Consider the following 144,179-nt stretch of genomic DNA (forward strand, 5'->3'; position numbering starts at 1 on the left):
TGGGTGGAAATTCAGATTGTGTGAATGTTCCCTGTCTTTAGTGTTGTTGGAAGAAATATCCTTCTGGGTTAAGTTCCCAGTGGGGGGAAAAAACACTGGAAATATGGAGGCTGCTTGGAAAGATGGTTTAAGGGTGGACAGGATCACATGGCTTGATTTCTTGAAAGGGGATCACATGCTTCCAGATGTTGGCTGAAGAAGAAAAGAGAGCAAGATGCTGAAAGTTCCTGGTTTTATGCCCTCTCTCGCCTTTGATCTTGATCTTGTATTCTGATTGGTTGTCAGATTCCCATGGGGCCATGCAGGGGCAACTCTGTAGGCTGTGAGTTCACGTTTGGTTGGGCATTGCTTCTTCCCATGTGCCCTGCAGTGAAATGGGTAAAGGGCTAATACTATCATGCCTTAATCCCATCACCCTGGATCTGAAGGAGGAACTCTTTGTTATGTAGAATAGACTGGGCCATTTTTAATGACCCATTGACAAAGGTGGGGGCTATTAAGAATGAGTCTGCTTCCTGCCTAAAAACATGTTTCTCCATTTCTGATCCAGGGAAATATAATAGTCTTTTCAGTATTTCCCAGGTTATTTCATTTTTCTAGGAGAAGGGTGGGTTTTAATGTCCTACAGTGTTTTGTAAAAGTGTTTCCTGGGGAAGAAGTATGCAACACTCCCTATGTACTGTGAAAGCAGCTTTACAAAATGAAATAATACTTGTGTTACACTGCTTTGGAGATTTTTTCTCAACTGCACTAGAATAGTCATTTCTGTGTCTATACCAAGATTGACCATAGATTTTAGAGTGGATTGGTGCTTTATGTATAAAATCAAGTTTGTGCTGGATATTTACTAACTAGTAGCAACTGAAGGTATACTCATATCACTGAAATCACACACAGCTTTTTTGGTTAATTATTACATGGAATAACAAGAGAGTCAGCTTCCCATGAAAAACATACCTGAAAACACCTGGTACTTAGCATAGGTCATATGAAAAGAACCTAGGAATTATATTTCAAGGTGTGGCTGTTCCTATTACAAATAATTGCACTACATTCTCCCTTTAAATCCAGTAGCTTCAGAAACTGGAGAAATAAATATGCTGAGCAGTTCTAGAGTTTGTTAGACCAGTTATGTTATTATGAAGGTTTTGAATTATATGGCACTCTTTTTCTGGCTGCAGCGCCCTGTGTAATTAGAAACTTTGCAGCCACAGATAGATCATCCAAGAGGTTTATGTGCTTTGTTGGGATCTGGTTGATTAACCACTTCAGGAAACAGGATATTGGGTTCAGTAGCCTTACCAGAAAGTGATATAACTCAGATGTGGCTTGGAAGTTCTGTTTGATTTGAGAAATAAGTGATGAATCAGTGACAGTGACAAGATTTCTCTCCTTCCTCTTCGGTTTGTTTTGAGTTTTTTTTTTTTTTTAAACTTTGGCTATTCCATTAGCAAACCCTGGAGAACTGCTTTACCTCTTGGCCAATCAGCAACATTTTCTTCTACGATGTTGCTGTATCATTCCCACCTCCAAGTTCTTTTCCATAGTTTGATTTTTGGCTTACCTTACGATAATTGAATTTCAGGCATGGCCCGAATTTCCATATTGTTAAGCCAAAGAGCACTTCAGCACAAGTGGAAAGATCAGCGTTAAAATTTTTGCCTGAGAGTCCTCTTTATTCATTGCATGGCATTGGCATATTGTCCTGAATTGACTTTTTGCATCTTTACCAAGTCAGTAAGCATCTTTTTAGAACAGCAAACTAAGGATGTTCTCTGGTTTAAAAAAAAATGGAATTAAGACTCTTAAAATGGGCACTGATGTGAAAGATAATGAAGACATTGAAAGAATGAATACAGGTAGTGCTTGACTTATAACAGTTCATTTAGTGACTGTTCAAAGTTACAACGGCACTGAAAAAAGTGACTTATGACTGTTTTTCACAATTAGGTACAACTAGGGGTGAAATGCTCTGTAGCTTCACTACCGCTTCGCTTCGCTACCGGTTCGGTTCGCTACCAGTTTGCTTTGCTGATTGTCCCATAGCTGTTCGTCAGAATGTAAAAAAATGCTACCAGTTCGGGTGAACTGGATCAATCGTAAGAAAGTACAGAATTCTTTGATGTTAATATAATATACTTCTGCTAAAAATAAAGGAAATTAATCAAGGGCAAAACTGTGGTGAAAATTACATGGGTCAAATACTGGTCTTTTTTTGGAAACCAGCACTAGATTAAGACTTTTGGGAGATTCACACTTCAAGGGAATCAACCTGTTTATTTATAAGGAAAGGAGAAATAGACAAAGCATTCTTAACAGGCAAAATGCAGTTTTGTAATGGATGGTAGTAGAATACAAACAAAGAAACTATTCATTCCAACTTGATTTAGGTCTGCAGCCAATTTCAGTAATAAATATGCCATATCCTTACTAAATATGCCCTATCCTCAAGCTGTAAATGTAGATTAAAGAGAAGAAAGCTATTACTGGCAAGAACAAACACACTGATTCTTTATCAGAACAGTGGTTTATCAGCATGACGGATGTTTGGCGGATGATGGGAGCATTAGGATTGTGTCAAGTTCAGTGAACTATAAACAGGGCAGTAAAACAAGCATACAACATTTTTACCTTGTGTGCATAACCGTGTAAAGCTCTTCAGTATCATTCAGTATACACAGAGTGAGGCATAAATGCAGTTGAGTCTCAGGTTCTAATTTACACTAAGTCCAATGTTAACATATAGTATAGATGTGTGTATATGCGTGCACATACTTGCACATGTAGAGAAATGTATGTTTTAAATGTGAATTGCATGTATGGACACTGACTGGATGTGGGAGTCGATAGCTGCCATCTTAACAGAATAACAGAGTTGGAAGGGACCTTGGAGGTCTTCTAGTCCAACCCCCTGCTCAGACAGGAAACCCGACCTGTTTACTCCTGGAAACACCAAACCTGAAGTAGTCAGCAGCAGCCTGAAGATGACGAATGTGACTTCGTCGAAACGTCGCAAAGACATATCCAATTCTACGCGGGAGAAAACCCGAACAACTAGAGACCTACATACTAACACCCGCGAAAACCTCAGAAAACATATATATATATATGTATATAATTTGAACAACTTTAATAAACTCTACAATGGCTTTAGCATGCTGAAAGTCACACACAAAAAAGGAGAAGTTACATAAAACATGTTAAAAAGTGAGTAGAAACACAGTAAAAATTACATTAGGGAAAGATTAAATGGATGGAAGTAATATTGTGCAATGATTTAATGATTGCATGTTAATGTATGAGTGCACACAGATGCACAATTTATATTGATCTCTACCTGTTTACCTTAAATTAAAAAGCATGTAAGAAAAAAAAAGATATCCATGTTTATTCTCTTTTTTCTTGTTCTATGCCTTTTTCTCTCACACATTCACTAATCATTTTTATACTGGTGACTCCTAGTATCTTCGTAACATCATCTAAGCATTTCTGAAGTGACATGACAACTGCTTCCATCCCTGTTATTTTGGCACCATAATGTTTAGGATGCTCTTGAGAATGCTATAAATTGCTAGTGCATAAATGATTAAAGACCCAGAGGATGTGATAGGATAAGATAGAAATAACCCTTGAAGATCACATCTGACAGCTAGTGTGGTATAGTGATGAAGGTGTTGGGTTAAGAGTGTAGAGATTCAGATTGTGGTCCACCCTCAGCCACAGAAGCTGGCTGGGTGACTATGGGCCAATCACTCACTTTCAACCAAACTTACAACATGCAGTTGTTGCTTGGAAAAATAGAAGGGAGTGTACAAGGCCTTCATCTCCTGTGTAGGATTTAAATGCAACCAATCCATAATTCTAATTCCAGGGGTAAATGCACATCTGCTGTGCAACTGAACTGGATTTAAACTCCAGATTCTCAACCAGCTTGATTGTGAATTATGAGAGTTGAAGTCTAAACCAATTTGTGGGGGCATTGGGTTGAGGCTGACATATAGGACTGCAATGAATGTCTGAAACAGCTCCAAGTCTAAAAATAATTATGGCTGTCTGTTAAAACACCATCCATATCCATGTACTTTCCAAATAAGGTTATTTGTAATACAGGTAGTCCTCGATTTACAACAGTTCATTTAGTGAACATTTGAAGTTGCAATTGCACTGAAAAAATTGACTTATGACTGTCGTTCAGACTTACAATCATTGAAGCATCCCCATGGTCACGTGATCAAAATTCAAATGCTCGGCAACTGATTCATATTTATGACGGTTGCAAAGTCCCAGGGCTATGTGATCCCCTTCTGCGACCTTCTAACAAGCAAAGTCAACGGGGAAACTAGATCCACTTAACAACCATGTTACTAACTTAACAACGGCAGTGATTCACTGAACAACTGTGGCAAGGAAGGTCGGGAAATGGGGCACAATTCACTTAGCAACAAAACTTGGGGTCTCCGTTATATTTGCAGGTCGAGAATTGCCTGTAGTTGCTTTTCTTGGGGCAAGCAACTAGGCTGGTCATTGAGAAGCAACAGAGCAGGCCAAGAATGGGACAGGAAGAAATTCGTCACTCAGTAGGCAGTTGCTCTTATAAAGGCAACGAAGAGCAAAAACTAGGCAACTGTGTCTCTGTGGGGAATTGCTGCCTTCAAGAGACGTAATAAAGGTTACTGCCTTCCAGCACATGTAAGCATTACAATTAGAGCATGGTAAGATACTAATTTGTCCTAAAATAGATTCTGCTTTATGCCCTGCCTTTTATAGAAAGGTAATAATGGTAATATCTTTATTGCGATCGCTCACCAGAATTTACGAGTCAACAAATAACAGCTTCTATTTCAAAATAAAACAACATGAAATGATAGATAAATAGTTAAAGCAATCAGAGCAATTCAGTCACATTCAGAAATAGCAAATCATACTAATTCCACAAAAGTATGTGCGTGCGTATGTGCACCAGTCAGAATTGTCTGAGTGCTTTATTAGACAGGGAGTTACAAAGTGGGTCCTTGTATAAGATGCTCTATAGCAGCCATGGATTCAACAAATCCTTCTGCATAGCCTTAGCTTATCAGGCATATTGTTTTGGTACTTGCCCTCAAGAACAGTTGCCGGGAAGACCTGTGTTAGTGGTCTTTGGAGCTTAAGGACATTTACTTAAGTATCTTGCTGGTCTAAAAAAAGGGGGATTGGGAACCTGTTGTCTAGAAAGGTAACTGAAAGAACGAATACATATAGCGTACATGTCAAGGTAACCTGTGGATTTGAAGAATTTTGGGACTACAATTCTTGTAAAGGGATGACTGGATGCCTGCGTTAATGAATTAACCTGAGTCATTGAGAACATAAAGCAGAAAAATATGATGGCATCACACTGCCCTGATTATGGAGTCCTATTCAGATTCAGGAAAAAAGTGGGGGGAATGGTAAGGTAAAGGTAAAGGTTCCTCTTGCACATATGTGCTAGTTGTTCCTGATTCTAGGGGGCAGTGCAGATCTCCGTTTCAAACCTGAAGAGCCAGCGCTGTCCGAAGACATCTTCATGGTCATGTGGCCGGCATGACTAAATGCTGAAGGTGGACGGAATGCTGTTACCTTCCCACCAAAGGTGGTCCCTATTTTTCTACTTGCATTTTTATGTGCTTTCGAACTGCTAAGTTGGCAGAAGCTGGGACAAGTAATGCGAGCTCACCCTGTTACACGGCACTACGGATTCGAACTGCCGAACTGTTGACCTTTTGATCGACTAGTTCAACATCTTAGCTACTGAGCCACCCCGTCCCTTTGGGGGAATGGTACTGTCCCTATAATTCTAATATAGGTTGCATAAAGGAGAGAGATTGGTGGATCTAGCTGAGTTCTTCAGTTTAATTCCTTTCCCCTCAATCATCATCTGGTAGCAGGAAGAACCATCAATTGCTCAACTTAATGCCAGTAAGGCAGGATTGAGCAACTGTAGGAAAGTGCCAGGTCACAGACGCTTTGCTTTGTGCCCTGTCACTTGGGCTATTTCTGAACATGAGTCTAGCAATCTTTGGAAAGTGTGCTAAGCCTGTGTCTAAAAATATCCTTGCTGAAAAGAGGGGTGGAAAGTTGAAGTGAGACGGAGGGAGACACGTATTCAGAAATAGCTTAGCTGACAACCAAAAGCACAAATGGAGATTTTCAAGGAGCATCGGAGGGTAGGCCCTGCTATTTCATTTCCTGCCTGAAGTGTCTACCAGATGGTGTCAAAAAAGTGCTTGTTTGTTGCACATAAACAATATAGACAGAACGTCAATTGTGCTGTTATGGCAGCCATTTTGTCTTTTTCGCCTATATCCTCTGGATACTCCTGCCCTCCCTCACACTGGGAGCTGCCAGTTGAGTCAGCAGATCCAGCAGAGAGGCACAGATGAAGGCGAAGCGAGCAGTTGATGCCGAGTAAGTTTCATCCTCAAATGATTCAAGAGAACACCAGTGCCAATCGTAAGCGGACTGGCTGACTGCAAGCAAATATTTTTTATTTTATTTGAATTTAATTTTGAAACCACCCATCTCCCTCACAAAAAATTAGTCCATAAAATGACATTGCAGTGGGCACAATGATGCACCCCTTCTAAAGCCCCTTGTCAGCAGAAGCAAGGGGGAAAAAAAATCTGCAATGTACTTTAGGTGTCAGAACCAGCAGCACACATTCATCCTGGTGTAGTTGACTTTCTGGGTAGCTCCTGTTTTTCTCCAGTTAGATCTTTATTGCTCTTTCAGAAGAGAGAGCTATGAATGTGAGGAGCCCTGATCAATCCTAGAAGCATTAGTCAGTATTAGATGGGCAGCTATGGAAATGTCTGGTTTCTCTTGCAACCCCTGGCAAAATGGCACTAGTATCAAACTCGCGTCAGCACGGTGGTGTCATGTGACGTATTGGGACTTTCCCCCCCTTCACTAAATCTGGCGTGGCCAGCGCATCATGCATCCAGATGACCATGGCACAGTGACTAGAGCAGGGCTGTAAAGCTCCTGGCCCATGGTCGTCTGGTTGCATCATGCGCTGGCCACGCCAGATTTAGCGAAAGGGGGGGGGAAGTCCCAATACATCACATGACACCACCGTGCTGACGTGAGTTTGATACCCCTGGACTAGAGGAATGGGATGTGCCCACAGCAGCTTTAAGTAGCTAAGAGGAGCTGGCTGATCCCCCAAAGACCTCATTGGACATTAAAAATTCTAAAATAGCTCCAGAGCAGAATTATGTCAGGAAAAGAGAATACAATTGCTTCCCTTTGCTTTAACATTCAATCTGTTAAATAGCTATTTTAATGTATGTATTCCTTCAGCATAAGGAATTTTTAGCAAAATAAGTTGTTAAAACTCATTTGAAAACAGCCCTTGTCAAAAACGGCTCCAATTAAAACCTAATTGTTTCTTCTATATTATTTATATAGTCTTAATGCAATGCAGATAAGGAAATAGGAAATATGAAGGTGAAGAGAGAAGGAATGTGTGATGCTCCCTGGGCTAAACGAACAAAAAGGTTTCATGATATTCTTTGCCCTTGTACTGACTTCAATGAAGCCCAAGGCCCTCTTTTTTTTTTTAAAAAAAAAATCACAACAGATTAATTTAGGCTAACTCCTGAAAGTGTCTCCTCCCACTCAGTGGGGAAATCGACCCCAAAGACCTTCAGGCTGGCAAAAGGAAACAGAGCATTCATTCTCTATTAAATTGGAGCTGTGTGTCTCCTCTTCTGCCCTACCACCGCCTTCGGAGCACTGAGACGCTGCTCTTCAGTCAGGAGTTTTCAACGCCTTTTTATTCTTACTCTCAGATTAAAGTTGCCTAGAAAAACAAAAAGCCTTTCATTTTCATTCCTTTGGAAGGTGTGAGGTGGGTACTTGGGTGTGGTGCCTTCCTGGAGAGCAAATATATCAAGCGATACAATATCATATTGAATAAGCAGAGGTGAGCTAATGTTTCTAACCAGTTGGGCAAGGACACCTTTTCTGGAGCTTATAAAGAAAGGCACAAATAATTACATTATATATATAATTACATTATATGTATGTATGTATGTATGTATGTATGTACGTACGTACGTACGTACGTACGTACGTATGTACATACATAAGTACGTACGTACCTACCTACCTACCAACCTACCGACCTACCTACCTACCTACCTACACACACACATACACACACACACCACACACACACAGTTTCTATGAAGTGGAGTAAGTTTTGTACATGTGAGGTGATGGATTCTGCGTAGGGTTGGAGTTGTTTGGCGAGGAATTTGGCAAGATTCTGTAGAGGTGAGCCTATGGAGCTGATTATGGGTCTGAATGGTGTTCCTTCTTTGTGTATCTTGGGGAGGCCATAGAGTTTGGGGCATCTGGAAGATTTTTCTCTGGGGATGATTCTTTGCTGGATCTCTTCACTAATGGGAGAGGGTTTTTATTTTGGTTTTGGTGGTTTTTTCATAGAAACAATAAAGAAACAAAACCTACAACCCAGTGACCTACTCATGAACTTTGATGTCATATCCCTCTTCACCCAAGTGCTTATAAAAGAAGCCTTGACAGCTATCCAGAACAAACACAACCCCACTAAACACATCCAGGACCTGACCAACCACTGCCTAACCAACACATATTTCATCCATGGACAAAGATACAAACAGATAGAAGGAACACCCATGGGATCACCCCCTCACCCATCATCACAAACTTATACATGGAACATTTTGAAACTAATGTCTTAGATAAATCTGAACACAAACCCAAACTCTGGCTTAGATATGTTGATGACACTTTCATGATTTGGCCACATGGGAAAGAAAAACTGGACAACTTCCTCACACATCTCAACAGCTTACACCCCAAAATACAATTCACTATGGAAATAGAAGCAAACAACCAACTTCCCTTTCTGGACGTCCTAATCTACAAGAAACCCAATGGCTCCCTAGGACATACCATCTACCGGAAAAAAACACACATCAACTGGTACTTAAATGCACAATCCCATCACCACTCTGCACAGATCAACTCTGTAGCCAAGACCCTCATCTCCAGAACCAAATGCCTAGCTGACAAAGACCACCTGAAAACTGAATTACACACTCTCACAAACGTATTAATCTCCAACAGATTCCAAAGAAAAACAATTACCAACCTAATCCAAAGGGAGACTCCCCCCAAAAACCGAGACATAGAACAGGACAACGGCATCGCCCTCCTCCCTTACATCAAAGGCACCACAGATAAAATCAGCTAAATTCTCCACAAATACAATATCAAGACAGCTTTCAACACTGACCAAAAAATAGCCAACATCTTAAGAAACCCCAAAGACAACTGCCCTGCAACATGAATAGGACAAACGAACAGGAGAATAAATGCATGCATCGCAGAACACAAGAACGCAGTAAGAAAAAAAGAAAAAAAAACTTCCTCCCTTTTCCAGCACCTTAAAGCTACAGGACATGAAATTAATTTTGAAGGAACCAAATTAATCTCCAAAACTGAACACTTCAACAAGAGAATAATTATGGAAGCTATTGAAATAGAGAAACACCCCCACAACATGAATAAACGTGACGATGCCTCCCGCCTGCCAGACTTCTGGGAACCAGCCCTGGTAGCGGAAATTTTGAGTAGTTTGGAGAACCGGTAAATACTACCTCTGACTGGCCCTGCCCCCATCTATTCTCTGCCTCCCGAGTCCTAGCTGATCGGGAGGCAATGGGGATTTTGCAGTAACTTTCCCCTAGAGTGGGGAGGGAATGGAGATTTTACAGTATCCTTCCCCTGCCATGCCCACCAAGCCATACCACACCCACCAAGCCTCACTCACAGAACTGGTAGTAAAAATTTTTGAATCCCACCACTGCCTTGTAACCCATGTTAGAGACTCTCAAAGTTGCATGTTGGAATTTAGAGCTATTTTCCTATTGCAGTATTTTGTCTTTTAAGCCAAATGATTTCATAACTCTTTAGCAGATTAGATTAAAAAAAAAAACCAAGCAACTTCCATGTTCTCTGGGAAAGCTGTTGCATTAATGAATAGCTATTTAGTTAACGCTAAACACCTTTTTTTTTCTTTTTGTCCAAGCAAAGATGGAAGAGGAGGAGGATGGGGAAAGACTTGAAAAGTCAGAAACAAATCATGCTTAGGCAAAAACTGGTTCTGGATTGCTGCTAAACTGTACCTAATTCCACAAAATGGTTACCATATGGAAGCTTGCTCATTCAAAACCTATTTGCCATGCCCATCTAACAACAAAACTCCTATTTTTCTAAAGGCAAACTAATGCTTTCTGTTCCCTACCTAGCTCCCTCCATAAGCAAAGATTGTTATTTTCTTTGAGCAGATAAGAATATTTTAAAACAAAGTTCTGAGCTGCACATAGCCTCCATTACATTTATTAAGAATACTAAAAATGAGAAGCTCAGAGAATAGCAGAATAGCAAAAGAAAGACATTCAAGGAAATTAAAATCCAATGTTGGAAAACGGGCATGTTGTACCATGATTGTTCCCCATTTTGTTAAAAAAGATAGCTATAACAACAGCAACAACGATAAAAAACCTGACATATGTTAGAAAGCTTTCCTCACATTGAGAAATGTATTATCACAAGATTGCAATGAAAACACACAGGGCAACCTGCTAGGATTAATCTCTCTTGTGCTCTTTTTGTTTTATTAATGTTTTGGTCAGCAGGAACTTCTTGTTGGAATCTCCCATAGCTTTGTCACCGACCCCAAATTCATATTCTTACTGGGCTACCAGTAGTTTCTCTTCCTCTCTGTTCCGACGTATGCTTTTTATACTTGCAAGCAAACAAATAAAACAACTCTTGCTTTAATAAAGTTTTCTTTCTTTTACCTGAGCCTGTCAGTGTTCAATGCTTCACAGTCTTTTTGAAACTCCTTTGAATCAGGATATTTCTTCCCCCCACAAGTTGAACATATTCCTATAAGAAGATATTCTGTTCTTCTACCATGCAGGCAAGTAGCTCCAGACAGCCCTTGTGCAAAGAACTCTCTGTGTGGGAGGAAAGGGGACGGAAATTACATCTCAAGCTCCATTAATTCTTTGGGCTCGATTTAAGAATATCAGAGATTATGAATCAGTTCTGGCCAACTTCTTCTCTCTCAAAGTTTAGATTTTGGATACAAGTAAGGTCCATGTCAGGTGTGTCAAACTCAAGGCCTGTGGGGATCCGACCCGCAATGTGGTTGGATCCGGTCCATGCAGCCGTCCCAGAAATGGTAAGGGGCTGGCCCGTGTCCTTCAGCCCATCCCATCCCAGCGGGCGTGCCTCCTCAACCCTGCCCGGTCCCCACAGACACCACCCACACGATTGATGTCAAACTGGCCACACCCCTGGGCCATGCCCAGTTGACCATACCACTCCCCCCAGCCCCCAAAGGATGATCTGGCCCTCAATGAAATTGAGGGATTTTTTTTGCATAGAAAATTTTTATTTTCCATTTTCATAGCATATAATCACATGTATACTATTACATAGTCAATATCATGTTGTATTATTAAGTAATTACATCAATTCATCTTACCATCAACTACTAAAAAAAAGGAAAAAAAACAGTTATTGGCTCTTCTGCTCTCCATACACCATATTTATACCTTATTCGACACTTTCTTCCCTCTCTCTCCTCCCCTTCTCTACATCCTTTCTTCCCTCCATCATTTTCTACTCTACTTCCCCTTCCTTTCTCCTTCTCCTCTCTCATCTTACCACTCCTCTTTATAGAACTCATCTTCCCCCGTCACCCTCTCTCCTGTCCCTTTCTTCCTATCTTTCTTCTCTCCTCTGCTTCCCACTCTTCCTCTAATTCACTTGGTGTATTTCAGCTTCTGAGCAAACTCCCTTTTGTGTTGATGGTATTTATAATTCCATTTCAATATACATAAAAAAGAAAAAATAGCAGTATACATGTACAATCATAATACCTTAAAATCCAACACCCCTCCTCCAACCTAGTAAACTCCGCTCCCTCCCCCCTCCCCCCCAACCCCCCCAACCTCCCCCCTGACTTCCCAGAACCAATGCAAGGTATAAATCTTTAACAAAAACAGTTTAAAATATACTTAAAGAGAAAGTAGAAAATTAATAACATCTTTAAATTGAGCTTAGCTCCTCTTGCTAGGCTAGGCTGAAATTGAGTTTGACAACCCTGGTCTATGTTATTTGCTACATCACCATGTTCTCCAAAAGGAATCCAGTTTTACATATAGTATTATACTATGTATGCAACAAAAGTTTGCTTACTGATTTTGCTCAGGAAAAGGAAATGCAACTTTGATTTTAAAACTTCCAAAATGAAGTGGAAAGAATAGTGATGGGCAGGTGGGGATTATTCAAAGCAGCTTATTCAAACCCTGTCATTATTCTTGCCCCAACTCCTGCCAACCTAGCAGTTCGAAAGCATGCAAATGCGAGTAGATTAGTAGGTACCACCTTGGTGGGAAGGTTCCCACCAGAAGGCGTCCTATGCAGCTCAGTGTATAGTCATGACGGCCACATGATCACAACTTTGGATAACATTGGCTCCCCCAGTTAGGAAACCCTAGTTCCCTAGAGTTGGATACAACCTGGCAGGGGAAACCTTTACCTTTTAAAATAAAATGTATGGAATGTAGTCTGCTGAAGGGGAAAAAAAACATATTTGTGTATATATGAAATGAAAGTACCCAAGTATGAAAATATTTCTCTCATAATAGAAAGAAAGCCTAAAAGCAGATAAATGTATTGACACATATTTTTTCCAGGTCTATACTGAACCTCTCCCTTATCTCCGTGGACCGCCTGCTGCCAATTACCTCCACTAGACCGATTAGATCCCACAGATTAGGCCTCCTTTGAATTCCATCCTCCGGCCAGTGTCGACTGGCGACTACCCGGAGGAGAGCCTTCTCTGTGGCTGCTCCGACCCTCTGGAACGAACTCCCCGTGGAGATTCGAACCCTCACCACCCTCCAGGCCTTCTGCAAAGCCCTTAAAACCTGGCTGTTCCAACAGGCCTGGGGCTAAAGAACCGTTGCCCCTGTCTCGAATGGTATGACTGTCGTGTGTTTTAAATTATGCATTGTTTTGTGTCGTTTTTAATTTTGTCTGTATCATGCCTTCCCTGGTTTGAGTTGTGAGCCGCCCTGAGTCCCCTTCGGGGGGAAAGGGCGGCATATAAATAAAATAAACATTCAACATTCAACATTCGACTTCCATGTAGCTAAAAATCACAATTTACACTTTGTAGAATCACCTACACCTACATTGAGGGCGCCTTTCTTATGTGGCTTATTTACAAAATACATGGCTCTTTGTAAAGCAGCATAAAGAGCCATGCATATTGATGGCGCTATGTAAGCAAACTGGCAAACATGAAATGACATTCTGTTCTGATTCTGACATGGAGACATGGTGTTTGATCCCTGCAGGCTTGGCTTTCCTTTCTGCAAAAATGATTGCTGACTCATTTAAAATTGCTCCTGCTCATACCTGTAGCATGCTGTAAACCCATCTGCAGAAACCTAACTGGCTCTTGAAAGCATGGAGTAAAATAAGCAGTACATTCACTGAAAATGTAACCATTCTTCTGTTAAGGTTGATTATATTAAGACAGTGATGCTGAACCTTTTTGGCACCAAGTGCCCAAACTGGAACACATGTGCACGTGTGTGCACCTGTGCCAGAGCCCTGGAAACTCAAAGACCAGCTGACTGGTGAGCATGCATGCACTAGCCATCTGGTGTTCAGGTTTCCAGTGCATGAATGCACATTGGCCAGCACATGCCGGAGCCCTGGAAACTCAAAGACCAAGTGGCCGCCATGCGCATGCGCACTGGCCAGCTGGTCTTCGGGTTTCTGGTGCTCCGGCATGTGCAAAGATCAGCTGGCCGATGTACATATGTGCACCGGAAAGCAGAAGAGCAGCTGATGACAGTGCACATGCCCACAGAGAGGGCTCTGTGTGCCACCTCTCACATGTATGCCATGGGTTTGCCATCATGGTATTAAGGCAATTGCTTGCAAAAATAAAATCCCCTTGTTTGTTTTTGTTTGAAAGTAAATATAAATCAACATTCCTGTTAAATTTCTTAAGATTCTTCTTGCTGTTTCCAAAGCGGTTATGATTTTTGCAGGGAGAGGTTGACAATGAGATGGACCCTCTTGATGCCAAAAGACCAAGAGGATGCCCTTGAAATACATGGTGAAACAATGTCGACTTAAAGATTTTAAACATCATATGGGAAGATGCTGAAGCCCAAAATGAAAAAATACTGGAGATCCTTGGCTGTCTGATACACCTAGTATGTGAAGATCTAATACTTAAAAAAAATCCTGTTAAGCTTCTTTTTCCCTAGTTAAAGGAAAGAACATAAGTTACAGAGAGTTAATATAACAACTTTCAGGATCATAACATATCTCAATTAATTGAATAAAAGTTCATTTTGCAATCATACAGAACCACTGAGTGCAACAAAATAATCAGTTGTAAACAATAAATTCTTAAGTTTCTCCTATTCTTCTCCAAGGTCTTTATTTTGTTCACCATTCTTTTACTTTAGTTTCTTCTCAAGCTTCAGCTTCTCTCACAACCAACCCTTTCCCTAAGGCTGTGTATGATCACGCCCCAAGCCAAAGAATCAGTTTTCCTTTCTTATCTAGAAAATAAACTGCAGAAGGTCAACAGTTCCCCAAACAGTTGGAAAGTTAACAAACATGATGTAATGTCACACTAGCTCAGCCAATGACTGTTGTAAGCATTGCCACCGATATACACGCACACATAGAGCGAGTGATTTATGGGTAAATATATTACTGCACTGGCAAGGAGGCACGTGCGTGTGTAATTATGGACATATGCAATCATTACATAAATGAATTTTGATTTTGCATTCTGGAGCAATGGTGGTTAAAGGTTACTAGAATAAAGTTGTTAGTAGCATTGCTGCATCACAGCAGAACACAAAAAAGACAAAAAGCAAGCAAGCAAACAAACAAACAAAACCAACCATAGATCTGAAACAGAGACTGGCCTTCAAAAAGGATGAAATACAAGGATTGGCTTGGAAATGATTTACTCTCTTTTTCCAGAGAGGTTTCTAGTTGAAACTCAGCAATTTACGTTCTTCTGGATGGAAAAAAATCCAGCAAAGTTTACCACATTTTTCGGAGTATAAGATGCAGTCTCCCCCACCCTAAAAAAAATTGGGTGGAAATGTTTGTGCATCTTATACAGTGAAAATTGCAGTGGGGGGAGGGGGTCGTTGTGGCACCGACCAGCTGTCAGGCCATAGTGGCAAATGGTTGGTGGCAAACAGGTGGCTGTGGCGCAAATGAGCCGTGGCGAACGGGCCGCGGTGGTGGTGAACAGGCCACGGTGAATGGGCCACGGCAAAAAGGTCACCATGAATAGGCCGCAGTGGTGTAAACAGACTACAGCAAATGGGCCATGATGGATGCTGGGAGGCAGATTTTTTTTTCTTGTTTTCCTCCCCAAAAGCTTGGCGTGTCTTATAATCTGAAAAATATGGTAGTTGGGGAGAGGGGAATTGATTCTTGATCTCTTGGATAAGTAAGTAGATTCTCAGTTTTGGTTCATCTTAGGTCAATCAAATGAAGCCAGTTTGATGAAATGATTAATGCATTAGGCTAGAAACCAGTGAGTTCTAGTCCTGCTAGAACTAAGAGGAAGGAAATAGCAATATACTTCTGAAAAACTTTGCCAAGAATAAAGCAGGGATGGCAACAAGTACTGACACAATCTCAACATGCATTATTTAAACTGGTAATTAATGTTTTAATTAAGTAATATGCAGAATCTCAGAAGCTTTCAAGGCTCTTGCATGAAAACCTACCAGATCTTGTGTTTGGATTCTGGTATTTTGTGCGTAGAGTAAAGAACAACAAAATCTTATGAGATTTCAGTTGACTATCCATGCTATTTTGGGTGATTATGCCATTTTAAGATTCAAATTATGAAATTGGAGGATCTTGTAAACTTTTTAAAAAGTTATTCTTTGGAGGCTTCCTGAGCTTTGTTTGAGATTTCTGTGTAGCTCTGACATGTGCAATAGTAAATTACAGGAAAACCAATATGGGTTTTTGTGTATCTAAGAAAAAAGGGACAATGCTGGACTGAAAGCTTCTATTATCTCTCGGAGCCAAGAGATATACTTGCCTATATTCACCTGAAAGGCAACGGGTGAAATGATACCTCTAATACAATTGTATTCATTCTCTCAACTATGCCAATATACAATTATGCACACTCCCAACATAGGGTACCCCAGGTGTACTGAATTATAACTTCTATACAGGTAATCCTCAATAGGTGACCACAATGGACCCTACGCATCATGGTCATAAGCCACAATAGTTGTAAAATGGGTTGGATGTGACCTACCCAATTTTATTATCTTTTTTTTTTTGCAATGGTTGTTAAGCAAATACAATGGTTGTTAGGATTCCAAGTAACACCCCCAATGAAAGAAGACTCCAAGGTTTCAAGTTCCTTAAAGTTCCATTTTATTAAAGATGTCATATTGGGCACATCTGGGAAAACCTGAATCTGAAAGCTTCCAGGTTTTCCCCACCCAAAAGAAAGTCCAAGCCCCTGCCAAGCACCTACATATCCATCACATGGCCCAATCAAAGCACTGTCTCAACTGGAGATGCCTCCCAGTCACACCCCCTCCGGGTGCAGGGCAGAATGTCATTGACTCTTGGAGAAAGGAATGTTATTATGACTATATATCTCCCATACTCCATATAATACCCCCACCACCGCCATTTTCACACAGCATTGAATGTGACAGGCCTCAAGGCCCAATGCAAAAGATGGTTTCCAGGCCTGACAACAGTTGTTAAGTGGACCAATGGTTCACCAAGGGTATGAGTTTGCTAAAAACCAGAAGTAAGTGCCAGGTTGTAGCAAAGCTGTTGTACAATGCAGTCACTTGAATGCAGGATGTTGCCCAAAGTTCACAAGTATGGCTGTGTTGCCGAATGCCCAGTTAAGTCACATGACTATGAGGTTGTCCTGACTCTTGGAAATTGGGTCATAATTAGCTTTAAGGAAGATTCATCATAACTTCAATCAGTTGCTAAGTGGCCAGTCATAACTTCAGGACTACTTGTACAACCCTATGTAACTAGGCCAATGCAACGGGAAAAGCTTCTGGTTGCTTCTAAGCTCAACTTGTAAGTTTATCTTTGATGAAGAAAGAGTTCTTCATTCCAGCTATATCACATATCAAGGCAGGAGACAGGTTTGTGGTTAACCGGTCAAGTTAAATATAGTCAAATTAGGGCTAATTTATATCTGAAGCACTGTGAGTCATGATCTTCTTCCAGCTAGTAAATGAGATTGCAAATAGATGCTCAGGTAGATATAACTGTATTAGCTTGGCGAATTGCCTATTGCAACTTTGCTTATTTCACAGATTTCATCTCTGAATTTATTCAGCTAAAAGATGTATCCACTGAACGATCTCTTAACATCCAAATCGCTGGCTCTAATACTGTTTATAGAGAGATCCAGTGGTGGGATTCAGCCAGTTCGCACCACTTCAGGAGAACCGGTTGTTAACTTTCTGAGCAGCTTGATGTTGGAAGAAATCATTAGGGCAGAGAACCGGTTGCTAAATTATTTGAATCCTACCACTGGCATTATATTTCCTGTATGTTTCACATTTTTTTATTCTTCTTTATTATTATAATCAGTTTTAACTCCTTTATAAGCTTTCTGGAATTGTATTGTGATTGGGCAGTCTTAAAAATTGAATAGGTAAATAAATGTTTGTATGTATACAGAGATGATGTAAATGATTCACTGAACAATCTAACAATTCCTCTATAGTGGCAATACTTTAAGCTTGGTGCAGTTAGGCTCTGTTTCAAAATCCATTTTTTATTCCAAGGATATATAATATATTCCAATGACTAAAATAGTTCCAAGATACATAAAGATTTTGCAACATTTGTTAAGCAAGCCTTATTTCATTTTTATTTCATTTCCCTTTATTTGTATGCCACCCTTTTCCCTGGGGGGACTCAGGGCGGCTCACAGTTCAAAAAGGGGGGGGGGGAAGGACAAACAATTTTCCGACATGAAGACAGTACAACATATTAAAAGAAAATACAACAGTCACACAATTCGGGTGGGGTTAGAATCTTAACCCCAGGCCAGCCGGGATAGCCAGATCTTTAAAGCAGCGCGGAAGGACTGGAGGGTGGTGAGGGTCCGAATCTCCACGGGGAGTTCATTCCAGAGGGTCGTAGCAGCCACCGAGAAGGCTCTCCTCCGGGTAGTTGCCAGTCTGCACTGGCTGGAAGATGGTATTCGGAGGAGGCCTAATCGATGCGATTGTATCGGTCTATTGGAGGTATGAGCCGAGGTGGCGCACTGGGTAGAGTGCAGTACTGCAGGCCACTTCAGCTGACTGCTATCTGCAGTTCAGTGGTTCAAATCTCACCGGCTCAGAGTTGACTCAGCCTTCCATCCTTCCAAGGTGGGTAAAATGAGGACCCAGACTGTGGGGGCGATATGCTGACTCTGTAAACTACTTAGAGAGGGCTGAAAGTCCTATGAAGCGGTATATAAGTCTAACTGCTATTGCTATTGCTATTGGTTGGGATAGGGCCAGTGGTGGGATAGGGCCAGTGGTGGGATACGACCGGTATGCCCCAGTATGGGTGTACTGGTGCCTGCTGGGAGCACCAGGTACCGTTCCAGTATGGTGCTCCGGAGGGCCCATAATGTTATGGTACTACTTTAAATAAGTGGTGTTATTAGCCATCAAACCTCAAAAATACACTTTTCCCAAAAGGTTCCCACAATTTTGGCCACTATTGTATGTAGACTATGTATTTCTTAAGATGATGAAGAAGTGAATAATTCTCCAAATGCATTCAGCTTCATTTGCAGGATTTCCATGTGTATTAAGATTGTTTTTCCAGCTCATATCTCACTCAGAGCTAATTACACTAAAGCAGCTTGTGGGTAAAATTAAGTTATTCAGAAATGCCAAATTGAAAGAGTGAAACATTCATTGTCAAGGGACACTGCCAGGCTAATTACAATAGCAATCCAGAACAGACAACAAGAACATAATCAAGAAAATTAAACTATGCCAATTTTCCACTGCAAGGCACCTTCAGATTGTGCTTACACTATGCTAACTAGAATTCTTAGTCAGTATGGTTAAGTGTTGGGGATTCTGAGAACTGAAATTCTAATTTATTTTAAGAACACCAGATAGACAAGTCTGGGTGATAGGCAAATGATTGCGAATAGTTTCATTTCAGTTTGGGAGAGTTGTGTTTTCATAACAGATATTATCAGCCACATTCCAGGCTTGTTCTGAAACTATGGGCCATAGCTAAGCGATATGACAGTCATTTTTATGTGTTCCAAATGCTTTTTGTTAAAATACTGTAAAAGCAAAAGTACTGTCTCACTAAATACTTTTTAGAGCCAGACAATACTGAATAAGGAAACAAGATACAAATATACAGAAAAAGCAGTTAACATTTCCTCTTATCTGCTCTTCATCCAGCTCAGTACTTGAGAGACCGCCTGCTGCCAATTACCTCCCAAAGACCCATTAGATCACACAGGGTTGGCCTCCTCCGGGTTCCGTCTACCAGCCAATGTCATCTGGCTACTACCCGGGGGAGGGCCTTCTCTGTGGCAGCTCCGGCCCTCTGGAACGAACTCCCCGCAGGGATTCGGACCCTCACCTCTCTCCAGGCCTTCCGAAAAGCCATCAAAACCTGGCTTTGCCGGCAGGCCTGGGGTTGATGAGTTCCCCTCCCCTCTTGACTTGTATGGTTGTGTGATTCTTGGTTATTTTAATTACTTGTATTTTGTTCTATATTCCCCCTTTTCCCCCTTTTGAGTTGTTCGCCGCCCTGAGTCCCTCCCGGAGAAGGGCGGCATACAAATAATAAAATTCAATTCAATTCAATTCAATTCTGTTCCATTCTTTCAGATTCTCATGGCAGTTATCCCTTTTCCCCTGGCTTCCTCCTTTCCACTTCGTGTTTCTTCTTCTTTTGCTTTTTGATGTCATAAGACGGGGTATCAAACTGGATTTCATTGAGGGCTGCATCAGGGTTGTGTTTCACCTCAGAGGGGGCTGAGGTGGGAGTGGACAGGGTGAGTATGGCCAGCTCAACGTCACTCGTGTCTGGGGCGCCTGTGGTGGCCCAATTACTTTACTAGCGAAAATGGGCCCCCGAGCTCCATTTTCAGCTGTGAAGGCCTCCTGCATCCCTCTGCCAGTAAAAATGGAGCTCAGGAAGGCTGCAAGCTCCATTTTTGCTGGCAGAGGCACTGTGGGCTGCTCCTTCACTGTTTCTATCCCTGGGCTGGTCTTGAATTCGACACCCCGTGTGTGTTTGTGTGTGTGTGTGTGTGTGTGTGTGTGAGAGAGAGAGAGAGAGAGAGAAAGAGAGAGAGAGAAAGAGAAAAAATTTATAGAGGAATTTGTCTATTTCTGCACATGTGGAAATTACTGATATATGCCGCCCTGAGTCCCCTTAGGGAAAAGGGCGGCATACAAATGAAATAAAACTCTAAACTCTAAACTCTATGCAGACAGAGGTCAAATTATTATTATTTAATTTGTGTGCTTCCCATATCACCACATACATAATATAACCTAGGTACCTGATTTTAAGGGAAACCAATTTTAAACAGTACTTATTCATTCAATTAATATTCCTGCCTTTAAAATAAATAAATAAGTAGTCCCTGCCAGAACCCACCCCTGGAATGAAGGACTCTACGTTTCCAGAAAGTGACATTAGGTGCACATAATTTCACACCCAATGGGGTTTGAAATAAAATCACCAGCTAAGGAACATTACCTAACATTAAAATTGAGCAAAGTTTCTTCAATTAGAAAGATGTAGACAATTACACCTAGGTAGCCAGAATTGTAGATCACCCCAGATAACAGCAGAGATTTAGAGAACTCCAACTTTTTGTGCCATCTTCTGGTGAACTTGATGTTTGCAACCATACATGGTGGCCTAGTACAATTTAAAACCCTGGGGCCATATGCAACTCCCAGAATCCTCCCAAAGTTGAATATGACTAAGTACATTAATCTTAACTCTATTTAATTAATTTAATTTTAATTAAATGTAAGTGAAGTGAAATCCAATGTACTTTTGCCCTAGTTTGCCTGCTTTTTGCAATATGCCCCAGGCATCCTTCTTAAAAGCCAAGTGCAATCCTCAGCTGGAAAATGTTGCGCACCTAATTAAAAGCAGAAATACTCAAAACAAAGAGACCAAATACGCAAGCAGTCATTTCAACATAGAAACAATGGAAAGCCACAATAGTTTTTAATCCAAAGAGAGCAATTCTGGCTTGCTTGCAAATGTTAAAAGTCAGCCAATAGGAAGAACCTTCTGGTGAGAGGTTGCACTTCAGTTTCTCTTCTCCAGACAACGCTCAGTCTGAATTTGACGAGGGAGCCAATTGCATAGGGAGGCGGTGGGTTCCGTTCCATTGAATGTGTCTGTGCAGAGACAAGACAGTTGTCTGTCAGGTTTAATTCGGATTTCTGCACTTGAGCAGAGAGCTTGACATAAGAGTAAATAAACCTTCCCGTTCTATGATTCCCTTGTTTATGTGTCCAGAAGTTCACTTGAACTTTAGGCATTTTTCCAAAGCCGGAAGCATCTCCTGACCACATTCTTTCCAACTGCTCAGAAGGGCGACTGTTTCATGGCACAGATTTCTCTTGAAGACATCTCCCAGTGTTATGAAATGCAAGTGGGGCCATTCAAGGTAGGGAGGGTTTTTTTCCATAAGAGCTTTTGATGGAGTGATGGAGAAACACAGTCCATTTCACATTTTTGGTTTCTGTGGCCTCCTAGATTCCATTGTAGACAGTTAAAAGCAGATGGTTGGAATAAATTGAACCATAGTGCTCAACTTGGGATTGGTTAAACCCTCGGCTCACCATGGGGATAGCATGTTCACATCACAGGAGCCATTAGAGGGCTGCAATGGCAAATCATCTTTTGATTGGCCCACCCGTTTTTAACCAGCCAACGAACTTTCCTGGCAGACGCTGTTCCCACAGCTTTGAAGTTTGTATAATGTTGAATCTGATGGCTGCAATATGTTGGCAGATATTTGGCTGGCAATTGCTCAGAACTGCCCTTTGCCGCCTTAGCAGACAGCACACATTATAGCAAAGGTGGCACCTTTGTGGCTTAGGTCAGCGGTGCTGTTAAAAGAGCTAAAGATGGCCTCTGGGTAGCAAAAGTGGCACCAGTCTCTCTCTCTCTCTCTCTTTCTCTGCCTCTTCACCTGTGTTGACTCTGCAGGCATATTTATTGTCACCACTCGGCCAGGTAGCTGAATGAAAGTATTAACAGCAAGTACACCCTAAAACCCCAAGAGAGCATAAAACACACTCCTGACTGACACCGAAGGAATTAAGGCTTTCTAAAAGGAGAGCTGTTAATGGTTCCCTTTAAAACACCCACGCCACTTATTCCAGCTGGGAGAACAGGAGAAAGAGAAGTCCTCTGTATATAATCCGTGACTAGGTTAGTCTAATTTTAAATATGCTAAAAGTGAGTTTTGGAAGTTGAAATAAATTCTGAGCTTTGCCTTCAAAAAAAGAAGTCTTAAAAGTGTATTTTAGAAAAAGAGAGAATAGCTTATGAGTTAGGTTGGAGCTTTCTTTCTTTCTCTTTCTTTCTTTCTTTTTTCCTCCCTCCCTCCCTCCCTCCCTCCCTCCCTCCCTTTCTTCTTATTTATGAATATAATAAAAATATAAAAATTAAATTAAAAATAAAGAAGATAGAATAAAAAGAAGTGAAAAAAGGAAAGAATTTAGATTTTGATTTCTGTTCTTCTTTCTATTGAATAGTTGCCATCGTACTTTCCCCCCTCTATATTTAACCCTTTTTATCTCCGGTTCTGTATATCTTCCATTCATTCTTTTCTTCTTTCAACAAAAAGTTCCTATAAAGTTTCTAGCCTTTCAAAAAAAAAGAAGTCTTTAACATTTTTTTTCCTGACCAAACTACTGGTAGTCCTCAACCTATGACCACAATTAAGCCCAGAATTTCTGTTGTTAAGTGAGACAGTTGTTAAATGAGTTTTGAACTATTTTATGGCCTTTCTTGCCATACTTGTTAAATGAATTACTGCCGTTATTAAATTAGTAACATGGTTGTGAAGTGAATCTGGCTTCCCCATTGACTTCTCTTGTCGAGGGTCGCAAAGATGATCACATCACCGCGGGACATTGGAACTGTCATAAATATGAGTCAGTTGCCAACTGTCTGAATTTTGATCATGTAACCGTGGGGAGGCTGCAACTGTCATAAGTGTGAAAAGTAAGTCAGTTTTTTCAATGTCATTGTAACTTTGAACAGTCAGTAAATGAACTGTTGCAAATCAAGGACTATCTGTAGTCAGCTTTGCCAATTCCACAAATTCACATTTCTTAACCTTTAGCTCAGAGGCTCACTTAGGACAGGAAAGATCAAGGGTGGGGAAACCATGGCTCCCCATGAAGAACGGTTGCAGGAACTGGGTATGTCTAGTTGAATGAAAAGAAGGACTAGGGGAGACATGATAGCAGTGTTCCAATATCTCAGGGGTTGCCACAAAGAAGAGAGAGTCAAACTATTCTCCAAAGCACCTGAGGGCAGAACAAGAAGCAATGGGTGGAAACTAATCAAGGAGAGAAGCAACTTAGAACTAAGGAGAAATTTCCTGACAGTTAGAACAACTAATCAATGGAACAGCTTGCCTCCAGAAGTTGTGAATGCCCCAACACTGGAAGTCTTTAAGAAGATGTTGGTTAGCCATTTGTCTGAAATGGTATAGGGTTTCCTGCCTAGGCAGGGGGTTGGACTAGAAGACCTCCAAGGTCCCTTCCAACTCTGCTATTGTATTGTATTGTATATGCTGCTGAGCCACAGCCATATTGTAGCAGAGCAGTGTTTCAAGAGCCACAGGTTATTCATGGCACCATCTATGCACAAGAAGGAGCTGTCAACAAAACTAGCAACATTTCAACTTACTGAAGTATAAGTATAGAACAATTAATCAGTGGAACAACTTGCCTCCAGAAGTTGTAAATGCTCCAACACTGGAAATTTTAAAAAAGAGATTGGAAAAAGAGGTTGGAAAAAAAAGAGATTTGTCTGAAGTGGTGTAGGGTTTTCTGCTTAAGCAGGGGGTTGGACTAGAAGACCTCTAAAGCCTCTTCCAACTGTGTTATTCTATGTTCTAAATATGAAAAAAAAATGGAAAAAGAAATGAATTTAAAGATGTGTGAATGTATTGGTTAAGTCCATGGTTTGGCTCAGCTGAAATCAGAGATTCTTCGTGGCTGTGAAAGAGAATAAAGTGAAATAATAGGCAAATTGGTAAGGGAGAGAAAAAGAACTGATTTCCAATCTCTAAGTGTTGGATTGGGTTAAAAACAACACTACCTTTCCTAAGAGTGGATGTTTTAGGAAAAAGAATTATTTATGGATAATTGTTCTAGCAATTCCTTGCAAACTCTAGCAAACTCTTGCAGAAATATCTTAAGGATTCCTGAACTACCTTCCCCATACATGCATGCTCTATTTTATTATTTTATGAAGTGCTCTGTTTTAAAATAATGCTTCATCTTGATTTTCTCTTGTCTGGAGCTTGGTTGATGAAGAAGAGATGACTGAACGCTAGAGGTCAGCAACTGTTTATGTAACAAATGCTGAACAGCCTTTGGAACTGAAATTGGAATCTGTTTCTATGCACGTTGTGTCTAATAACGTTAATTTTTATAGAAGTAGCATGCAATAATTGAAGCAGTTCTGTAAAAATGTAACTTTGCTGCTTGTTGAAATCTTGATTTAAAATCTGAACAGGTTCCCCCCCCCCCCCCCGGGAGGGCTGTTTGGATTCCTTCCTTCTTTTTAAGAATCTCTTGCAACAACAAAAAAATCAAATCTATAAATTGTTAAAAATGGGTCATTTCACAGTATAGTTTCTTTTGGAATTATGTTTAAGTAATTGATATCTGGTCAAATCACTGTTTCTATCATGAAATATTCCAGACCAACCACAAAGAATGCAGTGACTACTTGAAAATCACTTTGAGGACGAAATAGTTCATAATTGCTTGAAGCTGGACCCAGGACTGACAGAATTCATTAAGGTGACCGAGGCGGCTTCTGATATCATCTGGGATTCTGATGATCATCAGTAATATGAGCTCAACCACTTGTGGATTGGATTTTTAATGTTCCTAGATTGTTCAAGTTGATAGAGAGAGTGAAGTACATAGAAGCTTCTTTCAGGGAGTGGGTTGTAATTGAAGGAGGGGGTGATGCAGCCCCTCTGAAGGAACCATTCCTTGGCATTGGACAATTTCTTTCTCAGAGGATTTTGGGGAAATGCTTGTAATTAATCTACACCAGATCTTGGAAGAGTAGATTTCCTTCAGTGTAGGTTCAAACTAAGACAAAAATGACAGTTGTTGCTCTCATGAATCTTCTGTGGTGGGACTTGAATGCAGGGAGTGAGGCCTTTCTCATTCTGCTAGCACCTGTCATGAATGAAATTCTTAGTCACGTGGCTCTCTCCTCTATCTTATTTTACACATAGTTAAACCTTCTAAGAGAGATAATCTATCAGTTTGGGTGAGGATCTTCCATGTGTCAGCGACACTCAATTGTATACTTTAACCTTGGACTGAACAGGAGATGCTGTGGTGGTCCTGGCCAGGCATCTGGTGGACAGAACAGACTCAGATCCAATCCCAGCAAAACAGTGGTTGATTATCAAGGAAGCACCCAGTGTTTACTGTAATTCCTTATTTACAGTAGTTCTTTATTGGGTTGCACTGTTGTAGAGAAAAGTGGTCTGGGATGGGGTGTGTGTGTGAGGTCTTCTAGTGTCATAGCTCCTGTTGGGACAGCAGTGGCCAAAAGCGCCATTACCATTTCTGAGCGTTTGCCATTTCTGTTCGGAGACGTCGTCATACACTCATCATCTCAGAATTCAATTGCTAGAATTCATTTTTAAAGACTACCGGCAACTGGTCCTCTTGTGGCTGTTTGACTGCTTTAACATAATTATACCTAACTTATAGGATGTCAGGGTTCCAAGTAACACCCCCAGCCATGGCCCCACCGCTGGAACAGGCAGGCCTGAAGATCCAATGCCCAAAATGGCTTCCAGGCCTGACATAGGAGCTGTTTTGGTTGGTAGTAGGCTTCCAAGTGCAATTTAAAGAGCTGGCTTAAAGGCCTCTGTTTTTACAGAATTATGCCCTCTCAGTAGAAACGACCTATCCTGTGAGTCGGAAGGTTTTCTGGAAGGCAGAACACAGGGAAACTTTTTCCATGGTCACCCTACCCTTCTAGAATTACTGTATTTTTTGGAATATAAGAAGCACCTTTTTCCCTCAAAAAAGTGGGTGAAAATATGTACCTTAAACACTGAATACAGCATTTTTGGCCTCCCGAAACCCCGCCCCTTTGCAAAAATGTCCGTGCATAGCCTTTAGGAAGCTTCCAGAGTGCTCCTGGGGGCTGGGAACTTTGGCTCATTTTTGCGCCCCACCCAGCCCCCAGGAGCACTCTAAAAACCTCCTAAAGGCTATGCATGTCCCCCGCTTTTTTGACAAAAAACGGGCCCGTTTTTTGAGAGGCCTGCAAAGTACAAAAACTTTTTTTTTTAATTTGCCACTTCAAAATCTTGGTGCGTCTTCTACTTATACTCTGGTGCGTCTTATACTCCAAAAAATACAGTATCTTCCATCCTAGCTTAGAATGGCTCCCCTCCTCCTGGTATTCTAAAAGAAAGCAAAGTCATCATTTTTTGAGGTGATAGAGGGGAGGTGATAGGAATGTTGACTGTTTATTAATTCCTACTGATCATAGTTTGAGTGTTTGCTTTTACTGGTAGGATTTACATGACTATACTTATCATTTTAATTGGATTTTATAATTAAGAATTGTTATGATACATAAGACACGCATATATGAGCATATCAGAACTTGATAAAATGAGTGAGCAAAATTTGAGCAATGCAAGATAGATATTCCTACACATAAGCCAGTGCAAAATCTGAGAATATATCAATTTTCTTTGGGGCTTATCATAATTTTACAGTTGTGAATCTAAATATGGTCCAGTAACATTTCTCCATATTAATTTCTCCAAGCGTCTTAAAATTAGTTGGGGTGGCAGGCTCCTTGATTTTGCTGGAAGATTCCTGCACCAGTATTATTAATTGGACAGTTAATAAGAACTAATTCTTCTACATTAGTTTTTTGTGGACACAGATGGATAAAAATCATATGATAATGGCAACATATTGGGTAGGAAGTGAGATTCCTGAAGCTCCTTACTGGTTTGCTTGCAGTTTGTATGGTTGGCTATATCACACACTATTTGGCATGTAGGCATTTAGTCACATTTTTATCAGAGAAATTAAGCAAACAGTAGACATTCCTTTCATTTCTCTCCTTGATACGATGAAAAATGATGGCAACATGTTTGATAGAAAAAACCTTTGCAGTTGCCAAATGGTGTGGTTGTTTCTGCTAGGTTCCCCTGGGATCTGAAGCACCTGAAGATTGTCAACGATGTGACTTTAGACCTTGGCCCTAACCCCAACCCTAGGATTTCCAGGCGTAATATCAATCCAATAGAGCATTTGGAAATGTATTTATTTCAATTGTAACGTTGTCATGTAGATGCTGGCTTCATTTAATGGAAGGGGACACATCTGCATAATAAATGGACATAAGGAGCTTGAGTAACACACAGGCTATAAAACTAGTTTGTTGAAATAAAGGAGGACAAAAGTACTTAATTTTAAGTGGGCTGCATCCAAAATATTTAACATGAATTGTTTTATTGATTTGCATCTTTAAAAAGCTATTTGTACAACCAGAAAGTAAATCAAATTCTGCTGTAAGCTATACCAGGATATGAAAAAAGGTCGAGATAGGTCAGCAACAATAAATATTAAATTAGAGTCATTGGAGCCCTGGTAATAAAACTGATATGCAAGATAGTCTTCCCCAAGAAATCCACTTGACAGCAATTACAAACAACACAAGCATTTAAAATAAAGTGTTCATCAGAGGCACTAAATATATACATTCTAAAACCGTAAAAATACATTGAATAGGAATACATGTCAACCAACACATGTATAGTAACTATAAGGATCTGAAAAAAGGTTCCAAAATAAGACAGGGCAGAATATGTTCTTGCTATAAGGATAATAATTATTTATTTGATAAGATATCCTCATGTACATTTTCATTTATCAATATACTTACAAAGAAGAAATAAAGTTTGGACCTGGCAATTGGAAAAGAATGGAAGGGGAGCAATGTTTTATTTAATAAGAGTACAGAGTACTGATAAGATCGTCTTAAGCTAATCGCGAAAGGATATCTGGCCCTGCCTTAACCCGTATTTCTTAAAACAGTTTTTTATTGGTACAGCACAGTTATAATATAATAATAATCTATCTATATATATATAAATGGCTGTGTGTGTGTATGTTCCAGCATAACTCTGAAATGCACAACCAAACTTGGTACACAGATGACTTACTCTCTGGAGAAAAATACTGTGGGGTAAGACACTCCTAGCACCCCTTGGGGATGTGTGTTCTGTTAAGATGCAGCCTGTTGTGCCTTTAGATGACTTCTACTGTACAGCACAGTAGAGTTGCCATGGTAATGGCTTCAAAGTACTCCACAAGGGGGCTTCCTCTAGTAAGGGGGAAATTCCAACATTAGTAATTACGTTTGGTCCAGACATTTTTCCTCTATAAATAAATACCCAAGCAACGCCAGGTTATTTGCTGGTTAGATTATAAAACTCAGCCAGATGGACAATAGAGTGGAAAGTGTGGGTACTGCAACTTTAGTTCCAAGAGCAGAAAAGTTACTGGAGGAAACATTTTATGGTTGCTGTGAGCCATAAAAGGTAGCCCAGGCAAGACGTTTATCCATGAGTATTAACTTTCTCTTTATTGTAAGATTACATTAACAGAATCTTGCAAGACTAAAAGTATCTGACAGTATTTCTCCCCTCCTTTCCTTTCACTCTCTGGAAAATTAGGGAGGGTCATTTCTGAAACCTTTCCCATGCCCCCTCCTGTGGATTGGGATATCTTTTACATGCTGGTTGTCTGCTTTGTACTCTTCTTTCTGTCTCCCAAGGTCATTCCCACATACCATTACAGCTGCATTAATGTGTGTCCCTCCAATCTTGAGTTATCATAAAACTATTTTCACTGCCTTGATGGCTAAACTCAAATCAGCTTCAGTAACAACTGGTCTTGCCCACTTCTTGTCCACAGCTTCACTGTGAGAATTTATGGCCAGCAATTGGTAGATTCTTCTAGCTTTGTTTCCCTTCCCATTCAACATTAAGAACTGGCTGGAAAAGTCATGCTTGATTGTTTTCAAGTACAGGGTGGGCTTGGATGGAGGGAGTGGGTACCTGGGATGGAGGTTTTAGCCTATTTTAAATTACTTGACAATACCCTCTCCTTTTAAAACATACAGATCTACGAACATTAGTTTTAATAATAAATGTCATTGTCTTCTAGAAGACTACCATAGTTGTGAATTGAAGGAATTGACACAGTGCTTTCATGGCAGTTTGCAAACTTTGGATCAGGTATTATGTGGGCAGTTGCCTCCCTTAAGCCATAGCTTTACTGGTGACCTAAGCCCAAATGACCACTTGTAGTGCCTAGTGAATGGAGGAGGGGGTCAGTGGTGGGATTCAATTTTTTTACTACCAGTTCTGTGGACGTGGCTTGGTGGGTGTAGTGTGGTGTGGCTTGGTGGCTGTGGCTTGGTAGGTGTGGTTTGGTGTGTGTGGCTTGGTGGTCTCCATTACCACTCCACTCTAGAGGAAGGATACTGTAAAACCTTCATTCCCGCCCCACTCCAGGGGAAGATTACTGCAAAATCCCCATTTCCTCCCGATCAGCTGGGACTTGGGAGGCAGAGAATGGATGGGAGTGGGGCCAGTCAGAGGTGGTATTTACCAGTTCTCTGAACTGCTCAAAATTTCCACTACTGGTTCTCAGAACTTGTCAGAACCTGCTCAATACCACCTCTGCAGGGGGTTAATAAGCATTAGTCTTAGACAGTTAATAAGACTTTGGTGGATGCCATCCCTTGACAGTATGATTTTGAATGAGCTAATAGATACTTCATACGCCAAAGTTAATTTGGTGAAAGATGGAAAACACTATTTTAAAACCAGAACAGCTAAGGATGAAACAATCAGATATTGTTCTCCATGCTAAGATGTAGAAATACCGTGGAATGTTAATCTAAATAAATAATGTCACAATGAAAAGTTGGCTTCTTGAGAAATCCATGGTTAGTCCGTGGTTGTTGCACCCACTGTTAGTCAAACCCCAACATTTTCTTTGCATTAATCAGCCTTAGCATTTGTTTCTTAATGATACGCCAGAGAAGTACATTATTGTTTCTCTCCAAGCAAATGCTAAAAGCAAAATAAAATGCATATTGCAAATGAGAGGGAGAGATTCTGCTTTGTTGGCATCTTTTTTATTACTTTCCATTCCAGCCCAAGTTGAGATCTGTTAATCCAGAATATTGGTTGTGACCAAGAAGATTTTTGATTTAACCAAAGATATCAAATGAGAAATCTCTGTACTGGAAACTGAATTTGCAAATAAACCTTCACATTTTTCTGCTGGTGGTGCTTATCCTCTTTTTTGGAGAAGCAACTAGAGAAAGGCAAGGAAGGATAAAATCAATTCATTTTTGTTGATGAAAAATAATATCCGATGAAAGATCAGGACTTATAATGCTTACTAGCATTCCTCACCGATTGACAGAAGAATTAAATTCATTTTGCCATGAGACAGGTAGGATTGGGTGATCCACTTGAGATACTTTCCAATGCAAAAAAGATGCCGATTTACACATATGATTTAAATTGCAGCACATTTGCTTAATCCATTAAGCTTTGCCTCCCTAAAAATCCTTTCCAACAGTTTTGAAATCAATGAAAAAATATTGGTTATGTCAGTCCCTTAAGCTATGAGGCAAAATGCCACCTCCTTCTGCACAAACTACAAAATGTACCGTACTTAAATGTGGCCTTCATCCATCCAATTAGAAGCATCACAATTTGGCTGCACATTCCTTTTCACTGATAATTCACTGATAAAAATTGAAAAGGCATATTCTGAAACATTTTACTGGCTTAATGCTTTCCAAGGAGAATAAAAAGCTTTTCAGAATTCAAACTGATGCAATCTCTAGCTTAAAAAAATTAAATGTTATCTTCAAAATATTTTGGATTGCAACTGATTTATTTATTTATTTATTTATTTATTTATTTATTTATTTATTTATTTATTTATTTATTTATTTATTTATTACATTTATATGCCGCCCTTTTCCCCGAAGGGGACTCAGGGCGGCTCACAATTCAATCAGGGAAGGAGGTACAGACAGGGGGATAAAAAAGACGAGACATAACAATACAAAATTTAAAAACACACAACAACCATACCATTCGAGAAGGGGGGCAAAAACTCTTTAGCCCCAGGCCTGTCGGAACAGCCAGGTTTTAAGGGCTTTGCGGAAGGCCTGGAGGGTGGTGAGGGTTCGAATCTCCACGGGGAGCTCGTTCCAGAGGGTCGGAGCAGCCACAGAGAAGGCTCTCCTCTGGGTAGTCGCCAGTCGGCATTGGCCGGCGGATGGAATTCGGAGGAGGCCTAATCTGTGGGATCTGATCCGTCTATTGGAGGTAATTGGCAGCAGGCGGTCTCTCAAGTACCCAGGTCCAATACCATGAAGGGAACTGCTGTGATCAGTCAGCATATAATGGAATCTAGCAATACTTGGATGGTATTTTAATAACAGCCATGCCAGAAGCTATAATATTGGATTCTTGCGCGTAACCTATAAAGCAGGTGTCCATTCTATATTTTGTTAACTGGCAACATGGACTTTCAGAAACTTTGGATGAAGCAAATCTATATGCATTGGAATCTCATCTTTTTTAATGGAAAGGAATTCTACACTTTCATTTTCTGAGGCGCAATCATCAGTCACTGGAATTGTTCTCAATCCTTCCGGATGGACCAGGTTGTGAAACCAAGGCAAAACTCAACGTGGTATATCAACCAGAGCAGGAAAAGTCAAACTCTAACATAGGTGTGTGGAAAAAAGACAATCGTTTTCATTCCTATGCATAATCAAATGAACAGGATTCTTCTTGGGACAATATTGTATTCCCTTTGAACAATGCATTTAAGGCTTGATTTAACAATAGGGCTGGTCCAGTGGTGAGATTCAATTTTTTTTTACTACCGGTTCTATGGGTGTGGCTTGGTGGGTGTGGCAGGGGAAGGTTACTGCAAAATCCCCATTCCCTCCTGATCAGCTGGGACTCAGGAGGCAGAGAATAGATGGGGGCGGGGCCAATCAGAGGTGGTATTTACTGATTCTTTGAACTACTCAAAATTTCCGCTACCAGTTCTCCAGAACTGGTCAGAACCTGCTGAATACCACCTCTGGGCTGGTCATAGATTTAACTAGATTACATATTTAACTTTGGCAATCTCTCACCTAAAATAGCCTTTCTCACCCATTTATATTAAGGGCAAGAATTGTACTCCTAATTTCTTTTCTTGACATGTAGACCCATGTATGGGTGTGGTTACAGTTTCTTACAATTACATCTGTGCCCGTGGTTGATGTTTTTCCCTGGATTAAAACTCCCCAACATTGCTGACTAAGTATGTACATTTCAGTTACCCCCAACTGTTTGCTCTCCAGATGTATTATCTTTTACCTAATGGAATTAGGAATTCCATGGGTTAGAACAGTATATAGGGGGAGAATGGTGTAACATTTTTTTTGTGGCCACCATGGAGCCTCACTGACTCCAATATTTTCAAATCAATTACTCCAAAAACATCTCTTCCCAGCAAATTTAACCCTGGCTGAAAGTGCCACCCAAATGATTTGGAAAGAACTGGAAAGAAATGCTAAGTTGTAAGCCGCATTATCAGTGCAATTTGAACATAGTTAGGGGTTAGGTTATTATATGTAGATGCTCACACAAGTGGACACAAAACACCATTCAGTAAAGCAACTTGTCCTCAGTTGACAGGGGGAAATTTTCTTCTGAATTTCTAATACATCTGGATCCATAAATGAGAATTTAACTATTTTATAAACATGCCTTGCTGTTGGTGAACCTCATGCAGCAAACAGTACAGGTAAGCAGGCTATAATTAATCTATTTTATGGAGCATGGTATGCCAATAAAGCTCTCTATCAAAAGCTGCTTCAGAAACATTTCACCACGCTAATATTAAATCTGATATATCAGCAATTATATTTTATCAGCAATTATATTTTATCTAAGGTGATGACTGGAAAAGAAAGAGAAAAAGAAGGATATATTTATTGAATATTTTGCTATTCTTGCTTATCACATTGATCTCAACCAGTTATTCTTAAACCTGAAGCATTCTTTGAATCTAATTTTCCCATAGCATCTACGTTCCCCATCAGTAAATATTGATTTTAGCTGACCACAGCATTAGAGTCAATTGCTTGAAGAAACTTTTATAGTTTTGAACTATAAATACAAATATATCAATATTTGACGGCTTCTGGAAATATTATGGGAATGTTGAACCATCACCATCAAAACACATTGAAAAATATATAACCACTGGCCATAGAAGAGTTGCCTATCATTTATAAAGAAAAGATCCACACAGAGGGCCAACTCCTTCCTTTCTGTGCTACCACTTTCCCAGGGCAGTCCTTAAATGAGGTTAAAATAATATTTGTTATTTTTAAAAATGTAATATGAATCGTTGGCCATGTATGATCAATAGTTTGTCTTTGGTATTTTTGCTTCTTTTCTTCAACTCAGGAACATAAATACAGGTGCATAAGACATAATTCAAGATCATAAAGTTAGATAAATAGCATCAAAATCCTGCATGGGTACAGAGATAATGATAATAAAAAAAGAAAGACGATAAGGGGTACAAAAGGAATAAAATTTTCAATTACTGCAGCCTTTGCTAAACGCCTCTTTAAAGAGGAAAATGTTCATCTTGTGCTATGTAACTATTCTAGAAAGTGCATTCAGGAAAATCTGTGCCAACGTGAACAAAGCACTACACCTTTTGCCCATGAGCCAAACCTCAGTTAATAGGAATGCAGAGCAAGATAATCAAAGAAAGGGCATCTTATGGGAAGCCACCAGGGATGGGCTGCTGGGAGTTCGCATGGATTTTGCGTGATCCTCTAGCTAGGATTCTGCCCAGTTCAGCGAACCCTCAAATGCCACCCCTAGTTGGCCATGCCTGCTCCTCCCTCCCCTCACACTTCACCCCTCCTCTCTCAGGAGTCTCCACACAGCCCATTCATCATGCCAGGTAAATGCAGGACCCTCACAGAGGCGTGTGGAGTGGGGGAAATGGGCCTACCAAAGGTTCCGGAAATCTGGCAATGGGCCTGTTTTTAGCCTCTGGAGGGCCTTGGGAGCTCGGGGGAAGTAGTTTTCACCCTCCCAGAGGCTCTAAAAAAGCCTCCAGAGCCTGGGGAGGGCAAAAAAATGGGCCTACTGGAAGTTCTGGAAGTCCAGATATGGGCCTGTTTCTGGCCTCTGGAGCTGTTTTTGCCCAGAAGCTTGAGGAAAGCCTCCAGAGCTTGGGGAGGGCAAAAAGCGCCCCCCTCCATGGTATAGGAGGATGACTAGGCCACGCCCACCATGGCCACATCCACCCAGCAACCTGGCAGTGAATCCACTGCTGCAATTTTTGACCTCGGAAGCCATTCATATCTGCAGTCCAATGGCTGCAGATTCCCCATTGATATGTCATTTTATCCTGTTATAGTTCACTGCTATTCCTCAGAGACTGTACTGTAGAAAGACGAATGGTAGACCCTGTGGGTTTTCTTGCATGATGTGCCTACAAAATTTTCTTGCACAGAAAGCCAACTATACTGCAGGTCTCTGCCAATATATTCACCATAAAGAGGAAATAGACTTGATCTAAATCTGTTTCGTCCCCATTCGAGGAGAGTGCACTGAAGATATCTCCTCAAATGGGGATGAAATGTGTGCAGCCAAATCACCAAGCCCGGAGCTCAAACCAACAACATAACTACCAACCGAGCTACTAATATTCAAAGACATTTCAATTAATCTAAATCCATTTATCCATTGCCCTTCTACTCCATCCATCTCTGTCCTTTTCCTTAAAATAGGGCAATAAATTACTTTTTTATGTGTCTCAATATCAGGCCAAGTCTATATATTGCACTATTCATGGACAATGCCCAAGGGGCTCTCCTCCCATCAACATCCTCTGGAGTATTTTACTCTGCAATGTATTTGTCCCTGAACAAACCAGAAGATCACTTTGGCATTGAGAGCCAAGCAACAGAATGGACTTTTTGTTTGCAGTTTTGCATTTGCTAAAAATGGAATTTATCATGTAGAAGAGGGAAAAGTTTCCAGGAAATATCCTGCCAAACTGCGGGAGATGCTTTCTTTCAAGAATTATGTTTAGTGTGTCAAAATTCCTTAGACTAATTATAATTTTATCCATCATTTCCTAAACATTGTGGGTGGATTATAGCACTAATCAATGAAAGTATTCAGGAAGGAATAATTGGAAGGAAGGAGGGAAAGGAAGACTAGTTAAGATCTTAAGTAATCCCAGGGTGTCTTAGTTTAATGCTCTCCAGATCTGTGAGAGTACAGGTCCCATTTTCCATAGCCAGCATGTTATAGCCCAGTATTTCTGAAGGGCAGAAGATTAGAAGAAACTATGCTTACAGGTTAACTTCCATTGACTTGCAATTATGCAGGAGTCTTCAGGGGCTTAGACATAGCTTCAGATCCTTTGTTGAATTTTGTCAGAGGGTTTGCTTTTGAACATGCAACGAGTGTTAAAATTGAGTGAATAATTAAATAGTAGACAATATCATTAAAAAGAAAAATGCATTCATAAAATAATGGGATGTTTCACCCAGCCCGGTTAGAAATCAAAAGAGTGCCCCCTGGGAGATAAATGACTTGAATGAAGATCTTGAGTTGTGAATAGTTCATTGACTTTGGGTCATCATTGGATTAATATCATTTTTTTTAAAAAAACCAGTAACTGCTAATCAGTAGAGAACTTAACCATGCAGAACAAAATGATAGCACAAGGGAAAACCCAGTCTTTGGAGGGGAGGGTTGTATCAATTATCGTAGCTAATTTGATCTTGAGTTGCTACTAGAACAGAGTGTTATATGTGCCAGAGGCCATAAGCTCTGAAGGAGCTAAGATGGTTCAGGTCTTTGTAGTTTTGTATTGGAATTGACTAACACAAGTATGGTGTGCATTTTCAATGTCTGGGGAGGGGAGAGGAGGAGGTCTCCCCACTCAGGCAGTAATGAGTATCCCTTAATTGTAATAGGCAAGCCAGAAAGTTGGATCTGCCCCCAGTTGTTCCTACCCCCCCCCCCAACAATATCATGTGAAGATAGGAGAAAAGATAACTTACTTAAATAACCATCCCACAAATATTTTGTAAGGTGGAATCAAATATGGCCTTGCAAGGACTAAGACTGCCTCTTGTAAAAGGCACTATCAGAAGTACAAAAATGTATGCAGCGTACATTATAATTGATTTTAAATGCTTGGGACCAATAATATACAAAATACATTTTGAATGTAAATAACGTCAAATTCAGAAAGCCCTTCTTCAAGTTTGAAACATTTGTTTTTGGAGTAAGAAATAGCTATTCTGAGCTTGAAACAGTCTGTCATTTTAGAATCAAGTCATGCTAGAAATAACTCTGTTTCAAAGTCAAAATGTTTCAAAAATTATCAGAGTAATCTGCTTCAAATGTGTAATAGCTGTTTTGCACTCAAACCACTTTGAGTTTGATATGGATGAGGATGTATATGAAGATAGTTCAGACTTTTGCAAACCTCTGTTCACAATGTAATGTAATGAAGAACAGCTATTTATTTATTTATTTATTTATTTTCTATCTTTATTATTTTACATGTAACTCAAGATAGCAAACATATCTAACACCCTTCTCCCCCCCTATTTTCCCACAACAACAATACTTTGAAAGAGAAAGTGACTGAAAGAGAATAACCAGCCCAAAGTTATCCAGTTGGCTTTCATGGCTAAGTGGCACTAGAACTCACACTCTCCTGTTTTCTAGCCTGGTGCCTTAACAACTAGACCAGATTGGCTCTGATATTCAAATGAAAGCATTATGAGGGCCAGATTGTGTGATAGATTTGAAGGTCAACACAACTCCATCAATGTCTAGTTTGCACATCATATAGAGCCATGATTTACCAAGACAACGTTTGTTTGATAACAGGCAATTGGTTGAATCCATAAAACAATGTAAAAGAAAATAAAACATTTTCAAAGTAGCCAAGGGGCTCTCTGTATAATACCTCTAAATATCCATTTCCAATATCTTATCTTTTATATTACACATCATTTATCCAAGAGAAATTCTAGATGCCTTTCTGAATGTACATTACATTTTTTGAGGGATGCATCAAGGAAAACAAAACACAAACATATAAGCCAGAGAAATTATGATCAAACTATAGCTGATTCACATAGTACAGTAAGCCACAATGCAGTTTAATTTTAGTCAACTTAATGCCCTCCACATAATGACAATTCATGGCACAGGTTTCTCCTTTCTGACAGTGATCGACATGATAGTGCACCAGCTCTGGCAAAGGCTCATAATTTGGTGGAAATTACAATTGGCACTTATTTATGTAAACAAGTATACAATAAATTCATTTTGCTTTCAAACATTTGAAAGGCATAACCAATGAAACTCACATGGCAGAAGACCAAATTATTTGCACTCAGAGATAATTTTTCTAATCAGGTGTCATCCAGATATGGTAGAATCACTGGATTTCTTCATACATGGGAATTCTGGATGTGGCAGTCTCATTGTATTTGGATAATGTTAGCTTAACATATTAAAATGGCAATACTGTAGTGTGACACTCCTGACTCTCAATGGTATTTATAAGATTGTTGTGAGGATAACATAGAGAGATGTAGGTTTAGTGCTCTAGACTTGGGAATGAATAATAACACAATACTGCATATGAAAATAAAGTACAGCTTGGCTTGCAAAGGTGTAGTTAGAATTGGTAGGGCGCTGAACTGGGCTGCAACAGTAATCTGTGAATGGCTAGAAGTACTTTGGTGTGTCAAAGGTGGGTCACCTGTTAATGAGATTAGCATTCTTAATGAATAAATGAACTGAATCTTTGATACTGTAGAAGTACCCGAGTTAACATAAAGCGATATGGATGAGAGCCCAGACTTAGAAACTACTGGCATTAAATGATTGCTGTGCTAATCTGAAGCACATCAACCACAGGATTTCAAATGGCCATAAAAATAAAATAGGCTTCTTGTTGGCATGGCTCACTTGGCTCTCTTAGGAAACTGACAGTCATTAGCCTGCGGTCTGTTCCACCCATCTCTTTTATAAGCTTTCAAGAGTTCATCACAGTTAGAAAAGTCAGTACAGTTTTGGCAACAGGTTCTCTTCTAAGTTGGCACTGGATGCTAAAACAACACTTCTTAGAATGTTGGATTGCCCCTTTGGTGCTGTATTCATCATTCAGAATAAACCTTCAAGCCAACGTTGTGTATGGGACATTGCATAGGCTTCCCCAAATCCTTTGAAACTTGCTAGAAAATTATTAATAAAGAACTGTGCACACATTTATATATGAAGGGGACTGCATAGTGGTGGTTCAATGAAGGGCGTTCTTTAGGTGGACCAATGAATGGAATATTGTTTAATCTGCCCTCCTCCTTTTCTACTGCCTCTTGCAAGAAAATGTCAAACTTTACTGCCTTCTCTCTCTCTCTCCTCCGATAGCTTTCAGGATTGCATTGCTTGCTTAAAATTAATTGGCAATTGGACTCACAGCTCAATCTAAAAGGGGGTATAAATCTTTTTTAAAATTCCTGAACACTTAAAAAAGGCCCACTAGCATGCTATTTTCCTGCACTTTCAGACGTTATTACTTCCTTAAAACTAGGATTAGTTAAATATTGATGTTAGTTAAGAACTGGAGACATTTTGACAACTGAAATTGGAGAACTTAAGCATGTGATGGCAGCTCTTTGAAGCAACAATCCCAAAGAGCGATCTATTTCTCTGGGAAAATGCCACCTTGTATAAAATGTTGTGTTTCAGATATTTGACGACTATGGGAAAGTGGTTCTACAGTAGAGATTCCTGGAGGTTCATTCTCAGCTATTAAAGTGAGGAGCTGGTGTCTCAGTGACTCAGGGGTGGGTTCCGGTTTCTGCTACTGCCGGTTCACTCATGGACACACTTCGGGTGCGCTTTGGGAGCGTACACTCGATGCGCGCTATGCGTGCATGCACAGAAGCAAAAACAGAGATGTCGGCACCTACAGAGCCGCCAATAGAACTGATTTGGGAGTGTGGCAGGCCGAATTACTACTTACTTGGCCAAACCAGTCCAAACCAGTAGGAACCCACCTCTGCAATGGCTGTTAAATATCAACCGGATGGTTTGGGTGGGGGCAGTGGTGTTCAAATGGTGTAACAACCGGTTCATTGAGCGTGTGCTCTGTGCACTTGCAGAGCATTTGAAAACAGCTCAAAAACTTACCTTCTGCTTCAGCCCTGGTGAGTAAAACAGCTGAGGTGCGGCAATCTGCTCTGCCGCGCCTATCAGCTGGGCTTCAAACAAAGGAAATATAGGTCAGTATAGTGCAGGGGTGGGTGGGTGGGCCCACCTGATCATCGGAGAGAACCAGTTCGCTTTCAGCTGCTCGTCGGAGCTACCGATTTGCCCGAACCAGCTGAATCCCACCTCTGGGTGGGGGAGGCTTTTGTTTGAAGCAAAAAGCATCTAAAGATATTCCTCCCACGGACAATTGTGTATCTTCTTGAAAGTACATAAATGGGGGATGTTCTCTTTTAAAAATGAGATTTGTTTGATATGATTTATTTCATCTTATTTATGTAACCATGTAACCACTTCACATATTCATTTGACTTTCATTGGTTTAGAAGTGCTCTGAAAACCAAAGAGAGGTGAAGAGGAATATTCATTTCTGTACAGCAGAAACTGGTCTAACTACAATTCCCTTCAACTGCCCAACAGACTATCAGAATAGCAATAACACTTAGACTTATATGCCACTTTATAGTGCTTTACAGCATTCTCTAAGCAGATCACAGCATTCTCTAAGCGGTTCACACAGTCAGTATATGGTCCCCAACAATCTGGGTCCTCATTTTACTGACCTCAGAAGAATGGAAAGCTTGAGTCTGTCAGAACCGAACACCTGGAAGTTGGCGAATTAGCCTGCGATACTACATTCAGACCATTGCGCCACCATGTCTCTTGTTGGAATAAGAGAGTTGGAAGGGACCTTGGAGGTTTTCTCATACAACTCCCCAACAAATATTCTTTTTTGGATCTCCAATAAATAAAACCACACAAGCAAATAAAATAAAGAAGTTTTTAAAAAAGCAATTATGACAGCAGTTCTGATATTTTTTATCTCCAGCCTTGCAAATGCTTGAATACGTCCTTTTACCAACTGTCACATTTACATTAAAACTATCACTGCAACATGAGCACTAGAATTTCTCGCTGTTGCTGCGTTTTAGTAGATACTTGATAAATATGCAACATGAGTTTCTCTGTCTTCGTTGATGGAGTTACAATTATATTAAATAATCACAGAATTATATAATATATATTAATAGTATATTCTACTGAGAATCATATTCTACAAGATGGCAAATAGGGAATATAGGCTAAAACAGCAATCTTGTTCCCTACTAAAGCAATGCATTGCTGTTAAGTAATTCCCGGCCTTCTTGTGTTGAAGCACAGAGCTTTATGCTTTAATATGTGTACAGAGCACCATTTAAAAATAAAATGTTCATATGATCCTATTTTAGAAAAACCACATTCCATAATTTTAGAAAAGCCATGTATTTGCCACAATTTCTGCTCTAGCCAAACAATGGTGACCATACAGTTCCAGTTCTAACTTTGCATGAAAAGGTGATAATTTGTCTTAGTGAATTCTTGATGGATGGTATTGAGCAAGGTGTCAGAATCCTGCACCATTTCTGGCAGGAGGGGTTGGCCACACATAAAACCCTGTTCTGGTGTATATGTGAAGCTGAATATACTGGAATAAATCGGACCATCGTTCCTTAGTAGCAGAAGGGGGACAGTGATTGGGTATCGCAACCATCTCCAATCAGGCCTGAATGCAGAGATATCAGGAACAACACACACTAATGACTTGGAATTCCTAAACAAAAACAAAAGAAAACAAAAAGAAATTCATTTATGGGTTTGGGTGTGAGCATGCACACATATTTATATACACATATTTATATATAAATACATATATTTATATATATGTATTTTTCGGAGTATAAGATGCACCTTTTCCCCTCAAAAAAGAGGCTGAAAATCTGAGTGCGTCTTATACACTTTTTTGCCTCCCCAAACCCCTCCTCATTCACCAAAATGGCCGTGCAGAGTCTTTAGGAGGCTTTCAAAGTGCTCCTGGGGGCTAGGGAGGGCAGAAATAAGCGAAAAACAGGCCATTTTTTGCTCAATTTTGCCCCAGGAGCACTCTATAAGCCTCTTAAAAGCTATTCCTGCCCCCCCTTTTTTTTTAAAAAAAAGGGCCAATTTTTTGAAAAATGGGCCATTTTGGGGAGGTCTGCAGAGTGCAAAAACTTTTTTTTTAAATTTGCCTCTTCAAAACCTTGGTGTGTCTTATACTCTGGTGTGTCTTATACGGTACATATCTACAATATGTGCTTTTTCTCCTCCCCACTCTCCTCACAGGATAGGCTCACTAGATTTTTCAAGCAGCTAAATGAGAACAGTAGAACAGCCAGGGGTGGGATTTGGAGGTTCTTTGAACTGGCCATAATGTTAGCTACGGGTTCTCCTGAACCTGGGTGAATTCGTAGCAGCCCACTCATGCATTCACGGATGCTAAGTCTATTAGACTCAACAGCCACATTCTGATTGTCCACATTCAGCCATGGACTCTCCAATCTTTATCTTTCAGGCTAACCCTGGTTTAACAAAGGAGAAATCCTGCACGCCAGATATGTCACACTGGCCATGCCAACCCTGGTTTAGCAAAGGGGAAAAAAGTCACAATACATCATCACGTCAATACGTGATGATAACATGACGACGTGAGTTTGACACCCCGGGGCTAACCCATCATGCAGTGTTGTCTTGTGGATAAAAATGAGATGCCTTTATACACTTCATCTTGATTTTCTAGCAAAATACACTATCTACAAGAACTAGTGTGGGCAAAGTCAGAAGCAAACAATATGAACCTAAACTTATTCATTATAGTAGTTTTCCATTAACCTCTCTTCCATCAGAAGTAAGAGACCTTGAGCTGGTTGTATTGTATAGCCAAGAGAAAGAGGCATATTGTTGAAATGTTGTTTTTACTAGAAAGAAGGCTTGGGTTTTTTAGTTTGCAGTGAATTGAGTTTTCCTTTGTAGCTTTTGCAATAAACTTACTTAAATCCCTACCCATGTGATAGATCTGGTATCAGCCACAAGATGCCTGACATTATAAACATGAAATAAAAATTGGAGATTTGGGGACTCAGTTTCCAAACTTATCAGAAAGGGAGTGTTTGTCTTCTTTTCACAGAAGAAACCATACAATTACATTGCTGCTGCTGCTGTGTGATTTAGTTATCTCACTTTTCTTTGTCAGGAACTCGATATTTTAGAAGGTGCTGCCTTCTACTACCGGTATAAGTAAAAAAAAAAATTTGAATTACTAAACACAGCAACCAATATTGCACCAATCCATTTCACTCAATCCTGATTTCTCTGGAAGAGATGCTTTTGGAGGTTGTGCAACGAATAGTGGCTGTGAGCCTTGCCCAACTGATCATGCTGCGGGTTCAGGACAGTCTGTGTCTGCTTTACCTGTACATAGTCTCTGCTTCCACATCTCCAAACCAAATTTTCATGTTTGCATGGAAATAGTTGCCTTGGACTTCCAGCATTGCCACATCCCCTCCACCGGTCAGCTGTGAAAAACAAACCCAAGCATAGGATTGTTCATCTGATCATGAAGGTACAATATAGCCTTTCCTCCCAGCACTTTGTCCTACTTTTGACAATTAATTTTATTTTAACTAATTAATTTTGACAATCTGGAACTGCGTCATCTGCGATTGAACCTAAGCATGGTACACAAAATTGTCTGCTACAATGTCCTACCTGTCAACGACTACTTCATTTTTAACCTCAATAATACTTGGGCAAACAATAGATACAAACTCAAGGTAAACCGTTCCAAGCCCGATTGCAGAAAATACGACTTCAGCAACAGAATGGTCAACACCCGGAATGCTCTACCTGACTCCATTGTTACATCCTCAAACCCCGCACAGCTTCAACCTTAAACTGTCTACTGTGGACCTCATCCGATTCCTAAGAGGTCCATAAAGGGGAGATGCATAAGTGCACCAGTGTGATTTCCATTCCTGTCCTATTGTCCCCATTTATTTGTACTCATTTCCCTTGTTCATGTCCATGTTCATACTTATACCTGTTATCTTGTACATGTTTGACAAACTAAATAAAATAAAAAAATGTATAAAATACATTTTGTACCTCTATGGACTTTAAAACAAGGATACTCATATTTTGACCTGAATGTTTTTGGCTTTGCATGAAAGTCTATAAACTGTAACACCTGTTGCCATAAACACTATCAAATTAAATCTAGGGCTGAATGTTGAATACCTGGAGAAATGTGGTTTCCCAGTTTTCTGATATATCTGAGCCATGCTTGGAGGGGTAAAATGTACCGATGCTTATAGAACTCACAGTAGTAAATAAATAATTTAAATGGGAAAACAAAAGATTTTGGTATGGTTCATATAATTTAATTTCCAAACTGCATTAAGAGAACCTAAAAAACCCCTCAGGTTATGCTTACTCTTATGCCTCCCATCGGAATGCTTCCAAGATATGGAGGAACACAAGGCACCAATGTAATTCTTCATTTTAGTCTCATCAATAAACATATCTTTCTGCAGCCACACTTCAGTTGCTGCTTTCTGTTCCCCAACGAGCTCCACATTAGTCTTGTACATTCTATATTAATTAATTCATACAAATTGCCAGTCTCTGATTCAGTAAAAATGGAATGTTTTATCTAAACAACTGTTTGTAGAGATGATTGTAGAAGTAAAGAATAATTTAATACACTCTGCACAATCTTTTATTGCCATTTCAAGGAGAGGAAGACTAAATGAATCTTCAGTTTTTGTTGTTACGACTGGGGATAAAGTTATTAAGATGAAATAGCCAATGTTTTGTCCCCTGATTTTTTGCACAAAGCAACAAGGCAAAAGAGCATGAAAAAAACACCTCTATGTACCTCCAAAGTTGTTATAAGAGGGACAGGACCCACTGGATTCTGGATGCTGGTTGGGTTGAGGCTGAATGAGTATTCCACAGCTTCTGTCCCAATGATGGTCCAACAGGAACTGTCATTGAGCAATTCTCGGTTTATTTCTTTGGGACAGGGAGATGCCTGCATAGCAATAAATATCAACTTTGAATATATTCATCAATGGGACTATAAATCACTTTTCTGCCTACTGAAATGCAATTATTCTACAAAATCATCACAAATACAAAGCAGAGAGCTAGATACTGGTAGATAGATTTATTTTAAACAATCCAAAGTAATAATACAATTATTTAAAAGCCAGCAAATTCTTGATTAAAATGCAATGGAAATGGAGCCCGCCTGTCTTACTTTATAAGAAAATTCTTTCTACTTAGAGCTAAGGAATGGAATTAAGGCAATCCTTTTCAAATTTGGTAACTTTAAGATGTATAGACTTCAGCATGCCCACTGGGAATTCTGGGAGTTAAAATTTCAAAGTTTGAAAATCACTGAACTAAGCCAACCAAGACAGCGCTCACTGCACTGACCATACAAATTTCCATGCTAGCTAGAGATCCTCTAGTCCAATTATTGTGAATGGCAGGTTGGGCAAGCCTAAAACCTGATTGGTATGGTAGTTGCCATTTTCTACTAATGTTTGATAGAATGATGTTAGTGAAATAATGAAATGCTTGAATGGTTAAAACAATGGAATTATAGAGGTCACATAAACTTTCAACTTTCCATTTCAGTATTTTTACCTTGCAACAAAAAAGAGCAAAGTATTTTTTTTAGTATCTCCCCAATTAATTTTCCCATTTCTATGTTGCTGAAGTGGCCTTGATTATGGCCATGGGAAACTGTAATCATATCCAATTGAGATAAATCTTGGTCAAGCTTTGGCAATTACTTCAGTGTGCTCAGGGGGTAATGAAAATAGCCACCTGTAATTCTCCAGTTGTGTCCAATTAATATAGTGATATACAATCATGCACTTTTCCTTCTCACAAGTCCCAATTTTTATGGGGAAAAGGGCAGTAGCGTCAGGGTGGTCTATTCAGATAGTCTTCTTCATATACTGAACACATGAAGGGAAGAGTGACAGTGTTCATCATGGCCATTCTCTTGACCCTTTATGGATAGCAGGTAAATTTCACAGGTATCGAACAATAGTTTTCTAAAGGTCTAAACATTTTTGGAGCCTGTGCACTCCCAGAAGTTTTACCAGCTCCAAATATTTGTTTGTTCTCGAAGATTAAGGAGAATGGGGAGGAGAGACTTATTTGCTCACATTTGCTTTTACTTCTCATTAGTTGATTTGATTTCTTCATCTGACTACAAGCAGGAACATCCTTGTTTATACTCAAACAACTTGAACAACTTCAAACTTTGTGGCTACCTGCAATACACTTAGGTTGGTTACTGGAAGACAACCGCATTCACATTACCTGATACTGGATAACTTTCTCTGTTGAGAGGCAGAGGTACATCCTATCATTCCCATGAAACTGGAATGCACATTTATGCAACTGGGAAACTGGTTCATCCACATCCAACATTACCAATTGCTTAGCAACTTTGCGAATGATCTCAAGGATAAATAGACATAAAAAACCTCAAAATTTGAATTTGAATTTGAATTTACTTTATTTGTATGCCGCCCTTTTCCCTGAAAGGGACTCAGGGCGGCTCACAATTCAAGGGAGCGGGAAACAAACAAAGTTACAAAATATAAAGACCATACACAGTTAAAAAACACAACAATCATACCATTCGAAGTGGGGCTGCAAGTCTTTAGCCCCAGGCCTGTCAGAACAGCCAGGTTTTAAGGGCTATGCGGAAGGCCTGGAGGGTGGTGAGGGTACGAATCTCCACGGGGAGTTCGTTCCACAGGATCGGAGCAGCCACAGAGAAGGCCCTCCTCCGGGTAGAAAATATAAAACCATTTGACATTTGCAGTTCAGATTTTTAAAACTGTGCTTCAGAGGACAGAATAGGAAGAAAAATGGCAACCTATGCAAAGTCCAAGGATTGTACTCAGGACTGATGCAAAGCACTCCAACGCCGACTACTATCTACTCTTTGAATGGGAACTTACAACCAAGAGTTCTCCACCCAAAAAAACTATGCACTAGCTGTGGGAGGTTCCCAAAACCATACCCACTCAGTCTTGCCAAATTGAGCCTGAGCCTGTTCTTTCCATGAGATGCTGAGCAAGCATCTTGATGATATCACTCATCAACCAATTGCATTAGACAATTATTGTCAACAATTATTGTATAACAATATATTGATGATACCTAAATATGTGCCATTGGATGACTCCACCCAACAACCTCATGTAGATGTTAAATAAGAATAGGAACACAGGTGAGCCCTATGGAACTCTTTAGGGACTTAGAGGTGGGCCCCTTCCCCACAATACCAGTTGGAACTGAATCCAGAGGAAGAAGAATCACTGTACATTCCCAGACTCCCAACACTTCCATACTCTTATGTTTGTCAAGAAGGAGATTATGATCAATAGCGTTTAAAGCCACTTTGAGGTCAAGGAGGACTAGAATGGATATGGAGCATTCCAGTCCCTCCAGAGGTCTTCTCAACTCTGACAGAAAGAGGTCCCCACATCAATAAAGGAAAATTTGGAAAGATATAATGCAATTTTACACTAACCAAACTTTTGTGGAACAGATTTTTGCTTTTCAGCAGGTCAAGAGAGAAGTATGAAGGTTAGAAAACGTATTCATTAAAAAAAGGATATGGCAAGCAAAAACAGACTGGTTTTTTTTATTTATTTAATTTATAGAGCTGCCCATCTCATGAGCAAATGACTCTGTGCGGCAAACAACAAAATCTAAAATCTTTATTGTTAGCAAATATGAAATACTAGGGAATGTTGGATGAATATGGAATTGAAGGTAAGACTCTTGAATGTGATAACAGTATATGATGGAAGTACAGCATGTGTGAGAATAAATGGAATGCTTAGCAGATATGTCAATTGTCAAGAATATAGTAAATGTTGCTAGTGATATCAGAAACGTGTTGACTGGAGATATAAATGTCACTTATATAGTCTCTTCTCTTTCTCTGTGTTTGTCAGTGTCTGTGAAGAAAATCCCAAAAAGTCAAGAAGGAAGCTCATCCATTTTTATGTTTGTCACATGGATGATGCCCATACAAAGGGAGCTACAATTGCACAACCACACCTTTTTACATTTGTTGTGAGTACTTCTGCTTCTCTATTAGTCTGCAGCAATCTTCTAATATTACAACTGATGAATATCTCTTTTTTATGTAGTCACTATATAAATTTTGTGTAGGTATAGGCTGAAGAGAGAAGATGATCAGTGCAAGCACCAAGATACTATTGTAAAGTTATAGACTATTCCAAAATGTTACTTCTGCAGTGCTTTTTTCTTCCAAGTTATTATTAAAACCTTACCAGAGGAGGCAGTGCTAGCCCAGTAGTTGTACAGATAAGCCGAACTCTGGAACCATACCGAATGTAGGCTTCCCGCAGTGGAAACTCACCCTGGGATTGAGAACAGAACTCATCTACATAACAAAAGAAAAGGAGACAAAAACAAAAGGGAGAGAAAGACTAAAAGATTATGACAACGAGCAGGAACTTGACTTAACCACAGCACTCTATTGAATGACAAGGTGGGTTTTAAAAATTGTACTTGTATAATGTGATTTTAGTCCCATAATCATTACTCTATCTGTGCCACTGATTGCTGAATAACAGCAAATGTTCACTGAGTGACAGTAGGAAGTAAGAGGAGAAGCTAAGAAGGACAAGAAAACAAGTTGCAAAGGAATGGATGAAAGCATCTTGGGCCAAAGAGCTTCCCTCTCCCATTATCTGATATAAAGTCACAAATCATCTGCCTTGCAGGAGGGCCCTACTTGTGCTCCATTGGTGTATTTGCAAATAAACTAGACAATAAAAAAGATTTCAGTATGCTTTTAATTTTATCCACCAATAGGTAAAGGTAAAGGTTCCCTTTGCACATATGTGCTAGTCGTTCCTAACTAGGGGGCAGTGCTCATCTCCGTTTCAAAACTGAACAGCCAGCATTGTCCGAAGATGTCTCTGTGGTCATGTGGTCGCAGTGGTGGGTTTCAAAAATTGTTGGAACCTACTCTGTGGGTGTGGCCTCCTTTGTGGGAGTGGCTTGCCACCCATGTGACTGGATGGGAGTGGCTTGCCGCCCATGTGACCGGATATGAAATTATGAATTAGTACTTAGGTCGGTCCAAGTAGCTATTCAGAAGTTAGTGGTTAGAAGCAATCGTAAAGCAAGATATAGAATTAAAACCAGAAATATTTTGTTGGCTATTTGAAAGGGAGTATAATATATATTTAATTTTACACATGTTAGCAGCTGCTGGAATTATGTTTGCACAACAGTGGAAAAACAGAGATATGTAAATGAATAAATATTACTATGTGCAGGAATAAATAAATTGACAATTAAATCAAGAAGGCTTTGAATACTTTTTCACGTAGGATTGGTTTTAGCAATTGCCAACTAACAGAAACAGAAATTAGAAATCCAAAAGTATGAAAGAAAACACCAATTATGTAAGGAAAGGTCCCTAAAATGTATAAAGAAATATTACTAGATCATTATTAATGCGTAGATAACTGTGGGACATTACACACCCACCAGTGGTGGGTTTCAAAAAATTTTGGAACCTCTTCTGTAGGTGTGGCCTGCTTTCCGGGTCCACTGGTGGAACCTCTTCTAACTGGTTCGGTAGATTTGATGAACCGGTTCTACTGAATAGGTGCGAACTGGTAGGAACCCACCTCTGTGTGGTCAGCATGACTAAATGCTGAAGGTGCACGGAAAGATGGTTCCTATTTTTTCTGCTTGCATTTTTTACATGCTTTCGAACTGCTAGGTTGGCAGAAGCTGGGACAAGTAACAGGAGCTCACTCTGCAGCACTAGGGATTCGAACTGCTGGCCTTTCTGATAGACAAGCTCAGTGTCCTAACCACTGAGCCACCACATCCCTGTAATCCACCAATATAATGGTATAATTCAGTACATTGAACCCAAATAAACCAAATTATGCTTTAAAACAAAGCATGAATTGAAACATTGATGCACATATATACACCCACCCCTTCTTAACAGAATAAAAAATAGCAGAGTTGGAAGGGACTTTAGAGGTCTTCTAGTCCAATACTCTGTTCAGGCAGGAAACCCTATACCATTTCAGAAAAATGGTTGTCCAATGTCTTCTTAAAAACATCCAGTGTTGGAGCGGGAAGTTCTTCCTTTCTTCCTTCTAGTTCTTCCTTTTCTCCTTCTCCTAGCTTGGAATCTCTAACCTTTGTGGGCCAGTGGAATTTTTGCAGGACACAGAGGCATTGTGGGAAACATGGATTAAAATTTCCCATTAATTTCTTTGTAAACGGTTACCAAAGGACAGACATGGCAACTGAGAAACAAGTTAGTGGACCAAATGTTGCCAGGCTTAGGTGCATTGTGTACCAAATTTTCTGAATTTGAGGGCATCCCATAACGATCTACATATTATCTCACAATGAATTCTTATATTAAAAAATATCATCTGGCCATCAAGCTGCTAACAAGCATTGTTTTCTGAAAGCAATACCCTCCATATGTATTGGAATATAAATCCCAGAATTCCCAGCCAGCATACTCCATCCTGATGATTGTCTTCTCTGGAAAGGTTATTTAAACAATAAGATAATCACATCTCCAGAAATGGAAGAGCAACTTCACAATAAAGGACACCTGCCAGGGAGAGCAAAAAAGGCAAGATGGCTCCTATGACCATGTGGTGACATCTCTTGACTTCCCTTATATATGTTGTCGAGCCCGAATTTGACATATGTGTAGCCATTTTATTTAGCTTTCTAGTATACTCATTTATTCCTTTTCTTTCTCTTTACTGTGTAAGAGGTTTTTTTCCAGGGTTGTCACATTCTTAAGGTGGGAGGGGAGTTAATAGATAATGAGGATTGTTTTGGCTAGGTGACCTTCTCTCCCGTAGGAACAGAGGCTTCTCCTGCTGAGATTGGAAGGTGGTGACACTGGGCCGTGACCCATCAAAACTGCGGTCCACTAAAGCGCGCCCGATCAAAGCGCGTACGTGACGTCATCAGCAGCGCGACAAATAAAATTAAAAATAAATTAAATTAAAATTAAATTAAAGCAAGCTGATTCACATAAAGGTAAGGGTTAGGGTTAGGGTTAGGTTTAGGGTTAGGTTAAGGGTTAGGTTTAGGTTTAGGGTTACGTTAAGCGTTAGGGTTAGGGTTAGGGTTAGGTTAAGGGTTAGCGTTAGGTTTAGCGTTAGGTTAAGGGTTAGGTTTAGGGTTAGGTTTAGGGTTAGGTTAAGGGTTAGGCTTAGGGTTAGGGTTAGGTTTAGGGTTAGGTTTGGGGGGGTTAGGGTAAGGTTTTCACGTTAATTTTAAATTTACCGCTCACAGCGTGCCGTTTTTGACGCGCTGTGATGATGTCACATACGCGCTTTCGTCGAGCGCGCTTTAGTCTACCGCGGTTTTGTGGTGGAACCACAGTGGGCAATGTTGACTGAGTGTTTATTGGAGAATGTGACTTTTGTGGGATATTTCTAAATTACAATATTATTTGGTGTAATTCCGGTTTGTGTCAGATCCAGAATTACAACAGACTTTGCCAATTTGATGTCTACCTAAATAAAAAAGAAATTTGTTTTGGAAGATGAACTTTGCATGTTTCTTTTCTGAATGGGTTTCATCGCTTGGAAACCTGGCATATGTCCCTATTCCTAGTATTGGTAAGAATATTACATCCATTCCTTTTAGAAAACTGACATCTATTTCAGATGTTAATGTCATATGCTAAATCACCTGTCTCCAAAGCTTATTGGAGGTTGAAGCCTAATCTCATAGAATCATAATGTATTCCTTCATTGCAGTATCAAAGTTGATTCAGCCTGCCTCCATTTTAATAGTCTTCAGCCACTCAAGGTCATTAAGCAATTGGGTAAACAGATTTGCAATTAGGCTCCAGCATGAATGATTAAACCTCTGCTTAGCCTAAACCAGCCTCACCTAGATGAAGTGTGAAGGCTGCCCACTGCCGGGCACTTGCGGTGAAGGCATCGTCCTCGACAAAAAGGTAGCGGGTGCTGACAGTTTGTGAGCGCAGGCGGTTGAAGAGAGAGACCTTTGACCCAGATAAAATGCACACTAGGAAATTGCAAATGGGAGAGAGAGGGAGAGAAAGAAAGAAACAAGTTTGGAGTTTTTACATGTATATTTAGATTTTTATTGCCGTATGTATATGACGCTACTTTTTTCTTTAAAATATTTACTTGACTTATATACAGGAGACCGAGAGGAGAAGGCTTCACATGCCAGATAAGCATCTATTTTATATGGAGCTCTATCATTCCTCTCTATTGTAGTTGTTTCCAGAGGTGGTATTCAGCAGTTCTGACCACTTCTGGAGAACCAGTAGTGGAAATTTTGAGTAGTTTGGTGAACTGATACATACCATCTCTGACTGGCCCTGCCCCCATCTATTCTCTGCCTCCTGAGTCCCAGCTGATTGGGTAGGAATGCAGATTTTGCAGGAGCCTTCCCCTGGAGTGGGGACAGAATGCAGATTTTACAGTATCCTTCCCTGCCATGCCCACCAAGCCATGCCATGCCATGCCCACCTAACCAAGCCCACAAAATCAGTAGTAATTTTTTTTTGAATCCCATTACTGGTTGTTTCCTGTATCACATTGCCACTCTAGGTTTCATCTCTATTGTTCCTGTGATGCATTTCCTGTTCTTGTTGTACTACTCACTCTAACAAGATGGCTTCTGCACATGATGGCTGGTAGTGTGCTTACTATGAGAAGCTACATGAAACATGGGGGTGTCTTATACATGGGGGTGTCTTATAGATGAAAAAATATTGATATTGTAGTCCTAGGCACATAAATACAAATGGGTTAAACTGAACAACCCTGGTAGGATTGTTCTACATGAATGTGAATTGATAAAAATGATGTCGTTATGATTCTAGCTTTGCACCTCTAGCTGGTCAGACCTTCACTTGGCCTGCAGTTCTTCTGCTCTTTGTTATCTGCTTTAATGTAAGAAGCTACCTAAGCCCAGGGGTGGGCTGCTGGGTGTCTGCAGGGGTTTGGCAGAACCTCTATCTAAGATTGTGTGCAGTTCAGAGAACCTCCAAATCCCATTTCTGACTGGCCACACCCATGCCTCCCCTCCCAGGGGTCCCGACGCAGCCAGTTTTGGATGCAGATAAGTACAGGGTGTGCACGGAGGCTCAGGGAGGGTGAAAAACGGGCCTACTGGAAGTTTGGGAAGGCCAGAAATGGACCTGTTTCTGGCTTCCAAAGGGCCTCCAGAGCCTGGGGAGGCTGTTTTTGCCCTCCTGGAGGCTCGAAGGAAACCTCTGGAGCCTGGGAGGGCAAACCCCCCCCCCCCATGGTGCAGGAGGCTGACTATGCCACGCCCACCATAGTCACGCCTAACCAGCAACTGGGCAGAGAACCCCTTGCTAAATTTGTTGAAGCCCACCCCTGTCTAAGCACCACCTACCACCCCATCATTGTTTTAAGTGACAGCATCTCTCCGAAGGCTCAGAAAGAGAACTTTTCCATCTCCGGCTATCTGATTTTATTCCATGAAATGTCAAAGCAAAGCAACCTAGGCACTAGCCTGTCTTAATACGCTTGCACCTTCTTTAATATATTCCAATCCACCACCTCTCCTGGCAACAAGGCCACCCCAAATGACTTTCAGCAACTTCTCTTCATGGAAAGACTTACGGTCTGTGTTCTTCAGGGACTGCTTTTTCTGTGAGGGCTTGGAGATCACTTTGATCAGCTTGCTGTGGAATGTGCCAATCTCCTGCCCGTTGCTGAAGAACAGCTTCAGGGCTAGCCGGAAGTGTTTCCTTTTGTCAGAATCTGAGATGTAGAGTGCTTTCGCGCAGCTGAATTTCTACATTAAAAGAGTAGAGGACATTCATTGTCATGAAGCAGAAGGAGGGCTTGAGATCTGAGGTTTGAGCATAATAACCTGGGCAATTTCTTGAGGAGCAGGAAGAAGAGCTGCTAGTCATCAGATGAAAGATACCTGAGTCCAGGGAAGAATTATAACCTGAGAAAATATCTCAGACAAGACATAGTTCTCATGAGGATAAAGAGAGGGAGGGAGAAGGACATTCATACTTTCAAAAATATATTATCTGAGCCATAGTGGCGCAATGGTTAGAATGCAGTACTGCAAGCTAGCTCTGCCCACTGCCAGGAGTTTGATCCTGAACTGCTCAAGGTTGACTCAGCCTTTCATTCTTCCGAAATTGGTAAAATGAGGACCAAGACTGTTGGAGGCAATATGCTATTTCTGTAAACCACTTAGAGAGAGCCCTATGAAGTGGTGTATAAATCTAAGTGCTATTGTCATTGCTATATTAAAACTGTATTGGCCTGCTTGGCTCTGGTTTCCTGGTCTGGTCTATTTTGAATGGCTGACAATAGCACCAATTCACTGGGGGAGACAAATAACTGGAGGCATTGGAGTAAATAACACTAGGAAGTTCTCGAGTGCCACCCATAAGGGCCTTCTCTGTGGTGGCTCCCTCTCTCTGGAACATCATTCCACCAGAGATTAAAACAGCCTCCACTCTAGTATTCTTCCGGAAAACGCTAAAGACCCCATTCTGCCAGTGGGCCTGGGGAATTCAGAGTGGGACAGAGGCTTGTGTGAGCTGCTGTTGCTGGAGCAGGGGATAGGGGTGATTTTATTATCCTGTATTAATTTATTTGATCCTTTTTATTAGTTTTATTGTTTTAAATGTGGTTTTATATTCTGCAAGCCAACTTGAGTCGCCATGGATGAATAGATGGCTATATAAACTCAATAAATAAACAAATAATTAAAATATTTGAGCATTATTGAACAATATCTGTTCAAGTGGCAGAGCTATTGATATTTATTTCATAAGGACCTTGGCTAAATACAGAGCTTTTCAGCTTCCTTTTTCTGCAAAGGTTCATCCCCACAGAAGAAATATGATATACGCAAAGTGTTGCCTTTGATATTTACACTCTTTCCACTTACACGGCTGGTAGAAAGGTTTTACAGCATTCTGTAATGTTTCCAAAAATTAGCTGATTGGAGGTAGAAATGGAAGAAAAGAAATGGAAATCTTCAAATGATCAGAATGACCCTTAAATTATACCATTCACCCCCCCCAAAAAAAACCTCTGCACTCTCTATAAGTGTGAATTCAAGTCCCAGAATTCTTAGGAATGGCCGTGTTCACTGAAGAATTTAATACACCTTGCATGTGTCCAGATTGGAGAAGATTAATTTATTAATCTTCTTAATAATCATTTCTATTTCAGGAAGACTTAGCAGAGATTCTTTAAATAACCTATCATCACAACAACCAGTCAATCACAGTGACTTACTACTGCTAGTTTGGCTTTAGTTTGTGCTACTTAAGATAGAGTACATAATGTTCCCACCTCTTGTTTTCCGTACAACAACAACACTGAGAGGTCGGTTGGGCTTAGAGAAAGTGTCTGACCCATGTTCTCCAGCCAATTGTCATGCCTAAGAGATGGCAATAACTTCTGGTCGCCCATTTTCTAGTCCAGTAGCACTTTAACCTTTCTAATTCCTGCAGCCAATGTCCAGAGTAAGCGAAGCAGAGGTGGTATTCAGTCAGTTCTGACAGGTTCTGGAGAACAGGTAGCAGAAATTTTGAATAGTTTGGAGAAGTGGCAAATAGTCTGGCCCCGCCCACTCTGCCTCCCAGCCTCCCAGCCGATCTTCTTTTGTTGCCCTGAACAGGAGGATGGAGCTGGAAAGCAGGCTAGTGGGGTGGGGAGGGAATGGGGATTTTTCAATATCCTTCCCCTGTCATGCCCACAAAGCCATGCCACATCCACAAAACCACACCATGCCCACAGAACCGGTAGTAAAGTTTTTTGAATCCCACCACTGAAGCAAAGTGATACATTTAACTGAATATACTATTCCGAAAGATTGATATGGAAGCTTTGAAGCACAAAAGGAGCAGAACAAAACATCATAAAGCATTAGTAAAGAATAAAGCAGTAGTGGGTTTCAAATTATTTAACAACCGGTTCTCTGCCATAATGACCAGCTGAGTAGGAATAGTTAGGTGGTCATATGACAATGTGGCTGTGGCCAACTCATGTCGATGGGTGCTTCACCTTAGCTGTTACAATGTAATAAGGGTTAACCGGAGAGGCAGTTTCTGTAAGCAGGGCAATAAAGATGAGGCTAGAAACAACACCAGAATTTTTCCTTCCTGCCTTCCTTACAGGATTAACCCTGTAAAGTGGGGAAAAAAAATAAGATTTCTTCCAACAACTGGTTCTCCGGACTGCTTAGAAAGTTACGAACCAGTTGTCCCGAATAGCTGCGAACCGGCTGAATCCCATCACTGGAATAAAGTGATATGTTTAAATGGTTAATGTAATCATGACCACAGTGTTGTCAATAAGAATAAGAAGCAGAATAAGACTTAAGCAAGACTCTTATCAGATTAAAAAAAATGCAACTGTAACTGAAGTCCAAAATATGCAACCTCCTTGCCAAATATTGTGAACAAGTGTACAATCAAGAAATATAAAGGAGCAAGTTTGAAAGATCTCACTCCATGTCGCCCAGCTTTTAGAGGGTCTCATATCAACACAGGCTCAGTTTGTCATCAGCGAGAATGAAATGTGGGATCAAGTAGCTCCCACTAAAGTTTATAATAGTCCCCATTCAAATCTTTTGTGGTTAATCTAAAGGGGGAGGTGGTTAGGGATGTTATTACAGGTGAAATGCAAAATATGGGTCTCGTGGATGCTTTATTGACTTAGCAGTTAGAGAAACGCATATGGAGAGGCATATTCATACGTATTTGCTTTTCTGGCTGCAAAGAGCCTCCTAGGTTTACCGTTCCCAGTCATCTTGGCACTCTGTCTGTTCTGATAGGCTTTGCTTTTACAATGAGTTAAACATTGCAAGCACAAAGGTTGCTACTGTGCCTCCACTGGCCCTTTGGAGGCCTCTGCATTCTTCCAGGGCTGTGATAATGCTGCAGACATTTTTGTTCTATTAAAAAGATGCCAAGAGATCCCCCTCACTCTTGATCTTTGAGGCCACTCTAGTGTTTTCTTTCCCTCGTTATCTTCCAATAAAGAAGGCACTTTTACTTGGCAGCAATCAGGATCAAGCTTTGCAAGGTAATCTCTGGCAGACCTCCCACTGCCAGCAACATCAAAGGCCATAGCAAAGGGAGATGAGCTTCTTTGAAGCCCCTAAAGTTACATTTTTATGGCTGTCGCATTCAGGAAAATAGTACAGAAGAAGAGTAATTGGGCTAAGGGTTTTAAGAGCACAGTGGTTAGAGTGCAGTACTGCAGACTACTGCTGCTGCCTGCTGGCTGCCTGCAATTTGGATGTTCAAATCTCACCAGGCTCAAGGTTGACTCAGCTTTCCATCATTCTGAGGTGGGTCAAATGAGGATCCCGATTGTTGGGGCAATAAGCTGACTCTATACACCATTTAGAGTGGGCTGTAAAGCACTGTAAAGCAGTATATAAGTCTACGTACTATTGCTATGAAAGATTCTGAGAAAGTGGCTGATGTTTGAATGGCTTTGATGAATATGCAGGTAGACCTCACTCACTGAGGTCTTATGCAGCAACCATTTGAAGTTACAATGACGCTAAAAAAAAATAACTGCAACCAAGGTGCACATTTATGACCCTTGCAGTTTCACTCAGTTTCACTTTTATCATTACAGTCATTACTCTTATCCTGTGCCTGACTCATTTTTTTCTCCTCCCACCCCAAGAGACCAGAGCAATTGCCTAAACAAGGGATTTCCTTAATAGGAGGGATGCGGGAGACCCCTTGCAGGGTAGGGCTGAGGATTATGCTCAATTCTTGGCGGACAAAGTAGCTCGGTTTCGATCGGACTTGGACTCCACCGCAGTAGGTCCAGCTGAGTCACAGGAGGATTACTTGTTACATCAGCTCTGGGTTGAGTTCCAGGAAGTTGCCTCTGGGGATGTGGACAAGGCCATTCGAGCTGTAAGTGCCTCCACTTGTATTTTGGACCCGTGTCCCTCCTGGCTGGTGGCTAACAGCAGGGAGGTGACACATGGCTGGATCCAGGCGGTTGTCACCGCCTCCCTTCGGGAGGGGCACTTCCCCGCCGTACTTAAAACGGCGGTGGTGAGACCCCTCCTGAAGAAACCATCGTTAGATCCAGCCATCTTAAACAACTTTCGTCCTGTCTCCAACCTTCCCTTTATCGGGAAGGTTGTTGAGAAGGTGGTGGCCTTTCAGCTTCAACGGGCCTTGGAGGAAGCTAGCTATCTTGACCCCTTCCAGTCCGGCTTCAGACCTGGTTACAGCACAGAAACCGCTTTGGTCGCATTGACCGATGATCTCTGGAGGGCCAGAGATGGAGGCTATGCGTCCATCCTGGTTCTCCTTGACCTCTCAGCGGCTTTCGATACCATCGACCATGGTATCCTTCTGCGACGACTGCGGGAGGTGGGAGTGGGAGGCACTGTTCTGCGGTGGTTCTCCTCCTACCTCTCGGACAGGTCGCAGTCGGTGTTGGTCGGGGGGCAGAGATCGTCCCTGAGGCCCCTAACATGTGGGGTACCTCAGGGTTCGGTCCTATCCCCCCTACTATTTAACATATACATGAAACCGCTGGGCGAGATCATTCGGAGGCACGGGATAAAATACCATCAATATGCGGACGATACGCAATTGTATCTGTCCGCCCCGTGCCAACTCAATGAAGCGGTGGACGTGATGAACCAGGGTTTGGAGGCCGTTAGGAACTGGATGAGTGCTAACAAACTGGTACTCAACCCGGATAAGACCGAGTGGCTGTTGTGTTTCCCCCCCAATAATTTGGCTAATATACCAACGCTTAGGCTGGGGGGTCAAATTTTATACCCCTCAGATAGGGTCCGCAACTTAGGAGTCCTCCTGGACCCACAGCTGACTTTCGATCACCAGCTGTCAGCTGTGACCAGGGGGGCATTTGCCCAGGTTCGCCTGGTCCGCCAGTTGCGGCCCTACCTAGACCGGGGGGCTCTCACAACAGTCACTCGAGCCCTTGTGATCTCTAGACTGGAATACTGCAATGGGCTCTACATGGGGTTGCCCCTGAAGTGCATCCGGCGACTGCAGCTAGTCCAAAATGCAGCCGCGCGAGTGATAGTGGGCGCACCGCGGTTCGCCCACGTTACACCTGTCCTCCGCGAGCTGCATTGGCTGCCTGTTGGTCTCCGGGTGCGCTTCAGGATACTGATGACCATCTTTAAAGCACTCCATGGTAGCGGGTCTGGGTACTTGAGAGACCGCCTTCTGCCGATTACCTCCCTAAATCGACCAATTAGATCGCACAGACTGGGCCTCCTCCGAATTCCATCTGCCAGTCAATGTCGACTGGCGACCACACGGAGGAGAGCCTTTTCTGTTGCCGCCCCGACCCTGTGGAACGAGCTCCCCATGGAGATCCGTACCCTCACCACTATCCAGACCTTCCGCGCAGCCCTCAAGATCTGGCTCTCCCAGCAGGCCTGGGGATAGGCTTCCAATTACCCGCCCGAGTGTTTGATCGCTGAATGAAAGTTGTGTTTTATTATTTTTTCTTTGTGCACATATTGTTTTGTTTTTGACCTTGCACCCCCCTCCCCTGTGGTTGTAAGCCGCCCTGAGTCCCCTCAGGGAAAAGGGCGGCATATAAATCCCAATAAAACCTTAAACCTTAAAAAACCATTTCTTCCTGAGTTGCTTTGCTTTAGAGCCCAGTTTTAGTTGCTGCCTGAAATTGACAAGACTCTAATCCATTTCACACTAAAGACTTTTGTTTGCCTCCTAAGCAGCTTGTTTGGCAAATAGCTAAGTGTTCTGATCCCCCTCATCCTACACCAAAGCACGCCGAGACAAAGATACTGCAAGGATTTATTGACACACAGACAGGACCTTGGCAGTAAGCCAGCACAGATAAGACGTTGCCAGCAATCCAGCACAGACTAACCTTGGCAGCAATCCAGCCTGCCAAGCTAGCCACAAAAGTTCTCCAACTTTAGTGAAGACGTTGACTCCTGCAAAGGGGCGTGTGCACAATCATTCCTTTTATAGTCTTGAGAGGACCCTAATTACCACCAGCTGAGTGCAATTACTTCCAGTAACTGTGTAACTGTTCCTTACGCCTATTAGCTCTTTGTTGTCGGGCATCCAGGAATAACTCCCTTGGCTCCTCCCCTCTGCTCCAGTGCATGACGTCCGGATCATGCTCCCTTGTCTCCTCCCCATTGGTCCAAGGCTCACGCGCCTCCTGGTGGCCAACCAGCCTCTCTGCGCCCTGCTTGGAGTTGGAACCCTGCCCAGGGTCCTCCACATCCTCCAGAGCCAACTCATAGAGCCCGTCGCTGTCGGAGTCTGGGGACAGCTCCAACGGCTCCTGCTGGGCCACAACAGCTAAGGCATTCCTTTCCATGTATACTCCCTGTTATATGCCTGCTTACTCTCTTGTAATCCCTTCCTCTCCAATGAATGTAAATACAAGCATAAATGCTTTTCTTGCTAATTATCCCAGCATCAGGATGAGCATGCCAAAGACAGGGGAGAGGGGAAAAGGGAAAGCTGAAGTAAGGACAGTCTCAATCATATGATTTTCCATTTACCAACTGCATCACTTTGCAGTTGTGGGTCCATTTGTGGTCATTAAACAAGAACCAATAATTAACACTTTAGCTCATTAAGGGACCCGAATTTAGTTACTTCTGGGTAGAATCAGAACTTCCCTATTCTTGAAGTGTTTTTAGCTTGCTGACTACCCTGAGAGTGCATTGTATGATCACAAGGAAAGAGACCTTTCTTTGCAATAGTGCCCTGATTGTGCAGAAACCTCTGTTTGGAAATGCAGCAGTTATACACTTCTTTTTGACACTAGTTATAAATCCATTTTTCAGATACATTTAGGTAATTCACGCGAGCAATTTACTTTAACGTCTTTTGAGATTTCTTGAATGTTGAAAGTTAATACTTTATCATATTAACTTTAAAAATACATTAGGATTTTAAAAATTATATTTCTGTATATAATAAAGACTGTTTAAATAAAAAAAACCAAGAGAATAAATAAGGAAAGTCCAAACTAGGCATGACGATAAGTATGTCTTGCATTTATTGCATTAATAAAATTCTTTGAAGCAAGTGTGGAACAGGACAATTCATTTTGCCTCCTGTCTTAGTGTCCTGAACAAAATCCTTGTCCTGAACTGCTCTTTGTATTAATATACAAGTATTTACTATTGGCACTTAAAGGGATAATTTTTTTTTTCACAATCCAAAAGAATTTTCATCAGAACCATAATAAGGAGGGAAAGGTTAGCTCCCGTTCTGCACTTGCTGAAATGCCAAAAATAATCAGTGTTCCCAAAGGCAGGGGTTCTTTTAGAAAGTGTGCATTACATTCTGAGATGCATTTAACACATCTGATCTTCAGAAGAGTTTGGCAGCTGCTGCTAACTGCCAGGTTGGTCTGTAAAATGCCACCCCGCCCCTTACCTGCAGTTTAATCATTGCTACTGTGTGTGTGTGTGTGTGTGTGTGTGTGTGTGTGTGTGTGTGTATGTATGTATGTATGTATGTATGTATGTATGTAAGTAAGTAAGTAAGTAAGTAAGTATGTATATCGTAGATTTTCACAGGTACAGGTATGCAGGTTTTGGTGTATTTGGGTCTTTTCCCGTGTAAGATTGAGAATATCTTGGCGATGTTTCGACAAGGTCCCACTCGTCATCTTCAGGCTGGTGTCTTCAGCCTTGTGCCATGAGGCCGAAGACACCAGCCTGAAGATGACGAGTGGGACCTTGTCGAAACATCGCCAAGATACTCTCAATATTACACGGGAGAAGACCCAAATACACCAAAACCTGTATGTATGTATGTATGTATGTATGTATGTATGTATGTATGTAAGTATGCATGTGTGTATATATATATATATGAGCCAGCTTACCTTGCAATCCAATTGTTCTTCAAAGTTTAGCTTCTGCATTTCTACATGGCTACTTCCCGTGCTATCAAGTCCTATATATCCACATATCTGGGAACTGGACCCTGTTACATCTTTGCCTAGACAAAAAAAGGGAGACAGAAATGTCACATCACATGTCTAGAAAAAAGAAGGAATGAAAGCTGAAACAACTCTGCATTTCTTTTTTTCTATATATGCTGTAATACCTGCTCGCTATTTATGTTACAGAATTGCATTTCTACTCCATCTTTCTTGCAATATGGAACAAAACCTGAGCTAGATATAAAACAGCCCTATTTAGCTTTAGTAGGTTGAATGTCTGTTTCAGATTCTCGGTCATCCAGGTCATAGTTGTCTCAAAGGTGTTTTTTTCCTTCTTCTTCAAAAGACTTGTTTTGGATTGTTTTTCCCTTTGCGTCCAAGAAGCTTCATCAGTTATGATGGGGGGCGGTGGGATGGAAGGATAGGTACTGACAGTTGATGGCTGGTTGGTGGGGAGATGGAAGGGTAGGTTCTGGCAGGATGCTGGGTGGGGAATGGAAGGATTGTATTTCTCTGCAGTCATGTGGTTTTTAGCACTCTCCCTGAGAGCTCTTGAGGCCACTTGAGAGCTTATCTTTGCCCTCAGGGTGACCTGAATCAGGGTGCAATTCAGGGGTGGGTTTCAGCCAGCGTTACAGCCGGTTGGCTCATGTGTGTGCTGGATGCATGTTGCACACATGCACAGTTCAATGGAAATTGTTCTGCGCATGTGCAGAACTAAAAAAAAAGATGGCGGCGGTGGCGGCGGTGACCGAGGAACCAGTTCATGGGTGTGGCCAGCCTGGGTTGCTGCCAGTTCTGCGACCCAGGCCAGCACACCACTACAGTTTGGCTGAACTGGGCCAAATCAGTAGGAACCCACCTCTGGTGCAATTGGCTGTGGAATCTTCTTGGAAGCACTGCAAGGGTTGCATTGTAAACTGGAGATAGTTGGTGTATTATTCCTCCCTCTCTGTTAAGGAAGAGGTGTTCAAGTCTAACATAGATGGGATTCTTTTACCCCTCTTTCAAACCAATGGTCCTCTCTATCCAAAACGTGGACTGTAGTAGCATGCTTCTAAGGATGAACAATTGTCCTTGATTCACCACATTTCTATTTCTTAATTTTATTCATCTAAGTCATATCTTAGTTGCATACCATACGTAGATTTCCAAGAGAGCATCCGGTATAAAATGCACAATACAGCTATATGCACAATTTCTTTCAAACACATTTTTATCTGATTTCTGAATAAGACTTTAAAATATATTTTCTTAAAAAAAAACTGTACAAAAAATTATATACCTAAGCACAAAAAATGGTGCAATGTTCCAATATACACATTATTTTTTTTGCAAAATATCTACTATCATGTATATATAATATAAAATATAAAAAAGAAGAAAAAGGATTAAGAAGGAAAAATAGCGAAAGGGACAATGCAAAGGAACAAGGAAAGAAGAAAAGAAATGTAAGAAGAATAGTTTCCAACTTTCTTTGAAACAAATATAAAATATGGTAATCTTTTGATATAAAATTAATATTGCACAGCATTTCAAAAAATGAAAACAATTCTAATTGTCAAATCCCAAAATTAATATAACATTTATTTTGCTTTCTAGCAAAAAGTCCAAAAGTGATTTCCACCAAGAAAACAAAGCTAGACAAAATCTTTCCCTATTTTGTATTTTTACACATTATATTTTTATTCCTTGTTTTTTGCTTTATTAGAGAAATGCATTACAAAATTCAAAATACTATGGAAAACTGTGTTCTGTGAATTCATTTTGAAACTTCATATTAAGTCAGTTTCTATTTAACTGTGAATCAAAAGAAGTACTATTCCATCACTAGCTGTTTATCACGTAATTTTAGCCCATCCCTGGGAATTAATCATGCATGTTAACAGCATGAGCTTTGCATGTTTATGCAAGTCAAACTGATATATCTTCCCCCATCAAGTAGATTTGCAAGATCCTTTGCCTTATAAAGGAATCAAGTGAAAAGGGAAAGCGTCATGCATGCTTTTTCTTGAGCTGCAATTAGCTTCTGTTGATGAAAGAAGACAAGAAATAGCGTTGCTGGTAAAGTTTTTGAAATTCTCCACCTAGAACATTCTCCTATTTTCCACATGAGCTAAACTTAAATGTACAACTGGATGTCTAACTAACAGGGCACAAAACCCCATTCCATAGCAAACTGGCTCTGAATGGGGCAGTCTGTATATAAGCATGTAGTGCTTATTCGCTCCCTCCCTCCCACATGCTTGTTGATATGCTCAGGAAATTCTAAAAGTAATTTATTTGTTTTTCTAGTTAAGCTATTACATCACCTCTGCCCAATTCAAAGGAGGGTGTGGAATCTCCTATTCCTCAGCGTGGTCTGGCAATGCAATCAGGTCATTTTTCCAAAGCTGAGTTTGGCATATGCCTGGGAAATAACCTCCTTCTGCCCTCTTGTTGTGCCAGCAGATCATGAGTCTAAATTCTCTGTGGTCTGGATACAATTCCTGTAATGGCAGGCCAAGCTATAACCCAATTGCTGCAAGCTTTGTGTCATTTTTTTTCTTTCAGGCTACCAGTTAAGCTGAAAACGGAATACTTCATTCCCAGCGCAATTAACAGATGACAAGTGAATGTGGAAACAGAAGCCAAAGCAACCTTTTTCCTAAAGGGAAACTCATCTCCTCTTGCTTTCCCTTGGAGCTCTTTGGCTAAGGTTGTTCGGAGAACCCAGTGCCAGCAACAATGATGGTGATAAATGTTGAATACTTCAAATCTGTGACTTATTGCAGCTCTAAGAACTTTTCAAGTTTTGCATTGTTTGCTATTTTGTAGTGGGGTTTTTACCAAGCTGGTAAGAGTTGCATTTGAAGACAGAGATACGCCAAATCAAGTAGCAGGTGCATGCTCAGTCTTTTGTGGAAGTGAGCATCAACTGGCTGCTGAAGGCTGAAGATCTACCACTGCTCCATTTTGCGACAACTCGGTTCCTATCTATCCTCTTTTACAAAAACAAGAAATAAAAGTATCATGTATGAAAATACAAAATGCAGGGGGGAAGCCCATTAGATATATTAATCTGTTGTTTTATTTCCTTCTTAGTTTTTTGTTATCTCTTTTGAATGGTTTGTAAATATGGTTTATCTCTATGTGCCTATTAATAGTGGATGGGAGGGGGGAAAAGGATGCTCACAGGTTTCTACCATAGATGAAACTATGGCTGAGTTTGTTCACAATTAATACTCATTGTGAGACATCATTGTGTCTTCTTATTGCTAGTTGATGTTCATGGATGCAATCTGCTAGTCTTAGATAGGGAGAAGAATCCAATACTATATATTTTCTTCTATTGGAACAGTAATATACGTATATTCAATTCTATTAGGATATTAGAATAATGGCATTCAGGATTATCATTCTCATCTAGGTGCACCCAGTAATTTTTGTGGTGGGTACCTGGATTTTGCAGTCCAGTTACAGTAGGCCAATTTTTTTTAAAATCCTAATACAGAAGGTGTCCACAAACAGTTTCCAAACTTCTATAATTCTAATTCTTGGGAAAGGAAGAGTGAACTAAAATGGATTATACCTTTAATTTCTTCCTTCTTTTGTTTCCAGCCTGGTCCACTGAGATACACACATGGGGGTGGGCAGAAGAATCTGATAAGAAAAGAAAAAACATTATGTGTAGTAAATAGTTGAACTAGGATAGTTTCTTTAAATTTCTATTTTTCTGGAGAAATAGATTTCAAAATATTTATTATTTTATAAATGACATGTAGAAGGCTTGCAGGTGCACAGAGCAGTGCACAGGGAATCATACCATAGTTTAGCATGATATATAAATTCAAAATTATGATGTGGCAAAGGAAAAGGGTAATTGTCTTCCTGATAATTTTATATAGGGCTCTAAAAGTGCCCCTTGATTTCACTAAAATATCTTCTGGGCCTGAAAAATTATTTAGTAAGAATTGGAAAGTTCAATCTGTTGAAAGAAGTCATCTTATTAAGCTTCAATTGCTGTTTTTAATTGTTTTGGAAAGCAAATGTTCTCATACTATTAGTGTTTTTCACCTTATGGATTAAAACAGATAAAGGACCTCTCTCAACATTTAGGTAACATAGTATATATCCTTGAGACTGGATTCATATGGATTGTGCTTAATTTTTGTATTCTTAACTTTTGTGACTATCTCAAATAGTTCATTTTTCAAATAATAAAGTATTGTAACTATGACTGTGTCTATGACATGGGTAACTTGTTTTACTCAAACTAATTTTGGGGATTTGCACAACATAGAAAGTAGTGAACTAAAAATAGAGCTGGGTTCATTCAAAACACCAGGTTAATATGTGGCTGGCTAGTTCAATGTGTATGTTTAATAGTAATAATTTCCCTCAGAAATGTTGTGAATTAGAGTGCAAATGTCTAGATTTCTTTTCCATTTTTGATTCTAAATTTTCTTCATGACCATAACAGAATAGCAGAGTTGGAAGGGATCTTGGAGGTCTTCTAGTCTAATCCATGGCTCAGGCAGAAAATCCTATACTATTTCAGACAAATGGTTATCCAATCTCTTCTTAAAAACTTCTAGTGTTGGAGCATTTACAGCTTCTGGAGGCAAGTCTTTTCACTGATTAATTGTTCTAACTGCCAGGAAATTTCTCTTTATTTCTAGATTGCTTCTCTCCTTGATTAGTTTTCACCCATTGCTTCTTGTCCTGCCCTCAGGTGGTTTGGAGAATAGCTTGATCTCTGCCTTCTGGTGCAATCTACTACAGCTACTGGGGTGGCAAGAGGATTAGGCTAAGAGTTATTGGCTGAATTCACAAAGCACCAAGTCAAAAATAAATGGTGCCATATACAAACCCTGCCAATGACTGGTCCTAATCACCTGTTAAACTATATAACTCAATGTTGGTTTGTTCAAAGCCATGTCTAACCCTAACCCCATGTCAGACAAGCTTTCAGATTAACCCTGCATATATCCTGGAGGAACATAGAAGCAACACAAAATGAATAAATGCAAATGTTTTTAAAGCATTAGGATTGGATAGATTGCAATTATAATTGTAAATAAAAACAGTGACACTAAAAAAATAATTTAAACCCATAAATCTTGCTTCTTCTTTGATCATAAACAGTGTTCAGAAATTCTTTGTTTCTTTAAGCACAATTACTTTCTATTGTGTAAAACAAATTTCCTTTTCCTTTTTTTATGTTTCCAGTTTCAGGCATCTGTACAAAGTAAACATGATTATGAACTCATCATCCCTGCTCTATTGAAGATGGTGATACTTATACAGGGGTAAAACTAAGTAAAAATAAATCTCATTCCTATGATTTTTTCTGGCCTGGAATATGGAATCCTCAACAGATTAAGAACAGAGATTACATTCCCTGGCAAAACCTTAAACCAGCTCTCACCACAGATTCAAAGATTTGAAAACATGTTTTCTTGAGTGGTATTTCTGGTAAATTTTGAAATCATCCTAGCTGAAAACTTTTGTTCATGTCTCTTTCTTCTGGGGTCTTCTATTATCCATAGGACTTATTGAATCTAACAGATCAATAGGCTATATTTTTGATTCTCACAAAAGTCACAATGAATAGCTGAGATTCATACCACATTGGTACTGCATAAAACATCAGTAACAATAAAGATGATAATCAATGAGAATGAAAAAAACCATAATGAATAGTTGCATATTTCTGTGCAACAACAATATCTTTGAGGTTACTAATTGCAGAGTATTATAGAGCCCATTCTATTTCACATTATTCCATACTATTTCAAGCTTTACTTAACAAGGTTAGAGGTAAATCTTAATTTCTTTCATGGGAAAAAGCTGAATCAAATCAATTTTCTGTGCTATTGCGACAATAGAGTCAGAGCCAGACAACTTTCAAATCATGCCAATTTGTGGAAATAGATGACAGCATGTAATTGTTTAAGGATTTGGCTTGCTTGCAAGGGAGAAATGTGAACAATTGATTCAAATCCTACTGTCTGTGTGCTGCCACAATCTATACTCCTTTCTGGAACATCCTGGAGCTTTTGCAGAGAAAAAGAGGCGAACAGGTTGAAAGAAGTTGAATGTCAAGCTATCTCTGGCATAGAAGCTATCCTCTTCTAAGTTTCCCTTCACACATGATGACCCAGGAAACAGGACAACCATTATCATTACTGACCAGATCAGTAATGATAAACAAAGTAGGTGAGGAAAAAAGTCACTGTCAATGTATTCAGGGCATGGTCACCTCTGACCCAAACTGTCCCCAAAACATGGGAAATCCCAATTTTTAGATGTAGATAACTGACAAACCTCCCACAAGGAAATTAAACTCATCCAGAGTCTGGATAATTCATTCACATCATGAAAGAAGTATTTGCAAGAGTGGGAACAGACATCTGGCCAGGTTCAGACCAGCTATCAGCAGCTCCATAATGAATTATTTAGGAATGAGTAGCAGTTGCAAAAAGTTTGGTTTCCATTAGGAAATTAGGAAGCAATCCAGAAGGATCTATGATAATGCAGAACCTTTGAAAAACATTTCCGTTTTGTAGTGATGGGACATCTGCCAACTAGAAGAGGAGAACATGCGTGCGTGTGTACAACTTCAAGCTGAGATACTGCTTTCCATCTGGTTGTCAATGCACAGCCTTAATTCTAAATAAAAATCATCCCTGTCTTGCCATGGCACAATTGCCTCTGTCTGGAAGCTTTTTTCTTTCCTCAGTTCAATAGGAAGCATGGCTTCCTTGCTGTTGCTTTTAGAAAGATCAGAAAGCATTGCTTTAAAAAAGGAAGTGCCAAATTCATGAACAGAAGCAGTGATAACTGTCAATGAGATTTGAAATTATTTGTTCTCTTCAGGGCCAAAGTATGGGATTCTGGATTGGATCAGCATTAGGTAACTAATAAATATCAAATGGGAAAATACAATATTACTGTTATTGCAGCTCAGCTAGTGGTGTAATCCCCCCTCCCCTTCCCTTGTAAGTTTCCTAGATAGGAGAGTGATCAGGAAATTAATTGGTGAGGGAGAAAGGGCATACTAAAGTATAAATCAGAATAGGCAAACCGTTTTAAGTAAATGTTTTGGAAAACTAATATAAACAGAGAGAGAAAGAGAGAAAGGTAAAAGAAAAAAAAGAGTAAAATACCTAATTGAAAAAAATAGGTCTAAATTGTAGTGGACATTATAGGTTTCTTATATACCATTAATTGTTTATGAATTATAGAAAATCTGCTTTACAAAATTAGGCATTGCTATTAAGCTTTAAACTGAGAATGCATGTTATGGAGCTTGGTTCACATAGTGCAGTAAAAATAACTGACTGAAATGATAAGCTAAACTGGATCAATATTGAGAATCTATTGTAATTGGGATATCCTATGATAATATAATAGAATAGTTGGAAGAGACCTTGGAGATCTTCTAGTCTAACCCCCTGCTTAGGCAGGAAACCCTAAGAAATGGCTAGACAAATCATTTGTCTAACCATTTCAGACAAATGGTCATCCAATCTCTTCTCAAAAACCTCTGTGTTGGAGCATTTACAACTTCTAGAGGCAAGTTGTTCCACTGATTAATAGTTCTAACTGTCCGAAAATTTCTCCTTAGTTCTAGGTTGATTCTCTCCTTGATTAGTTACCAGCCATTGCTTCTTGTCCTACCCTCAGGTACTTTGGAGAATAGTTTGACTCCCCCTACTTTGTAGCAACCCCTGAGATATTGGAACACTGCTATCATGTCTCCCCTACTCCTTCTTTTTATTAAACTAGACATACCCAGTTCCTGCAACTGTTCTTCATATGTTTTAGCCTCCAGTCCCCTAGTCATCTTTGCTTCTCTTCTCTGCACTCCATTAAAATATTGACTCTATATAGAAAAACCCAAATTATGAATGACATACACATCTATGTACTAAGATATAGTTCTGGAATGTTCCAGTTAGAATTGTGTCTGCTCCCAAATTGTCAAGCAATGACTCTCAGTATCTATCACTATTTGTGAAGCTTTTGAAAATTGAATTTTAGCACCTTCCAGAAGACATCTATCTGGGTAAACCAGGCATTTATAGAAATCAATGGACTATCAAGAGATCCACAGTGTACTTCACATAGTGTGCACTCATGTGCAAATAAGTAGACTTATGCTATCTAAACTATTGCAGAAATTTCCAATGAAATCTATTTTTAACAGGGAGTTCACATTGTTTCCTACCTTTTTTCATTCCCATATGATTTCTGAGCAACTTTTGCATGTAGTATCAGCACTGTCTGATCAGAGGGGAGCTGAAGATATCTATGCACAGCATCTTGGAGAGGGTCAATTTGCTCTGGATTGGACCTTTATGGAAGATAGTCAACAGTACATACAGTATTTCATATTTAAGAAGAATAAAGCAAAGTACCAAGAAAGTGAAAAAGAAATACCGGTAGAAAAAAGTAAATGTAGTTATAATCTTTGTCCAATCAAACAAGTTAATTTTGCCATTTTTGTTATTTCTGTTATCGGTACAAACTACAGTAATCTGCTGATGTGGGTATTTCAGAGTCTTTCCATCTTGAGCCATATAATATAGGTAGTCCTCAATTTAGACCAAGGGGCAGTGCAGTGGCTCAATAGTTAGCTTGGTGGGCTTGTTGGCTGGGAAGACAGCAGCCCAGGTTTGAGACCTGAGGGCTATGTGATGGGGGGAGCTCCCGTCCTTGCCCCAGCTCCCGCCAAACTAGCAATTTGAAAGCATGTGAATGCAAGTAGATAAATAGGTATCACTTTGGTGGGAAGGAATTAACATTCAATGATGTCATGCTAGTCACATGCCCATGGAAATGTCTTCAGATAGTGCTGGCTCAATGGTCTTGAAACAAAATTGAGCAACCGCTCCCTCTATAGTTGACAAAATTCCAACTAATGGAATAATTTCACAGGGACTCCCAACTTACAACATTCATTGAGTAATGGAAATTCTGGTCCCAGTTGTAGTTATAAATTAGGGTTACAACACCAGGTCTACATCTTGGCCAAAATGTGGCTGAGGGTATGGTGTTTAAAAGAATAATGACTTTATATGTATACTTTGTTTTCTCTCTTTAAAAAAAGAAGGAAGAAGATATATGCTAAAATTAAATATGTACATTGAAAAGGAATTATAAATACCATCAACATAAAAAGGAGCTCACTCAGAAGCTGAAATACACTAAGTAAAATGAGATGAAGAGTGTGAAGTAGAGGGGCGAGGTAAGGGAAGAAGAGAGGGATAGGAGAGAAGGGGGGAAGAGGAGGGGAGAAAGAAGGAGTGGAAAGAGGAGAAAGGAGAAGGAGAGAGGAAGGGGAAGTAGAGAAGAGAAAGATGACAGAGGGAAGAAAGGAGGTAGCGAGGGGGAGGAGAGAGGGAGAAGAAAGTGATGGATAAGATACAAATATGGTGTGTGGAGAGCAGAAGAACCAATAATTGTTTTGGGGAGGATGGCAAGACGAATTGATGTAAACATTTAATAATACAATACGATGTTGTCTATGTAATAGTATACATGTGGTTGTATGTTATGAAAATGGAAAAATAAAAAACTTTATTTAAAAAAAAGTTAGGGTTACAGCACTAATCATATCTAAACATAATTTTTCATGGTTTTTTTCCCCAATTGGCTGTCCACTAATCCCAGCGAGAAAAGTTCTGGTTTCAGTTGAATGTTACTTAATCTTTAAACTTCTTTGTATCATTATGTGTATTTGAACACTAAAATGTCTGGCTTTTGTATAAGTTCACAGACATGATAAAATGTCCCTTTATGTTGTCCATCTTTGCAACATAAATTTGAAGTACGGTACCTTTATAAATCCTAGACAATTTTTCTAGAGTCAATAGGGAGGAAGTGTTATATACGTAAAAGTACGCATGCTTATTCAGAAACTCAAGTGAATCAATTTGGGGATAAAGTAGAAAGCATCTGCATGAATGTAAGTAGATGAACAAATAAAAGTAATTTCATTATTAGTATCTATTATCACCTGCTCAACCAAGAAAAAAGGTGCAGTATGCTTTCCAAGATCAAATTGCAGATCTTTCAGAGAGGCACAAAATAGTAATTGAGAACTTCAACTATCTAACATCTGTTGGGCAGCAAATAATAGCCTTATTGGTTATGCTTCTAATGCATTTGAATAAACCCTCTCATTCTTCTCCTCTCTTTAGTATATACTATCACTATTAATGTTTCTAATAATAAAGGAGAAAAACAATTTCTCTCCAGACATTACCATAGTTAGTATGCATAAAAATCTAGGAAAATGTAAATAAATTTTCAATTATACCAACTCAAAATTTGATGAACATGTTTTATCATTGATATTTCCAGTTGACCAGTCTTCAATACCACTTGCTTCTGCACAAGCATGAAGACAGAAAATCAAGGCAAATTAAAGGGTGAACAATTCTTGTGTGCCAAGAACATTTTATGCAATTAAACATATCAGGACAGACAGCAATGGAATGTGATTTGAGTTGCTGCACAGACAACTCAAGTGCATTCAAGATGAGGTACAATAATAATGTGTACCAAGATGATTATTTATATTTTTAGGAATCATGTGTATTTTGCAAATTTGAGTCTCAGCCTCTTCATGTTTCTATGCATGATTTTTTCCTGTTTATTGTTAGTTCAATAACTGAAATTTAAAGACAACCAAAAGCATCACACCAATGAAACTGGATTGCTAGGAACTTTAAAGACAGTACAACCGAACCTTAACAATGGCCATTGTAAAAGCCCATCATAGTGAAGAATTGGATTATGTAGACCAGGACAAGGTAATCTTTTGGAGTCGTTTTTGACAATACAAAAAGTATATTCTCATAAAAAGTGAATTCTCATGAAATAGAACAGGGGTGTCATACTCAAGGCTCAGGAGCTGTTGCTGGAGCTGGCCCACCAGGTGCTTAGATCTGGCCTGAGGGGCCACCCTAGAAACATCAAAGGACTGGCCTGTGATGCCTCTGTCAGCAAAAATGGAGCTCGGAAGGGCCATGTGAAGGAGGCCACTGCAGTCAAAAATGGAGCTTGGGAGCCCGTTTCCATTGGCAGAGTGCTTGGGCTACCACAGGCGCTCCCAACACAAGTGATGTTGAACTGGCTGCACCCATCCTGGCCATGCCCACCCCAACTCCCCGAGGTCACACACAACCCTGATGCAGCCATCAATGAAATTGAATGACACCCCTTTTATAGAAGAAGTCTCAGCATTTACACAATATTTAGGGCAGTAGGCATGGTCACATGTCACACATTTATCAGATGGCAAACTGCTGCAATCACTCCTCATACACCTACTGTATTTTAGCCATTTTTCTACCAGCATTTGCCATCTCCACCAACATGATGCTTCCTGAGTTCTTTCATGCCTTTCAGTTTTCCCGTCTCTTTTCTTGATACCAATTTCTCTTCAGGCTTCCAACAAGGGACTGCAGAGGAGAGCAGAGTATCACAATTCTATTTGGGAAAGAAGGCATGGTCGCACCACTACGATTTTAGCAGTAGTGTAGTAGAAGAAACTAGGGCATAATTGTGCAGTTATGAAATGATGTCCAGAACTGCAACTTCCAGATGCAGCATTATTTTCAGAATGTGGCTTGACCACTCTTACTCATTTCAGCATCCTGAAAACAATTAGTTGAAGCTGAAAAAGCTTCTTGGATGAGAAGTGAAACATCTTCAAAGAAAAACCAGAAAGTCCAGTTGCTTCTTGAAAAAAGCACCTTTGGGACTTCAGAATGAATGGATCTCCAACCTTCATAGGAAGACTGGTCCATTGCTGTACACATCGTATGTCAGAAAGGCTTTCCTTAGACTTAAACAAATTTTAGATAGCAATAATTGTTTCCGGTCCAAATTTCTGTGGCCAGATAAATTAGTTCTCAGCTTTCTTTTTTGTAGCTTCCTTCTATATACCCGAAAATGACTAATGTCTCCCTCAGCTTTATGGAGGTATAAGACTTAGGATTCCATCTTCATTGGTTAAGTAGAAATGTTAAACTTAGGCTGAGAATGATGGAAAGGATGTGATTTGCAAGCATTAAGAGTTGGCAATTTTTTTCTTGTGCCAGTTGGAGAAAAAAAATATCTCTCCAGCAGCAACGGAAATATGAGTCAGAGATCTAATTTCTCTAGCAATGATGCTACTAGGGATCTGGATTTTTACATTAACATTCTTTTAAACATTTTTATTGTGTTAAAAGCAGTGTACTGAATGCAATTCATATTGCATTTCTCCACAGAGATTACCCTTCTGATTGCTCTTTAATCAGACTATGGTGTGTGATACTCACAATTAGCCCCATTACAGAAGTCTTAGACAACAGGGAATTGCAATTGCTCCAGTTGTCTCGTTGTATGACCCACAACACCAAATAAATCTGTATCATCCACATTTTAATAAATGGATCGCATTTGCACATTTTAAAGTAAAATGCTGGTGCAAAGTTTTTAAAACTGTCTTTAAAGTCTTTAAAACTGTCTCTAAGGAAAATCTCTGAATGTTTGCACTACGTTATGTCGGTGAAGATTCTCATTCATCCAGGTCATGGTTGTCCCCAGAGGTGCTTTTTCAAAAAGCAACTGAACTTTGTTTTTCCTTGAAGATCTTTCCCTTCTAACAGAACTGAAGAAGCTTCTTGGATGAGAAGCAACACGTCTTCAAAGAAAAATCAGAAAGTCCAGTTGCTTTTGAAAAAGCACCTTGGGAGTTGCACTACTGTAGCACTCCTGTGTTTGGCTTGCTGTAAAGCTAGGGAGGCTTAATGTGCAGAAGAAACGGAGGGGACAGTTACTTTGCATTCGTCCATTCAGGAGATGTGCCCGATTTTCATTTGCACTAAAGTTGGACTTCGCTTATCTTCCAGATGTCAGCGATTGTGCAGGAACGCAGACACATTGCTAGAGACCCTACTATTAGGACTTCTTGCCCTTGCCCTTGTCTCAAAGGCGCCCAGCTAAGCCCATCACCATCACCCCTCCGGAGACAGGGTCCAAGGAGATCTTCGTGGCAGAGGGGGTTGGTGCTTGGCAGTGTGGAGTGGGGGGACCGCGCGCGCGGCGCCACCCATCCTGCCCGCGGAGGTGGGTAGCTGGGTGGGGCCCGAGGCAGAGCAGCCCCGCTCCCCGCAGAGACAGCACCGCTCTTTAGCCCCACAGAGGAAGGGGTCAGCCTTCCCCCACCTCCCCCTTCCCGCCTCTCCTTTCCAGCTTCTCGGTTAAAGACGGCGCTCTCCTCGCTGGCTCCTTTCAGTCCGAGTAGCGGCTGTAGCGCGAGTGCTTGAGCGGAGCTGCCTCCCAACCGACGGCTCCGCTACTCCCTCCCGCTTTACCTGGACCAAGACCGCGGGAAAGTCGTCCTCCCAGCCTCCGCTGTTCTCGCTGTTTCTCCTGCCGAGCTTTCCTGCCGGCCCAGGTGAGTGAGGGGTTCCGGGGACAGTCGGGCACCTGCAAGACGAAAGCACGACGTTGAGCTCGGCCCCCGGGGCAAGGCTCGCCATTGATCTCCATCATCTCCAAAGGTGATTTCCCCAGGAACAGCCTGGCCACGTGCAAAGTGCAAAGCCCAAGGATTCTCTTGGCCGCTGCTTTGAGAAAGCCTGGAAGGCTAAGAAGGGGCACAAGTCGCGTGGGGCTGCAAAGGTCTATTCACACTTGAGTGTGAGAATAGGGCTTTTCCCTCACTCACAAATCTGACTTCATTTACCATCAGATACCACCACAAGGCCTGTAGAAAATAAGGCATTTGTGGCATTTTAATTTCTCTTGAAAGCCCTTTGGGAAAAGATTGCAAAATATTGAAAAGAAACAAGCAGTTCTCCAAATAGCTAAGGTAGCTTTGAACTTATTAGTTTCTTACATTTCCACTGACAGTTTGTTAAGCAGTAGTACAACTTATTTTTATGGTACTTGGTTAAATGTATGAAGGCAATTTTTGTATGGTTTAATTGTCCCAAAGGTGCTTTTTCCCTGAGGCAACAGGACTCTCTTGTTTTTTCTTTGAAGATGTTTCGTTTCCCATCCAAGAAGCCACTTCATCCCTGACTGGATAATTTATCCATATCCATATCCTGATCCTGATTTATTCTTCCATTAGCCATCATCCAGTCAGAGCTGAAGAAGCTTCTTGGGTGTGGTGAAGTGAAATCTCTTCAAAGAAAAAAAACAGAGCTGAAGAAGCTTCTTGGATGAGAAGTAGAACGTCTTCAAAGAAAAAATAAGAAAGTCCAGTTGCCTCTTGAAAAAAGCACCTTTGGGACAATTTTTGGATGATTGAGAATCTTCATGGACTATTTATTGGCTTGATTCTCACTAGGAAGTAGATATAAAATCTTTCTTTTCTACTGTTGAGCATAATGTAGTATGTATGACCAATCATTTACTTTTATTCATACTCTTTTCCCCCCCTCACTTGATTTACTATTCCCTTTCCTTATAAAATCTCTACCATCCTCCCAGTTAAAGTCTCTTGCCCTTAAAATCCCAGGATGGCAATCCTTCTGACATCAGTATTTCTTTTGGCAGAAAGTGGAGGGAGATAATGGGGAACCAGAGGGAACAATCCTGTTCCCACCAACCTGCTGACTGAGGTTTGTCAACCTGACGTTTCAGCCTAGGGAGACAAATTAGGCAACTCATTTGTGAGGAGGGGAGATAGTGTCTTATTCTGAGCCAGATTTTGCTAGATTAAGAACCTCCAGTGATATCAAGGGAGACTTAGTTAGAATTGCAGATAACTCGTTGAAGCTTTCATTTGAGGCACATCTGTAGGTCAAAGTCAGCAAGTGGCTGAAGCATACACTGGCCAGAGGTAGCAAGAAGGCAACATGCATGCCCTGAGATATTAGATATTTAATTCTCAAATGCAGATGCTTGGCACATACAATGATTCTCTTATATTTATTGCTTTCACAATATGTCAGGGCAACACTCAGTCAAATAGTATATTTACTATTGACAAATGACCTAAGTAAAATGGATATAGACATACAGCCCCCCACAGGCATTATAGAAGCATATCTTTCTCAAAATAGTACTCTAGATATATTGGACTATCCTGTCCAATATTCCTGCTTATCTTGCTGATTAGGGATATTGTATATAATAGACAAACCCACTTGTAAAAAGAAGACCATCCAATATCCAATTGGCCTTCATAGACTTTCAAAAGCAGAACTCCACTTTTTCTTATTGTTTAGCACAGACCTACCCATTTATTAAGTATTTCTTTCATAGCCTATGATCCATGCTACTGAAGATTTATGGTTTCCAGCCAGTTTTATCTTAAGAGATGGTGATTGGCCTCATTGTGAGCCTTGTGGCTTAGTAAGAATTGGAATCTGGATCTAATCACTCCACTTCCACCACTCAGTTGCTACTCATCAAGCTATCTTAAGAGTTGTAAAGATGAGTTGCCACTAGAGAAGAGAGAAATCAGGTGTATGAATTTAAGATGTAATCAATTGATTATGTTTTCCTCCTTTCTTAATCATTAGTTCAGAACAACACCAATAATTTAAATAACTGGATTTTTCTAGATAGAGAAAAGATAGAATTACAATTTGAGATATTTTTTTCTCTTCTCTCACCGTTTGTAATTTTTGAGTTCCTGATACCCACAAATGACTGATACGGAATGTCAGGGGAACCTAAAAAATAATCTCTACATTTTTCTTGACATTCTAAATTCATTTGTGGCAGAAACACAGAATAGTGAAAATATCATAAGACATACTTTTTGCTTTATAGTATGAAATCAAAACATTTCCTATTACAGTTATAATAAACTTGAGTTTATAGAAATGCAACAGCCATGGTACATTTTTGCTGTTTTTAATATCGAAGACTTTGGATTTGCTCAGTGCTGCTCTGGAATGTGAAATGTTTTTTACAGCTGTCTCTTTGTGGCTGTACATTTTTCTTTTACTTCAATTAAGATGCTTCACTGCAGTGCTCTTAAGCATGACAAGGTCTAAACAGGTGTATCAAGGTTTATTCTTTACATTTATTGAATGTATACCTTCAAAATACATACCATAATTGTTGGTGCGTGCAGTAATGTTTGCATAAATAACCAATGACTTTCAGCATGTTCTCTAAGTTTTTAATGCATGCAGAATCAATTAAGGAACTATAAGTATCAGGCCAGAGTTTGTTATAATACCTTAATTGAATAAAATAAAATAAAAGCAGTTCTTTGTTCTTCCACATAGTCCTGGGAGATGAGCAAAGTTAATCAACATATTATATTTCTTACATAATGTCTATATCTTTTGTGCAAGACTTGGCAAAGGAGGTGAGCAAACTTTGAAAAGACATTTGCTTATATGTAGTTTTTTTTAAAAAAAGATTTAGCTAATTCTAATTATTCTAATACATCAATTTATTATGGAAGCCATCTCCAGAGAATGTTAACCATTGATTAATGGTTCAATTTTCATCAAAGTGTTCAGATGCTTACACCTAAGACTTAAAATGTCACCCCAATTTCATTTAAACATGCATAGTGTATATTTACAAAGTAGCTATAAATTTGCAACAGGTATCCACATGCCAAGTTGTCAGTAATGCCCCTTTGAGATGATATTTGGTTTCTGTGCTTTATGCATTAGTATTAAAAACATTTGTTTAAAATTGTACCAAGAATGAAACAATTTAACAAGGTTAGGTAGAATACCCCCCACCCACACCCATGCTGAGATCCTAGGAAGAGCGCAGAGAAGAGCAACAAAGATGATTAGGGGACTGGAGGATAAAACATATGAAGAACGGTTGCAGGAACTGGGTATGTCTAGTTTAATGAAAAGAAGGACTAGGGGAGACATGGTAGCGGTGTTCCAATATCTCAGGGGTTGCCACAAAGAAGAGGGAGTCAAACTATTCTCCAAAGCACTTGAGGTCAGGACAAGAAGCAATGGGTGGAAACTAATCAAGGAGAGAATCAACTTAGAACTGTGGAGAAATTTCCTAACAGTTAGAACTATTAATCAGTGGAACAACTTGCCTCCAGAAGTTGTGAATGCTTCAACACTGGAAGTTTTTAAGAAGAGATAACCATTTGTCTGAAGTGGTGTAGGGTTCCCTGCCTAAGCAGGGGGGTGGATTAGAAGACCTCCAAGGTGCCTTCCAACTCTGTTATTCTATTCTATTCCAAGCTGCATATCTTCAAAGGAAGAAAGTCTATGTGTTTTAGGTGAGAATCCCAGGGCTAAATTGGGCTAAGTCCAACTTGAAATCAGCTGCTTCAATAAGTTAGTTTTTAAAAAAAGTAAAGCTGGGGCTAAATTGCAGAGAAAGCTAGTCTGGTGTAGTGATTAAGGCATCAGGCTACAATTTGGGATACTATGAGTTCTAGTCCGCCCCCTCCACCCGCCCCCAAGATCTGTGACTTTGAGCCAGTCACTTTCTCTCTTTTCTGAAAAGTCTTGCCAGAAAAATGGCAGGGACTTTGTAGGCAGTCTTGAATGAAAAGGGGGGAAAAAAAAGAATTTTCCGTGATTGAGTGAAATTCTTACTAGAAATGAATCGTGTATAGCAGAAAATGGGAATGGAGAGAAAAATATTCTGTAGAATGTTCCATTTTTCCAAGAAGTCATTTAAGACTGGCTCCAAACCCCTTGAGTTATTGTGACTTTCCCCCTGAAAATGAATGTTTAAGGCTAGCAAAACAAATTATCTTTCAAATTTAGGCCTCCATCCCCTGCAGGGATTGCCAGATCTGTATATAGTCTTGTAAAAGCTGTGGTGTGTGAGGACACAGAAGTTATTTTTTTGGAGCAAAACTGCAGAACCTTGCTTTGGCATTTGGCCCTAAGAGAGTAGCCCAATATAGTCAATGGGATTTACTTCAAAGATGAAACTGGCCCCGTTTCAAATATGAATTCCTGTCTGGTTTGCGGTAGCAGAATTTGGTATGTCTTATTTATTTACTTAGTAAAATGATACTATCTACCTAAACTAGTAAGCTTTTTCTTCAGCCTTCTGGAAAGACTGTGCTTGAAAATGTTCTCTGTTTCAAAAGGATGTTTTTCTCTCTTTTTCAAAGCATTTCATCAGATGTTGTTCATTAGGAGAGTGGTTAGATCTTTTTTTCTTTCTTCATTTGATTTTTAGTGGCTTATATTTTTTTTTAAAAGAATTGCATATAAATTAATCCTTGGTTGGTCAAAACACAATATGTCTCTCTGTGTTAAATACCCTAGCAGTACATATAATCTGGGGTTTTTTTTAAGGAAAGGGAAAAATCTGTTCAGCCTTAAAATGTGAAACAAAAGCAGAAATGAAAAGTTAGCAGATACATAAAAATTACATCTGACATTTCTGTAAAAGTGTTCAATTTGAAAACTGGAGCTCTCCAATTTAGGAAGGCATAATGCAATCTTATGCATAATTCTCTTGAATAGATTCCATTAACTGGTAAATAGCTGTAGCACTATAGCACTTAGACTTATATACTGCTTCATAGTGCTTTATAGCCCTCTCTAAGCGGTTTGCAGAGTCAGCGTATTGCCCCCAACAAACTGGGTCCTCATTTTACACACCTTGGAAGGATGGAAGAATGAGTCAACCTCAGTCCTGCTCTGCTTAAATGTCAATTTTAAAATTTTATTTTTATACTATTTTTTCTCCTGAGGAAACTGGTGGATAATATTCCAATGAACACAATGCTTGGGTTCAGAAAATTCAGTTAACCAAGCTTAACATGTTGCATGGTAATGCAACCTTTAGGTCTTTTAATTAACCTATTGAATCATATCATGGGAATACAGACATTGGGACATACTCCTAAGTAAATGTGATGAAGTGAAGCTGCATAAGGCCAAAATGTTAATGGTTGCAACAACTCAGCATACCACTAGCATTTTCTGCATAGTATGATGGTGTTCCTCAATGTGCAGAACACTTCAGTTTTACATCTATGGGGATTCTCAGTCATCCAAGTCATGGTTGTCCCAAAGATGCTTTTTCAGGAGGCAACTGAACTCTCTGTTTTTTTTTTCTTTTGAAGACATTTCGCTTCTCATCCAAGAAATTTCTTCAGCTCTGACAGGATAGTGAGGAATGGCAGACTTTTTATTCCTTGTAGACAGCTGGTCATTTGCATCCTTTTAGGGGTCTTGGAAGGTTTATCTGCATCCTCAGGGTCACCTGAGTAGTGGTCCTGGTTCCTGTAGTCTGCAATTTTTTCCCCTGTGGAAATCCATTCCTACTCCCGCACCATTCAAATGATGTTCATCCAAATTGTATAGCTAAAAGACTATACAAATGGATTCCCAGAGGAAAACTTACAGACTACAGGAACCAGGAGCACTCCTCAGTGGACCCTGAGGATACAGATAAACCTCCAAGTGCTTCAATGACCCTCTAAAAGGATGCAAATGACCAGCTGTCTGCAAGGAATAAAAATCCTTCCATCCCCCACCATCCATTCAGAGCTGAAAAAGCTTCTTGGATGAGAAGAGAAACATCTTCAAAGAAAACCCAGAAAGTCCAGTTGTCTCTTGAAAAAGCATCTTTGAGACTTCAGTTTTACATTAATTTATAATAATAATAATAAACAGAGTTTAGATTTAGTTTGCTCTAAACATGACATTAATATCCACAGTATTTGACAGAGTTACTTAGATCTCACTGATCTTCAGAGGTTTCCTCTAAGAGGAGACATGCCTATTTATGGCACCAAGCCTATTTATGGCACCAGCACAAAATCTATGGCTATGTGCATACAAGGGATTTAGGTAACCAGTAAATATTCTGAGCATGACAGTGAAGAGATAACACCTTTCCTAGCATGCAGAAGGTACCACCAATTCTGAGGTCCAGTTCCTTACTTGATTTTCTTCTTGTGGTTTAATAGTCTTCTCCATAAATACAAAATAAGATATAAACATTGGCATAACTAATATGGCTGCTGAAATTCAACAATAAACTCAACAATAGCATCAAGAAGATAAGTGTGATGTTTCAGGATAATAATGATAATGATAATAATAGCCACAACATGCTGACTAGTCTGCTGATCAGAATGTGTCCAATGACAGTGTGAATGCAAGAAGAAAAATATTTTTTGCAGGTCTTCCTAGGTATCGGGTTGCACAACCATTTGGGTGAGTAGCATTTTTAACTATATCTCAGCAACAGAATGCAGGGTCAGGACTTCAAACTCAATCTGAAATCTTGTGTATGTGTATTACAGAGAGATTGGGTCTTTGGCTGTCCAGTCTAAACTAATTTAGGATTCAATCTTACTTACCAGGGAAATAAACCCAATTATTTCTGAGACAAAAATGTTGAGTTATATTCTAATAATAAGCTATTCTAATAATGATAAAGTTAACTCCACAAGTATTTTGATAAGTTTAGGAACAAGTATATAGCTAGAAAATATGATGTAAGATTGGGATTATCCAATCTGCCTGCTGAGCTCCAGAAAATTTTGAGCTATTAACTGGTTTCACTGTCACTCACCTGGGGAGCAGGTTAAAGCTGTTATCATATCTAAATGTGACTTTTCTGTTCCTGGCAATATTGAAGAAGCCTCCCCCTCCCCTCAACATTGGCAGAGATTGCTATTGTGCATAATTGCAATATACGCACAACAGTTTTCTAAAAAAATTATGAAAAGCATACAAATCAGCAAAAAGATCTGTGCCTTGGAACATGAATTTTTGGCTTTGACCATAAGACTTCCATTAATTATTTTTATTGCTTTATTTGGTATTTAAATTATGTAGCCCCCTACTTGATATATGACTTTAGTTGGCTAACAATTGGAATTAAACAAAGACAAATTGAAGCAATTTAAAAGGAAATTAAAAACATTCACAATGTGTTTGGAGTGACGCAAAAATATACAATACAAAACTAAGGGTTGGTTCATCAACTATATTGCCCAATACTCAAGGGCATAGGCAGATCTTCAGAACCTTTTGAAAGGGTGGTAGGATTGAGTTCAGTATTTTTCAACCTTGGTAATTTTTAAGATGTGTGGACTTCAATACAATACAATACAATAGCAGACTTGGAAGGGACCTTGGAGGTCTTCTAGTCCAACCCCCTGCCTAGGCAGGAAACCTTATATCCTTCCAGACAAATGGCTATCCAACATCTTCTTTAGACTTCCAGCGTTGGGGCATTCACAACAGCTGGCTGGGAAATTCTGGGAGTTGAAGTCCACAGGACTTAAAGTCACCAAGGTTGAGAAACTCTGGTATAGGGTTTCCTGTCTAAGCAGGGGGTTGGACTAAAAGACCTTGAACATCCCTTCCAACTATCTTATTCTGTTATTTTGTTATTCATGGACAAGGTGTCTGCAGGGTTTTAAGCAACATGTTTTACAAGTGGTAAGGCTATGCCTGAGAGAAAATAATTGGCTCAAAGTCATGCAGCTCATTTCTGGGCCTAAGGCAGGACTAGAATTTACATTTCTCCAGTTTTTCATCCCATACCTTTAACCCAGTGTTTCTCAAACTTGTCTCAACTTTGTCAGCTAGGATGTGTGGATGTCAACTTCTAGAATTCTGAGAATTCTGCTTGCTGGCCAGTTGAAGTCCACACATCTTCAAGTTGCCACAGTTAACCATTACATTGAACTAGTTTTCTTTTAAATAAGACTAAACGTAGATGCCCAGGCCACACAAATTAGTACCTTCAGATTACAACTCTCATCAGATTTGCTCAAGGCCAATGTTGGGATGTTGAGTGTCATCTAGTCTAATTAGAGACCCTGCTCTACTCAGACTTCTAACCTGAAGGTCCAGTTTGTACAATAGCAACATCCCAACCATTGTTTTTTTTCCTAGGCAATTGACTTATAATTCTATGCTAGCAGCCTAAAATCTCACTGAGCTACGCATTTGGTCACATTGATAACTGCCCCAGTTACTAAGAGTCCGAGAGGCTCTCGCTTCCTTCTCCACTGCTTGCCATTTTAAATTAATCCCATGAATTGAAGATTTAAACAAATATTTAACAAAATATTGGGGTCACCACAGGAATCAATGCTCCACTGGCCAAGTTCATGTCTGTCCTGGAACTCTGTCATGTACTGCTGTTAAGGGTTCTTCCAAAACTTTAGGATTACACTCAACAGTGGAGTTAGGATGATCAGACATGAATGAGATCTTTAGATATAAGCTGTAGGTCCTTTGTTCCTCTTTTTGTGCCACCTATAACAAAAGCCTTTATTTTCCATTTTACCCACATGGTGATATTATGTTATGCTATCATTGGAGAAGACAAGTTATTGAATCAGTTTAAAGGACCAAAAGTATATTTTGAAAGTAACTCTACTTTCCATATAATTGTCTGAATGCAGTAAATCCTATATATATGCACCTGTGAAATTCAGGTTAGATATGCATACTGGATAAGAAGCTTTCCTTAATGAAAACTTCTTATTTATGTTTTGCTGGATATGGAGATTTTCAATCATCCAGCATATGGTTGTCCCAAAAGTACACCCCCCCCCAAAAAAATCCTGTAAAATATAATCTTGTAAACTATATTTGTGAAAATTATGTAAAACTTCAGAAATGGTTCCATGGTAATATAGGTTTTTAGTTTTCAGTTCTGTGTAGATTACTATATGTTTCAAAGTTGCATAGAGCATATGACAGTCACGTCATAGTTTAGCAATAGCAATAGCAGTTAGACTTATATACCACTTCATAGGGCTTTCAGCCCTCTCTAAGCGGTTTACAGAGTCAGCATATTGCCCCCAACAATCCGAGTCCTCATTTTACCCACCTCAGAAGGATGGAAGGCTGAGTCAACCCTGAGCCGGTGAGATTTGAACCGCTGAACTGTAGATAGCAGTCATCTGAAGTGGCCTGCAGTACCGCACTCTACCCTCTGCGCCACCTTGGCTCTAGTTTGACTTAGTCACACATTATTAATGAATATAAAAATGTTTTATCTTTAAAATTCACACATCTTACATTTCAGTTTGGAAAGAAAAACCCAACCCAACTATTCACCATCAAGATTAATTCCTTTTTCAGAAGCCTTGCAAACTTTGATTAAAAACTAAAGGGCATCAAATATAACTCAGTGACTTACCGTAAATACTCCTCTCAGATTGCAAAGGAAATTGGACAGGGTGCATACATTCCTACAAGCTTACAGCAATATTGTTTTGATTCCTGATCTTCTATGTTATTTTCACACATGGAAAATCGTATTATCAGAGATTGTATTCACCAAACCATGTCATATACCATTATTAAAAAGAAGCACTATTTCCCCCTTTAAATCTGATGATGAAGAATTGGGATATCAATGAACTGAATAATAAACCTAAATGGTGATCTTTTGGATACTCCTCTCCAAGCTAATACTCTCAAGATATGTTAAATTACATTTCCTACATGTCAGCTGGCAGGGGATAATGGCAAATGCATTTGAGCATATCTATTGTTGAATCGGTAGTGGTTTGGCAGCCTGGGTCGCCCCTGAACTGATTCTCCTCTGGGGCCGCCATGTTGAATTTTGGTTTTGCGCATGCGCAGAACAATTGTAATTGCACACATTTAAACTTTTCCTTTTTAAACATTTTGCGCATGCACCCACCTCTTTTTGCATGCACCGAACCAGCAGTAATGCCGGGAGCAACCCACCCGTGATATGCATCCATGTAATGATAGGGAATAGAACTTCATTCAGGGACCTCTCACATTTTATATGGCTTTCAGAAGAAGGTTAATAAGCAGTCTAATTTATAACCATAGATTCTTGATCCACATTAACGTTCTATTTTCATTCAACTGGATGATAGGATTCATACGTTTATCTTACTATGGCTTACTGAATAAAATACATTTGCCTGTCAACATTGCATGCTAGACCAAAACCATTATGACTTAGTTCAGTGTGTGAATCTGGTTGTATTATTTGGTTAGGTAGCTATAGATAAGATTGCACTCTAAGTCATTCCATTTTCCACTGTGTGAAAGTTTGAGGTGGCGCAGTGGTTAAATGCAGCACTGCAGGCTACTTCAGCTGACTGCAGTTCTGCAGTTCGGCTGTTCAAATCTCACCGGCTCAAGGTTGACTCAGCCTTCCATCCTTCCGAGGTGGGTAAAATGAGGACACGGATTGTTGGGGGCGATATGCTGACTCTGTAAACTGCTTAGAGAGGGCTGAAAGCCCTATGAAGCGGTATATAAGTCTAACTGCTATTGCTATTAAATACATCCTTTAATTAAAATGGTTAGATATGCCGATAAACTTCTGATTTATCAGACTGTAACTTGCACCATTCCTCACCATGTTCGTGGTTATACCTATGTAATGCCAACATCTATAATACGTTATGCTATACAGCCCATTTTTTTCTGATTTCAACAGTTGAAAAATAATAATCAAATAATGCAATGGCATTATATCAGTAGAACAATGGCAGGGATAAGTAGACCTTATGAGAAGTTATATTAACTTGATTTTAAAAAAACAGTGCTCTTTTTAAAGTTGTCATCTCTTGCTAAACGCCCCTACAGGGCAAATGAAAGATACTTCTTCAAATGCCTAATGAGGTTTATTTTAGGTTGATGGTCAGTTCAGAACATAGTTGGCTATGTAAATAGATGTTACATAGCTGTGGTTGTAATGATGTTAGCTTTGTAAATATAGGCAAAACAGAGATTCAGATAGAAATTCCTTGTGGTATATCACAGAAAGCAGAAAGCACACATATTAAAACCGTTTGGAAACCTTTCCAAATCATCATGTACAATTATTGACTAAAAGAATAATAGTTGAGAGGAAACTAGTTTCCCTCCCCCCCCCCCCCATACACACAAAAAAGTCCTGGATGGTCTTTACTGAAATCTGAAATCTGAAAGGAAAGCCTTTAGGGATCTTCAGTGCAGTTTCCATGTGCCCTGGAATACACACTTGAAGTGAAAACTTAAATAAATTTAGATTTGCTGAAGTATTGCTGAAATCGTGTGAGTTTTTGATTGTGTACGATTTTAGTATTTTTCCTCCTTTTTGGCTTAGATTGGCTTAGATTGTATAAAGGCATCTGAGGACAAAAACAATTGTGTCTGCTGCCTCTCCATTTTTCAACAAACTGACACCATTTGTATCTTTGCATTTGGGTTTTGATTCAGCTGGAAGATTAATCTCTTCTCTAATTCTTTTCCAATTAGGACTTATACTTTCTCTTCATGCAATTGATTTATTTTCAGTCTCATTTATTTCTATTGATTCCTTTTCTTCGATATCATTTCCCCCCTCTAAGGTTGATTCTTAACCTCACATAAATATATATTATCTGTCTCACATTCAGGACCAAATATACTTCACTAGTTCTTCCAAACTTTATTGTAAACTGTCAATTCAATCATGCTTTCAGTTTTATATTAATTCTTTTGACATGTATGCATATCAATGGAATTATGGTTAAACTATGAATTTATAATAAGTAAACTGTTTTCTAAGATTTCCATTCTAATTCATTCTAGGGTCTCTGAATGGCTGAATCATTTTCTCTTTATTCTTTCATCTTGATTCCACCCGCCCATCCATTCATGTCACCCAGCACAATCATGTTTTCCCCTTGATCAGAATGCCATGCAATCCCAGTTTTTTCCCCACGATCACCATTCTTTAGAGTATGATATGACAACTGTCATCAATTTATCATTGTATACTTTTACATGCACTTGGATGACACCAATTCATACCTTTTGGCATACAGTTTAGACCAGGGGTGTCAAACTCGTGGTGTCACGTTGTCATCACATGACGTATCGTGACTTTGTTCTCCTTTGCGAAATCGGGGGTGGGGGTAGCCAGCACATTACGCATCTGGCATGTGGCCCAAGAGTTTGACATCCATGGTTTAGACCCGGGATGACAATCCTATGGCACATGTGCCACAGGTGGCACATGGAGCCATTTGTCAGCTGGCCAGTACGCATACATGCGCTAGCCAGCTGAGTTTACCCTTTTTTAAAGCCATTTTTCGCCTGCCCCAGGCTCCAGAGGCTTTATAGGAGCCTGGGGAGGGCGAAAAGAGCCTCCCTGCCCCCCCTCCCAGAGGCCCTCTGGAGGCTTCATGAGCTTCCCTGAAGCCTCCAGGGCGCAAAAAAAACGGCCCTATGGGCAAACCGGAAGTTTGGGAATGGACTTCCGGTTTGTTCAGAGGGTCATTTTAAGAGCTCAGGAGGCTTCCCTGAAGTCACTTCCGGTTTGCTCGTAGGGTCTTTTTTTGCCCTCTGGAGGCTTCAGGGAACCTGCCTGAAGGTCCCTGAAGCCTCCGGAGAGCTTCCAGGGGGGGGGAAAGGCTTTTTTCACCCTCCCCAGGCTCCTATAAAGCCTCTGGAGCCTGGGGAGGGTGAAAAAAGGATGCAAAAAAATGGGGGGTTGCACCTGTAGTGCGCGCATGCGCACTGGGGGGTGTCACACATTGCATTATGGGTGTGGCACGCCCACACATGACCCCCCTGCACTCCCCGCACTTATGGCATGTGAACCAAAAACGTTTTGCCATCGCCTTTCGCTCATAATTAAACTTACGTATTTATATACACAAACACTCAAAGAGTTCCACTTCATAGGATTCGTTCGCTTTTATTAAAGTCTGTTAGATTCTTAATTTTGCAGACTCAAGCCATGTTTATTTTTCAATCTTTAATTTTTGTTCTCCTCTTCACCATTTATTTCTCTTACATCCCAAGTCTCAATATTCTAAATGCTATGAACATGACCACATGCTCTCTCAGTTTATTGTAATCTAGTATACAGTACACTATATTACAAGCCTTAGTCATACCCATGGTACATAAACTGTTCTTTGCTAGTAGTTACGGGCAATCCTGATAAATTCTGACATATTTTGGCCATTTCACCATGTGTAAAATTATTCCAGTTTTATTCCAAGCATTCTCACTCTGTTCTGTGCAAATTAGGATCTCTAATCTAGAGAATGTCTTGCAAATCAACATGTTATCACACTGTTCTGACCTAGGCTTCCCCAGCAGCATGAAACTGAGTCCACATCCTAATAAACCCCTTTTATTTAACTTACACTGAATTCCTTTCCAGCAAAGTCTTTCTTCTCCCACAGTCTTTCAAGATAGTTCACAATTACTGATATTTATCAGGCCGATATCTTTAAGACACCACAATACTTGGCAAGACTGCAGGAATGAGCTAATTGTCTCCTGCAAACAAACACCTGTCCCCTTTGCTCCTCTCTTATTCCCTGGGGGGGGGGCATTCACCATACAACTGTGGCCTTACTCCCAAGTTGGCCCTTGTTCCTTAGCTGCTCCCTTCATCTGGCAACTCTGTGCATGCGCACAATGAGAACAGACTCCAGATGTTCGTCTGATGTCTGCCTCTGAAGGCAGCTGATAACTGTCAGATGACCCTGGCTCCATCTCTGCCTCTGATGCAGAGCCCTCATCAGAGCCTTCCCCAGACTCCAGGATTGACCCATGTTCCTCCCCAAGTTTAAGTTGTGAGCCGCCCTGAGTCCCCCCAGGGAAAAGGGCGGCATATAAATAAACTCAATACCAATACCAACCCCCCACTGTCCGAATCTGCTGCCAGCTCAGCTGGCCACTGGTGGACCACAACACACACATTTCAGCAGCTAGGAGAGGTAGGCCTAGAGGTGGGTTCCTACCGGTTTGGACTGGTTTGGAGAGTAGGTAGTAACTTGGTTTGCCACGCCCCCAAACTGGTTCTCTCGTCACCTCAAGACTGGATTACTGTAACGCGCTCTACATGGGGCTGCCCCTGAAGAGTTTCGAAGACTGCAGTTGGTCCAGAATGCAGCCGCACAAGCGATATTGGGTGTACCTAGATACACCCATGTGACACCCATCCTCCGCAAGCTGCACTGGCTCCCTATTGGTCTCCGAACGCGCTTCAAGGTGCTAGTCATTACTTTTAAAGCCCTACATGGTTTAGGACCTGGCTACCTGAGAGACCGCCTCCTGCCACATACCTCCCAACGACCAACAAGACCTCACAGGTTGGGCCTCCTCTGGGTGCCACCGACCGGACAATGCTGGCTGGCGGCCCCCCGGGGGAAGGCCTTCTCTGTAGCTGTGCCGGCCCTGTGGAATGATCTACCCGTAGAGATCCGGACCCTTACCACTCTCCCGGCCTTCCGTAAAGCCACCAAGACCTGGCTGTTCCGGCAGGCCTGGGGCTGTTGATCAATGTCCAGCCCCACTTAGACAGAATGGATGGTGTGTAATTTTAACAATTGTATCTTTAGCTTTAAATTTTTAAATGCTTTTTTTATCTTGTCTGTAAGCTGCCCAGAGTCCCAAGGGAGTGAAATTTAAATTTCAAATTTCAATTGTTTTTTGCTTCTGTGCATGTGCAGAAGCATTTTTTTAGTACTGCACATGTGTGCGTGGAGTGCATCAAGTGCAGTAGTCGGATTCAGCTAGTTCGCACCTATTCGGGAGAACCAGTTGGTAACTTTTTAAGCAGTTTGGAGAACCGGTTTTTGGAAGAAATCTTTTGTTTTTTCCCACTTTACAGGGCTAATCCTGTAAGGAAAGCAGGAAGGAAACATTCTGGTGTTGTTTCTAGCCTAATCTTTATTGCCCTGCTTACAGAACTGCCTCTCCAGTTAACCCTTATTACCATTGTAACAACTAAGACGAAGTTTCCCATCGACCTGAGTGTCATTGACTTGGTCACACCCTCATGATCACATGACCACTGAGCCACGCTTACCCAGCTAGTCATTAGGGCAGAGAACTGGTTGGTAAATTATTTGAATCCCACCACTGATCAAGTGTGCATGTGCAGCACGTCCCAGAAGCTGCCAGAACCCACCCCTCAGTAGGCCCTTGATTGATATACTTAGGATTGTCCAGAAAAATATGATTTTTGGCATTTTAAATATACCTTACAATTACAGTAGAATCGTAGAGAGCTGGACTAAAATGAACAAACAAACGTTGGAATCTTTGAGAGAAATTCAAGGTCTTCTGAAACCCCTCTTTGTATTTAAAGAATTTGCATCCATTTTAGCACAGTTTTACTTTAAACTTCTTAGTGGTATAGTGCACTGTTTTTAATCTTTTCCCATGGGAATAGATTTGGAGCTACTTTAGACAGACTAGTTCAAAATCTGGAGACGTCCGCTCTTGCTCTGTAATACATAAAAGGTAAAATGATCTCTCTGCTTTATAAAGAGCATTTTGTTCAGGGCTCTCTCTCTCTCTCTCTCTCTCTCATCACCAGCTCTGATTGTAAGGAGCTGGGTCAGGAATTGAACCAGGGGTCCCATGTGGGAAACTATTTGCTACTGTGTTAAGGACAAGGACAGATTCATGTTTCAATTATTCTGGATTGGTTTGTTGGCTGGTAAAGGGGACTTGATCAAAGACTAATGGAAAAAAATGATTACCAGCCCAGTAGGACATTTTTCTGAGAGCCATTCTTTCCACAGGATGACACACAGAGAGGCTAAGAGATAAAAAAGTTACCAGACCTCCTACAGGTGCAAATTTGCTTGGATATTTTCTTGCTTTGACAACATGGCGTCTCACACTGAGTGCTCAGCAGTCCTGGAAAAATCAGGACTTTTTGTTGATTGTAGTACAGGTAATCCTCGACTCAAAGAGGACTTTTATTTAGTGACCATTTGATCTTGCAGTGGCACCGAAAAAAAAGGAGTTATGAGCAGTCCTTGCACTTACAACCATTGGAGCATCCCCATAGGGTCACGTGATCAAAATGGTGAGCGTTTGGCAACTGGCATGTATTTATGATGGTTGCAGTGTCCTGGGGTCACATGATCACTATTTATGACCATTCCAGCTGGCTTCCAGCGAGCACAGTCCATGAGGAAAGCTGGATTTGCTTAATGACAGCCTGATTCACTGAACAACTGCAGTGATTTACTTAACTGGTCATAACATTGGTCACAACCAGTTGTGGGATTCAAATAATTCAACAACTGGTTCTCTGCCCTAATGATTTCTTCCAACAACCAGTTCACCAAACTGCTCAGAAAGTTAACAACTGGTTCTCCCCAAGTGGTGCGAAGTGGCTGAATCCCACCACGGGTCACAACTCACTTAATAGTTGTCTTGCTTAAACAATGGAAATTCTGCTTCAAATTGTGTCATCAGTTGAGCACTATCTGTGATGCTTAAGAACAAAGGAAGTTGCCGTATTTCGAGCCAAACCTCGGTTTAATTTGGTGATGGGCAATTATAGCATTCTGTATATAATATACCATTTTTTTCAGAGTATAAGACACACCTTCTGCCCCCCTAAAAGAGCGTGGAAATGTTGGTGCGTCTTATACACTGAATACAGCCATTTTTGGCCTCCTGAAGCCCTACCCCTACATCCCATTTTTGCAAAAAAGAGCAGTTTTTCACAAAAAACTGAGGCATTTTTGCCTTTTCCCAGCCACTAGAAGCACTCTGCAGGCTTCAGCATCTGGAGGAAGGCAAAAATGCCTCATTTTACACCTGATTTTTTTTGCAAAAATTGGGGCATTTTGCCTTCCCCCAGCCCTGTTGAAGCCTGCAGAGTGTCCTGGGGGCTGGGGGAACTTTTTTTTCTTACTTACCTCTTTGAAATCTTGGTGCCTCTTACACACCGGTGCGTCTTATACTCCAAAAAATATGGTAATTTGAAATAAAACTTCCATGATCCTTCTCTATTAGCCATGCCAGCTACATCTGCTGGATTTTACAGTTCAACAATATCTGGAATGCCTGAGATGGCCCAGTGCTGTTGACTTTGACTGGTGAGGAGTCTCCAAAGTTTTAAGTAGGATTTTTTTTTCCTGATTGTATTTATTTTTTGCCATGAATGGAATCTGGAATTTTTGACATGTCTGATGTGCTCAAAACTGTTCCAAATATTTCCAGGCAGACTCTTTGCAATCTGATCTGAACAAAGTGGACCACAAGTAGACACTCCTGTTCTCCTGTTATATAATCCTTTCTCCATTGACCTATAGCCCTCCTAGCTTATTACACTTTTTAAAACATTTTATTTCTTTAAAAATAATAACAGAAAAAGTAAAAGAACAAAAACATACATATACTATTAGATTGGTCATTTGTATGACCAATATAGCACAAATGTACTATACAGCATGTCAATTTCTCACATCATGTGGAAAAGAAACCAAAAGCCAACAGAAACTCCATTTTTCAGCATATTTAATTTCTACCTTCAGAATGTCTGTGAAATTTTAATATTGATAATTTTTCACTGGCGGTTAATGCAGAGCTCTGTGAGGATTGCTTCTACTTAGGCTAATATCGTTGGACATGCAATCTGGGCCACTTTCAACTTATAACTGATACATGGCGGACTTCTTCATCTCAGAAGCTCTGTTTAAGACTGTAGCCATTATATGTGCTAAAATAAAAAATAATGCGAATCTATCAGTCCCAAAGTAGAGTTGTAGCAAATTATTATGTACTGTAATATCTAAAATGTTGGACAAAGGAGACCTAAGTTTAAGATTTTTTCAGCTAGAGAGATCCTAGAGTCACTTTGTGCCAGTCATTCTCCTTCCACTAAACCGACATCACAAAATTTGGGGAGATAAAATTAAATTCTCAGTGCCAGTCAATCTGAAATTAAAAAAAAGCCCTCAAGCTTACGTTCAAATGTATATTGCAAACTCAATCGGATGCTTCTTGTTCTGTTCTGCAGAGATTCTTTCAATCTTTTCTCCTATAAAATTACTTTGCCTGCCAATATCCTCCATAAAACCTTACATCTCAAGTTGAGGATTGTACGATATTTTTCAGGGTTGCTAAGAGAGCAGTATCAAGAGAAATAAACCTTTGATGATGCTGGGTAGGAATTTGGAGAGTTGGAATCATAACAATCAGGAGACAAAGAGTGAACATCTCTGTCCCAAAGGATTTCAACTGGAATATTCCAAGTATTTCTGATAACAGGTAGCCAGGGATAACAATTAGAGGAATTATTACTGGGCAGGCGGTATTGAAACCCAAAGCAACAGCTTTCATTGAAACTCAGTACGTGACCAATAGTTCATATATGAAACTTGGGAAGGAACAGGGCAAGATATTAGTAAGCAGAGTTGAGTTCCATATTGGCTTACCTGGCTCCATTATGTGATGAGGGATCCCTTTTTGCTTGTGGTTACAGTATTCTAGGAAGTGAAAGGCATCAGCTGGGTTTTCTGTTCAGTCTTTGTGCTTCTCTTTGCTTGTTTTTATACACTTATAGTAAGCTGCAGGTAGAGATATGGTTTTTGGCTGATTCCTGTCACGTCTTGCACGAGGCTACTTATCTCCTGGCTAGTTTTCATGTGAGCACAAATATGTTATTCCCTCCATTTAGATTACAAAGGTCTTTGCTTTAAAACAAACAACCAGTTGAGAGCACCTTGGCTCTAGAGCAAAATGTCTTTGTTTGTTTTTTTAGGTCCCAAGGCCTCCTACTTAGATGCTAAGTTTCCAATGCTGCTCAGTATTTGCACTTCCTTTACCCAGCTGTTCTCTAATTGCTGATTTCCCACAGACATTCTGCTACCTTCTCCAGCCGGCATAATAGTGGATAAGATGGGGAAGATACCACTTAAACCGGTTGCTGATTGTTACATAAGAAACCAAGTAGTTGGAGGAAATGTTTGTATGGGCTTCCTCCTGTTCCCTGTTGTTCCCTGGTCATGGATCTTCTGCTTCTAGGCCAAAGGGAGTATTCAGTCGGTTCAGACCGGTTCATGCCAACCGGTAGTGGAAATCACGGGTGGGCCTGCCCATCCGCCCCGGATCTATGCCGTCCTATTTAGGAATATTTTTGAGGCCAGGAGCATGCACGGAAGGCGTGTGCATGAGCAAAGTGCATGTGCAGAAGGCCAGGTGCATGCGCAGTAGGAAGTGGGCATGCGCGGGGCGAACCGGTGGTAACAAAATGTGAAACTCACTGCTGTTCTAAGCCAAACTAAGAAGAATAAAAATGTCTCGGCTCTTGTCTTTCCATATTCTCCATAGTTATCCAATAGCAAATAGAAGAAAAACTAAAGAGCAAGTAGTACATTCAGAATAGTTCTATTAACAAGTAGCCTGGACTAAAAAGAAGAATTATCAAATAGGCTGCACTGAAACCCCAAAATAGCTTTTTTTAAGAAACTCAGTCCTTGACCAACAGTATGAAGTGCAAGACATTGCTGTGCATGATAGTGTAATGTATTCTGCAGTGTGGATGGTAGACACTTGTCCTATTCAAAAAAAGAAAAAAAAATACAGTTATAATTGCAATTCTTAAAGTTTGTGTGCTGGTAGAATTAACGGCATATTTAACAAACTCCAAACATTTAAAGAGAGAAGTTTACTGACGTTCTGCATGTTTTAGTCTTATCTTTTTTTGATCTGCCTCTACTGGAATTGGTAGTTTGACTCCCCTACTCTGAGCCAAGAGTGCATGTGTCAGACACCGTTGGCTCTGAGGAGCTGCAGAACAGAATCATCTTTTTCAAAAGAAGAAAGTCCATTATAGCAGCGAGTGAGTCACTGTTCTAGGCTTTCTCCTTTCAGAGCAGAAATATACTTGCTTTTTGGATTGTTCCAAATTATGCATTTGTTCCCCTGTTAATGAAACTCCTGCTATTCTTGCTACTGTTAAATAAAGTGAAAAGAATCTATTTCCTATTTTTGCTTTCCAGAGTAAAACTGCATCTCGTCTCATGATTCAATCTTAGAAACAATTTTAGCACTGCTCGGGTTTTCATCGGAAGATAAAAGTTTGAAATTGAGTAAAAGAAAATCTGCATAGGCTGGCCCCTCCCACTTATTTCACGGCCCCCACCTTCCTTGGCTGGAGGCTGTTTTTAGACTCTTCCTCTCAAGCAAAATATTGAAAGATCACATGGGAAAGCAAATATTGGTGCAGCTTCAGATCTTGGGAAAGGAAGAGCAAGACAAGGATAGGACTGGCAGGATACAAGGATAAAAGGAGCAGTTCTACCCTCTGTGTGTGTATATGCCCCTCTTTGCCCGGTTTTAGACACACCAGGCAAATAAATTGGACTTGGGCAGACGGTTTTGTCATGACTGTGAAGTCTATAAAAATGGCCAAGGTATTGCACATCCCCAGTCATGAACTGTTGGTAGATAGAATAATAAAATAACAGAGTTGGAAGGGACCTTGAAGGTCTTGTAGTCTTACCCTCTTTTTGAGCAGGAGACCTTATACCAGTGATGGCTAACCTTTTTGTCCTCGTGTGCCAAAAGCGTGTGCACGCACAACAGCATGCATGTGTGTGTCCACATGATACAACATGTGCGCCCCTGTGCACACGTGTGTTACACCCCCTGCACCCCCTTTTGGGCCTAGCAGACCTCCCTGAAGACTCCTGGGACCAAAAAAGCAGCATGGGGGTGCACTCCCCGCCCCCCTCTATATGCCTACGCTGTTACAGGTGTTATGTTGGCCTTGTATGCAGCTTTATTCCTCTCTAGCATTCATCTCCATTGTTCAGTGATGCATTTGTATATAGTTATATTCTCAATGGTTTGTATAGTGTTTTGCAGAGACCCGAAAATCAGCTGGCTGGCACACACATGCTTGGTGGGGCTCAGCTGTGCAACAGCTCGCATGCCAGCAGAGAGGCCTCTGCGTGCCACCAGTGGCACACATGCCACAGGTTCGCCATCACAGTCTTATACCATTCCCGACAAATGCCAGCCTAATCTCTTCTTAAAAACCTCAAGTGTGATGGAGCACTTATAATTCCTGAAGGCAAGCCGCTCCACTGATTAATTGTTCTGTCAAGAAATTTCTCCTTATTTCTAGGTTGGCTCTCTCCTTGATTAATTTCCATCCATTGCTTCTTGCTCTGCCTTCAGGTACGTAATAGAGAGTGCATAATAAGAGAGGCTACTCATTCATGGATGTAATGATGGAATCATTCACATTGTGGGATCATCCCAACAAATAACATATAATGATATAATAATCTCTAGTATGTCCATTGCCCAGGGTCTAGTCAAAGCCTTTGGGGTAACTGTTTTGTAATTGGGGTTGATATAGGTAAAAGTACTTCTCTTAAAGTCACTAAAGCAACACCATCATTTACAAGTTTCTTCGAAAGCTGTGTCCATTGGGATCACCAGGGAAATGAAGTAGTTGCAGATGGCAGGGAATAGTTTTTAAAGCAGCTGCATGAGCCCTTCAAAAGAAGCAGTTGCTTTGATGATTCAAAGAGAGATGGTTCGTTTATAGACATATATCCTGCCAAATACCTCTTTGGTATCTTGTATATTTAAATGTAGAGCTTCACAGTACATATTAACACACAATCACAGTATTTCAGCTTCATACATTATGCACACATGTGCACATACAGAGACACCTTTATTTAGTCCAATAAACTAGGATAGTGTGTATTGTGTAATTCTTCAGCTTTGTAAGTTATTCATCTTTCAGTTTTGGAAACAGAATAAATCAGGCTATTTGCCCTCTTGTAGCTGAGGTGAGGTTTGGTCACAATAAACCTCTAGAAATGTTCACAGCACAATTGCCCAAAATTGTTTTTGGGCTTTGGTTTGCCAAGTGTCAGGGTAGTGATCAGGCGCTGAGACAATTGGGGGTTTGTTTGTTTTTTTAGCTCCAGAGGCAATGAACACACTAGTAAATAAAGGGATTTTAAATCTTATTGTTAACCAAGCAAACAGATTTAAAAGCATAGCATACAAAGCATACGTGCCAAATAAGATGACACCCAAATCTCTTACAAGCTGCCAGGAGCTCTTTAATAACAACAGCAGAGATGGCCTAAGGGTGAACAGTTTCCACAATACCCGTATTTTTCAGAGTATAAGATGCACTGGAGTATAAGACGCACCAAGGTTTTGAAGAGGCAAATTAAAAAAAAAGGTTTTGCACTCTGCAGACCTCCCCAAAACGCCCCCTTTTTTGCGAAAACAGGCTCATTTTTTTTTTTAAAAGGCATAAATAGCCTTTAGGAGGTTTGTAGAGTGCTTCTCCCCCCCCCCATGAGCAAAAAATGGCACGCTTTTTGCAAAAATGGGTCCTTTTGTCAAAAAAATGGGCATGGATAGCCTTTAGGAGGCTTTCAGAGTGCTCCTGGAGGCTGGGGCAGCAGAAACGAGCAAAAAATGGCCCATTTTTCACATATTTCTGCCCTTCCCAGCCCCCAGGGGCACTCTGAAAGCTTCCTAAAGGCAACACACACCCATTTTGGTGAAGGGGTCAGGGTTTTGGGAGGCAAAAAATGCTGTATTCAGTATATAAGACGCACCCAGATTCTCAGCCTCTCTTTTTAGGGAAAAAGGTGCGTCTTATACTTTGAAAAATACGGTACCTAATGCTAGGTTTTGTGTAGAAGCTCCCCACCAACAACAGCAACCTGGCAGTTTTTATCAAAAATTGCTACCATGATTTCATGGCCCTGCTATACTCCAGAGACTGCAAGACCTGTTCTTGATTGCCTGGCTCATGACTCTGGGATGGGAATCAAAAGTCTTTCACAGTGGGAAAAGCTTTGAAGCTGCATGATATTTTCCACTCCCCTTCTCCTTTGTTCTGCATGCAAGAGTTGAAAAACAAGCAAGCTAGCTTAGACTGAGTTCTAAGTTTCTAGATTTTTCTTAATATAAGGAGAAATCAGAGTATGTCACTAAATCCTCACGATAACAATGATCTTCTGCATTACCACTGTAGGCTCATCACTGCTTTCCTCCACTCCTGTCAAGAGGAAGAAAAAAGAACATAAGGTATGAATGAAACAAATCCTAAATTGGCTTTAGGAGGAGATAATAATACATACAATCCAATATTCTGCATCAGGGGTCCTTTAAGCTATGTCAGTGTTTGTCCATCTTGACAACGTAAAGGTGACAAGATGTGCCAAGGTTGGGAAACACTGGGCTATGTTACGGAAGGAATTGGATGACCAGAACAGTGTATAAACCCACATTTAAACCTAAACCATATGGTTTTGACTTGGTCTTATAGCTCAACAATCCATTCTGAGTATATAAGAGTTCAGTCTAATAAGATTTGTTTTGTGTACTGTCTGACTTGTTATAAAATAAAAGAATTGTACCATGACTCCATTTGCTTGTTATCTGGTTTTCCAATTTAGACAAATACAATTGCTTAGGGCAGACATAAACTTTCCCTTTAGACTCTTATCCAATAAAATGCATCTTCCTGTAAGGAAATGTAGGGTTTTTTTAAAAAAAAATACATTCATAACACACACACACACACATTTTGTGAAAGCACAAGTCTGGGGTGATACATTTGGCTTCTTACCCAAGGACTGTACTCATGCATTGGGTTATGCCACCTCACATTTGCTGCAGAAATGACAACAGTACGCTGCTTTTTCACCTATCATGCCTTTACCCTAAAAACAGGGAGAATAATAATTTAGACATATCTTAATTGGCGTGTTTCCCTTTCTATGTTTACTTATGTTGATAGCCTTTGGTTTCAACTGCTGCTCAGAACAGAAACTGCATTCATGCATCAACCCTCAGGGAGTCTTCTGAGCTCCTGCTAAATAGAAATGCTCAATTTTCTTAACTGAAATTCTATATGCCTTAAGCTTTCTAGGCTTATTTTTTTGGCTCTGACACAAAATTGAGTTGGAAATTTTGCAGAGGCATGAACAAGACATTTCTGGTGTTCAGAGAAGAGAAATGGCTGACATGGAGGAGATTGTATATATACAAAAGAGGCCTTTAGTAAAATGGAGGAATTAGTAGCCCCGTTTTTAGGAGTGTGAAAGTAGCATAAAGTGACAAGGTATAAAATGATTTAGAATGAATAAGTGAAATGTTGTTTAGCTTGTAAGTATCTGGAGAGTGAAATCAATTTTATGGTCTACGAGTGGAAATCTGATGAATAAATCTGTGATATTTGTTTAGATTTGTTCATAATAAATAGCTTATCTGAGCAGATTTTTTTTAAACTAAGTGACTGGGTATTTGTCTTTTGAAATAGATTAATTAAGTGCCCTTCCTTTTTAAAAAGCAATATCATTAATTGAGTAATAAGAGTGAAAAAAATAAGGAAATGCTTGAAAAGAAATATAAAATCAAAGCTCTCTCTCTCTATGTATGTATGTATGTATGTATGTATGTATGTATGTATGTATGTTTGTATGTACTTAATGTCACAACCCCTGGTATGCCCAAATATTTATCAGCATAAATACAACCACACACACACACACACACACACACACACACACACATATATATACACACATACACACACACACATATATACACACACACACATACTGTGTGTGTGTGTGTGTGTGCGTGCGAATGACACTATTTTTTCTTGATCTGATTTGGTTGTGGGCGTCTTGAGGATGATTGCCGTTGTTATTTTTTATCTTATTAGTTAGATTTATATCCTGCTTTTTTCAAAGAATTCAAGATTAGGTATATAACATAATTTTTTTTCCAATTTTTCCCTACAACAATGAACCTGTGACCAAAGTCACTCAATAAATTTCTGTTTGTGGAACTTGGCTTTTTCCAGTCCTAATATAACTTAATCATGACATCATGTTCTTGTTTATTTGCTTTTGATTAGCATGATATATGTACCTACCCATTAATATATACACCACATAATAAATTCTGGCTATAACAGTGTATCTCCATACATCCAATAACAGGTTAACCTTGGCATATGTGAGCATGTCTGTAGTGTTATTCAGAAATCTTCACCAGTTGAACTCAACGCGAAGAGGGCTTTATGACAAGAACAGTCCTGCTGAATTGGAGCAAGTGCTCACAACTTGTTGCTTATTTAAAGCAAAGACCAGAAAACCGAATTATGTATATTTTGTCTTTAAAACAGAGACTGGAATGAAAGAAGCTGAAGAAAGATAGAATGTAAGACATAGAACTTAAGAAGGATTTTAGAGGTTAAGACTAAAAGTCCCGATAATCCAGAATTCTGCTTCCTGGTGGCCAGGCAGAAGCATCTAAGAAGCTCACAAACTGGAAATGTTAGAAATGAAGACACTCGCCCTTTAGAAATAAGCCATATAATTATAAGGATAAATAATATTAGTTATTTATAATCCGCCTTTTTATAGGTTTTACATGACTTCTGCACCCTTTTCTTGGGTGGAAATCATTAGTGTATATATCCTCTATGGTGTTTTTATTTACATTGGCCACTAGGAGGTAGCCCATGACCAGTTTCATTCTCTCTCAGTAAGATTTCTCCTGCCTCCAAAACTTAGCCAGAATTATATGACAAAGCTGTGGAAAAAAAGTAGCTTCTGCATACCACACTCCCTTTTCAAAACAGAAAGAAAACACTACATTTTTTAGCATAGTCTTTGAGAATTCCTCTGCTTTTTTCTAGAATCTCCCTGCATTGTTCACTAAGCAGGAGCATAGGACTACAAAGCCTTCTGGTGGATAAAGCAAATGCGTGTTATACCTTTAGCATTTTGAACATATCTGGCTCATTAGAAAATTTAAAACCATGACTCTTCACCACTCCCACCCAGAGGTGGGTTTGGCCTAAGTCGCATAACTGGCAGTGACCCAGGCTGGCCACGCCCCTGAACTGGTTCCCTGGCCTCTGCTGCCATTGCTGGCATGTTTTTTATTAGTTTTTAATGGTCTTTGTGCATGCACAGAAAACTTTACAATGAACTGTGCATGCTTCAGCAACACGCGTCTGGTGCGCATGCACGAAGCGAACCGCTATCAACATCATTAGGAACCTACCCCTGTTCCCACTCCATAAGCTTTTTCAATCTCCAAGTTATGGAAATTTGTTTCTATAACAGCAGTAGTAGTTTGAAGACTGGGCTCTGCTGATTGGCCTGGGGAGCATCACACTGGAGGTGGCTACTAGATTGATAGAAAGCCATATCCCTACCCCCACTTGCTCCCTGCTTCCTCACCCATCCATCTTTCATTCCCATATGGTGATATTTTCATTGTTTTCTTTTTCATTGTTTATTCTAGTGTTCCATTACTTTGCTATTATTACATTTACACTTCTTTACTCTTTCTGCTTTTATTGTTGTAAGCCACCTAGAGTAGCCCCATGGCAAGATAGGTGGCAAATAAATTTGATAAATAAATAAATTGGATAAATAAATACATTTGACAGATAGATAGACAGACAGATAGACAGACAGACAGACAGACAGACAGATACATACTGTATTTTTTAAAGTATAAGACCCACCTTTTTCTCTCAAAAAAGAGGGTGAAAATCTGGGTGCATCTTATACACTAAATACAACATTTTTGGCCTCCTGAAACCCTGCCTTCCTTTGGAAAAATGGCTGTGAATAGCCTTTAGGAGGCTTCCAGAGTGCTTCTGGGGCCTGGGGAGGGCAAAATGAGTGAAAAATGGGCTGTTTTTTGGCTCGTTTTTGCCCCCAGCCTCCTAAAGGATATGCATGCCCTTTTTTTTTTTGACAAAAATTGGCCCATTTTCACAAAAATGGACCATTTTTTTGCTCATTTTTGCCACCCCCAAACCCTCAGGAGAACTCTACAATCCTCCTAAAGGCTATGCATGCCCTTTTTTTGGACAAAAAACAGGCCATTTTTGGGAGAGTGCAAAACCTTTTTTAAAAAATATTTGCCTCTTCAAAATCCAAAAAATACGGTATATAGATAGATAAATGTATGTTAAGGCTTTTCTGGACAAACTGTTAGGAAAAGTTATTGCACTTGTGGAATCTCTGAAGGCTCAAGGCTGCTTTCTTTAAAATCACATTGTATGTTCATAGTACTTTGACCTCATAAAATTGTTGCTGACAAAATTATAATAATCTGTGCTAGTCTGGTGGTTTTCATTGCAGTTATTGCTATGGAGATTTGGGGGCTGTCCAATCCTGCACGGTCTGACTGTTTCCTTCAGACATTCAGAGCCTGATCATGGGAGAGAGATGCCCTTTTATGCATCCTGCTACCTCCCATAATTAGAATGCTGAACACTTGTGAGCTCCCATTGCTTGTCCCAGCTTCTGCCAACCTAGCGGTTCGAAAGCATGTAAAACATGCAAGTAGAAAAATAGGGACCACCTTGGTGGGAAGGTAACAGCACTCTGTGTGCCTTTGCCGTTTAGTCATGCCGGCCACATGACCACGGAGATGTCTTCAGACAGCGCTGGCTCTTCGGCTTTGAAACAGAGATGAGCTCCGCTCCTAGAGCCAGAAATGACTAGCACACATGTACAGCAGAGGTGGGTTGCTCAGGGTTAGGCCCAGATTGGGCGAACCAGTAGTAGTGGCAGTGGGAGGCTGTGCCCACCCACTCAGACACTTCTACGCATGTGGGAACGTGCTTGAACTGGTAATAGAAAAATTGGCAATCCACCTCTGATGTGCGGGGAACCTTTATACCATATATAGCTAAGGTAACCATGGATATTCTATTTATCTACTTCGTGGGTCATACAGTACACAGAACCATAAACTAACCACCCAGTGTTGGCTTGCACAACATACTAGTCTGAAATGTATATTTTGGCATGTTGCACAAAACAGTAATAGAGAGAAGAGTTTGGGGGAAAGGAATATTTTATTTCAATAAATTATTCTGGCTTATATACTGAAATGAAGTTCATTAATATGCAGCTGGGCTCTCCATTAGAAAGCCACAATGTTCTCTTGTTTTGCTAGATGATGAAGAATTTTAATATAATATAGCAGGAGGAAGACCACGAAACCACCCTTTGGGATGACTGCTTTTACATTAAGAATAGTTTCAACAGTAACTTGGTATTTTTAATACCAACATTTACACAACTGCTGAAATTACATGGGCACTTGCCTTATATTCCCCAAAGAATTGAAGCACTGCTTTAGACTCTCAGAACTCTGTATAATTTGGAACAAAGTAACTTAAGAGTAAGAGCTATATATATATATATATATATATATATACTCAGTAGTTTACCACTGAATAACCAACTTTAAAATGATCTTTTACTTTCAAACCATGTTATCTATATTGAGATTTCAAGCTAGATGGCTAACCTTCAAAAAACATTTATAAACAACTGGATATGAAAGTAATATTATAAAATTTTATCAGATAAAAAAACATATCAAAGAATTCTGGTGACTAATACACTTTATTAAAAGGCTTACCTAATTCCACTGTGAGAGGTTGTTGAACTCACGTGCACCAAAAGGCTTCAGGCAACCTCAGACGATCTCAACAAACACAATAGATTTTTAATACATTACAATTATTAATCTGTAAGATACTGGCAATCAGTCTCACATGTAAACTCCACCTGCATAGCCTTTTGGTCTTTTTCTCCCTCCCCAATTACCTAATTTAGGTCGTACATCAATCTAACCACTCTTTTCATTGGATGAACTTATGGTTTACAAAAAGCATATGTCTTGTAATAAAATGTATTAGTTTGAAATGGTTCTACTACCCTGTTTCCCTGAAAAACGGACCTCCCCAGATAATAAGCCCAATCAGGCTTTTGAGCGCATGTGCTAAAATAAGCCCTCCCCCAAAAATCAGCCATCCCCCAAAATATTGCAACACAGTAGCAACCATGAGGTGACTACGCTCTCTGCCTCCTGCACCTAAAAAATAATAAGACTCCCCAAAAATAAGGCCAAGTGCTTATTCTGGGGGGTCAAAAGAAAATAAGGCCCTGTCTTATTTTCAGGGAAACACGGTAAACTCCTGATTTTTTTGTTGTCATATATTAGCATAGAGAGCTAGTACAGTGAATAGGGCACCAAACTAGAAATCAGGAGACTGTGAGTTCTAGTGTCACCTTAGGTACAAGGCCAGCTGAGTGATCTTGAGCCAGTTATACTTAGCCACAAACCACTTCTGAAATCATGCAAAGAAAATAGCAAGGATTAGGCCAGTTAGTTGACTGGAGTCACACATACACCCACACCCAAATTAACATGACTCTACTACATTATCAGATATTTTTGTCAGTCTTGTGAGAAGACACTCTAAAAATCTGGTTAAATGAATAGATACATTTTCTTTTTTCACTTTAGATTTTTTGCTGAGATCCTATCATCTTGAAAAAAAAATGATGAAGCTGCTGTATGTTATACCCTTTTTAATGCTTGCCTTCACCATGATGGAAGGTCGTCCCAAACTCTTAGGTAAGTACCAGCTAATTTTGGGTTTTTTTAAAAATGAAACCTGAATTAAAATTCAAGATAAATCTAACAATTGACAGTCGAACAGCAAGGTAGATTCAATCACTGTTGGAAGACCTGAAGATCTAGGTTGGGGACCGATAGTCCTAGGCAAAATCTATCTCTCTGGTTACATCAATCAATGTATCATTCAGCTGACAATCAAAATTAACTGGCAAAAAGGTACTTTTTTTCAACTGATCACTCATTTAAGAGGGAAGATTTGTTACATACCACTATTCAAATGTATCTCATAAGGTACAATCTGAATTTCTGACCAGAAAAACATCGATTATTAAATTTGAAAAAGTAATAATTACATTTGAACTAGATCCTATTTCTCATTTATCCTTTCTTATAGGTTGGTGAGGGGTTTTCCCCCCCTGCACACTATGCAGTAACATAGTGCTGTAGTGTATATACTGTATAGGAAGTCATATAAGGCTTTTCTCACTAGTTCAGTATCTATACCAGGGGTGTCAACTCACATTGTCATGGTAGCATCACGTGACATATCACAACTTTTTCCCCCTTTGCTAAACTGGGTGTGGGCGTGGCCAGTGCATGACCCATCCGCCTGTTGAGCCGTGAGTTTTATAGCCCTGATTTATACTATGTCTATCCTGTTTGAATAGAGATTCAGTATCCCTAATCTTCTATTATTAAAGTTCCCCATGTCATTACTGAAATTTTAAGGTAGAAATCACGGAAGTATTTTAAATAAACAAATTGAGGTAGTGGAAGAATTTCAAATTAAGAGTGTAGCCTAACACATGTTTAATCAGTATGTTTACGTTGGACTAACTTCCATATACATATACAGTGAAATTGGCACAATAATTAGTGGAAACATTTGGAAAAGGGGCCATTGACTAAAACAGTTGACCTTGAATTAGCGAGTCAGTTTCATGCCTTTTGGATCAAAGCATCCTAACAAGCCCTAATTTTTTATATACACTCCATGCAATTAAAAAAAAAGTGTGGGTTAAAATGTAATGTATGAGGCAGTTCTAAAACGTTGATGTCTAATAGTGGCTCTTCTAATTTTATTTTTTTGCTAGAGTAGATTATATGCAAGCAAAACCAAAAAAGTAATATTCATCTACATTTTTCTCAATCTTTTTTCAATGAATAATAGCAACTTTGTGGTCAAGATATGTTAACACCAGAAAAGGCAATCCGGCACCTCATAATGATTTTGAGTAGAACTCTCATTGCCATTGCCAATTGACCTTGTTGATGTTGAGTTTTGATAGCAAGTGAAGTTTAAATACATTTGTGCATTAAATTGCCTGCCATTTTCTAAAAGATAGTGTTTATTTATCAAATGGAAGAATGAATTGCACTGTTACTTTCCATTTAAGGCAGTGGTGAAATTCAATTTTTTTTGCTACCAGTTCTGTGGGTGTGGCTCAGAGGGTGAGATGTGGGCTTGATGGGCGTCATGTGGGCTTGGTGGGCGTGGCTTGGTGGGCATGGCAGGGGAAGGGTACTGCAAAATCTCCGTTCCCACCTCACTCTGAGACCAGCCAGAGGTGGCATTTGACTGTTCTCTGAACTACTTAAAATTTCCGCCACCAGTTCTCTGAACTACTTAAAATTTCTGCTACCGGTTCTCCAAATTACTCAAAATTTCCGCTACCGGTTCTCCAGAACCTGTCGGAACCTGCTGGATTTCACCCCTGATTTAAAGGTATTTTACCTGGAGTAGCAAATCTATAATTTTGTTTTAGAGATCTTTACAATTTGTATCTCTGTGTGTGTGTGTTTGTGTGTGTGCATTGTGTGTGTGTGTATACTTGCGCCCTATATCAATTATGTTCTTTAGTTGATACACTTAAAAAGCCTAAATACAATCTTAATTAATGAAGGAATATCTTTTTCAAGGTATATACTGTATGATGATTAAGCCAATTTTATCTTTTTTTCCTCCTCCAGAAACTAAATGTAAAACTCGTGCATTGGATATTGTCTTTGTGATCGACAGCTCACGTAGTGTCCGTCCCTATGAGTTTGAGACCATGCGGCGCTTCATGATTGACATCATCCATAATTTGGATGTAGGGCCAAACGCCACACGGGTCGGGGTGATTCAGTACTCCAGCCAAGTCCAGAACGTCTTCTCTCTCAAGTCTTTCTTCACCAGGGAAGAAATGGAGACGGCCATCAATAGCATTGTCCCCTTGGCTCAAGGCACCATGACAGGCTTGGCCATTCAATACGCCATGAATGTGGCTTTTACCATACAGAACGGGGCCCGGCCACTTCACAAGAATATCCCTCGCGTGGCTGTGATTGTAACTGACGGGCGGCCCCAGGACCGTGTCACTGAAGTGGCTGCTCAGGCACGAGCTACTGGCATTGAGATTTATGCTGTGGGTGTTCAGCGGGCAGATATGAACTCTTTGAGGGCCATGGCCTCCCCTCCACTGGAGGAACATGTCTTCTTGGTGGAGTCCTTTGATCTCATCCAACAGTTTGGCAAGCAGTTCCAGGACAAGTTATGCGGTGAGTAAAGGAATAAAGCTTGCATTGAGACTGATTTTTATCCTTCTTGTTTTCCTTCTCCGTACCATGGGTGGGCAAATCTTTTTGAATGTGGAAGCTTCTTTAAATTTGAAATCCCAAGTGTTCAAGTGGTGTTTCAAATGTGGGTCCATCTGTTTTGAGTATTCTGAAAATATTTCCAGTTGAAAAACAGCTCTATTTCAAACATTTCCCAAAATGCTGGAAACAGACTGTTTACACTCAGAAGTAAACTCTTGTGAAGGTTTTTCACTCAAACTCTTCAAAAATAAAGTATGTCCTATAGTACAGTAACACAAATATTTATTTATTTTATTTATATTTATTTATTTAAACACCCCTTTTGAGGTGTTTGTGATCTTCAAAGTGGGCATATGCACTGATTAAATATCTCAAAAATCCACATTTTCAGCAGCCGTTCTTGTTTTCAAATAACTTATTCCAGAAATATGTACTGTATATAAGTAATGTAGGCAGTGGGGATTATTTCCATTACTATTTTTGTGTTGTGGTTATTGCTTCATTTCTACTATTCCATGTTGGCTGGGGAATTCTGGGAGTTGTCAACCCCACCCCACCCCCCACGTTGCAGAATGGCCAAGGCTGAGAAATACTGCTAAAGGATCTTTTCTATTCAAATTTCCAGCTAAAGAGAAAGAAATTTAGATGGAGCCACATGCTTCCACAGGAGCTCTGCTACTTTAACAATATTACTGTTCCCAGCACATCTTTCCTTCTCAATATGTAAACTTACTTCTTCCAGGTGTTGATATGTGCACAGAACTTGATCATGGCTGCCAGCACACTTGTGTCAGTATCCCAAGCTCCTTTTATTGCCAGTGTAAACCAGGATACAAACTTAACACAGATGGAAAAACATGCTCAAGTAAGAGTAATAGATTTATTTAACTGATGGGTGAAATTTTGAAACCATGTTGTAAATAGTCACAAAGTTGTTTTTCTGCACTGAAGAAAAACATTTAACTATTATTCTGCTTTTTGTTTGCCATTTTTGTTTAATCATAATGGCTGTGAGATCCATTGATTATGGGTGTTGATACTCTACAGCATGCTAGCTCCCTTTTTGCATTTTTAATTAAAAATACCTAGACAATCAAGTGATTTAGTGGTCATAACAGGATGAGATAGATGATTACTGATGCAAATGATAATCTGCTGGGCCCCCCAGAAGTGTGTATGTGCGTGCATGCATACGCACATACATACAAACATACATATACATACATATACATACATATACATACATATACATACATAGACATACATACATATACATACATACATATACATACATACACATACATACATATACATACATACATATACATACATACATACACATACATACATATACATACATACACATACATACACACACACAAACACACACACACACACACACATACACACCAGGGGTAGGTTCACGCAGCCACTACTAGTGGTTTGCTCATAGGCATGCAGTGTGCGAGCGCGCTTGATGTGTGCTGCATATGCATGCACAGTACAATAAAAATTGTTCTGTGCATGTGCAGAAGTCGAAAACAAGTTGAGAACCGGTTCGGGGGCGTGACAGGTCTGAGTCACTACCTGTTCCAGCATCCCAGGCCACCAAACCATTAGTGGTTCGGCCAAACCGGTCCCAACTGTAGGAACCCACTACTGATACACTCTCACACACAATTAATAGTTATTGATTGTATATTAGTTATGGTACCCAACATAGTGTTCAAAGAAATCAGTGCTCATGCTGTATCATCTGGAAATTTTATCTGATGCTGCATGTCTGTGAGTTTTTGTTAAGGGAAATAGCAAAGGGAGAGTCAGAAGTGCTGCTTATAGACAGAAATAAATGCTTGTAGCTAATGCGAAAGTAATAAACTAGAGCATATATCTGTATCAAAGGCATTTTTTCTCCTTTTGCAAAACTGGGATTGGGTTCTCTGTTAGCTTTCCCAGTAGGAAACACTCCTCTGGGTTTTTCCTCTGAAGTTCAAACTCTGAATTCTGTTTTACTCCTGCAGTCATTGATGCTTGTGCTAATGAGAGACATGGCTGTGAGCACCAGTGTGTTAATTCACAAGGTACCTTCACTTGCCGTTGCCGTACGGGCTACCAGCTTAACCAAGACAAGAAGACCTGTAGCAGTGAGTAAAATCTGTATTGCTTCAGCAGCTATAGGGAGAAATAACCATTCTTCAGCTGTTGTTGAAAATTGGGCGTGCTTGATGTGTGCTGCACACTCATGCACAGTACAATAAAAATTGTTCTGGGCATCCACAGAAGCCAAAAACAAGTTGAGAACCGGTTTGGGGGTGTGGCAGCTCTCGGTCACTGCCGGTTCCAGCAACCCAGGCCGTTAAACCATTACTGTTTCGGCTAAACCGGTCCGAACTGGTAGGAACCCACCAATGATGCACACACAAAATTAATAGTTATTGATTATATATTAGTTATGGTACCCAACATAGTATTCAAAGAAATCAGTGTTCATGTATGTACAGTATCTTCTAGCTAGTTAAACAAACTAGACTCTAGACTATTTTGGTTTTTTTTTTTTAAAAAAAACCTGTGGTTCAGAGACAGGTGTCAGTGGAGGGAACTGGTTTTACAAAATTGCTGAGTTGTACAAGAAAAAAATCAGAAGCTGTATCATTTGGAAATTTTATCTGATGCTGCCTGTCTGTGAGTTCTTTGTTAAGGGAAATAGCAAAGGGAGAGTCAGAAGTGCTGCTTATAGACAGAAATAAATGCTTGTAGCTAATGCGAAAGTAATAAACTAGAACATATATTTGTATTGAAGGCATTTTTTCCTCTTTTTGCAAAACTGGGATTGGGTTCTCTGTTAGCTTTCCCAGTAGGAAACATTCCTCTGGGTTTTTCCTCTGAAGTTCAAACTCTGAATTCTGTTTTACTCCTGCAGTCATTGATGCTTGTGCTAATGAGAGACATGGCTGTGAGCACCAGTGTGTTAATTCACAAGGTACCTTCACTTGCCGTTGCCGGACGGGCTACCAGCTTAACCAGGACAAGAAGACCTGTAGCAGTGAGTAAAATTTGTATTGCTTCCGCAGCTATAGGGAGAAATAACCATTCTTCAGCTGTTGTTGAAACTCGGGCGTGTTTGATGTGTGCTGTGCACTCATGCACAGTACAATAAAAATTGTTCTGGGCATCCACAGAAGACAAAAACAAGTTGAGAACCGGTTTGGGGGTGTGGCATGTCTCGGTCACTGTCGGTTCCAGCGACCCAGGCAGCCAAACCATTACTATTTTGGCCAAACTGGTCTGAATCGGTAAGAACCCACCACTGATGCACACACACAATTAATAGTTATTGATTATATATTAGTTATGGTACCCAACATAGTGTTCAAAGAAATCAGTGCTCATGTATGTACAGTATCTTCTAGCTAGTTAAACAAACTAGACTCTAGACTTTTTTTTTTTTTTAAAAAGCCTGTGGTTCAGAGACAGGTGTCAGTGGAGGGAACTGGTTTTACAAAATTGCTGAGTCATACAAGAAAAAAATCAGAAGCTGTATCATCTGGAAATTTTATCTGATGCTGCCTGTCTGTGAGTTCTTTGTTAATGGAAATAGCAAAGGGAGAGTCCGAAGTGCTGCTTATAGACAGAAATAAATGCTTGTAGCTAATGCAAAAGTAATAAACTAGAACATATATTTATATTGAAGGCATTTTTCCCCTCTTTTTGCAAAACTGAGATTGGGTTCTCTGTTAGCATTCCCAGTAGGAAACACTCCTCTGGGTTTTTCCACTGAAGTTCAAACTCTGAATTCTGTTTTACTCCTGCAGTCATTGATGCTTGTGCTAATGAGAGACATGGCTGTGAGCACCAGTGTGTTAATTCACAAGGCACCTTCATTTGCCGTTGCCGTACGGGCTACCAGCTTAACCAAGACAAGAAGACCTGTAGCAGTGAGTAAAATCTGTATTGCTTCAGCAGCTATAGAGAGAAATAAGGAGAATCTGTGGGCCCTTTGATGTTGTTGAACTAGAATTCCCAGGAACCTCAACCCTGCTGGCCAAGGAAAGGGAGGTGGTTATCGTAGTTCAACAATGTCTGGGACATCTCAAGATTTCCGCACTGTATTAAATATACTCTTCTGTATTTTATGCCAGTGTTGTTTGATGTAAAGGAAATAGAGCCCTCTTGCAGGAAGGCAAATGTTTGCAGCAAATGCTGGATGTTGAGTCCAGCCATTGTGTTAAAATCAACAATGCAGTTGTTTTATTGCACATGTGGTGAGGTCCTCTAATGGTTTCTTTCTTCTTTCAGTGATCAATTTCTGCAATTTCAACAACCACAGTTGCCAGCATGACTGTGTTAATATAGTCAATGGATATTATTGCCGATGTCGCGATGGCTTCACTTTGCAGGCAGATGGCAAAACATGCCAAGGTACATTTTATATATGGCTGGCTGTGGCTTTAGAGTTGTGCAAATAGTCATCCACTTGAGTTATGAATATGATTCTAATGCTCTACAGTAGATCAGTGATGGGTAACCTTTTTGTAGCTGTGTGCCGAAAGCGTGCGCATAATACAATTCATGCATGTCCCCATGTGCCACCACATGCACATGTGAACCCCTGCATGTGCACAACTCCGGTGCATGCCGTAACCCACCCGCGCTCCCCCCCCCGGCCACTGCACATGCATGGCAGAGACCCAAAAACTAGCTGGCCGCGGGTGGGAGGCATGTGCAGATGCACAGTGGAGCAGAACTATAGTGACGGCTTGCATGACAGCAGAGCAGGTCCTACATGCCACCTGTAGCATGCATGCCATCATGGCTCTGGATTAATAATGAATGACTGCAATACAAAACGTGCTCTTTAAAAGTTTGGAGTATTGTGAAACGTTGAGAAATATGTTGTTCATATATTTAATATTTCATCTATAAAAAATCCCTGTTAGAAATAATCCTTTGGTTTCATGAGAGGTATCATCAATAGGTTGATGGTGTTGAGTGGTATACCACCATTCCATGCCTAGCCAGAGATGTTGTGGAAATCTTGAACCAATGTCTGGAGCCTCTGATGGACTGGGTGGAAAGAAACAAGCCTTAGCAAGCTGGATATACTGTCTGTCTTAAAATTCTGGGTTTTTAAGAAATTTTGGTTCCAGGATTACCTGAGGTGGGGTAATCCTTCTCCTGAAACTGCAGATAGAAGCTACGGCTATATGTTTACCCATATTTTGCTGGTATGCCACTTATGTCCTCCCGGAAGCATTGAATCATATCCTTACCACCAAATATTTGGACTGTTGCAGTGTGCTTTACTTGATGCTACTTTTGAAGGCAGTTCAGAAGCTGAAACTGCTCCAGAATGGAATGACTATGTTAGCTGATGAAACCTGCTATTCAGAATAATACCTGAACACAAGAATAATACCTGCACTGTTTGCCGATAAGCTTCTGGGCCAGGTTCAAAATGCCAATAATTACTCATAAAGCTCTCTGTTGTGATTCAGGTTCTATTAGGAACTGTCTTTCTCAGAATGATTCTGTCCATCCTTTGAGTTGGCTGAGAGAGGGCCTGTTTCTATTAGAGATGAAGGGTTGATGGGCTACAAGGCAGGTCTTTTCTACGGCAGCCCAACTTTTCCTAGAAAAGCTTCCCCTCTCCTCCCCTCTCCTCTCCCCTCTCCTCTCCCCTTGCTATTTAAACAAGTTTTCAGAGTTAAATTGATGGGTAGAGTATTTTATCATGTATATTTTCAGTATGATTTTGGTGGGTAGTGGTGGTTGTGTTGCAATGATTATGTTATATCATACATTCTGCCCTAAGTTGCCTGAGTAGATGTTATGGTGCTTTGTAAAATAAATAAAATGTAGGGAATACTTTTGTACAATGAGACTTGAATGGGGTGTTTCTTACCATCCTCTTAAGGATATGATATTTCAGCATTACCTATAGATACAGTGATTCCACTTTTTTGAAAAAAAATAATAAAAAGGATAAATTTGGAAAAAAAAGATCTGAAACTGAAAACAGTTCAAAACGATAAGAAAAAATAATTGTTTATGTTTATAACTTTGCTTTACAAAGGAATATTCAAGAGCAAACTGGGAAAATAAGTAATTAAACAAATTTAAAGGACAACTTTCTGAAATAAAGGATATCTTTTATAATAAAGGACACATGGTCCCTATACATTTAGGTGAACCAACCTGGATATTTGTTAAAGACATACTCATGCTTATTTCTGAAGATATTTGAGAAAACCAGGGCTAACAACAATAAAAACAATATTCTATTTATTACAGTACTGCACAAGTCACCATTCAGTCATAATACAGCTATTTCCATTCTGACTATGGAGGAAGCCAACTGTATTTTGACACATATAAAGGTTACCCTATTTGGCAAAATATATTTTCTGAGTGATACATGACATGCTTCTTATTGGTATTTCAGCCACTGATCTCTGCAATACTGTAGAGCATGGATGTGAATTTAAATGTCTCAGTAAGCCTGGCTCTTACCATTGTGTCTGTCCAGAAGGCCAGCAACTGCAGGCAGATAAGAAGACATGTAACAGTGAGTATCAAGGTCTTTGTGATTGATAAAAGGCTCCTCCAATGTATTGGGTATTTTTCCCAGCTAAGCATCTCATGAAAAGTAGCCATAGAGATTATTCCAGAGAAGAAGCAGACAACAAAGAGTGGCATTTTGAATAAGCGCCATCACTTTTGCTAGTGGGTATTTTTACTGAGTAAGGGTGGCTCAGTGGCTAAGACGCTGAGCTTGTCGATCAGAAGATCGGCAGTTTGGTGATTCAAATCCCTAGCACTGCGTAATGGAGTGAGCTCCCATTACTTGTCCCAGCTTCTTCCAACCTAGCAGTTCGAAAGCATGTAAAAATGCAAGTAGAAAAATAAGAACCACCTTTGGTGGGAAGGTAACAGCGTTTTGTGTGCCTTTGGCATTTAGTCATGCCGGCCACATGACCACTGAGACGTCTTCGGACAGTGCTGGCTCTTCGACTTTGAAACAGAGTTGAGCACCGTCCCCTAGAGTCGGGAACGACTAGCACATATATGCGAGGGGAACCTTTACCTTTACCTATTTTTTTCTGAACTGAATTCAGAGATGTGTTTCTGATCCTTGGAGACATTTTAGGCCAGCATACCAAATCATAAATGATTTGTTAAAAACTTAAAGTCATCATGAGAGTTATATTACTTTCTGGAGCTTATTGGATGTCCCAGAGTAAGCACCATGGATTTGAAGAAGACAAAAATGCATTAGATTGAGAAATGCTTTTAGGATTTGTGGTGAAAGAATGAAAGAACTGCTTGATTCCCCTATAATCTAGCAGAAAGCTTGGGGTACAATTCAATGAACAGGCATGCAAAGATTTTGATGTATAAACATATTCAATATATCAGCCTTGGCTAGAGTTAGATATGGTTCCCATGCAACCCCAAAGGGTTATTAGGAAAAACAAAGTTTGATCTAATATGAGCTAGTGTCTGAAAGAAAGTCAGACAAAATTCCAGTAATGCAGAGAATCTGATTTAAGTTATGCCAGTAGTGATTCTGTGTATTTGGATTCCTTTTTATTTAGCCACCTCTGTGAGTAACAGAGGAACTGACTTGACTATTTTGGCTTTGCATGTTCTGATTGGATTGTAGTGGTCTGAATCCTATTGGCATATGGGAACTTGCCTGGTTAACTGAGAAGCCTGTACTCTGTGGTAGCTAAATTACTTCCAGAAAGGTGAATTTGAACCATTGCTTCATCCCTACTCTGATATTCAATGAGTAGGTAAAGGAACAGCCATGTCTTCTATGACAAAGAAACACACAAAAGGTTCAGAAGCAATAATACAGATGGTCCTTAATTTACGGTCACAATTGCAGAGGTGGGTTCCTACTGGTTTGGACCGATTCTCCTGAACCGGTAGTGCTGCCTTCAAACAGAGAGTGAACCAGTTCTCTGTTGTTTTTAAAAGTGGGCCTGCCTGCCCACCCCAGGGTTATGCTTACCTTCATTCCAGCTTCCAAAGCCCAGCTGATCTGGGGCAGCAGCTTGAATTGCCGCTCCTCAGCTGTTTTCCTTTTTTTCTGACTAATTTTAGCTCAATTGCACACGTGCCCAGCACATGTCTGGCACACGCTCAGCGAACTGGTAGCAAAATGGTTAGGAACCCACCACTGCACAATTGGGACCAGAAATTCTGTTGGTAAGCAAGGCAATTGGTAAGAGAGTCATGGCTGGTTTTTCAACTTCTTTTTTTGCATTTTTTAAGCAAGTCAGTACAGTTATTGTGGATTGTGTGATCATTAAGTGGAATTCAGCTTTTCCCATTGACTTTTTGTCAGAAGCCAACAGGAAAGGTTGCAAATTGTGATCACATGATCCCAGGACATTGCAACAGTCATGCATGCTATTATACATGCTAGTTGCCAAGGTCTTGAACATATGACCATGGGGATGCTGTGTCAATTTTAAGAGCAAGGACTGGTTGTAAGGCACCTTTTTCAGTGCCATTGTAGCTTTAAACAGTAGCTAAATGTAGGATTGTAAGTCAAGGACTACAGGCTGGAAACAAGCCTGTTTCTGGACTTCTGGAACTTCTGGTAGGCCTGTTTTCCCTGCTTCTTGAACCTCTGTGTGGGCCCTGCACTTACCTGGCATGATGAGTGGGCCACGTGGAGACTCTTGGAAGGGAAAGGATGGGGCGAGGTGATAGAGCTGTGGCGGGCATGGCCAGCCAGAGGTGGCATTTGGGGGTTTGCCGAACTGGGCAGAATCCTAGCTAGAGTATCTTCCGAACCCATCTGAGCCCTCAGCAGCCCACCCTTGCTGACAGGGACTTGCCTGTTTTTCTTTTTTTTTCTTGAAGTCAAAATCAAAACAGCCTCATCTCAACTTTTTTTCTCCCCTGGGCAATAGAGTGCAAGGCTGGGCACATTGACTTGGTGATGGTCATCGATGGCTCTAAGAGTGTCCGGCCCCAGAATTTTGAGCTGGTGAAACAATTTGTCAACCAGATAGTGGATTTTCTGGACGTGTCCCCTCAAGGCACCCATGTGGGACTGGTTCAGTATTCTAGCCGGGTGCGCACTGAATTCCCACTCGATCAATTCACCACAGCGGATGAAGTTAAGGAAGCTGTTCAAAGAGTGCAGTACATGGAAAAGGGCACCATGACTGGCCTGGCCCTCAAGCACATGGTGGAACACAGCTTCTCTGAGGCAGAAGGTGCCCGTCCTCTTTCTCAGAATATTCCCAGGATTGGCCTGGTCTTTACGGATGGACGCTCTCAGGATGACATCTCAGAATGGGCTAGAAAAGCCAAAGAATCAGGTAAGGCAATTAATGGAAAGTGTTATATATTTGCATTGTTGAAGGTAGCCTATATATAGTGCTCTCTAATTTTAAATTAAATTAATTTTTAAAATTTTAAGTAGATTTTTAAGAAATTAAATTTTAAATTAATATTTTTTTTAAAAAACACATTTATTTTTAAATTAATAAATTAATAACAATTTTAACATTAAATTAAAATTTTAAATTTCCTAACAGTGAGAGCAATTAACCAGTGGAACAGTTTGCCTTCAGATGTTGTAGGTGCTCCATCACTGAGGCTTTTAAGATGATCAGCCATTTGTCTGGAATAGTATAGTGTTTCCTTGAGCTTGAATAGGAGGTTGGACTAGAAGACCTCCAAGGTCCCTTCCAACTCTGTTCTTCTAATTCTGATTCTTTTGTCCAATTTTCCTTCACATCAACAACCTTGCAAGAGACGTTGAGCTGCAAAAGAATGATTGCCCATAGTAAACCCTTGAGTTTCCATGATTGATGGTATAATTTTGCTTGGATCTGCCCTATCATAGTGCGGTACTTTAAACTCTATAACACGTCAGCTCTTTCTATGTTTACAATGTGTTTAATTGATTCCAACACTATTATTCATAATTGCATAGATGTTAGTGATATAGATAATATAATAAAGGGCTCTGAACTGGTTTAATCCTTGAGAACACCTCCCAAATGGACACACTTTGCTATAACACATGACAGAGATATACTAAATTATAGCTTTCTTTTGAACAACAGCTTGATCACTAAACTTGTGTGAAGTGGTTTGGTTTCACGTCATTGAGGTGCTTTGTGCCACAGAAGCAGTGCAGTTCCATTGCTCTTCCAACTATAGGAACTGTTGAATGGAATTCCTATCATCTCCAGAAGAGCTGAGAAATGATGCATTAGGCCTTCAAACTAAAGTATTTCTTGAAAGCTTTGCATAGCACATTGATCATTTATCCAGTGGCAGAATAATTTATATGCAGCTTCCAATGTCAGGACTTAATAAAATAATTAGCAACTTACTGATCTCACAGTGTTTCCATATGGTCTTCCAGATGTCTAACTCTCAAAAATCCTACCCAGCATTCCAGCTGAAATTTATGAGAGGTGCACAACATATCTAGAGAGCATCAAGTAATGAAAGACTCAATTATATAAATTCAGACAAGCTTTTTTATATTTGAAATGGAAAATAGGACGTTGCCATTATTTTAGAACTAGATTGTCCAGCTGGGCATGGGGTGGAATGCAACAGCTGGAAGCTGTTGGACTCTAGTTCCTCATTCACCATGATCAGGGATGATGGGAGTTAAATACAATTAATTAGTGGTACAACTTTCCTCCAGAAATTGTAAATGCTCCAACACTGGAAGTTTTAAAGAAGAGATTGGATAACCCATTTGTCAGAAGTGGTGTAGGTTTTTCTTCCTAAGCAGGGGGTTGGACTAGAAGACCTCCAAGGTATCTTTCATCTCTATTATTCTATTCCAACAAGTTTTCAATCCTGGTCTAGGCCAAGCGAGATTCTCAGATACCTCCTCCTATTTTATTCCTTTAAACGTAACAATTATTAACTATGTTCACATTAATGGAGTTTCCTTATGTGGCTTCCATCTCTTTTGAGCCAGGTGTTTGTGACTAATTAGTCAATTCTCTAATTTCCTTCTGTTATTGCCAAAGGAAAAATGTATAAGAGTTTCAGATTAATAGTATGTAAAAAGAAAAAAAGAAAAACCTAAGATACTGATACTGCTTTCTTGGCAGTTATTAAAATTCCAAGTGATGAAACAGATAGACTGCTCATGTTTTGCAAACTGAACCCAGAACTAAGAAAAAAAATATTTTGTCCATTGCCAGTGTTATTTTTGGATTTGAATGCCTTATGTCTCACTGAAGCTGATCCAGACTTTCTGCCCTTGCTTTTCCCCCAAGAATGGCCAAATGCATTAAGTGTGACAAAGTGAACAGAAATTTCTCAAAAGAGCTGGCTCTTTGCCTATGTCCAAAATATGATAATTTGAGTCTGGTGATTTGTATCTTGAGTGAGAATTCTGCATTGATTTGTTCTGTGATCCATTTATTCATTTTATTGGGCTTGCATTCCCAGGAGACTTCTCCAAAGTTTAAAAGTGTCAATACTCCTTCTATTTGTCTAACTTTCATTTTCAGAGTCTCATGGGGAAGATCATTGTATACATGACTCAGCTCTTTGTAGATATACACTTATTTGTTCATTTAAATAATTTATATGGCTGCCTGTCTCACAGACATAATCTCAGGTGGCAAACAACAGCCAAAAGCTGTTCTATAGTACATAAGAGCCTGGCTATATTATTTATTTGTAAACTTTATTGGCCACCCATCTTATCTCAGGCTAACTCAGAGTGGCTTTGCTGCTATTACTAGGCTTTTTTTAAAAAAACCTCCTTGTATGAATAAAAGTCAATTTAATATGTGGGCACCCATCTGAATGTATGTGTCATTTTGGTTGTTTGGAAATTATGTTAGCAATTAAAAAGTTGTTGGATTGATAAAACATTCTTTGCTTCATTTCTGTTTGCTATGCTGCACAGTCCATCTACATTTTCCTTCCTGCTGTTTTCAGCTGTCTTTAACCACAAGCAACACATCTTGTTCTGTCAGTTTCAAATTGTACGTGATATGAACGAAGGCAAATATGTGTGTCCCTGGATAATGTAGCAGGATCCAATCTGAGTCAGTCACTGGGACCAGACTGGATCCTGCAATTACTAAACTACAAAAGCCACCAGCCTACTCTGATCAGGGATTGAAGAAGAGACCTAGTTAATCTTCATATTGAAGGATTGTTCATGAAGTCTAATTGATATTGTTCAGCTACAGATTGTAATATACCCAAGCCCGGTCTTTGCTATATCCATCCTGACTATGAAAGCGATACTATCCTTCTTTGCTTTTCATACCCTGAACTCTATTTCAATTCACTGATGCCTAATATGTCCATGTGTAGTTAGTCCACATTTGACTTTTTAGCTTTCCCATATTCATGCTTTTTATGTTCCGTGTCCATATTGCTGCTCTTCAATGTAGATGTCTGCTTGCTTTAGAATCCTAAGCAGTTGGTTGTAAGTTGAGGACAACCTGTAAGTATAAATAACACCTATATTGTTTTGCTTCAGTGACAATTTGCAGCTTTTCCATGGATGTTTAAGAGATATATCTCCACCATGTTATTCCCCTCAATCTTGCAAACATTGTTAAGTTTTCCAACACATCAAGTGTTTGCATTCTATATCCAATGTAGGAATTTCTCCTTGCAAATTAGGACTCAAGGAAACAATTAGCCTTTATTTGGTCCAGACCTGATTTATTAGTGTTTCCATGGTACTCTTAGCAACTATTTCCAAATCTATAATTTGACTATCCAATTTGTTGTTATCTTTCTTTCTTTACATCTTTATCTATTCCTAAATCAAAGGAAATAACATTATTTACTATCTTCTATTCTTTGTTAGCAGTGAATTCATTAAGCATGGTAGTTGATATTAGCATTGTCTTAATATTTAACATAACACAGCCTTCCATCCTTCCAAGCAAGGTAAAATGAGAACCCAGACTGTTAGGGGCAATATGCTGACTCTGTAAACCGCTTAGAAAGGGCTGTAAAGCCCTGTGAAGTGATATGTACAGTAGACTTCTAAGTGCTATTGCTATTAAGCCAAGATTTTCACTATTTTTAGATTCATAATGAGCTCCTCTAAGCCTTCTTTACTAGTTTGATATAAGTAACAAACAAGCAAGCAAAGATATAATTTCTGAAAAATGAGGTATATGTGTCCGCATTTTTCTCATCTCTTCATCCCATTTACCTATTAAGGTGCAGTTTAAAATAAACATTCACACAAATGCTTCAATTTAAAGGTACCAGCATGTGTTTATAATCCACTTAGAATATATGCATGTATGCATATTGCAATATATGCATGTATATATAAAGTTAAATGTGCTTAAATGCATTTTTGTACATTGTTTTGCCCTGCAGGGTAATATTTATCAGGGTTTTGGTTGCTTATTTGTTAAAGAAAAAACAATGGCGGAAAAACATTTTGAACTCTTTCTGATATTTGAGTTGCAACACTTGTACAGCACTGTAAAAGGGAATGATTCTAATAGTATCTGAATCACCTCTCTGCCAGAAGACAAGGGGTACAAAGCAGTGGTGGGATATGACGGGTACGCCCCGATACGGGCATACCGGTGCCTGCTGGGAGCACCAGGTACCATTTCGATACGGTGCTCCGGAGGGCCCACCTGCCCGCTCTCCTTACCTCTATTTGAGCCGATCGGGGCATTCACGCACATGCACGGCGTGTACGGTGCCTGTGCGATGCTCCGCTGAGCAGCTGGAGCATCATGGGTGGTGGGTACGCATGTGCATGCTGTGCGCGTGCTATGCGCATGCACGTGGTGGACGCCCAGCCCCGTTGCAGCGTACCAGTTGCAACGGGATCCGGAATTCACTACTGGTACAATGGCATTAATAGGCAAATCCCCAATTTTCAATCCCATTCACACTGGGGTGGTAGCTGGGGAAGATTAAAATATTTTAAAATCTGGCTTGGCTTCCACAAGACAATATTAAAACATGTTTGAAGAAGATGCCATTTCTCTATACTTAGCAAAATTTAGCTAGTTCATGAAAAATTAGTGATCTAGATAATGTGAAGGAGCTCCCATTTCCATCCGCCAGTGGCCAGTGGAGCTGGCAGCAGATTCGGACAGTGAGGAGGTTGGGGAAGAATATGGGCCAGTCCTGGAGTCTGGGGAACACTCTGATGAGGGCTCTGTGTCAGAGGCAGAGAGGGGGCCAAAACCATACGCCAGTTATTAGATGCCTTCATAGTCAGACATCAATGAGGCAGATGAACAGCTGGAGCCTGTTCCCATTGTGTGCATGCACAGAGTTGCCAGATGAAGGGAACAGCTAAAGAACAGGGGTCGACTTGGGAGTAAGGCCACACGTGGATGATGAATGGCCCCTCCCACAGAAAATAAAGGGGAGTGGAGTTTGCAGGAGACAATTAGTTTGATTAATTAGCTCGTGACTCTCTGAGACTCCTTGCCAAGTTTTGCAGATATCGACCTGGCAGCTCTCCAAGTCAGATAAGGTCTGTGACTGTAAATCCTCCTTGAAAGACTTTGCTGGAGGTGAAGGAGCAGAATTCACAGTAAATTAATAAAAGGGTTTTTTGTCAAGACAAGGAGTTTTCCTCATGCTCTTGGGAAGCCTAGGTCAGAACACCATCTAAACCAGTGTTTTTCAACCTTTTTTGTGCAAAGGCACACTTTTTTCATGAAAAAAATCACGAGGCACACCACCATTAGAAAATGTTAAAAAAATTTAACTCTGTGCCTATATTGACTATATATAAAGTAATTTTCCCACGGCACACCTTACACTATGTCACGGCACACTAGTGTGCCGCGGCACAGTGGTTGAAAAACACTGATCTAAACCACAAGTTAAAGCAACTGCAATCCAAGAATCTATTATGGTGCCTTCAATAGTACAATATTTCACCTGTCATCAGTTTTTAAGATAATCCAGTCAAGATCTTCATGTCATGGATAGGAGTAATTGTCCTAAGATGGTCCAAAATCCCATCAAATACAGCTGCTTGAATCCTCTAAAGTCTTTTGAGTTTTGATTATTGGAACAGCCAGCATTTTGGAAGGAAGATGTTAGTAGAGATTGTGAGCTGAGAGTGCAAAGTGGGTAGACTTACCTATATCACTCATGTATGCAAAACTTAATTTTCTATTTCTTCCTAAGTGTTGTGAGAAGGAAACTTGATTTTATTTATCTCTTTGTTCCAGTGGCTGTATAAACAGAATTAATGGTTGACTGTAGCTTGAAGAATCAGGTTGCCATTCTTTGCCTAGCTTCGTAACTTGAAATTTATTCTTATGTTGATGGATTTGCAGGAATCACCATGTTTGCAGTTGGCGTTGGTAAAGCTGTTGAGGAAGAGCTGAGGGAAATTGCTTCTGAACCAGTGGAGCAACATTTTTCATATTCAGCAGATTTCAATACCATGACTCATATAGTTGACAATCTCAAACTCAATATCTGCCCAGGTAAGATATTACAGCTTCAAGCATTTAGATGAGATGTTCCAATAAAACACAGGGGTAGCTTGTCCATTTTACATCTTGGTTTATATCAGGGGTGTCAAACTCAAGGACCGCAGGCCAGATCTGGCCCATGGGGTGCTTAGATCTGGCCCATGGGGCCACCCTGGAAACAGCAAAGGACCAGCCCATGCCCCCCCCCCCCGAGGTTTTATTCCCGCTGGCAAGGGTTGCAGGAGGCAATCACAGCCAATAATGGAGCTTATGAGCCCATTTTTGCTGCCAGAGCACTCAGGCCACCACAGGTGCCCCTGATATGAGTGACATTAAGCTGGCCACAGCCCCCACCCCCTGAAGTCAAACACAACCCTGATACGGCCTTCAGTGAAATCAAGTTTGACACCCCTGGTTTATATCTTGTCCTAACTATCACTCAGGATCCAGGTTACTTACAAAATGATGTTGTAATCTGAAACAGCTAAGAATTGTTTATCAAATTTGCTTCACACCATAATTATAGCCTTGGGCAAGTCTTATTACACATACTGTATAAATATACAAACAAAAATAGTCATCATTAAATGTATTTCAGAGTCCTTAAATAAGCACAACATCTTATGGGTTTTAAACTATGAGTTATTAGGCTTATGGTTGAAGAAGACCATGGTTACAATAAATCTAAGCTTATTATTATTATGTGTGAACCCTCTAAAATGGGCAATTTATTTAAGATTGTCCTAGGGTGTTGGGCCTCGGGTTCATGCATAGAGGATTGAATTTCTATGTTTCTAATGAATTTTGTGGTATTTCAGAGGAGGGCACAGGAACAACTGAAATCCGTAGCCCATGTGAATGTGCAGCTCTCGTACAGTTCCAGACAAACACTATTGAAATCCTACAAGACCTCACCAATAAAAATATCCTTTAAATAGTGTAACTTGCACAGAATGTGTGATTGAAGAGATAGGGAAAATTTAAATTAAATAGGAAAAATGTTTAAATCTATCCTTTTAGCAAAATGTGAACTTTTTATTTTGAATGTCTTTGAGTATTTAAAAACAACGAAGATTTAGGGAACTGTTCAATAAACTATTTAATCAAAGTACAAAATGTATGCTAAATTTCTAGGAACTAACACAGCAAGTAAAAAGTAAAGGTTCAGTGGATAAGGGATTGAATATAGTTGAGTGCTTACATTGATGTATTTGCACTTTGAGGAAATGTAAGGAAGGGGGGAAAAAGGATCGCCTGACATGCAGGTGGGATATGTTCCCTGCCATTCAACATTTCAGTGTATCTTCACATTATTTCTTGTTTTGGCTTCCTTAATGCAAGCACTTGCTCAGATGATGGCCAGACTCGATCATTTGGAAAACCAGATTGCCAACAAAAAGTGATTGTCATGAAAAAGAGACCCTACATTTTGGGCAAAGAAATTTCTTGTACTTCATCCTTGGCATATCAAGAGTGGTTGCAATGGTTATCTGCTCAGGATCTTTAATGGGACTCTTTTTTCCTCCAGATTGTTTAAATTATAATTATTATTTTTTTTACATTTTTTCCCCTTTTTGGTAAAGATGAGTAGTTGAGATGGAACACGAATGAAACTGATTGACTTTTGGTAGGTGGACATTTCAGAGAAGGAAAAGGAAGTGACATGTATAGTGTCTTCAAGAGCTGCTGGGATTATTCAGTAATTATTGATATATATTTTTTAAAAAGGAATTTGAACCCAGAACTCTCGAATTGCGAAATAGGAGCAGGAAGCAAGAAATTCCTTCCTTGCTAAATTATATTTTCAGAAGAGACAGCATCACTGTCTAATGTTCCCAAACAAAAGAATATGTCGCGGTGGCGCAGTGGTTAGAGTGCAGTACTGCAGGCTACTTCTGCTGATCACCGGCTACCAGCAGTTTGGCAGATCGAATCTCACCAGGCTCAAGGTTGACTCAGCCTTCCATCCTTACAGGGTGGGTAAAATGAGGACCCAGATTGTTGGGGGCAATATGCTGACTCTGTAAACCGCTTAGAGAGGGCTGTAAAGCTCTGTGAAGCGGTACATACGTGCTATTGCTATAACTATTGATAGTTTTCTATTTTTCATTGTGAACAGCTGACTCTTCAGACTCTTCCTAATAAACAGCTTTTCTTAGCCAGGAAGATTCTATATTTGTTGATACTACAATTCCCAGAATTCCCAGTTAGCATCTTGTAGTTTGAACACACCTGGAAGTACGCAGGGCAGGGGGGAGGCTTGAATAAAACATTCTGTCTCAAAGTCCTTGCTTTTGAAAGTAGATCTTTATTTAAATCATCAATTAAAATGAGTTGGTTCAAAAAATGAACAAAAAAGTCTCATTGGGACATTTCCTAGGAGCACCCTGACTTTGATAGAAGTGCTGAAGAATTTATCATGATTTCCCTTTTTAAAAAATCAGTGAATTCTTTTAAACATTCTATATGTGTCTGCATATATGTATGTACCTTTATTTCTAAGAGAGGGCAGGGGTAATATTTTTTTCTAAATGTCTTTTTATTATATGCAAATTTTATCCTGATAAATAAACTTGTTATTGATTTCTTACTTCTTTCTATCTTCTTTCTATTAGAAATATGTGAAAATAATTTATATTTGGATAATTCTCTTTCCCTTCCCTCCAATTATTTTACATATATAAATAAGCTGAGCAAAAGTTTCGGGGTTAGCAAAAAGGACATCCTTACTTCAGCAAAAAAATAAAAACAAAAATCAAATCCCTTCCTCATGAACACAGATGCATCCATGTGGACACAAACATGCTGGTCTCCTGTTCTATAGAAGATTGCCAAATATAAAGAGAATGTATTACGTTAGATCTAAATATTCTCCAGGTGAAACTCGAAAAATTAAAATATCGTGCAAAAGTTCATTTATTTCAGTAATGCAACTTAAAAGGTGAAATTAATATATGAGATAAGGCTCATTACATGCAAAGCAAGATAGTTCAAGCCGTGATTTGTCATAATTGTGATGATTATGACGTACAGCTCATGAAAACCCCAAATCCACCATCTCAGAAAATTAGAATATTTAATTAGAAAATTCTAATTAGAAAATTAGAATATTACATGCAATCAATAAAACAAGGATTGTACCTCTGAAAAGTATAAGCATGCATATGCACTCAGTATTTGGTTTGGGCCCCTTTTGCAGCAAATGCGGCGTGGCATGGGAGCTATCAGCCTGTGGCACTGCTGAGGTGTTATGGAAGACCAGGATGCTTCAATAGCGGCCTTCAGCTCTTCTGCATTGTTCGGTCTCATGTCTCTCATCTTTCTCTTGGCAGTGCTCCATAGATTCTCTATGGGGTTCAGGTCAGGCGAGTTTGCTGGCCGATCAAGCACAGTAATCCCACAGTCATTGAACCAGGTTTTGGTGCTTTTGGCAGTGTGGGCAGCTGGAAAATGAAGTCAGCATCCCCATAAAGCTTGTCTGCAGAAGGAAGCATGAAGTGCTCCAAAATCTCCTGGTAGACGGCTGTGTTGACCCTGGTCTTAATGAATCACAGTGGTCCAAAGTCCTCTTTTCTGATGAGAGCAACTTTTGCCAAAAGCACCAAAACCTGGTTCAATGACAGTTGGGATTACTGTGCCTGATTGGCCTCTCCATTCTTCCTCCATAATCTGGGTCCTTGGTTTCCAAATGAGATGCAAAAGTTGCTCTCATCAGAAAAGAGGACTTTGGACCACTGAGCAACAGGACTTTGGACTTTTTCGAGTTTCACCTGTTCAAGCTGGTTCTTCCAAGCATCCTGGACTTTGAATCCTTTAATCCTTAGCTAGATGGCTATCAAAGCAGATCCACAAGCTGAACAGGCACATTTACTTCCCAGAGTGAAGTCATGTTTACTTATGTTGTGAAAGGTGCTATTGTAGCTAAACCAGGAGAGAAATATGAACAATCAGAGAAACTTCAGTCATGGAACAATGCAAAGCAGACAACACCCCAATGATGTCACTCTCTGCCACCTCCAGCAGTAAAGTAAGCTTAAGCACATGAATAAAAAAAACTCTGCTTTAATTCTTCTGCTTTAAAACGTTTAATTGTTAAGCAGTGAAGCAACCAGCTATATTATTGTTGTTGGTTCAATAGTCGCTAAGTCGTGTCTGACTCTTCCGACCCCATGGATCATATGGTACCTCTCTGCGGGCATGCAACCTGTCACCCATCTCAGCTCCAGTGTGCATGTGTGCATGCCTCCTGCCAGCCAGCTGATTTTCAGGTCTCTGTTGCACATGTGGGAGACGTGCACGCATGCGCATGGGGAGTGTCTCATATATGGGGGTGGGGGAGTACGGGGAGCAGTGCACCCTGTTTTTTAATTTTAGGAGGCTGCAGGGAGGCCTGCTAGGCCCAAAACAGGTAGCCATGGGTGGGGTGCGGCTCCCCCCCTCTGAGGCCCATTTTGGTCCCAGGAGGTTTCAGGGAGGCCTGCTAGGCCCAAAATGAGGCAGAGAGGTGTCATGCATGCATGAGCAGGGGATGAGGTGCATTGCCTTATGGGTGTGGGCTGTCCCGCGCATGCATGCGATTTTGACATGTGAGGAGAAAAAGGTTAGCTATCACTGCCATACCAGGTCTTCCACTATTTCCCAGAGTTTGCCCAAATTCATGTTCACTGTGTCGATGACATTGTCTAATCATATCATTCTCTGTTGTCCTCTTCTCCTTTTGCCTTTAATCTTTTTAGAGCCAAGGTGGTGCAGTGGTTAAATGCAGCACTGCAGGCTACTTCAGCTGACTGCAATTCTGCAGTTCGGCTGTTCAAATCTCACTGGCTCAGGGTTGACTCAGCCTTCCATCATTCCGAGTAATGGGTAAATTCTGGGTAAAATGAGGACCCAGATTGTTGTTGGGGGCAATATGTTGACTCTGTAAACCGCTTAGAGAGGGCTGAAATCTCTATGAAGCGGTATATAAGTCTAACTGCTAACTGCTATTGCTATTTTTCCAATATCCGACTCTTTTCCAATGAGTATATTGTTGTACATCCTTAAATATTTAATGGAACTTGGGCTTCGGGGGGTGGAGCCTGCCGCCGTCGGGAGCTCAACGAAGCTCCTGCCAGGACCCTGGTTCGTATATCTTATAAGATCTATAGATATCTCCCCTTTCTGGCAGAAAGGGGCAGGGAGAAGGTCAGTCGTTAGGATCTCTTTGTAATTCATAGCTTTTTTTTTGCTGTGAATGGAGAAGAGGTTCAACATTAGCTGAGCCTTTACTCCGGCCAGTTTTCCGCGCTGCCTTTTTTGCAGCCCTAGGCAGATTGCCCCCCCCCCCCCCCCAGGACAAAGCTAAGCTATTTAAATGTTAATCCGGGCGGGGACCATTCCTGAGGAATTTCTTCCATTACTATTTAAAATACCAGCTTCAACTTCGCAAAAGGCTCCCTTTCTTTTTTAGCTGCGTCACAAGATGGCGATCTCGCAGCTTTTGTGTTTGATGTGACGTACTTACTCAGCCCTACCCTCCTGAAGGCTTCTCCGTACTAATTGCTAAAAGATTAACTGAGGGGAGCAGAGACTTTGATTTTTGGCTCGCTTGATTGCTTGTCTTTTATTTTTACTCTGGAATGGCTCCCAAATCTAAACAGAAGCGCTTCCTTAATAACATATCTCCAAAAACTGCTATGAAGCCGCTACCCCTGTCTCCTACACCCTCCACGGGAGATTTGCTAACACAAGAATTTCTTCTCAAAACGCTTAATGATTTCAGACAGGAAATTAATCAATTGATATCGGAATTATATGATCAATTTGATGCTAAAATTGCTCAGGCAAAGGAGGATATGATCGGAGTAATGACAGTCATGACAGATTATATTGCTGAAACGGAGGACAAATTGGAACTTTTGGAAGAAACTAACCTTAATTTGATATCCAAAATTCAAACATTACAACAGGAAATTGAAACTGCTCAAAAACAACTTGTCATGATAAATTATAATAAGACTGCCTTTGCTATAAGAGTTAGAGGACTGCGTGAAAACCAACAGGAGAATTTGAAACAGATCTTCTTTGAGGCTTTCAGCCGCTTGGTGGGAAGTCCGGGATTTAACTTTGATTGGCAGATTCAAAGAATTTACCGCCAGAATTCGTGGGTAGCAAAACAGCGACAGCTTCCGAGGGACATAATAATATACTTTACCACAAGGGAATCCAGAAATGAGATAATACAGAGGCTTTACGGAAAGAGGTTGAGAATTGATGGACAGGACTTGATTGTTTTTAAAGAGGTACCATCTCAAATATTAAGAACAAGAAAAGAGTACGCTTTCTTAACCGAAGAACTCAGAAATTCTCAGATTCCATACAAATGGGAAGTCCCAGCGGGTATTACAGTTACATTTGGCAACCAAAAACACCGCATTAATTCTGTCTGTGAAGCCCGAGAATTTTACTACGAGACCCTGAAGGCGGGACTTCCTGATCCATCCGGACCTGGAGAGAGACAAGGAGAAGGAGGAGACAAACAGCGAGACACGTGGCTACAAGGCGGAGGGTGTTGCTTTCCTCTTCCGGAAGAGCAGAAGACTAAAGAATAAAGACTAAGCGATGTTCTTAAAGCTTTATGATTTCCGTCTGAGACAAAATGGAAAAGTGGTATATTGATGATGAGACATGGAGACTGAAAGAAGCGTTGCTGATTGTGGACATATATTGTATATAAGATTTGTCTGAATTCTAACTCAAATTGCGCATGAATTATTTTCCTAGGCGAGGAGAGCGGAGATTGCGATCTTTTTGAGTTGTGGTTTGGGACGAACGGAGTTGGGAGGCGCGTGGGAGAGGGAAGGGTAGCGAAAGCTTAATTAGACTACTGGGGGCTAGAATGCAAGCTGATGTTTGTCTGAGTTGCTATTTCAATATAAGCTCAAGAAAGATTGGTCGGAGAGTCTTCAGGAAAGTGGAGTAAATATGGGAGGAGCAATGGACGCGGATAAAATATATATATGGACATGGATAAAGGCAGGGTGGAAGGTAAAAATTTATATGTGGAGGTGGGTAAGGATAGAAAGGGAGGTGTTGGAAATGAAAAATGAAAGAAGTACTTGAGTTTAATGGTTTTATAGAAAGGTTTGGATATTTGGATAAAAAAGAGATAAATTAAAGGTTTGAATAGATAGACAAAGCAATGAGACTTTTAGCTGGGGAATCCTAATTGATCAACTTACCTGGCTCTAATACAGTTTGAAACCCTGCAAGTAGTAAAATAATCGAAATTTGGAATGAGCTACATTGTTTAAGATTTACAGATAATGGGAAGCTGTGTTAACGTAGTGGGTTTATTGACCCTTCTCTGTTTCTCCTTTCTTTTTGGGTGTGTGTGTGCTTTTTTTTTTCTTCTTTATTTTTTATTATTCTCTTTATTTTTTGGCTTTTCTTTTCTTTTATTTTGTTAATTTTAAAGTTAGCTGGCCTTATTATACTCAAATGCTTGTTAAAGAATTATGCCGGGTATGGGACCTGCGAAGCCGTAAGGGGGTTAGGGAGGGGGGATTATAGGGGGAGGGGGGAGGGTGGAATTACAGTTTCAATTCTTAGAACAATAAGAATTCACTTGTAAAAAATATTTAATGGAACTTTGTCTTAAATGCAAAAATTAGACAGGAGGAATCCTTCACTATCTTACACTGTAAACATCTGTATACTCATGGCAAATCACCATATGGGTACAGCACTGCAAACAGTGCACATGCTCAAAAACAGTGCACCATTTCCAATTTGATTACAAAATTGGATTTGTTTTGGAGCACCTAGGAACATGAATTTAGCATCTTCTTTCAATTCTTTTAAGCAGTTGTGTGGGATCAAGCAGCAAACATGTTTCCAGGAAGAAACATGGAGGCTTTAATGAGTTGCAGACAAAACTACATTTGCACTCTGAAATACTTTTTAATGAAATGTTTCCAGTGGCTGGATTCTCACTTCAGGAGAACTGGTTGTTAAGTTTCTGAGCAGTTTGGTGAAATGGTTGTTGAAAGAAATCATTAGGGCAGAGAACCGGTTGTTAAATTATTTGAATCCCACCACTGAATGTTTCCTCTACATGCAAAGCCACTTCAAAATTCTTCCATTGCCTCTTTTGGGAAATGCCAAGAAAGAATCTTATTTCCTACACCAACCCCTTTTCCATGCTCTGGAAAACTGGACAATTGAAGCATTTGACTGTGGCAATGAATGAGAACTTGTAAAAAGTGAAAGGACCTATCCACCCCCCTAGAAATGTATATTTCCATCCAGAGCAATACTTGTTTTTACAGGTAAAATCCTTATAAATGGGACATTTAATCCCCATGATCTCCCAATGAGATGGATAGAGCCTGTTGCTCAGATTGTACATTGTGCTCTCAAGTCCAAGCAGATGGCGAAGAGGAAGAATCACAGCTGTATAAGTTTTATTACTGGTGGCTCTGAATCAAGCAATTCAAACACGGTGTCTAAGGAACCTAAAATGATTTTGAAGTCAAAGAAAAAGGATCTAAAACAAATCATATAAATAAAGCTTTATGAAAATTTGCTTTCTTTGCTATGCTATGCTTATTGTGGCTGATTCTAGTATTGACTGCCCACGAGAGCAGCATAGTGGGAAGACAAATATAAGCAGATGAGAAATTTAATTTGGAACCCAAATAAAAATATTTAAAAATCCCAAAATATTTAGAACCCAAAAATACAGCTGTGAACTAATTAAAGGTAGTAATTTAAGCAATACTAAAATGCAAGAGGCTCTGAAAAAAAATCAGCACAAACTGTTTTTCTTTTCCCTATCTGAAAACCAACTGCAGGATCAAAGGATATCACATCGAAGTCTAAAAGTATTTCTGGATTGTGCAGAAACATCCCTCTGCTATCATAAATCTTCATACCTCTCATTGCAATCATAAGGATCAGCAGCTTGTAATAACTTTGCTAAGAAAATAAATTTCTTAGCAACAATATGGCAGCAATTTATCATTGCCTTCCAGGATTTTTTAAAAATTTCTCAGTTGTCTCCCATCTAAATACTAATCCTGTTTACCTTCCAAGCCATGATTAGGTCAATCAGGTTCTGCCATCTGCCTTAAACAGCAATTCTTAGAGAGGAGCAGTGATGGGTTCTGGATCCTGTTGCAACCGGTACGGTGCAATGGGGCCGGGTGTCCCCCACATACACAGCACGTGTGCAGTGCGCCCATGCATAATTACAGCCCGTCATGCTCCAGCTGTTCGGTGAGCATTGTGCAGGCACTGTACGCTCCATATGCATAAACCCCAATCAGTTCAAATACAGGTAAGGGGGACGGGCATGCGGGCATGTGGGCCCTCTTGAGCACTGTACCGGAACAGTACCTGGTACTCGCAGCAGGCACCATACCAGGGCATACCGGTCGTATCCCACTACTGAAGAGGAGGGATCCATGCAGAGACATTAGAGGCACTTATTTTTTTAACTAGAACTTTGTACCCTCATAAGCAATTTGTAGGTAGACAATTCCATGCTGAACATTTCTGCACAGTCCTATGTGAGAGAGTGAGCAGGCATTTTTAATTTTAGTGCTATCTAGGAAGGATGATTATAATAGATGCAGCCTCTCCTTAACTGGAGAGTTTTTGTTATAAATAAAGAACTGAAAACAAACATGTGTACGAGTTGAGAAAAAGATTCAAGATCAGAAGACAGCAGAAATATGGGGAAAGGAGACTGCCACCCAAAGGCAAACATTACGCTCTTGTCTTCAGAAAACAACAGAAAACTTCAACTGTTGAACTTTCAGGGCTGTTAAAAGGTAGACCTGAGAGCAGGCAGAAGAATATAAAGTAAGGAAAACTAGAGCAGGGAGGGGCGTCAACTTTAAGACCTGTGGACTTCAACTTCCAGAATTCCCCAGCCAGCCATGGGAATGGGAGTTGAAGTTCACACATTTTAGAGTTGCCAAGGTTGGACTCCCCTGGAGTAGAGACTGCAAACCCAAGCAATCCTGAAAACCCATGATGCACAGCAGTTTAGGTGCGGAGTCCTACACACCAGCTCCAGAAACAGGATTGTAAATGCTTTTGGGGGAGCCAGAAGAAAAAAATGGCATTCACTAGTGTATAAAGCAGGGCTGTCAAACTCCCAACCCATTGATCGCAACCTGGCCATGCCCACACCTGGTATAGCGAAGGGGAACAAAGTCCCAATATGTCCTGTGATGCTGCTGTGATGACATGAATTTGACACCCCTGGTATTAAGGAATGAAAAAGGTTTTCACATAGAAATGGGCTGAGATTGGCTACAAAAGCTAAAGATCTGAGGGGAAAGGAATAATTTTTAAAAGAAACAGTTCAGATAAGAAAACGGTGTAGGAACCTAGAAATAGAATTTTATATGTAGAATGTAGAATTATTTATTGGCCAAGTGTGATTAGAAACATGAGGAATTTGTCTCTGGTGCATAAGCTCTCGGTGTACATACAACCAAAGCGATAGATCATTTTCATAGTCACTGTAAAAACACATTCATCATAAAACATTACATGCAACACTTAGTGATAGTCATGTATATTAAATAAGCAATCAACATAAGTCATTCTAGGATGCTAAGTAAACAATATAAGTTGCAAGTTACAAGCAACAAAGTTATAGCCATAAGAAGATAAGGAGATAGATTAAATATGAACAGAAATAGAATAGTTATAGAGTTATAGGGAGATAATAGAAGAAGTTTGGAGTTGAATTTTGTACAATAAAGCAGTTTTGCGTGAGAAAAACAAATATAGTCTTAATGTCTGTGTTCTGTACTATATTAATGAAAACCCTAACCTTAATAAAAACTTTAATGTTTAACTTGCTGATAATATATTAAAATACAGAACTAAGGGACAGGGGTCACGCAATGTCTTGTACTTACTGAGTTGGTTGTATAGATGTTCCTCTCCTGGTGATCATACAACTCTAATTGACTCAGAAAAGAATTTTTATTACTTAGTAATACTACCTCATGCTTCCTAGTTACCCCACCATCTCAAAAATGTGCCTAGCAGCAGACTGGGACAGAAGACCAATAAAAGGATCGCTGGGGTGGGACTCTATTGTAAAAGGGAATAAATTAAATATGTGACATAGAGTCAAAATTTCATAGAAATTTCAGCATTTAAAGTGATGCTGAGAGATTCACTTTCCTCAAACATTTATGTAGCATTAGCCCACCCAAAGCACTTTCTCACAGTTATTTACAATTTTCATAACCCCATTTAAAATAGAATAAAATAACAGAGTTGGAACGGACCTTGGAGGTCTTCTAGTCCAACCCCCTGCTTAGGCAGGAAACCCTACACCACTTCAGAAAAATGGCTATCCAACATCTTCTTAAAGACTGCCAGTGTTGGAGCATTCAGAACTTCTGGAGGCAAGTTGTTCCATTGATTAATTGTTCTAACTGTTAGGAAATTTCTCCTTAGTTCTAAGTTGCTTCGCTCCTTGATTGGTTTCCACATTTATGACAGGACTAGTTAGTCTTTTTCAGGCTGAGGCCATGTTTGGCTGTTGAGAGGTGTGCTCAGCAATGAACCCAAGTACTTCATAGGGCCAGATATAAACAGCATTGTTTGAACTGAATTTAAATGTAAATTTAATCAAATGAATGGCATGCAATTAGTATGGATCTTATTATTCCCTCTATTTATCATATATGATCATGTGTCATCAAGCCACTGTCAATACTTTGTGATTACACAGATACGGTATTTCTTCATGATAGTCTCAACGATCAGGACTATGTTTTTTTCCTCAAGGAAGAAGGGAAGTGTTGCCTTCTTCTTCCTCAAGGGACAAAAAACATAGTCTAGTTGCCTTTTAGAATAGAATAGAATAGAATAGAATAAAAGAGTTGGAAGGGACATTGGAGGTCTTCTAGTCCAACCCCCTGCCTAGTCAGGAAACCATACACCACTTCAGACAAATGATTATCCAGCACCTTCTTAAAAACTTCCAGTGTTGGAGCATTCACAACTTCTGGAGGCAAGTTATTTCACTTATTAATTGTTCTAACAGTTGGGAAATTTCTCCTCAGTTTTTAAAAAAGCACCTTTGAAACAACCATGACCTAGATCAGCTTTGCTGGCTGAGGAACTCTGAGAGTTGAAGTCCACAAGTCTTAAAGTTGCCAAGGTTGGAGACCACTGACCTAGATGACTGAGAATCTCCACAGACATTTCTCCAGCAAAGTTTTATTATATTAAGCATGACAATTCAACAGCAACATTTGAGAACTTCATGGGTGGTTGTGAGAGGGATTGTCTTAGAGGTGCCCTTAAAGTGTAGTTTCTTTGTCTTTTCATTGTCTTAGAGGTGCCCTTAAAGTGTAGTTTCAAGAGTAAAAGGATGTTTTTCTAACTGTTAAATGGATAACTTACAAATAGCAGACCAGTTGGGTATAGTGGTTAAGGCACAGGACATAAAGCAGGAAACTGGGAGTTCTTGTCCGACCTTAAGCACAAAACCAGCTGGGTGACTTTGGGCCAGCCATTTTTGTCAGCCCAAGGAAGCAGTCAATGGCAAACCATTTCTGGAATCTTGCCAAGAAAATGTCAGGGACAACTCCAGGCAATCACCAGGCATCAAAACTGGATTTGAAGACCCTTGTGCACACGTATCCCCAAACACACATATACACAGAGACCAATCATCCATACTATGAAGAAAAATATTGCATTGGGATGACCTAAGGAAAACCACAAAATTAATTGTCCTTTAAAAAAAAAACTTCACTTCCCATTAATAACTATAGGTGCCTATAACTCTTTACCAGGATTAGCACATACTTCCCAAGGGCTAATGAATGCACATGTATCTGTGAAGATTCTAGGTGAGGGGTGTCAAACTCGCAGCCCATGGGCTGGATGCATCATGTGCTGGCCACGCACCCCCAATTTAGTGAAGGGGGAAAAGTTGTGATACATCACATGACGACAATGTGACAACATGAGTTTGACATCCCTAATCTAGGTCGTGGTTGTCCCACAACTGCTTTCAAACCGGACTTCCTTCTTTTTTCCTTGAAATGTTTCGCTTCTCATCTAAGAAGTTTCTTTGCTTCTTTCTAAATGGTGAGGAATAGAAGTATTTATATTTTTTGGAATCCCAAGAAGGCTCCACACCCATTTGCACTCTGATTCAGTTGACCCTGAAGCAGTGGTGGGATACGATTGGGGCATACTGGTATCTGCTGGGAGCACCAGGTACCATTCTGGTACGATGATCCGGAGGGCCCACCTACCCTCCCATCCTCCTTACCTGTATTTGAGCTGATCGGGGCTTCCGCGCACATGCATGGAGGATATGGCGCTTGCGTGACGCTCCGCCAAGCAGCTGGAGCGTTGCGGAGGCATCGCGGACTGTCGTGAATGGTAAGTATGCATCCGTGTGCTGCACGCGTGCTGCATGCGTGCATGTGGTGGGCACCCGACCCTATTGCACTGTACTGGTTGCACTGGGATCCGGAACCCACCACTGCCCTGAAGGTATAGATAAGTCCTCCCAAGTGGCTTCAACGACTCTCAAAGATCTAACAACTGGCCTTCAGAATTGTAATGACCAGATGGCTACAAAGATTATAAATCCTTCTATTCCCATTCAGTCAGAACTGAAGAAGCTTCTTTGATTGAGAAATGAAATGTTTTCAAGGAAAAACCCGGGGAAGTCCAGGGTTTTTGGGAAAGCAGCTTTGAGAGTGCACGTGTGATGTTTCTCTGCCTGCTTCCTGTGCTTTGAGGAAGTGGAAAACAGAAACACTCCCTAAACTTGATTTTATCATCTAAGCAGGCAGGTAATCCAATTATCATTCTGCCAAGGCAAGATCTACTGTTAAGAATGGTGGCAATTTCTGTTAAAAGATGGTTTCAGGAGTGCAAATTATAATCTTTCATTGAAGCCCCAGCTCCCCTCTGAAACCCCAGGTGTTCCCATCTTCCAAAATAGGTTCTGCCTCCTTCAATTGGTTACCTTCTCCCACTGGGCCATAGACAGCACTGTGGGTGGTGGGGAGAAACTGAGCAAAGTGTTAGTAGATAAGCACAGAGTAAGTAATCCTAAGCTATGCAGTCCAGCAGGTATTGGCATCTCTTCAGAGCAAAGATGATTGTTGCATGATAGTGCTACTGGTGTGTCATTGCAACACTGTTTGAGTATGTAGTAAGGAAATACCAGGTACAATGAAAAAAACGGTACTGCCAGAGAACAGGGAGCCATCAATTCATGCCTCCTTGCCCTACCCATCAAGGATGACTTAACTGTCAGAATCAGTTTCACGATGGCCTGTGGCTGTCCTCACTGAAACTTTTGGGAATATTCAGAATGAAGCAACCAATACTCTGTTCTGCAAGGAAGTTGAAAAATCAGCTTATCTTTGCTTCTTAAGTATTTTTTTTGCAATGGAAAAGTAAAAGTAGAAATAAAAAAATCAGTGTACAGACACTAGAGAGCTACCAAGGCTTAGCAACTATAGAGTCTAACCATATATTGAGTTTGTCATCTGCACCTCTATAACTGCACCTCTAGAACTGTTTGTTCTGCAACCCAACAAGACAGACACAGACGTCAGAGGATAATTAGAACTGCAGAAAAAACGATTTCTGCCAACCTGCCTTCCATGGAGGACCTGTACACTGCACGAGTCAAAGAGAGGGTCGTGAAAATATTTACAGACCCCTCACATCCTGGACATAAATTGTTTCAACTTCTACCCTTAAAACAACACTATAGAGCACTGCACACCAGGACAACTAGATACAAGAACAGTTTTTCTCTGAATGCCATTACTTTGCTAAACAAATAATTCCCTCAACACTGTCAAACTACCATATTTTTCAGAGTATAAGACGCACCGGAGTATAAGACGCACCAAGGTTTTGAAGAGGCAAATAAAAAAAACTTTTTGCATTCTGCAAACCTCCCCAAAATGGCCTGTTTTTCTAAGGTGACCAGATTTTCAGATTGGTAAAGAGGGACACCTTTGACCGGGGGGGGGGGGGAGAGGCTTGATTAAAAAACTTATACGGAGCAACAAAAATTTTCATACAACCCAAAAATAGTATTGTAATATTTTTTTATTTCAACATAACTACAATTTACAAATATAAATTGTAACTGTTGGCAAACATCAAAATTTTGATCACGTGACCATGAGAATGCTGCAATGGCCGCTAAGTGTGAAAATGGTCACTAAGTGTGAAAAATGGTCATCAGTCACTTTTTTCAATGCCATTGTAACTTTGGTCACTAAACAGCCATGTTCCTGACTTAACAACCACCATGATTCACTTAACGTGGCAATAAAAGGTCGCAAAATGAGACAAAAATCATTTAACAAACGTCTCCCTTAGCAACAGAAATTGGGGGATCAATCCTGGTCGTAAGTCGAGGATTACCGGTAGCCAATTGCAAAAGGCAACTTTACTTGGAACAGGTGAGATTGTGCCCGGATTCCTTTCATGCCAACATCCCATCCTGTCCATGGGGAGAACTCCACAGGCGGACAAAAGCCCCCAATCCCCTCTCAACCTCCAGCTGACTCTGCCATCCGCCATAACCACACATGCCCCTCAAAGTCAAAACTCAGGGGGCTGAATTCTACAGGGGGAGGAGTAAAGGGGAGATTTGAGGGGCAGCCCAAAGCACCATCTGTCTAAATTTGCATCAGGCAGGCAGTAACATTTTCATAGACCATGATCAGAGGAGCAGCTGATCCTATGGAGAGACTCCTCCTGCATTCAGTCCCAGGCCTACAAGTAGAAGTACCCCTTCCTTCCTTCCTTCCTTCCTTCCTTCCTTCCTTCCTTCCTTCCTTCCTTCCTTCCTTCCTTCCTCCTTTCACCTTCCTTCCTTCCTTCCTTCCTCCTTCCACCTTCCTTCCTTCCTTCCTTCCCTCCCTCCCTCTTCCTTCCTTCTAGCCTTCCTCCCTTTCCATTCTTTCTCCTTCCTTCCTCTTGCCCATCTACTTTCTGTCTTTCTGCTCTTTAGATCTCTCTTCCTCCTTCCTTCCTCTTTCCATCCTTTCACCAAAAATCAGGATGTTTTATTAGCATCAGCATCATTCTGCTGAAAATGCCAGATTCTGTGGTACTTCTGGGTGAGATTTAGAAAATTACAGAGACATGAGGAACCATTATATAATTTAACTTGGCAAAACTCTGATTAAAATAATAGCAACAAAATGTAAGGTTTTTTAATTTTAAAACTCTAGCAAAACATAGATTTATTTCCAGTTTAGTTAATTAATGTCATTATAAAAAGGAATGCAATTGATTAAATAAAAATGACTTTTTCTTTTTTTAAGAATACTTATTCTACATTAAACTAGAAAATATTTCATAGGCCCTTCAACAAGTTTGTTACAAGTTTTCAGGAATGCATGCATTCTTGAAACTGATACCATGTAATGTTAAAAAGCAGATGGCTAACTAAGTACACTAAAAACCATGTTTAATTATTTGCTACTTGAGGCCAATAGCAATGATGAAGAAATTTCTGTCATCCTCAGTGACAATATTTTTAGGGCCAAAAAATAAAACTCTGTATATTGGATCTGTTGAATGGAGAAAGGCCTGCTCCCCCATTTCAAGGAGCTGCCGCTTCTTCCACCGCCTCCTCCCCTCCACCTCTTAGAAGTCCAGCCAGCTGCCCGCCAAGCTCTCCGCGGAGACTCACACAGAGTTTTCACCGTGATTTGCCTGGTGAGGGGAGGCGGCAGGTTGATGCAGACCAAATCCACAGTATAATAAATACAAGTATAATAAATACCTTCCTCCTCCTTCTCCTCCCTGCGATCTGGATGCTCGATGCGTCTTCCTTTCCTCCGCGTTCGGCCCTTTCGCGTGGACCCTCAAGATTACGAGCAATGCAGGGTTGCTACGTTAAGGGCGCCCGGTCCCAACTGGGAACTACTGCTGCTGCGGCACCCGATCCCTGCAGCAGTGGCTGGCTCTGCTCCCGGCCGCGGGCCCCTGCCCTGCACGTCCAGCGCGTCTTCAACAGCATGACCCGGCATCCCAAGCGGAGCTCCTCCCCCACCTAGCTGCGTTGCGCACACGCGCGGGGATTCAAGGTATCCGGCCGGATTCCTTGAATCCCTGTGCGTGTGCGTAACGCAGCTAGACGGGCTCCGCTTGGGATGACCAGGCTATGCCCTCCATAGCCTGGTCATCCCAAACGGAGCTCCCCCCTCGCCTAGCTGTGTTGCGCACACGCGCGGGGATTCAAGGTATCCGGCCGGATTCCTTGAATCCCTGTGCGTGTGCGCAACGCAGCTAGGCGGGCTCCACTTGGGATGACCAGGCTATGGAGGGCATAGCCTGGTCATCCCAAGTGGAGCTCCCCCCCGCCTAGCTGCGTTGCGTACACGCACGGGGATTCAAGGTATCCGGATGGATTCCTTGAATCCCCGCGCGTGTGCTCAACGCAGCTAAGCGGGCTCCGCTTGGGATGACCAGGCTATGGAGGGCATAGCCTGGTCATCCCAAGCGGAGCTCCCCCCCCCTGCCTAGCTGTGTTGCGCACATGCACGGGGATTCAAGGTATCCGGCCGGATTCCTTGAATTCCCGCGCGTGTGCGCAATGCAGCTAGGCGGGCTCCACTTGGGATGACCAGGCTATGGAGGGCATAGCCGGGTCATCCCAAGTGGAGCTCCCCCTCCACCTAGCTGCATTACGCACACGCGCGGGGATTCAATGAATCCGGCCAGATTCCTTGAATGCCCCCGTGTGTGTGCCACGCAGCTAGGTGCAGAGAGCTCTGGGTTGTGCACATTTGGGATGACCCGGCCAGGGAGGGGCAGCAGCAGCGAGCCGGGCGGGCAACCCGCTTACTGTTGAAGATGCGCTGGATGCGGCAGGGCAGCGGCCTGTGGCCGGGACCGGCTTCTGGCGGCTCCCGGGCGGCGATCCCACCACCATCCGCTCGCGGCTTTTCCCGCCCAGACTCCCAAAGCCTCCCAGCCCGCCCAGGGCGAGTCAGCTGCAGTGCAGGCAGTGGTGGGCAGGAAGGCTTCTGGTGGCTCCCGGGAGGCGATCCCACTGCCATCCGCCCGCTCACTTGCTACGCTACCCCGCCATTGCAAGCGCAGCAGATGGGCGGGGGAGCGATCGATCGAAGAAGGCGCCAAAATTAAGCGGGATCTTTTGGGAATGGCCTGGGATGCGGGAAAAATTATGAGAAAGCGTGCCTGTTCGCCAAATGTGGGATGTCTGGTCACCCTATGTTTTTCACAAAAACGGGCCCATTCCCCCCCCCAAAGGCTGGAATAGCCTTTATGGGGCTTGCAGAGTGCTCGTGGGGGGGTGTGGTGGGACAAAAACAAGCAGAAAATGCCCAGTTTGTGAAAACGGGCCTGTTTTTCATAAAAATAGGGCATGGATAGCTTTTAGGAAGCTTATAGAGTGATCCTCGGGGCTGTGGTGGGGAATTGAGCCAAAAACGGGTCGCTTTGTGCTCATTTCTGCCATCCCCAGTACCCAGGAGCTCTCTAAAAGCTTCCTACAAGCTATGCATAGCCATTTTGGTGAAGAGGGTGGGGTTTCAGGAGGCAAAAAAATGCTGTATTCAATGTATAAGATGCTCCCAGATTTTCAGCCTCTTTTTTGAGGGAAACAGATGCATCTTATGCTCTGAAAAATACAGTATTTACTAAGTCTGCATTACTATTGCTATTAATCTTCTCATCATTCCTATCACTCATTTCCTCCCACTTATGACTGTGTGACTATAACTTTGTTGCTTGTATCCTTACAATTTATATTGATTATTGCTTATTTGTACCTTATGACTATCATTAAGTGTTGTACCATATGATTCTTGAGGAATGTATTTTTCTTTTATGTACACTGAGAGCATCTGCACCAAAGACAAATTCCTTGTGTCAATAAAGAATTCTATCTATCTATCTAGAGAGGAAAGAAAGCCAAGGACTGGGAGGAAACCCATCAACGGAAAGCCAAGTTTCCCAGAACAACAGAATTCATTCCCCACTATCTTGTCAGAGTTGAAGAAGCTTCTTGGATGAGAAGCAAAATGTTTTCAAAGAAAAAACAAAGTCCAGTTGCCTCCTGAAAAAACACTTTTGGGACAACTATGACTTGGATCACTGACCATCTCTACAGACTTTGTTAAAAGTCAGGGACTGTAAAATGGGAATATAGTCATTTGAGCAGCATTGCAACTGAAGTGGAGGCAGGGGAAATCAGCCCAGATACCAATTGGCACCAGTGACAGTCCTGTGTGGAAGCGTCAGAGTTGAGGCTCTTGTGTTCTTGGGCCTTGTGGGAGACCTTATGAGGACATTACAGTTTTCTTTTGATATTTAGAATGGATTGCATGTTTTTTTTTTAAAAAAATGGGAAGTGAGGTTTTACAATGTACCTCTGTTTAAAAAAAACAACCATAAAAATCTAACTGCTATAGCAACTTCTCCAGATATGCATTTGATCTCTTCAAAAGGTGAGGGAGAATGAGCAATGGGAGGGAGGGATAAGAAAAGGCAAAAAAAGGTCCCAAGATGTGGTGTATTGCAGATGCCTCTAAAATATTTGCATAGACTCTTTAAGTCACCGGGACACTCCTTAGCCCAATGGTTCAATTCTGGAAACAACCTTGAAAAGGATGATTAAATGGTGACAAGATGATGGAGAACAGAAAACAGTTGTATCTGTCCGCCCCGTGCCAACTCAATGAAGCGATGGACGTGATGAGCCAGGGCCTTGAAGCTGTTAGAGACTGGATGGGGGTTAACAAGCTTGTACTCAATCCAGATAAGACCGAGTGGCTGTTGTGCTTCCCTCCCACTAATTGGCCAAGTGTTCCATCTCTCAGGCTGGGGGGGTCAAATACTACGCCCCTCAGACAGGGTCCGCAACTTGGGAGTCCTCCTGGACCTTTGAACACCATTTGTCAGCAGTGACCAGGGGGGCATTTGCCCAGGTTCGCCTGGTGCACCAGTTGCGTCCCTACCTGAACCGGGAGGCTCTCACAACAGTCACTCGTGCCCTTGTGACCTCTAGGCTGGAATACTGCAATGTGCTCTACATGGGGCTGCCTCTGAAGAGTATTCGGCGGCTTCAGCTGGTCCAGAATGCAGCCGCGCGAGCGATCGTGGGTGCACCTCGTTTCACCCACGTAACACCTATCCTCCGCGAGCTGCACTGGCTGCCTGTTGATCTCTGGGTGCGCTTCAAGGTGCTAGTTGTCACCTACAAAGCCCTTCATGGTATTGGATCTGGGTACTTGAGAGACCGCCTACTGCCAATTACCTCCACTAGGCCAATAAGATCCCATAGATTAGGCCTCCTCCGAATTCCATCTGCCGGCCAATGTTGACTGGCAACTACCCGGAGGAGAGCCTTCTCGGTGGCTGCTCCGACCCTCTGGAACGAACTCCCCGTGGAGATTCGTACCCTCACCACCCTCCAGACCTTCTGCGTAGCCCTTAAGTCCTGGCTGTCCCGACAGGCCTGGGGCTAAAGACTTCAACCCCACTCGAATAGTATGACTGTTGTGCTTTTTTTAAATGATGTATTGTCTTCATGTTTGTAACTTGTTTGTCCTTCCCTCCCCCTGAATTGTGAGCCGCCCTGAGTCCCCTCAGGGAAAAGGGTGGCATACAAATAAAGTATCTAAATCTAAATTCTGGAAACAACCTTGAAAAGGATGATTAAATGGTGACAAGATGACGGAGAACAGAAAACTAAGTGACCTTTCTGTGTTTTTCAAACTACAGGTAGTCCTCGACTTACACCAGTTCACCTAATGACCATTTGAAGTTCCAACGTCAGTGAAAAATATGGCTTATGTTCATTTTTCACACTTATGACCATTGCAGCATCTCCATGGTCATGTGATTTACATTTGGATGCTTGACAACTGGTTCATATTTAGACCATTGCAGTGTCCTGGGGTTACCTTTTGCGACCTTCTGACAAGCAAAGAGAATGCGGGGGGGGGGGGGGCAGATTCACTAAACAGCCAAGCTGTTACTAAGTTAACAGCTTTAGCAATACACTTAACAAAGGTGGCAAGAGAAGTTGTAAAATGGAGCAAAACTCATTTAAAAACATAAATTTTGGGCTCAGTTGTGATCATAAGTTGAGGACTACTGTAGTGTGCTCAGGACCTATGGAAAAACCTGCCCTTTTATGTGTGTGTTAAATTGTGTTATCACCATGGAATATGAAAACCGGAAATTAGAGCAATTAAGAATAGTTGGCTCTCTTGCAGGGGTGAAATCTACTTAC

At 40.5% G+C, this 144,179-nt stretch overlaps 2 protein-coding genes across 3 annotated transcripts; one reads left to right on the forward strand and one right to left on the reverse strand.

Annotated features, from left to right (window-relative positions):
• Positions 1 to 40,141: 40,141 nt before the first annotated feature.
• RBPJL (recombination signal binding protein for immunoglobulin kappa J region like) lies at positions 40,142 to 93,965 on the reverse strand. Its single transcript, XM_087720395.1, has 12 exons — positions 93,833 to 93,965; positions 75,084 to 75,198; positions 69,941 to 70,066; positions 65,297 to 65,367; positions 61,666 to 61,781; positions 53,404 to 53,578; positions 51,668 to 51,805; positions 48,031 to 48,143; positions 46,034 to 46,174; positions 44,571 to 44,726; positions 43,106 to 43,209; positions 40,142 to 41,432 (listed from the first exon to the last, which is right to left on the reverse strand). Exons 1-12 carry the CDS (start codon positions 93,840 to 93,842, stop codon positions 41,159 to 41,161), a joined length of 1,539 nt encoding a protein of 512 aa, XP_087576521.1. The 5' UTR covers positions 93,843 to 93,965; the 3' UTR covers positions 40,142 to 41,158.
• A 12,962-nt stretch (positions 93,966 to 106,927) lies between these two features.
• On the forward strand, positions 106,928 to 125,480 carry MATN4 (matrilin 4). Of its 2 annotated transcripts, none has more exons than XM_087720830.1 (9): positions 106,928 to 107,402; positions 108,184 to 108,306; positions 109,463 to 109,585; positions 111,738 to 111,860; positions 113,884 to 114,006; positions 116,369 to 116,782; positions 122,750 to 122,902; positions 123,709 to 123,813; positions 124,235 to 125,480. In XM_087720830.1, exons 1-9 carry the CDS (start codon positions 106,928 to 106,930, stop codon positions 124,291 to 124,293), a joined length of 1,698 nt encoding a protein of 565 aa, XP_087576956.1. In that variant the 3' UTR covers positions 124,294 to 125,480. The 2 variants fall into 2 exon arrangements, with proteins under 2 accessions (XP_087576956.1, XP_087576955.1); XM_087720829.1 differs by lacking the exon at positions 109,463 to 109,585 and adding an exon at positions 111,254 to 111,376.
• Positions 125,481 to 144,179: the final 18,699 nt, after the last annotated feature.

This window comes from Thamnophis sirtalis, unplaced genomic scaffold (genome assembly GCF_051295495.1).
Source record: "Thamnophis sirtalis isolate CommonGarterSnake01/CBP01778 unplaced genomic scaffold, rThaSir2_p1.2 scaffold_7, whole genome shotgun sequence".
Classification (NCBI taxonomy): domain Eukaryota; kingdom Metazoa; phylum Chordata; class Lepidosauria; order Squamata; family Natricidae; genus Thamnophis; species Thamnophis sirtalis.

Excerpts from the sequence above, each read along its gene's own strand:
- MATN4 (XM_087720830.1), top strand. The coding sequence starts at position 106,928 with ATGATTGACATCATCCATAATTTGGATGTAGGGCCAAACGCCACACGG. Across the intron at positions 107,403-108,183 it reads GTTCCAGGACAAGTTATGCG|GTGTTGATATGTGCACAGAA; the intron begins GTGAGTAAAGGA and ends TACTTCTTCCAG. Across the intron at positions 111,861-113,883 it reads AGATGGCAAAACATGCCAAG|CCACTGATCTCTGCAATACT; the intron begins GTACATTTTATA and ends TTGGTATTTCAG.
- RBPJL (XM_087720395.1), bottom strand. Across the intron at positions 44,727-46,033 it reads AGAAAGTTATCCAGTATCAG|GCATCTCCCTGTCCCAAAGA; the intron begins GTAATGTGAATG and ends ATTGCTATGCAG. Across the intron at positions 43,210-44,570 it reads CTCTTATAACAACTTTGGAG|CTGACCGGTGGAGGGGATGT; the intron begins GTACATAGAGGT and ends TGTTTTTCACAG.